The sequence below is a fragment of the Neoarius graeffei genome, chromosome 1 (assembly GCF_027579695.1).
Source record: "Neoarius graeffei isolate fNeoGra1 chromosome 1, fNeoGra1.pri, whole genome shotgun sequence".
Lineage (NCBI taxonomy): Eukaryota > Metazoa > Chordata > Actinopteri > Siluriformes > Ariidae > Neoarius > Neoarius graeffei.
The window spans coordinates 8618626-8740521 of NC_083569.1; the positions used below are offsets into that span (position 1 = coordinate 8618626).

The 121896-nt window shown below is 41.4% G+C and overlaps 2 protein-coding genes across 2 annotated transcripts; one reads left to right on the top strand and one right to left on the bottom strand.

Annotated features, from left to right (window-relative positions):
* The first annotated feature begins 54903 nt into the window (after nt 1–54903).
* Nucleotides 54904–93201, top strand: zgc:153115 (uncharacterized protein LOC768186 homolog). Its single transcript, XM_060929320.1, has 2 exons — nt 54904–55674; nt 90567–93201. Exons 1-2 carry the CDS (start codon nt 55155–55157, stop codon nt 90821–90823), a joined length of 777 nt encoding a protein of 258 aa, XP_060785303.1. The 5' UTR covers nt 54904–55154; the 3' UTR covers nt 90824–93201.
* Nucleotides 93202–97375: 4174 nt separating this feature from the next.
* On the bottom strand, nt 97376–121646 carry colgalt2a (collagen beta(1-O)galactosyltransferase 2a). Its single transcript, XM_060917735.1, has 12 exons — nt 121321–121646; nt 118011–118124; nt 117634–117751; nt 115030–115164; nt 112032–112236; nt 111094–111213; nt 110099–110172; nt 108553–108659; nt 107537–107669; nt 104614–104741; nt 104157–104363; nt 97376–97619 (listed from the first exon to the last, which is right to left on the bottom strand). Exons 1-12 carry the CDS (start codon nt 121644–121646, stop codon nt 97376–97378), a joined length of 1911 nt encoding a protein of 636 aa, XP_060773718.1.
* Between the last annotated feature and the right edge of the window lie 250 nt (nt 121647–121896).

Sequence of the window (121896 nt, forward strand, 5' to 3'; positions counted from 1 at the left end):
CCCCATCATTGATTATTTTACTATAACAGCACACTGCCGAGCATTTTATCTCTTACTTAATTCAAGGGTTTATTTCTACAAATTGGCAAGACTGAAATTAATAAAATACTGTATTTATAAACGATACAAATAGACAAACTTATTTTAGTTCATATTAGATACATTCGCCTTGGTTTTCACTTGGAAGTCATTATTTTATGGTGCAAAAAGTTGTAATGGTATCCATATTTCTTTGTAGAAGAGATGTTCATGTACTATTGCTGCTTTCTTGATATGGAGTGATGTTTAGTTTGGCCTACCTGGTTTTTGTGGATACTAATGCAAATCTCCATGTCTTGTGGGACATTTTCCAAGTTAAAAGAATTAATCAGGGAGGAACACACCTAAAACCAAGAACAATGTCTTCAATGACCAACTCAAAGACTTTCGGCCAATACCTCTCAAGATTTGTGTGATTATTACAAAATTGTATAATAATGTGAATAATACTAATTAAGAAATGTCTTGAGAGCAAACATTCCAGTATAATTATAATTTAAGAAAGAAAAACCCATAAATCTGAAAGGATGCATAGCTACCGTAGAACATACATATGGTTGAAACTGCAGTGGTTGAAATCCAAGAGTCAGCACATGAATAGCTTTTCTGTTGTCACTAAGCAGCAGTTTTGACTCAAGAATGTAATTTCCCTTGTACAGATCAATGGTGAAAGTCTTCTGGAGGTGTAGACTTTGCAGGAGGAACTTAAATGGCTGCCTGTAGACAGGAATTCAGACAAAAGTAGCAGTTTGAATCTCAGTTTAAGCAGTAACATCACCATCATTGTTTCTGCTATTGCTTTAACAGTACCATCTCATCAACAGAAATGAACAATCAAGACATAAAGTCATCAACAAAGAGAATACCTGAAGTGCAGAACCCATCGTTTTTGATACAAGTTCATGTCCTTCCTTATCTCTTCCACTCTACCGCCAATATTCAGCTCAAGATAAGAGCTGTTTAGGTCTGACAGAGTCATAGTCATTATCAAGAACTTCTTCTTCAGCTTCTGAAATAATAATTACCAAAAGTAGATGTCATTAATCAAAAAATGGTGTAGTGCCTCAGGTAGCCTCAGGTCCCCTTTTTGTGGTTTGAATAGGTGCTGTACCTTATCCACGATGTTGAGACTCGCGGAGATGTTGAGGTTCTGCTTGCCATAGCTGGTGCTCATATCCAAAGTCTTCAACTCTTTTCCATTCCCCAGTGAAATCTCGCATCTGAAGGTTGGCATCCAAGCTGTGCTGATGGAACATGAGGTGTTAACTCTACGTTTCCCCACTACAACTTTGCTGCCAACCTGGAACAAGGCAAACACACATAATTGAATGTGTCCTGAGATTATCTGTATTCCTAACCATCTTTGTGCCATAAGATGCAGAATATTGTAATACATAATTAGATGACCATGATTACCTTTAGATAGGTGACTGCTGGTGTGAATAAGTATAAGTGTCCCTCTCTGTCTCTGCTTCTTTCCCTGTAGAGGCCATCCAGCATTAAATTGTGAATGGTAACCAATTTGCGGGTTGTAATTTCAGAAGTGAATTGGGTTGTGCCATGCTGGAGTTGAGATAACTTATGAACTATGTGGACATACAGCCAAGGTGTGTCCATGTTTAAGGACCCTGCAATTAGAAGAAATGAAGAAAAAAAGCTTGACATATGTATACCATGAATGTGGAACTCCTGCACTGCAAAAAATGATCTCTTAGCAAGTATAAATATCTTGAAAATAATTGAAACGATCTAGTATTTCCTATTAGAAGAATACAAGACACCAATTCTGAGATTATTAAACCTAGTTCTAGATTGCAACCAACTTATTCTAAGATGTCTTATCAAGTAAAAATATCTGTCCATGCAGCAAGATAATTTCACTGGTATTAAATAATTTTCTCCTCAAATTCAGTTTTCAATTTTTTTGCAGTGTGAAAGGGTACAATGGACCAGTACCTTCCCATTTCCGTAATGAAGCTTTTGCAGACATAGCTTTCCAATGAAGCCCAGCCACTAGGGGAATCTGGTCATTATAATTGACCTTCAGATGGGTGCTCATCTCAGACTGCCTTCTTTTCTGGTGGGAGTACAGGAACTGAGTCCTGCAATTCAGTCCTTTGTCTGGGATTCGTAAACTAAACTGAAATATAAAGATTTCAACTTGGCCATCTAACCCAGCCAAATCATCGAACTGAAGACAACTGTTGGACGTACGAAATAGAGAAATCACTTTAATATGAACAGGAGACATTAAAATATTAATTTGTTCTGGTCAGGGTTGTAGTGGATCCCAATCCTATCCAAGGTACACCAGAATAGTCTTACACATTCATTCAAACCTGGGGCAATTTAGCATAGCCAATTTCACCTACAGTCAGGGTTTTTGGAACGTGTTAAATGCAAAACCTGGAGGAAATGCAAGTGGACACTAGAACATGTACAGAAACTCCACACAAACATCCTGATGTCAGGATTGAACAAGGGACCTTGGAGCTGTACAGTGCAACAAAATATGCCAGATATGAAAAGGCTTCACCTCCAGAGCATAACTTGTGAGACTCTGTCCAGATTGGTTCCTGAGGGACTGACTCAAAAGGATTCTTTGTTTGTTGCTATCCTGGTTCCAGTGATTGCCGTAGCTCAGGTCAAGTGAAGACTGGATATGAACAGGGCTCCTTTCATGCTGAATCTGAATCTGTAATTCAGAACACAGTGACAATATGACAATTCATATTCAGCTTGTGATATAACCTTGATATAATACAATACTGTTACCCTGTGGTTGATGAATGTGATGTGGGAACACTGGAGCTCATGCCCTACTGTCATGCCATAGTGCTTCTCAACTGCCTTGACCTCATGTCTCAGGTTCTGAGACATGTGGCACTCTTGCATATTTTCAGAGTCCTCTAGAGAAAACACAAAATCAGTTGATCAACTTCTCTTGACTTATTTTAAAGAGCAATGTTGAAAGAGTAGATCTCTAACCTTGCACCCCATATCTGATCTTCAAGCCAGCAGTCCACTCCAACCCCCTGTGTTCAAGTAATCCAAAGATCCTAGTGCTAAGTAAGTAAGGCAACAGGACCCCTGCATCCACTGAATACTGCCTCTTGCTGTCATCCTGCCTCCGCTCCACCTGCACTGTGGATGAAGTCAGAACTTTTGATCCACAATATGCTTTGCTGAAGAATGTATTGGAATCAAAGCTCTTCCTTCATAGAAATTGATGGCTTAGTTACCATTACTGTTACAAATGTTTCTTCAAAAGTTTCTTAGATAAAGGTTCTTGCTGTTACAGCAACTCTAAATTGCTATAATGATTCCTCATCATCATACCAATGATTGCCTGGCTGACCTCATTGATTTGTCAGAAAATTCTTTCAAGAAACCTCATGAAAGTGGATTCTGTCTCTCTCTTTGAGTTCCCAATGATACACTAGGTTCTAGTTTTTCCATCCATCCATTCATTCATTATCCATAACTACTTATCCTATGCAGGGTCGTAGGCAAGCCAGAGCCTATCCCAGCTGACTATGGGCAAGAGGCTGGGTACACCCTAGACAAGTCGCCAGATCATCGCAGGGCTGACACATCGAGACAAACAACAATTCACACTCACATTCACACCTACAGTCAATTTAGAGCCACCAATTAGCCTAACCTGCATGTCTTTGTACTGTGGGGGAAACCGGAACACCCGGAGAAAGCCAACACAGATACGGGGAGAACACACAAGCTCCAGTTCTAGTTTTTGTTGTATTTTTTTAGGTAATTTTCTAAGAGTGATGCCATCTCTGTAGGGTTCTACTTAAAGTCTTTAAGGTGTTTCCTTGGTGTCCCAACCCAAACTATCCATTATGATCCTAGCTGGAACCTTGTTTTCTAAGGATATACTCATGTGTCTGTGCATTTAACATGATACATCTAATGTTATGGGCAGCATGGTGGTGTAGTGGTTAGCGCTGTCGCCTCACAGCAAGAAGGTCCGGGTTCGAGCCCCATGGCCGGCAAGGGCTTTTCTGTGCGGAGTTTGCATGTTCTCCCTGTGTCTGTGTGGGTTTCCTCTGCATGCTCCGGTTTCCCCCACAGTCCAAAGACATGCAGGTTAGGTTAACCGGTGACTCTAAATTGACCATAGGTGTGAGTGTGAATGGTTGTTTGTGTCTGTGTGTCAGCCCTGTGATGACCTGGCGACTTGTCCAGGGTGTACCCTGGCTTTTGCCCGCAGTCAGCTGGGATAGGCTCCAGCTTGCCTGTAGAACAGGATAAAGCGGCTAGAGATAATGAGATGAATGAGACATCTAATGTTGGCCAAAAATAAATGTCTTACCTGAAAAGGAAGCATCCTTAATGAAGACATTTCTCAACTTAGCAGAGACATTGATCTTCCTGTTGAGCCCATGTGTGACATTAACAGAGAGTATGACTGGATGTCCAGCTGCTGCAAACTTGGCCTCCAGCTGGTATTGTGTTATCTTTTCTGATGGAAAACTCAGAGTCTCTATTAATCCCTGAAGTACAGATGGAATAGATGATACATATACAATATATTAGAAGAAAAGTTTTCCTCTAATGAAATACTGTACATTATTCAGCTTTTCATCAGAGAAACATCTGATTTTCTTACTTTTAGGTAATAATGGTACTTGTCATCTATTAGTATTTCAGCTCTTCCTGATCTCTGACCATTCAGTTCACCAAATTGCCCTGTGAACAAGAATGCAAGATGAGAAATTCTAGCATTTTGGTAGAACCACAGTGCATAGGAATCTATGCAGATAATACAGAGCAAATAACCTATACACAATTTACTCTGCTTTATCCTTAATTTACACATCTATATCTTTAACCATATTAGTAACCTTGAATGAGGATGGTTTTCAGAAAGTGAACAATTTTCAGAATTAGCCTCCGAGGACTGAGACTGAAGTCCAAAGATATATCTCGGGGGATAGTGGATAGTGGAGTTCCAAGGAAGATGAGAAGGTTAGCTTCACGTGGGATCCAGGAGTTTTGCTGGTAAATAAAAAAAACAAAGACAGTTACAAGTAAAACAATAGAGGAAATATTGAACTGGATCTTCAATAATATAGATATGCTGAAAAGTCTACCTGAGAAACAAAGGCATAAGCTGCTTCTAAAAGGTACTTTTGAAGGACTCTATCCAATTTTTGGAGCCTCATACTAAAGATAATTGGACCAGGAGGTGGAAAACATTTTCCTATCAGCAGCACAGGGTAAGTAACATCAGTGCATAATTGCCATCCAAGCATCTTTGACCCTGGACCAGGAGGAAACAACTAATTTACTGATTTAATTTTAGGAAAAGGTAATCTATTGGAACAGATTGTGTAAAATTGTGATGAGTACATGTTTTGGGAGAACAAGTAGTCTTATCTTTGAGGTTCCTTGGTGTGAGCTCCTCTCTACTTTCTCCACTTACACAATACATTCTGAAACTGTTTTTAAAAAGGCATTAGTAGTCTACTATTGATGAGCCAACTTTTTTTTTAACTTCTTCTGAGATAAAATTTCAAACCTAAAGGACAAAATATCCATAACATCATCAGGTGTGTTGAGAACCATCTTCAGACTTTGTCCATTGTGCACGTATATGCCTCCATCCAAGCTGGTGGATGTTCTGACTTGGGTGACCCACTCCAGTCCAACTTGACCAAATACTCCATCTACTCCCATTCTTGCTGAGATGCCAACAAATGTCCTGGATGAAAGAACAACCATAAAAAGAGGGACAAACTTGTCATCCCAACTCAGACAACTTTGGAAATACATTTAGAAACTAGAAAGACTAGAATGTGCTTACTTTGGTTTAACATAACCAGCCAAGGAGAACTGAGACCAGTCCTTAAAGTTAGCATTGCCCTTCACCCAGAGTGAGTAAAAAGAGGACATGTTGATGTTCAGCTTTATTGGCAACCCTGAAAGTGATGGTAAGACCAGTTCTTCTGCCAGCACAATTGCTCGGTGATTTAACTTAACCTCTTGACCCTAAGATTCAGAAGATATTCATCAAAATTCATTGTTGAAATGAAATTATGTCAGCTTGAACCAGTGTGTTCTTACATTCAGAAGCTTCACAGTGAAGCCAGCTACACTAAGTGATAAGTCTCTCAATTTGCCAAGCAGTTCATCGCAGGTTATGAACGTGAGGTCATTACCAAACATCTTCACGTTAATCCAACACTGAAACTCATTGTGGCTTTTCCTCTTTCCTGTGAACTTAAACCAAAAACCTAGTCATTCCTGATGTGTGACTAAAGACAATCAACAAATCATCACCCACTAATCTCTCACCTTAGCTTTGAGAGGTTTCAAGATGTTGGACTTGCAGTCCTCACTCTGATTTGCACTTTTTTGTTGGCTTGACCACCTGCCCTCATTTCTTTTCTGCTTTTTCTTCTCATATGATGTAAATAGTGATTGATCTGCAGGACTTTTATTCGTAAAAGCATGCTGATCTTCAAACATGCTCCAGAGAAAAGATTCTGCATTTTCCATCCTGAAAGAAACCTGATCACATCATACATATGAGTTTCACAATGCTATCCATCCAATGATGCAGTAAATTATTTTAAAAAATAACTTTTCTACCTCTAAAAAATTAAATGATCTGCCCAAGATGTAAGCTGTCAGATTGGCCATTGCAGAACGTGGTAGAAAGGACACTGGGGAGAAAACCAAAGCTCCCTCAACGTTGAAGATAGCCACTCCTTTCAAACACATAAGGGAGTAAAAGGACAGTAAAGATTAATGTCATAACACAACATAATTTACCTTCAAAAACTATGCACACATGTAGCCTACAGAGTAGACCACGGTATACCAGTATCCATTGTAAAGTCCATGTGTGATGAATATTTCCATGGTTCAGCCTCAAAGTCTTTACTGATAATGTCATGTGGCAATGACTCCATTAGGTCTCTCTTCAGAGGGTCTTCTGTTTTCTGGATGTTGAAGAGGTGGCTCCAGACATAAGATCCAACTAAAGCAGAAATCCAAACATATGCATCTGAATTTATTTCATGTTAAACAAGATTATATCTTTTTTTTTTTTTTTTTTTTGGGGGGGGAGAACATAAAAGAACCTTTATTTACAACAAATATTTATCTTAGATAGCTTAGATGAAGGATCATCAACTGGCAGGCTGAGTCTGGATCTGGTTGGTCCCAGAAAAGTATTTGAAAAATACTGGATGTAAAAATACTGTCCATATTTCAGAGACTCCAGTTTTCTATACATGAACCAATATGGCTTCTGTAGCTCCTCTGTTGCAGCCAATCACATGCTCTGGTCTGATTAGTGAACTGGGGTCAAAGCTTGTTAAAAAAAAATGTCAACTACTAAAACAGAATGTATAATGTACAAATTCATGTGTCTTGATTTATAGCTATGAACTAAACCAGGGCTTTTCAAAGTGTGGGGCGCGCCTCCCCTGGGGGTCGCCAGAGTTCTTCAGGGGGGGCACAACGTGAGGAAAAATAAACCAGAATAAGTTACTATTGCGGACATTTAGCGAACTTCAGCTAGCCTTTACCAGAGACAAAATGGATCGATTTTTAGTACCTAAAGCTACAGTGAGTGAGGAGACAGAGTCTGGGCCAAGCAAAAAAACAGAGCCTCCAGGATGTTGCGATTTGCAAATTCAACCAATCCCCGCGAATTCAGGGCGGTGTTGCAATTATATCCAATCACCGCAACTTTCCCGCAAATTTGACCAATCATTGGCGTCGTCTTGAGGTGACGTCGACAAACTACCTTCCGCCTTACTTCCGTGTATACGTTCAAGAGAAGCAGCATGCGCGCAGTGTTGCCAGATTGGGCGGTTTCAAGTGCATTTTGGCGGGTTTTGACATATTTTGGACTGGAAAACGTCAGCAGTATCTGGCAACACTGCATGTGCGAGTCAGTGTTTATGTAGGCTTAAATTCTGTTACTGAAAGTGTGTTATGTTTACAGTGAAGGACTGTGTGCACTTTACATTATTTTTTTTTACTTAATACAAGAAATTAATGGATGCCAACATTTTTGCCAAAATGGTATTTTATTTTCCACTGTTTAGGCAGCTTCAGCATCATACTGTGAGATTCTGTTCAAATTGTTTTTTTTTTCTTCTATGAAGCCTGAGCCATTTATTTTCTTAGTTTATAATTATTGTTTAATTTAGTCTTCAGGAGAGACTGCCTGCACACAGTACTAGTATTAATAGTTTTTTTCTTACATGAAAGCTGAGGCATTTATATTATATTTTAAGGTAACTTCATGTTGTGCTGTGAGGTTCTATGCACTTTACCTTTTGAACCAACAGGTGCATTTGGATAAGTAAAGCCTATTTTTCTGCATTTTTGTAGTCCTGGTAATCTTTTATATTGGTAAAGATGTTTATAGGACCATTTCTCAGTGTCTGTTTTTTTTAATCAATAGTTTTTCATTAATAACTTAATATTTAACATATCGCTCCATTTTAATCACAAAAAGAGAAAATCGCAACAATTTCTCGCAACTTTCACTTCCTCCCGCAATGTAATCGCAACAAAAACCTAAAAAACACCGCAATTTTCATCGCAATTTTTTAGAAAACCCCCGCAACATCAGACATTTTAGCCCGCAACAATCACAAAAAAGGCCCGCAAAATCCTGGGGGGACTGAAAAAAGAAGGAAGTATGACCACGATTATTTAAAGTTTGGATTTTCATGGACTGGATCTGAAGATGCTCCACTGCCACAGTGTGTTGTCTGCCAAGAGGTGCTAGCTAATGATGCTATGAGATGTTTAAAATGTGTAAAACAAGATGTTTTAAAAAGCACAGATGTTTAAAATGTGAAAAAGAAAAAAATAATGTGTACAACAACCATTTTTTAAAAATACGAATGGAACATTAAGTATAACAACAACAAAAATTGTAAGGGGGGGCACTGTTGTTTATTTGCTCTCCGAGGGTGGGCTGACTCTCCCACACTTTGAAAACCCCTGAACTAAACAATAATGGTTAAGCATTTGCGTGGCACAATGGTGCAATGGTTAGCACTGCCACCTCACAGCAAGAAGGTTCTGGCTTTGAATCTCATAGCCAACTGGGAAGTTTGCATCATAGCTGATTGGGGAGTTTGCATGTTCTCCCCATGCCTGCATGGGTTTCCTTGGGGTGTTCTGGTTTTCTCCCACAGTCCAAAAACATGCAGATTAGGTTAACTACTCTAAATTGCCCAAGTATTCGTGTGAATGGTTGTTCATCTCTGTGTTACCCCTGCAATAGATTGGTTATCTGCCCAGGGTGTACACTGCCTCTCACCTGAAGTCAGCTGGGATTGTTTCCAGCTTTCCCCATGACCCTGAGGCCCTGTCCACACGGCAACGGATTCAGGTGAATCCGATACAATTGTTTATCGTTTCGGCCTGGCGTCCACACGGCACCGGCATTTTGGGTGCCCCAAAACGCAATCTTTTGAGAACGAGTTCCAGAGTGGAAAGATCTGGCAACATTGCCGTTGCGAAGTCGTCTGGATGAGTAGAATGGATTTGTTTACGATGACGTCACAACCACATGACTGTCAGTGCTTCACGCCGGGTAGAAGTGTAATGAACTCGATGTGAGTTGTCAACAAATCCTATAACTTGGTTCATGAAATGCGCTTACAAAATATTTTCACTGTGAATATTTATTGTGTAATGGTGCAAAGTGAGAGAGAGAGAGAGAGAGAGAGAGAGAGAGTTAGGGCAGAGTCAATCCCGCCAGCAAAAATAGGGAAAAAAAGGAGCGATCTCACCTCTTCAGATGTTGGTTTAAGTCCTACAATACATTCCTCAAAAAGGGCGTAGAAGAACAAATTAATCCATCAACGTGTAGCATTCAATTTATTCCGGACCATTAAAGACGCCACCTTCCGCGTAGAATCATACGTCATCCTCGCCACCAAGATGTTGGATGGGTCAAAGCGGAGAATAAAGATGCCTCATTCATGTGCTGCGTTTAACTGTACCAACAGGTTTACCGTCCAAACGAGATCACATGGGATTACCTTTCATAGGTGAGACTGGAAAAATACTTTTCATTGTATTTGGTCATTATAATGTAATTTTACGAACAGATTTTTCTGACTTTGTGGCTAATATGAAGTCTCGCGCATAATAGTTTATGCGCATGCGTCCTTACTTCTTCTATTGTTCTGGTGTCTCCGAAGGGACCGTCTTACAGCACCCCTAGAGGTGTGGCATGTGTATTGCATCGTTTTCAGCAAGCGTTGCGTTGCCATATGGACCTGATATTTTACTCATCGTTGCCCATTTGGATGCGATATTTTTATAAATAACATCTCGTTGCCGTTGTCGTGTGGATGTAGCCTGACAGATGGATGGATGGATGGTTAAGCATTAAAAGCTAAGTGTTGACACAATGCAGTGATGTTAGTTGCTGAAATTGGTTTATGTAACTGGACCTTCACAAATGTTAGTTGAAACCCACTGTCCAAGATCATGCTGACCACTCATACCTTGGGTAGATGTCTCATTGCTTAAGGTGTCTTTTACGATCCTGAACACCTCTTGGTCAGGACAGTACATGAGCTGCTGATATGCAGCAATCCTAATCTCCACATCCTCTTGAGGTTGCTGGTATGCCCAAGCAAGAATTCCTCTCTAAAGTGAAACAAATGACACTGTTGCCTCTGTCATTATATATAAAGTTGTTTAGTGTGTTTAACTGCACTGTGATGTAGCATGAGCAGCAGTTCAGAAAAAAGATGCAGCGGCTTCATATGTTGAGGAAAAAAGTCCTAGCCTTCACCCTCCCTGGTCATTAGCTTGGGGTTGGGACTGGCGAAAATACAACCCTGATTCCAAAAACGTTGGGACAAAGTACAAATTGTAAATAAAAATGGAATGCAATGATGTGGAAGTTTCAAAATTCCATATTTTATTCAGAATAGAACATAGATGACATATCAAATGTTTAAACTGAGAAAATGTATCATTTAAAGAGAAAAATTAGGTGACTTTAAATTTCATGACAACAACACATCTCAAAAAAGTTGGGACAAGGCCATGTTTACCACTGTGAGACATCCCCTTTTCTCTTTACAACAGTCTGTAAACGTCTGGGGACTGAGGAGACAAGTTGCTCAAGTTTAGGGATAGGAATGTTAACCCATTCTTGCCTAATGTAGGATTCTAGTTACTCAACTGTCTTAGGTCTTTTTTGCCCTATCTTCCGTTTTATGATGCGCCAAATGTTTTTTATGGGTGAAAGATCTGGACCGCAGGCTGGCCAGTTCAGTACCCGGACCCTTATTCTACACAGCCATGATGCTGTAATTGATGCAGTATGTGGTCTGGCATTGTCATGTTGGAAAATGCAAGGTTTTCCCTGAAAGAGACGTCGTCTGGATGGGAGCATATGTTGCTCTAGAACCTGGATATACCTTTCAGCATTGATGGTGTCTTTCCAGATGTGTAAGCTGCCCATGCCACATGCACTAATGCAACCCCATACCATCAGAGATGCAGGCTTCTGAACTGAGTGCTGATAACAACTTGGGTCGTCCTTCTCCTCTTTAGTCCGAATGACACGGTGTCCCTGATTTCCATAAAGAACTTCAAATTTTGAATTGTCTGACCACAGAACAGTTTTCCACTTTGCCACCATCCATTTTAAATGAGCCTTGGCCCAGAGAAGATGTCTGTGCTTCTGGATCATGTTTAGATATGGCTTCTTCTTTGAACTATAGAGTTTTAGCTGGCAACGGTGGATGGCACGGTGAATTGTGTTCACAGATAATGTTCTCTGGAAATATTCCTGAGCCCATTGTGTGATTTCCAATACAGAAGCATGCCTGTATGTGATGCAGCGCCGTCTAAGGGCCCAAAGATCACGGGCACCCAGTATGGTTTTCCGGCCTTGACCCTTATTCACAGAGATTCTTCCAGACTCTCTGAATCTTTTGATGATATTATGCACTGTAGATGATGATATGTTCAAACTCTTTGCAATTTTACACTGTCGAACTCCTTTCTGATATTGCTCCACTATTTGTCGGCGCAGAATTAGGGGGATTGGTGATCCTCTTCCCATCTTTACTTCTGAGAGCCGCTGCCATTCCAAGATGCTCTTTTTATACCCAGTCATGTTAATGACCTATTGCCAATTGACCTAATGAGTTGCAATTTGGTCCTCCAGCTGTTCCTTTTTTGTACCTTTAACTTTTCCAGCTTCTTATTGCCCCTGTCCCAACTTTTTTGAGATGTGTTGCTGTCATGAAATTTCAAATGAACCAATATTTGGCATGAAATTTCAAAATGTCTCACTTTCGACATTTGATATGTTGTCTATGTTCTGTTGTGAATACAGTATCAGTTTTTGAGAGTTGAAAATTATTGCATTACGTTTTTATTTACAATTTGTACTTTGTCCCAACTTTTTTGGAATTGGGGTTGTAGCTTGGCAAAAAACAACTAGGCCTGTTCAAAACAGATACTTAAAGGTCTAAGGAGATACATACCTTTCTTTGGCAAGGGATGTGTCTGAAGGCTTGTACAGCAGCTAATCGAAGCTCTACAGGTGCCAAGTGGTTGTGAATACAAATTTTCAATTGAGGAATGAATTCAGGCAGACCTATGTTCTCCACTGCTTTCAAAACATGTCGTAGCTGCATAAGAAAGTTAAATACTGGCATCAGTTAATTCAATATGCCATCCTTCTCACAGCATACAAGGTGCAAACAAAAAACACTGAGCCTGTGGCAGATTCTGGGAGTCGGCAATGGAGACCCTTGAAATGCTCCAGCAAGCCTTGGCAATGAAGTGATGAGCCAGGCGAGGTGTTTTTGAGTCGCATGCAGGGCAGGAATTTCACAAGGGCCATGAGGGCCATGGCCTTCATGCCCTCTCAATTTGGCCTTGTGCCCTTGGAAAAAAATATCTGCCGTAAGGCCACAGTGGCCTTGATGCCCTGTGGTTTTGCGGTTTTGTAGTCTGTCTTGTGACTGCCAATAGGCTTTAACATCACTTGCGTCTATTGAGAAAAAAATATGTCTTTTGATGACATTCTGGATTCTTATTGGGCAACTCATCAGTGGTGGATCGGACTCGAGCCTGGCATGAACCGCTCCGACACGCTATAATGACACCAATCTATCACCAGACAACCAGGAGACTTAATCAAACGCATCCCCCGCCCACTTGTGTCCGCGTCTGAGACGTTGAATTTTCACAGAAGGAGGGAAGAAGTTGACTGAGGTAAGACTGTGTGATAAATTAACGAACGAATAAGATAGGAATTTCAACATATAGGGCTTAAGTTTGTTACCGTTAAATAAGTATTGCTTGTACAGTAACGTTATGTCGTTACAACGTTGACCCACTTTTAACATGCGGAGTACTGACTGTAGCTGGTAACAAATGCTAATTAGCTTGCTGTCAAGTTTTTCCTTTGTCAAGCTTTAAGCGTAAGGTCATGGATGTTACTACTGCTTGTTCCTGCCGTAATATGATACGTGATATGTGCTGTTGTCTGTTCATAGCCATTTTTTTAATCTATGCAGTTGGCATTGTTTTGTTACTAGTATTGTATGTTTCTTTTCGCTGTTTAACTGAAATGTAACTGCTGCCATCTTGACGAGATCACCATCGCAAGAGATTTTATCTCATTGTTTTTGGCGTCATTACAACATTAACATTTACTTTTATTCATTTTCATATACATTCTAGTATATGTTCCATTTACAGTTAAACATTTTGATGAACTCCAGGCTCAATTTTGATTAATCAAAAATCTGCGTAGTAGTACAGTCTGAAGATGCTCTTGCGGTGTCAATTGAACAAAAATTATGGGAGGATATAGGTTTAATAAGTTTTACAATTTTTGAAGTGAGTGATGGATTGATAAGTTTAGATGTGTTCAATATTTTCTTATCTTCAGACATAATAGTGTAGGAGATGTTTCTTTACCTGCTTGATAGTTTCGACTGAGACTCCAATCTTCCTCAGAAGAGTCATTAGTCCTTAAATTAAATTCATTATAGACGTGAACTTAAAATCATTGTTTTATTTTATGGCCTTGGTGCCCTGGCTTTTGGCCTTCATGCCCTCAAAAAATTGACAGTACAAAAGGCCAAGTGGCCTTGCCCCTAAAATGACGAAATTCCAGGCCTGGTGGCATGTGTGCTTCAAGAGAGGTAGCAGTCAGGGGGATCCAACGATCTTAACACACAGTGCATTCAACTTCTTGGACATTTTCGATGGTTGTGCTCTTGAAGCATTTCAAGGGTCTCTGTTGCCGATTTTCTAAGTTTGACTCAGAATTTGATGTTTGTTCTCTGCTTAAGTTTGAGGTCCATAATAAAATTGCAAATGCACACATGGACATTGTCACAAAAGCACATGTAACACAGGTCCCAGCATTGATGACGTGATGTCACATGGCATACTGACTCATGAAATTTACTGTTCATTCCTGCTGCATATGCATGACCATACCACACTCTGTTAGTGTTAGATCACAACAGGAACAGTCTTGGAACTTTTTGATTGCACCTTGTACAGCATTCTTATGACTATACCTGTGTAATTGGTAAGGGTTCTTGCCCTCCACAGCTCTGTCCTAGATCCTCCTTCAGAACCTGCACAAACTGTTGGACCTCAGGGATCTGACTACATGGAGTCTGTTCCCTCTGGCAAAGGCGGTGGACAAGTGAGGAAACAGAAAGTATAGTCTTCTGATGAATCGGAGAAAATTTCAACAGAGACTGCGAAAGGAAATGGAAAACAATGGAAAAAGAAGTAATATTGGACAACAGTTACAATTTCGTCTTCAGCAGCGCAAAAACTCACACTGATATGGCTGATCATTGATGATGTAGGATGGGAAGCAAATGTGACAGTACTAAGGAAGGAGATGATATGATCCTGACCAATCTCATTGTTCTGGATCAGGTTTGTTGTGAACTTGATGCATGCTTCAGTGCCACATGCTGGTAGTGCCTCTAACAAAGGCTGCCTATAATGACAAAAGGAAAAAAGCTGATTGCCAAAATCGCATTTCTGTAACACGCTCAGTGATGAGTTTCAAAGATTAGATTTGTTTAATCAGCTGACAGATTCTGAAGTCCTTCATAGTAAGAACTTGGTGAATGACTGACCAGTCATCAAGGCATTTAAAGGAGACCTCTTGCCAGACATCATTCAGCTGCTGGAGTGTCAAAGTTCTCAACTGCAGGGCCAGACTCAGAAACAGATCTGATTGCTGAGGCACAAAAAAGAGAAGAGAAATCTGAAAATGGTGGCACGTCGGTGTAGTGGTTAGCACTGTTACCTCACAGCAAGAAGGTTCTGGGTTCGAGCCCAGTGGCCAACGGGGACCTTTCTGTGTGGAGTTTGCATGTTCTCTCCGTGTCTGTGTGAGTTTGCTCCGGGTGCTCCGGTTTCCCCCACAGTCCAAAGACATGCAGGTTAGGCTAATTGGTGGCTCTAAATTGACCATAGGTGTGAATGGTTGTTTGTCTCTGTGTCAGCCCTGTGATGATCTGGTGACTTGTCCATGATGTACCCCACCTCTTGCCCATAGTCAGCTGGGATAGGTGCCAGCTTGCCCATGACCCTGCACAGGATAAGCAGTTACGGATACTGGATAGAGCATAAAAATCACTAGTTCTAAATAAATTAGAAAATTATATGAATGACTAGTCTAAAACATTTTGTGCATCAAGCACATTTTCTTTCTTTCTTTCTTTCTTTCTTTCTTTCTTTCTTTTTTTTTTTGTTAGTACCAAATATTCAGAATACATGACATATCTGAAGCAATACTACAGCTCTGTCCTTTGGCTTGTTTTCAAAAAAAAAAAAAAAAGCTGAAAACCCAAAATACATGTGGCACATTTGGTTCACCATACACGTCAACCTTTGGTTACCCATGCCCTTACAAAATCTGTACTTTTCCCTTACATACACCCATGAGCCCTTATACACGAGAAAAAATTCCAATATATAATTCAAAGCACCGATTGTTTTATTCCAATATAACAGCAGTACTAAGTAGGTATGTTAATTAAAATAGTAGGTTACATGTAATAAATTATATATAATCATGTCAAACAGTAAATGAAGGTTAGTAAAAGTTCCATTTGAGAAAAAAGTGTTGGCACCACAAGCAGTGTTAGATCCAACTAAGGATGTCTGAACCATGTCAAGTATATTATGTAAACAAGGATAAGTGAAAATATTAATAAATTATGAAGTTAAATTGAAAATCTTCCCAGTAATTTATAACAAGAATTTAAATCTTATTCCTTTTTGGAGTGTTCTTTGTTGTACAAAGATGTTGCAGATTTGGCACTAGCTATAATATCACTGCTTGGGTAGCAGTTGTAGCTCCTCATCACACTTCATTTTAATTTGCAGATATGCAGTTAATGTGTCTGCAGCCATATTTTCTCTGTACTCAGGATAAATTTTCCTAACCAATGAAAAAGCCCTCTCACTATCTGCATCGCTATGTGGGAGGCACAGCAAAGCAGTAAAAAGTTGTTTCAGCATTGGAAACCTAGCAACACCGAGAGCAGTTTTTACATCTAAGACCTTTCTCCAATATACATCTATTATTTTCTTGGTCAATAAAAGAAAATCAGAGCACGGCAAACATGTAGATGGTGTTAAATTGCTTCCATCCCCTACTACACATTTTAGAGACAGGTTACCAACGGTCGTTACCACCATTACTCTTCATTCAATACTTTTCTAGTTTACTGACGACTGATGGTAGTAACAGGTGTTGGTCATCTGTGTTTACATATAATGTCTATCAGCAATTTAAATGTTTAGGGAAGCGAAACCAGAAATCGCCAGGTAACTACAGGTGCCGTTGTATAAACGGCGACTCCCAGTATCGCCTCCCTAAATTATCATCATAATGGAGGAAGCTTTCCTACATGCAAACTAAAAACTTTTTTTTTAAATGCTTACCTGTGCAGTCTTTGAATCGAGAAACATATATATATATATATATATATATATATATATATATTTTTTTTTTTTGCTAGCTGTGAAAAATGGTCTGCCACAGTCAGGGGGATGTTGTGTTCCATGAGAAATTGGCAGAACATAACTTCTGCAGCCATCACAGAAGTCTGGGCAGTCCGAGCCAATGTACTTAAATGACCGAGAAAACCACGTGCAACTATAAAACCACATAAATCGAAAATTGTTCCATTTCATTGGGCATGCGTGTTTGAAAAAATAAATGGTGGATGCTAAGAAAATTTTCTTGGAGTAACATAAAAAAATCTGTGATACAAAACGTAATTTTTCCGTATGAAAATCAGTGAATGCCGTATTAGCCAAAAAATTGCATTTTCCCATACAAAATACGGGGAAACTGTATAACTTGACATGTATGGGTTCACTTCCTGCAGTTGGGTTGATTCAATCAAACCACTTTGCAAACCACTGCAATCAAATGCTTGAAGGCAGACCTAGATCACTTCAGGTGTTTTGGTCCGTATCCGTGCATGATTGCTGCTTTCTTCCCCAAAGACATACACAGAGCAGGAAAACACAATTTAAATGGACTAAATGTTGAATTTGTGAAAGCACCTTATGACACCATATAAGAGTAAGTTCAATGCTGAGGAATAAACTGGGATCTGACCTGTTGCTGATCTGCTGAGTGAGCGCACAGTCTCCTCACTGTGCTTGAAATCTCGTGAATTGAGCGTGAGCCTCTTTGGCTTGGGTTCACAGCTTCCATGTCGAATTGCAAATCAGTCAAATATCCTTCGTTATGCAACCCTGATAGAAAATGGAAAATTGTCAATTTTCCTCTATTTATCGTCAGGTGTACGACAAATTCTTGTCATGCTAACCCATTTTTGACTTTTCACTCTACCTGAATCTACTTGTATCCCATTCAGGGTTCTCAAAAGAGTCAAGGTTGAGACGGTGCTGGTCTGGGCCATATCGAGTGACCCTGACAAGGGCACAAGTACCACCATCTCGGTGCAGTTTACCTTGTCCATCATGGTTGTGCCATAGAGCTGGGTACATTTGAGGCTAGCATTCACTGTCTGATAAGAGAATAATGCAAGCACAATCATTTTTGAGGCCAAATTGAGAGTGTTGTGAGTGCTTGGAATAAGATATTTAACACACCACTGAAAGGACCTACCCTGTCTTCTTTTAGAGGGACAGTGTTCCACCAAAAATCATTCATTCTGTCTTGGAGGCATTGTTGCAGATGCCGGGTCTTCACTAATGAAGTGCCCTTCAGTTCATATGAACTGATACATGTCCCATGTATATCAGTCTGTCAAGATGAGATCGTTTGAACACAATCCATCAAGACATATGTTTATGTTCAGACTAGGCTACCACAGGCTAGAGCTTACATTCTACTGGTGCAACTGACTGCAGGCGATCTACACCCAATTTATGAACACACTGTAATAAAGTACAGCTTAGAATCCTGTTTTATTAGTATTTATTTTATTTTTTAAAATATGAGTACATGTTGAGAAGGTCCTCACCTCTTTTACAAACTCTCTGACCCGTCCGGAGTGGGAGGTCTGGAGCATGCTCAGTATGGCTCTCTTGATGTTGAGAGCCCACACCTGCTCGGTTCCCTGTGGGCACAAGGCTGTGACCTTTCCCCTCTGAAGCAGGAACCGCAGGGGCTTCTTCTCCAGCGCCTCTCTACCAAAACACCAGATGGACCGCTAACATCGCATTCTGGATGAAATGACTGCAGTGAAACTGAGAAGCTATTTAGAGGCTGATCCAGAGTTGTATATTGACAATAAGGACTTCACATGGTAGTGCAGTCACAACTTAAAGCACTTTATCAATAATAATGAGTTACAGCTGCGGGAAGAAGTGTTGTAGTATCAGGCAAGAAAGAAAGTGATTGAGTTGCACTCAGTATAAGAATAACATGGAAATGAAAGCAAGCATTATAAAGAAAGACACCAAGTTTGATTTACCTTATGTTTTTCAAGCGTAGAATTGAGTTTTCCTTTCTCGGTGAGCTTTGCTTAATTTGTGGGTTCCTCAGCTACAAATAATTAAAGAACATAAGGCCAAAAAAGACATTTAATTTCATATAAATCTCTCGTGAACCAACTAAGCTGAAGACCTTGATTCTGATTGGTCAGAATTCATTTTGTTGATTACTTTTCTATTCATTAAGTTTATATGAATGCACTTGTTCTATAACATTATCATTTCCATTGTAACAGTGTACTCAGGGACTTGTATAGTGGATGTTGCACATAAACTGATTAAAAAGGTGTGTATTTATTGAGTTTGCATTTATTTAACATTTTTGGAAAGAGTCTCCAGTCTTGGCATTTTGTAACAGTCAGAGGAAAAAGTGTTTTGTTTTGTTTTTCTTAGATTTTCTGAAACAGGAATGTCTTCAGGCGGCACGGTGGTGTAGTGGTTAGCGCCGTCGCCTCACAGCAAGAAGGTCCGGGTTCGAGCCCCGTGGCCGGCGAGGGCCTTTCTGTGCGGAGTTTGCATGTTGTCTGCGTGGGTTTCCTCCGGGTGCTCCGGTTTCCCCCACAGTCCAAAGACATGCAGGTTAGGTTAACTGGTGACTCTAAATTGACCGTAGGTGTGAATGGTTGTCTGTGTCTATGTGTCAGCCCTGTGATGACCTGGCGGCTTGTCCAGGGTGTACCCTGCCTTTCGCCCGTAGTCAGCTGGGATAGGCTCCAGCTTGCCTGCGACCCTGTAGAACAGGATAAAGCGGCTAGAGATAATGAGATGAGAGGAATGTCTTCAGGATGATGCACTTTGCGTTTTTTTTTTTCTGTAATGTGACAAGCTGTGTTTTTGTCAAGCTCATTTTTGTGGACTATTTTTATACGTAGCTGCTATAACCCAAGTAATAACAAGTCTTAATTTTGTTTCTTGGATGTTCCACAACTTTACGTGTAACTATAAGCTTTGGGGCTTCATATTCACTAACCTTCACATTCACATCATTCCATATAGAAATATTTTCCTATCACAACACATTCACATGTGTTTTCATTCTGTATTAGTTACATTTTAAATTGGAATTTACACAGAATTTAGGAGATAGGAAGAAGAACAGGCATTTCAGAATTGCTATACCGTACACTCACCAGCCACTTTAATAGGAACTTGTTGATTCTAAGATTCCTGTTCTTGGCTGCAGGAATGGAACCCAGTGTGGCCTTCTGTTCTGCTGTTGCATGCTGAGATGCTTTTCTGCTCACCATGGTTGTAAAGAGTGATTATATGAGTTATGTCTTTCCTGGCAAAAAAAAAAAGCCCGAACCAATCTGTCCATTTTCCTCTGACCTCTCAACAAGGCGTTTGCTTCCACCCACAAAACTGTTGCTCACTCACTCAGTGTTTTTTGTTTTTCACACCATTCTGTGTAAACTCTAGAGACTGCTGTGTGTATGTGTGAAAACCCCAGGTGATCAGCAGTTTCTGAAATACTCAAACCAGTCCATCTGGCTCAAACCAACACCCATGCCACTGTGAAAGTCACACTTGGAGGTCACAATTTTTCCCATTCTGGTGCTTGAAGTGAACCTTAGCTCTTGATTTGTATCTGCATGACTGTATTCATTGTCAAAGGATTGGCTGATTAGAGAACTGCATAAAACAGCAGGTGGATGTATGGGTGTTCCTAATAAACTGACCAGTGAGTGTAGATGTTACATCATACAATCTGAATCATAAGTATATATACTGCTGGCTGAAAGGGAGGTTTTATTGTGCGTTTCATTGTTGTGGCATTCTCATGATAAAACACACAAAGTTAAATTCCTGACCAGCTGTACTTGTCAAGGATTATATAGTTTATTATGGCATTTTACTTTCCCTATTGATATTTTTTCCCTTTTAGTTAAGCATTAGTCCTACATAAATGTTGAACAATTACTCAAAATTTAGATACGTGGAAAATAACCTGACATACAATAGTTTATTTCACAAAAGGAAAGTTAAATACTGTACAAAGTTGCAATCAAAGGAATTAAAGCTAGACGGCCTTTTGATTTCATAAAATCTGTGAAATTTAGTTCCCTCTGAAATTTGGTCATTGTGATATATGTTTATTTCTGTAATATCTCACAAACTATTAGGCCATTCTGTGGCTGGGAAGTTATTTAATTTGAGGGTATCAAAGCAAATAATGTGCATGAAATCACTCGCTTCGCGCAGTCAAGCAGACAGAGGAAGTGCATGCGCAGGTTTACCTTTGACTGTGCACTGACAATTACATCATTCTGTCACGAAATGAACAGCTGATCACACCGAGGTGCTCGCTGACCGCGATATTTATTAGTTTGCTCCTGCGTTTCCTTTCCTTCGCAACATAACATCTTTTCTTCTTGCTTTCCGTTACTGTAGTCGGTCTTTCACGTTTCATTCGCACACTCATGTCCTCCATTTTTCTCTCCTGTTTCAAATTTGTATCCCACAACACCATGCGCAAACAGGGAAAGCCCACCACATGATGCATGACGTAGTATCTTGATTTGGGTCATGGTGAAGCAGGAAAAAATAGTGGAGAATTTAGGGCCACATGGCCCTAAATTCATTAATTGTTCTATTTTTAAAAAACTAATAAAATTGGAAGTCTGTGATTTGAATTCAGTAGATTTCAGTCCACTAAACAAAAATAATTGGGTGTGGGGAAAATTCTTTTTATGACCTACGCTTGAAAAATCTGAAAAGCAATCTACCTTTAAGGCTAAAGACTTTTCAACAAAGGAAACTATTTTTCTAAAAATCCTTCATACATACATGTAAAAGCATATCTGGACATCCTCGAAGCGTATCGATGTCAATCACACAGTCGAAAGTTAGTTGACTTCTTCCTGATGTGGGTCCTTTCATGGAGCTGGTGATCGTGGTGCTGTACCTGTATGTGTGTCTCTGGGCCTTCTGCATATTCCATGACGCTGAAACCAACCCATAAAAATGATGAATGACCACGAATAGCCAAATTGTTATGAATTCAGATTGTTTTCTATATATTTTGTCTCACCTGAGCAAGTGGATTTGCAAAGTTGTCCCTGATTGATTTCATGGCCGTTGCCTAGTTTGAAAACAAGGAACAAAGCAAGGAATTACCACAGTGCTGCTGAAATCTCACTTATAATTAGTCACAAGGTGTTGAATAATTTAACAAAACAGCAGTTTGGACAGTAATGCTGGCTTTACTTCAAATCACAGGTTTATAAAGTACTAAAGAATTATTTTTAATGTGTCATTGTTTCTATAGTACACATATAAAGAATGCTCTGCTTAATCAAACCCTAAAAATAAACAAATTGCTGTCATTATTCAACAAAATAAAATGTGTAATTGTCATGGTGAAGCTCTCTTTCAAGGTCTGCTTTTCAGCTTTTTCAAGTGTAGGTCATAAAAAGAATTTTCCCTGACACACAATTATTTTTGTTTAGTGGACTGAAAGTTACTGAATTCGAATCACAGACTTCCAATTTTATTATTATTATTATTTTTAAATAGAACAATTAATGAATTTAGGGCCTGTGGCAATGGTGGCGTGGCCAAGCAGCAGTTTATGAATGGAGGGCGGGGTTAGGGAAGGTAAGTGGCTAAGTCATTACACCTGGTGTCAATTAATGTGTGTGTGTGTGTGTGTGTGTTTGTTTGTTTGTTGCAGGGATGGTGCATAAAAGGAGGGGGAAAGCAAAGAAGAGCTGACTCCTGACCAGAACGAATGTGTGCGCGCGTGTGAGAGAGTGAGTGAGGTGAATAAATAAGTGAATAAGCAAATAAATAAATAGCACATGAGTGAAGCTGAAAAGCTATATGAAATAAAGTTTGCAAGAAATTCAGTTCCCGCCTGCCATCATCAGGGATTTACTACAGTGGTGCTGAAACCTGGGATGAGTACGGAAGGGAACCACCCCATGCAGTCCTCCCCAATTATGGAGCTCGCCCATGCCCTCGCTACTGCCCAGCAGAACCAGCATCAAGTGCCGACCGCCCTCCGGAAGAACCAAGAGCAATGCTTTGAAGCCTTGATGCTGGCCCAGCGGGAAGATCACCAGGTGTTCCGGCATCTGCTGGCATCAGCAGAGGCGTCCACTGTCACCACCATGGACTCCCCTCATGTCACCCTTACAAAGATGGGCCTGCATGACGAGCCCGAAGCCTTCATTGTTCTCTTCGAGCAAGCAGCCCAAGCGTGGGGGTGGCCAATCAAGCAGCACGTGGCTTGCCGCCTCCTGCTCCTGACAGGTGAAGCGCAGCTCACGGCACAGTAGTTCCCTGCCGACAGCCGACTCAACTACTCCGACCTCAAGAGGGCCATCTTGCAGGACCAAGGACCAAGAGCAATGCTTTGAAGCCTTGATGCTGGCCCAGTGGGAAGATCACCAGGTGTTCCGGCATCTGCTGGCATCAGCAGAGGCATCCACTGTCACCACCATGGACTCCCCTCATGTCACCCTTACAAAGATGGGCCCGCATGACGAGCCCAAAGCCTTCTTCGCTCTCTTCGAGCAAGCGGCCTAAGCGTGGGGGTGGCCAATCAAGCAGCACGTGGCTTGCCACCTCCTGCTCCTGACAGGTGAAGCGCAGCTTGCGGCACAGCAGTTCCCTGCCGACAGCCGGCTCAACTACTCCGACCTCAAGAGGGCCATCTTGCAGCGGGTCGGCCGCTGACCGGAACATTGCCAGTGGTTCCGGAAGCTGACACTGGAGGAGGTTGGCCGACCATTCGCATTTGGCCAATAACTCTGGAACACCTGCCGGTGGTGGCTGAGGGCAGAAGACTGCGACGTCAACAGGATCATCAACCTGGTGGCACTGGAACAGTTCATCTCATCTGGCAGAGGACCACATGGCGGTGGTTCTGACAGCAGGAAGACATGCTTCTCCTTCTCCTCTTGCCTCTCCCTCTGCTTCCCGTCCTTGCCCTGTTCCCCCACCATGGAGGCAGGGGCTGGCTCCCCCCCAGACAGCCCGACGCACCTGTGGTGTCCTCCCATTTCCCCCTTCCTTGTCTGTGTCTTCTCCCCCCCAGGTAAGTGATGGCTGTAACACCAGTGTAGAGGGAGAGTCTGGGCCGGTGTGCTGGCGCTGCGGGGAGCCGGGACATCTCCAAAATCTGTGCTCCGCGATGGAGGTGGGCGTGGTGGTCCTGATCCCCAACGTGCCAGAAACCGCCCTCGATCGGGCCGGAGCATATCATATACCAGTAAGTGTCCAAGGGGATGCGTATCAGGCCTTGGTGGATTCCGGCTGTAACCAGACCTCAATCCATCAAAGCCTGGTGCAACATGAGGCATTGGGGAGAGCACAAGTGGTGAAGGTGTTGTGTGTGCACGGGGATGTTCACAACTACCCTTTAGTGTCTGTCCTCATTCTATTTCGGGGAGAAAAGCATAGTGTAAAGGCGGCAGTTAACCCTCGTCTCACCCACTCGCTGATTTTGGGGACTGATTGGCCAGGATTTAAGGAGTTAATGAAACACATATTAAGAAATGGGTCCTGCAGTAATACATCTTGGGAAATCCCGGACTAGCATTGGTGGGAGAAGCTGTCACAGAGACATCTATGTCAGCACCATGTCAGGGCAATACGCGGTGCAAGGAGCACCCTGCCCCTCCTCCCTCTCTCAGGGATTCCCTTGAGTATTTCCCATTAGAGCAGTCCCAAGACGAAACTCTGCGGCATGCATTTGACCGAGTGAGAGTAATCAATGGTCAAATTCTCCAGCCAAATGCGATGCCGGCCTTCCCCTACTTTTCTATTATTAAGGATAGGTTATACCGAGTGACACAGGACACTCAAACTGGCGAAAGGATAACACAGTTAGTAATCCCAAAGAGCTGCCGGGAACTCGTATTCCAGGCGGCTCACTTTAATCCAATGGCCGGACGCTTAGGGCAGGACAAAACACTAGCCTGAATAATGGCCTGGTTCTATTGGCCAGGGATCCGTGGGGATGTCCATTGGTGTGCAGCAATTAGTAAATCCCGCGGCCACTCCAAAAGCACCTTTGCATCCCCTCCCTTTGATCAAGACCCCTTTTGAAAGAATCGGGATGGAGCTCGTTGGGCCATTAGATCGGTCAGCACGGGGATATCGCTTTATTTTAGTTCTGGTGGACTATGCAACATGACATCCGGAAGCAGTGCCTCTCCACAATATCTCAGCACACAGTATTGCGGAAGCGCTCTTCTGTATTATCTCCTGGGTCGGGATCCCGAAAGAAATCCTGACAGACCAAGGCACTGCATTTATGTCACACACACTGCGTGAACTGTATGGGCGATTGGGGATTAAGCCTATCCGCACCAGTGTCTATCACCCACAAACAGATGGCTTAGTGGAACGTTTTAATCTAACACTCAAAAACATAATGCGGAAGTTCGTAAGTGAGGACACACGTAATTGAGATAAATGGCTTGAGCCCCTGTTATTTGCATTATGAGAGGTCCCACAAGCCTCCACAGGTTTTTCACCATTAGACTTATTATATGGGCGTAAGCCGTGTGGCATTTTGGACGTGCTACGTGAAAGAGAGGAGGGACCTTCGCCTAGTAAGAACAAAATTCAATATGTTCTCGATCTGCATGCCAAACTCCACACACCCACGCACTTAACCCAGGAGAATTTGCGGCAGGCACAAGAACATCAAGTCCGACTGTATGACAGGGGCACATGCCTTAGAGAGTTCATGCCGGGAGACAAAGCACTTGTATTATTGCCCACGTCGAGCTCCAAATTGATCAAGTGGCAAGGTCACACAGAGAGTTGGAGACATCGACTATGAGGTGAGACAAATGGACAGGGGTGGGGCATTACAGATTTAACACCTCAATCAGTTAAAATGCTGGAATGAGGAGCTCCCCCATGGCGTTGGTGTCAGTAGTCCTGGAGAAGGCAGAGCTGGGGCCAGAGGTACAAAAAAAATTTGACATCTCCAACCACTCCAGTCCCTTGTGGAGACCACCTCTCCCCAGCCCAACTCACGGAGGTAGCCCAGTTGCAGAAGGAATTTTCCGACGTGTTCTTGCCCCTGCCCGGCCCGCACCCACCTCATAGAACACCACATTGAGACGCTCCCAGGGGTGGTAGTGCACAGCCGCCCTTACCGCCTGCCCGAACATGAAAAAAAGTGGTCTGGGATGAACTCAAGGCCATGCTCAAAATGGGCATAATCAAGGAGTCCCACAGTGACTGGAGCAGCCCAGTGGTCCTGGTTCCCAAGACCGATGGGTCGGTCCGGTTCAGTGTGGACTATAGAAAGGTCAACGCGGTGTCTAAATTTGACGCATACCCAATGCCTCGCATTGACAAGCTGCTCGATTGATTAGGCACTGCTCGTTTTTGCCCGACACGGGATTTAACAAAGGGATATTGGCAGATCCCCTTGAATCCTCTATCCCGAGAGAAAACAGCCTTTCCACACTGTTTGGGTTACACCAATTTGTCACACTTTCTTTTGGGTTGTTTGGGTCTCCTGCGACATTCCAGCGGCTCATGGACAAGGTTCTCTGCCCCCACACTGCTTACGCAGCCGCGCACCTAGATGATATTATCATCTATAGCAATGATTGGGCGCAGCACCTTGAATACCTTAGGGCCGTCCTAAAGTTGCTGAGGCGTGTGGGTCTCACAGCTAACCCCAAAAAGTGTGCAATTGGGCGGGTGGAAGTATGGTATCTGGGTTTCCACTTGAGTCATGAGCAGGTGCATCCCCAAATTAACAAGACTGCAGCAATTGCGGCCTGCCCAAGGCCCAAGACCAAAAAGGGGGTGAGACGGTTCCTGAGGCTGGCTGGCTACTATCGTAGGTTCATACCTAATTATTTGGACGTCACCAGCCCATTGATTGATCTCACTAAAAAGGGAGCACCAGATCCGGTCCAGTGGACAGAGCAGTGCCAATAGGCTTTCTCTAGGGTAAAGGCTGCACTGTGTGGGGGGCCACTTTTATACTCCCCTGACTTTTCTCTCCCCTTTATTTTACAGACGGATGCATCGGACAGGGGGCTGGGGGCCGTTCTGTCCCAGAAGGGGGAGGGGGAGGAACGTCCCATGCTGTACAGTAGCCGAAAGTTGTCAATGCGTGAAAGCAAGTACAGCATGATAGAAAAACAGTGCCTGGCCATCAAGTGGGCGGTCCTTGCCCTCTGGTGCTACCTACTGGGATGCCCTTTCAACCTCTGTTCGGACCACGCACCCCTCCAGTGGCTCCACCGCATGAAGGATGCCAACGCGCAGATCACCCATTGGTATCTCGCCCTCCAGCCATTCAAATTCGAGGTGGTCCACAGGCCGGGGGCACAGATGGTGGTGGCGGACTTCCTGTTCCGTCAGGGGGAGTCCGCTGCAGGCCGGATGGCTATCCGGCCTGAGTCGCACGGTGGGGGTGTGTGGCAGTGGGAGCATGGCCGAGCATCAGTTTGTGAATGGAGGGTGGAGTCGGGGAAGGTGAGTGGTCAAATCACTACACCTGTTGCCAATTAATGTGTGTTTGTGTGTCTCTTGCAGTCACAGCACCCCATAAAAGGAGTAAGAGAAGCAGAGGAAGAGAGTTTGGGACCAGAGCACGATGGTGTGTGTGTCTGAGTGTCTGTGTGACTGTGTGTGTCCCAGATGAGAGAGATTTGTGCTGAAAAGCCAAATAAAAACAAATTTGATGTTAACAACAGCCTGCCGTACTTCTGTGCTCCACCCACATCCGGGCAGCTTCTACACACATGAGTGAAGCTGAAAAGCTATATGAAATAAAGTTTGCAAGAACTTCAGTTCCCCCCTGCCGTGCTTCTGTACTCCACCCACATCAGGGATTTACTTCAGGGCCACATGGCCCTAAATTTTCCACTATTTTTTTCTGCTTCACCATGACCCAATTCAAGATACTACGTCATGCATCACATGGTGGGTATTGTGGAATACAAATTTGAAACAGAAGAGAAAAATGGAGGACAGGAGTGTGCGAATGAAACGTGAAAGACCAACTACAGTAATGGAAAGCGAGAAGAAAAGACATTATGTTGCGGAGGAAAGGGAATGCAAGACCAAACTAATAAATATCGGCAGTAAGTGAGCACCTCGGTGTGATCAGCTGTTCGTTTGGTGACATAATGATGTAACTGTCAGTGCACAGTCAAGGTAAACTTGTGCATGCGCACATGGACTTCCTCTGTCTGCTTGACTGTGCGAAGCGAGCGATGTCATGTATATTATTTGTTTGGGAATTGCCTGGGTTTTTTTGAGATATTACAGAAATAAACCATATATCACAATGACCACATTTCAGAGGGAACTAAATTTCACCAATTTTATGAAATTGAAAGGCTGTCTAGCTTTAAAGAAATGGTTATTTTACATGTTTGGAAGGAGTCTCCAGTGTCAGCACTTTGTAACAGTTAGTAAGTAGGCTAAGTTTTCTACTATGCTAATAGAGGAGCTCATGCTTTTCCAGTTTCCAGTTTTCAGAAAGTGAGTAAAAAGAGGCTGGGAAGGGAATGACTGTTTATAGTGGCTGTAACATAAGTGATAAGAGAAACTAACTTGTCTTGTAAACATTAAATGTAACTATAAACTAGTAAAAGGTACAATGTTTCATTCTTTAATAAATTATTAATTGTAATCACGGACAAATTTTGTGTGCAGTGAGAGAAATAAAACACTTCTAGGTGTGCTGTTTTTGGAAAATAATCAACGTAACTCAGTATTTGCTGATAACAATACAAGCTCTCAAGTGTTTTATTCTTTACAGATTGTTACATCATTTTCCACGACATTACATGAGCAGGACTTGGTAACATCATCATGCATTAGACATTTATGTTCCAATTCATTACAAATACCTATACACATTATAAAGGTCATATTTTTAAAAAATAAGCATACTTACCACTAAAAATGCTGATCAGGAGCAATATAAAGAGATCCCAAAGCATCAAAAGGTGCAAAAAAGACATAACCTTGAATCCAACTGGAGCTGGAATTGAAGATATGCCTTGCATTGATGCTTCTTAGGACAAAAGAGTCTTCGTGAGTGGTGAGTATGTCAGGGAACGAACTCATAAGAAGGATGGTTCCCCAGCAGGAAGCCTGACTGAGCGGGTTACACCAAATAAACCCCACAACATCCAGGTACTCAATGCACAAAATGAGTCATAGTATCTATGGTTTTTAGATAAAGTTGCTTTCAGTTTGTTCTTCAAGTTTTCCTGTGTTCTTTGTGAATAGAGTTTTTGATGACTCATGAGCACAATGCCTGTGGCAAAATTTAATTCAATTTTGAAAGAAGGCTGGAAGGTTTTTGATTAGTATTCAAATGCAAAGTACTTTAATCATAAGAATAAAAAGATTCCCCAGTCACAATGTTACCGGTATTTAGTCCAAGATTATACTTTAAGGTAAGATTTTCCTTCACACTGCCCCGAGTTCTAGGCAACGAACTGTGATGGGATGTGGATGGTTCAAACTCTAAAGTACTGAGTAATAATTATTTTCTTTATCAATGAAGTAAGTCGAATCATATTCACATAAAAGATATTAAACAGGAAATTAATTGTAAATGCAATTTAAACAGGGTTAGTTCAAATAAAAACAAGCCTCAGTTGTCTTGTTTTTATTCAGATAGGATGTACAATGTACATGCAAAATTGACTCCAAAGTAACTATAGGGTATCATTTGAAACAAATAATAATAATAGGGCGGCACGGTGGTGTAGTGGTTAGCGCTGTCGCCTCACAGCAAGAAGGTCCGGGTTCGAGCCCCGTGGCCGGCGAGGGCCTTTCTGTGCGGAGTTTGCATGTTCTCCCCATGTCCGTGTGGGTTTCCTCCGAGTGCTCCGGTTTCCCCCACAGTCCAAAGACATGCAGGTTAGGTTAACTGGGGACTCTAAATTGACCGTAGGTGTGAATGTGAATGGTTGTCTGTGTCTATGTGTCAGCCCTGTGATGACCTGGCGACTTGTCCAGGGTGTACCCTGCCTTTCGCCCATAGTCAGCTGGGATAGGCTCCAGCTTGCCTGCAACCCTGTAGAACAGGATAAAGTGGCTAGAGATAATGAGATGATGAGATGAGATAATAATAGGGCGGCACGGTGGTGTAGTGGTTAGCGCTGTTGCCTCACAGCAAGAAGGTCCGGGTTCGAGCCCCGTGGCCGGCGAGGGCCTTTCTGTGCGGAGTTTGCATGTTCTCCCCATGTCCGTGTGGGTTTCCTCCGAGTGCTCCGGTTTCCCCCACAGTCCAAAGACATGCAGGTTAGGTTAACTGGTGACTCTAAATTGACCGTAGGTGTGAATGTGAATGGTTGTCTGTGTCTATGTGTCAGCCCTGTGATGACCTGGTGACTTGTCCAGGGTGTACCCTGCCTTTCGCCCATAGTCAGCTGGGATAGGCTCCAGCTTGCCTGCAACCCTGTAGAACAGGATAAAGCGGCTAGAGATAATGAGATGATGAGATGAGATAATAATAGGGCGGCACGGTGGTGTAGTGGTTAGCGCTGTCGCTTCACAGCAAGAAGGTCCGGGTTCGAGCCCCGTGGCCGGCGAGGGCCTTTCTGTGCGGAGTTTGCATGTTCTCCCCATGTCCGTGTGGGTTTCCTCCGAGTGCTCCGGTTTCCCCCACAGTCCAAAGACATGCAGGTTAGGTTAACTGGGGACTCTAAATTGACCGTAGGTGTGAATGTGAATGGTTGTCTGTGTCTATGTGTCAGCCCTGTGATGACCTGGCGACTTGTCCAGGGTGTACCCTGCCTTTCGCCCATAGTCAGCTGGGATAGGCTCCAGCTTGCCTGCAACCCTGTAGAACAGGATAAAGCGGCTAGAGATAATGAGATGATGAGATGAGATGATAATAATAGGGCGGCACGGTGGTGTAGTGGTTAGCGCTGTCGCCTCACAGCAAGAAGGTCCGGGTTCGAGCCCCGTGGCCGGCGAGGGCCTTTCTGTGCGGAGTTTGCATGTTCTCCCCATGTCCGTGTGGGTTTCCTCCGAGTGCTCCGGTTTCCCCCACAGTCCAAAGACATGCAGGTTAGGTTAACTGGTGACTCTAAATTGACCGTAGGTGTGAATGTGAATGGTTGTCTGTGTCTATGTGTCAGCCCTGTGATGACCTGGCGACTTGTCCAGGGTGTACCCTACCTTTCACCCATAGTCAGCTGGGATAGGCTCCAGCTTGCCTGCGACCCTGTAGAACAGGATAAAGCGGCTAGAGATAATGAGATGAATGAGATGAGATAATAATAATAATAACATGTATTGGGTGGGATTTAAGTGTTTAGCTGTAATCTGAAGTAGAGATTAACCAGGCATTAAAAGCAAATTTCATTTCATAGAGTCAAGTCAAATCACCAGTGTGATGCTCATTTCTCAAACCGAAGCAGGACCAAACTCCTGAGCTGCATCATTTATGTTTATAGTGTTTTTAATAAGTCACACACTGCCACATACTGGCTATGAATTGAACTGCACCATATTCAGAGGTCCTCCTTATATACAGTTGCGATGAGAAGTTTACATTCACTGATATGAATGTTATCATAGACGTGAACGTCATGGCCTTTCAATGATTTCTTTGAACTGTCCCTTTTCTGTGGTAGAATGATTATACAACATACATCATTAATTAAAAGAAAAAAACAAGAATTTTGTGCACAAGTCTGAATTTATTTTGGGTTTTCTGAAACACAGGGTCAAAATTATACATACACCCATTTAGATTATTAATTCAGTAGTGCTGAAAGTTCCAAATTGTCTTTCAACTTGCCAAGGTCTCTGAACTTCCTGTTAGTGATGATGATCGATTACAGCTGGTAGCTTCTTTGTACCAACATAAAAAGTGTTTGTTTGACAGCACTCATTGGATTGACCAACACACAGTACAATGGAAAACTCCAAGGAACTCAGTGCAGACCTGAGAAAGAGGATCACAGATTTACCCACTCAGGAATGTCTCTTAGAGCCATTTCTAAACAACTGCTGATGCCTAGCTCATCAGTTCAAATAATTGTATTTAAGTACAAGTTGTTAAGTGGTGTAGCCACTGTGCCAAGCCACTTTGCTAGAAGACCCAAACTATCTCCCTCAACTGAGGGGAAACTGGTTCAGATGGTCAGGAACCACCAAAGCACAGACCTGTCATGAACTGGAAGTTGCTGGAACACTGTCTACAGCCAAGCCAGATTTACATCACCATGGACTGAGAGGCTGCCATTCATGAAAAAAGGCCCTGCTCCAAAATCAACACCTTCAAGCTCGACTGAAGTTTGCAGCTGACCACATGGTTTGTAAACAATGTAAACATTGGCAGTTGCTGTGCTCTACATAGATGTACCACTTTTGATTGGTAAGGTGAGCTCAGAAAATGTGTCTCTCAATGAGGTCAGGGTTAGCCACCAGTGAGTCTCTGGATAAAAAGGAACTCTTTCCTCCTGAACACTCCTTTAAGAAGAAAATCCCATGACATCTCAGGATGCTAATGTAGGACCATCTGCTATGGCTATATCCAAAGTGAGCATTTCTGTTGAGATGCTTAAAGCAACAAAATAAAGAACATAAAATAAATTTTTTTCTGTTTTTTTTTTCTTAATTGCTGAAACATGCAAAACTTTTCTAAAAAGTTCATTCAAAGTCCCTCCTGTGCCAGGACCTGGTCATCCCAGGCAGTCTCCCGTCTCCGTACTAACCAATCCCTTGAGGTGCATTGGGTGGTGCTGAGCTTTGCTTCTATAGCCCTCAGCCTATTGCCTATTACATAACTAGGGTTACAGTGGGGGGCAAGAGTTTGACTCCCTACTTGCATCTGTATTGTGGCATCCCTCGCCAGGTGGCAGTAGGTACTATTTTTATGATGGTCTTTGTTGTGGCCCAAGCACAAGTATCCTCGTGATCTCCCAGTCAAGAGGCAGAGATGCTAACATATAGTAAATGTACAAACCTCTTTTGAACTTTGCCCTGTTTTAACAATGATATGCACAGGGTTCCTGAGTGGCATAATATTAAAGAGTTTGCCCTATCATCCTAGTTTGAATTCCAATGATGCCACAGCCATCTGTGGCTGGGAGCCCAAGAGAGCAAAATTGGCCTGTGCTCTCAGGGAGGGGTGGCATACTCTCTTACCCCGGTCAATACTCTTTCACCCCTGTCAATTACAGTGACACTAGACACTCATGGGCATCTTTGAGCTCATACATATGGAAGTGGGCAAATAGCGCTTTCCTTATGCCATCCTTTAATGTTACATAAGCCTTTGCCCTGACTGGTCGGTAGCAGTTGTGCGATGGGGAGACCTGTCTGGTCATATCTAAATTTGGGAGAATATTTTGGAGGGTGGGGTGGGGGTGGGGGGTATATTATATATACTCTAATTACTACTGTTGATCTCAGAAAAAAAATCTATTAATCTCTACCTCTCCTTGTCACTAGAGGGGTACCCTTTAATATGCATCTTCCACCTGTGGATATAATGTATTTCAAATATATAAATATCTCATCTCATCTCATTATCTCTAGCCGCTTTATCCTGTCCTACAGGGTCGCAGGCAAGCTGGAGCCTATCCCAGCTGACTACGGGCGAAAGGCGGGGTACACCCTGGACAAGTCGCCAGGTCATCACAGGGCTGACACATAGACACAGACAACCATTCACACTCACATTCACACCTACGGTCAATTTAGAGTCACCAGTTAACCTAACCTGCATGTCTTTGGACTGTGGGGGAAACCGGAGCACCCGGAGGAAACCCACGCGGACACGGGGAGAACATGCAAACTCCACACAGAAAGGCCCTCGCCGGCCACGGGGCTCGAACCCGGACCTTCTTGCTGTGAGGCGACAGCGCTAACCACTACACCACCGTGCCGCCCATATATAAATATCTCATCTCATCTCATTATCTCTAGCTGCTTTATCCTTCTACAGGGTCGCAGGCAAGCTGGAGCCTATCCCAGCTGACTATGGGCGAAAGGCGGGGTACACCCTGGACAAGTCGCCAGGTCATCACAGGGCTGACACATAGACACAGACAACCATTCACACTCACACCTACGGTCAATTTAGAGTCACCAGTTAACCTAACCTGCATGTCTTTGGACTGTGGGGGAAACTGGAGCACCCGGAGGAAACCCACGCGGACACGGGGAGAACATGCAAACTCCACACAGAAAGGCCCTCGCCGGCCCCGGGGCTCGAACCCAGGACCTTCTTGCTGTGAGGCGACAGCGCTAACCACTACACCACCGTGCCGCCCATATATAAATATGTAATATATAAATATTTCAAATATGTAATTGAACTGTAATTACCTTTTAAGGTAAAACTTTAAAGCTACACATGTACGCTACTCCAGTAAAAGATGCTAAAGGGACACTTAAAGGTATCAGCCCGATACCAAGGGAAGTTACAGTTTAGGCATAAACTTCTGAGGGTTTTAAACAAACAGTCAAGTCAACTCAAGCCAAGTTTATTTGTATAATGCTTTTAACAATAGACATTGTCACAAAGCAGCGTTATAGAAAATTAAAAACTTTAAAGATGAGCTAATTTTATCCCAAATAAATGTATTTATCCCCAATGAGCAAGCCTGAGGTGATGGTGGTGAGAAAAAACTCCCTCAGACAACATGAGGAAGAAACCTTGAGAGGAACCAGACTCAAAAAGGTGATAACAGATCGCGTGATTATAAATAACTCGCTTCTATTACTGTCTTACAGAGTCACAAAGTATAACTGTAAAAACAGGAAATTAATTATAGTTTTAACATGAAGTCTGTTTTGTTGAAGTTATAAACTGTTCATTGATGAAGACTTGAGTGAAAAACTGTTCATGACAACCGCAGTCCTAAAGTTAGCAAGTCAACTGTAGTCCTCAGACATAAAAGCATTACTGTAAGTGTCCAGAGCTGTCTTCCAAGTACAACTTTTGTCTGTCCATATAGGGCCGTCCTTCACAGGAGCAATGTGATGAGACTCCAGCCAGATGTAGGGCATCAGGATGGATCAGGCAGGTCCGAGGAGCAGAAGAGGTCAGCATCTTACTGGTGTCTCAGGATTAACATGTAACTCAGAGGGACAGACAGAGGGAAGAGATGGGGGGCAGAGAAAACACAGGTTGTTAGATATGCCCAATGTCACCTAATGAGTAAGAACAGGATACATTTTGCACTGAGTGCAAGCAAGGACTCCAGCAAAACTAACTATACAGCATAACTAAAAGGGGAGAGCCAGAAGGTGACACAGACATGAGGGAGCCCTGGAACATAAAGCAGCCAGCCACTACACTGTCAACAAACCCGAGTGAGTGAGTGAGTGGGTGGGTGGGATGACAACATCCATACATCCCAATTTACCAAAACACTCTATGCCTGAGGACCCTCCAGATCTACTTCTTTACAGAATAAAAACTATTTTTTTTTAAAAGGCTTTACTAAAAAGATATGGGCGGCACGGTGGTGTAGTGGTTAGCGCTGTCACCTCACAGCAGGAAGGTCCCGAGTTTGAGCCCAGCGGCCAGTGAGGGCCTTTCTGTGTGGAGTTTGCATGTTCTCCCTGTGTCTGCGTGGGTTTCCTCCAGGTGCTCCAGTTTCCCCTACAGTCCAAAGACATGCAGGTTAGGTTAATTGGTGACTCTAAATTGACCATAGGTGCGAATGTGAGTGTGAATGGTTGTTTGTCTCTGTGTCAGGCCTGCAATGACCTGGCGACTTGTCCAGGGTGTACCCCGCCTCTCGCCCATAGTCAGCTGGGATAGGCTCCAGCTTGCCTGCGACCCTGTAGAACAGGATAAGTGGCTAGAGATAATGGATGGATAGATGGATGGATAAACAGATATGTTTTCAGCCTAGACTTAAATGCTGAGACTGTATCTGAGCCCCGAACGTCACTTGGAAGGCTGTTCCATAACTGTGGGGCTTTGTAAGAAAAGGCTCTGCCCCCTGATGTAGCCTTCACTATATGAGGTACCAGCAGATAGCCTGCACCTTTTGATCTAAGTAGGCGTGGCAGGTCATAAAGGACCAGAAGTTCACTAACGTACTGTGGCGCGAGACCATTTAGTGCTTTAAAGGTCAATAGTAGTATTTTATAATGAATACAAAATTTGATTGGGAGCTAATGCAGTGTGGATAAGACAGGGGTGATGTGGTCATATCTTCTAGTTCTAGTAAGGACTCTTGCTGCTGCATTTTGAACTAACTGGAGCTTATTTATGCACTTATTGGAACATCCAGACAGTTAGGCATTAAAATAATCCAACCTAGAGGTAATAAAAGCATTAACTAGTTTTTCTGCAAACAGGTGGTTGTATCAAGTTTAATTTTCCATGGGTTTATAAAATGGAGGCAGTCACTGAAATGGACAATGTATTTTACTTTAAGTCAGGGGTTTCCAAATCCTTTAGTGATAATTTTTTAACTAAATTGCAAAAATTGTTACTTAAAACATCCATCCATTATCCATAACCGCTTATCCTGTGCAGGGTCGTAGGCAAGCTGGAGCCTATCCCACTTGACTATGGGCAAGAGGTGGGGTACACAAGTCACCAAATCATTGCATGGCTGACACATGGAGACAAACAGCCATTCACACTCATATTCACATCTATGGTCAATTTAGAGCCACCAATTAACCTAACCTGCATGTCTTTGGACTGTGGGGGAAACCAGAGCACCTGATGGAAACCCACGCAGACACAGGGAGAACATGCAAACTCCGCACAGAAAGGCCCCCGTTGGCCACTGGGCTTGAACCCAGGACCTTCTTGCTGTGAGGCAACAGTGCTAGCCACTACATCACTGTACTGCCTACTTAAAACGTGGTATTTGTGAAACATCTTTTTGTATTTTTATGATCAGAATTTTAACTTAAAAGGTTTGACATCATAAGGTTTCTATCACATTATTTTGAATCTCCTGTAATGCCATCATGAATTGTAGTCTACTTTTAATCAAGTCTTCAATGTTGATATCTTCAGTATTGTGGATATAAACTTCAGGCCTGTCAAAGTATTCCCTTTATTGTGTGATTTGAGCTATCATCAATTTGTATTTTAATTTATTTATATACTCTATAGGGGACATACCTGCTCAGTGTGAGGGGCAATGAGCTGAGTCTCTCTCTCTCTCTCTCTCTCTCTCTCACACAAACACTCCTAATGAGTCCCGACTCGGTACAAGTATGAATAGGTGGGCCTTAAAGCAGAAAAGTTTGAGAACCCCAGCTCTATGGTATGTGTGGATCACAGGTCAAGTTTGTGATGTACGTTTCCATATTTACCATTGGATGACTTGCTCTCTTCAAACCTCAATCGTATAAACAATCAAACCAAGTTGGTCGATTTGGACAGTCATAATACCCAAAATGTGTATAATTGCAGCTTGGGTTCATAACACTGAATCTGTATATAAAATAATGCTGTTGAGTTCCATTATAGTGGACTAATTATACGCTCTTAAACTTTCCCACATAATATGTACTTATGAATCATTATATTCCAAAACAAGCTATTATCAAAGAAGGTTATTTCCAAAAAAAGGTCTCTGAGAAGGCAGAGAGCATTATGGGAGGAAGTTGGTGATGGTGTAATGTGGTATATGTTTCTAAAATTGCAGACAAACATGACAGATCATCATACGTTGAAGAAGGCGCCAGAAAGCTTTGAGCTGAATGAAGTTGTAATGCAATGCCACTGTCTTTGTTATGCAGATCAGTATCTGCATCTGGACTGGAAAAAAGAAACTGTACTCCTGCTATTCATTATCAGTATTTGTATCCATTCAGAATAACGTATTCATACCTAGCTAACCCACAATTAGGACAATTTTAAGGGCCCAGCATTGACAGAGGGCCCTCAGAGGACCATATTAACATTATTACCATGCGTAAGTTAAATTAATTTAAAAAATGTATAACTTTGTCTCTTAAAATGAGCAAATACAACAACCTTTTGATTTAGTTTTCGATTTTCCACAATATTATTAGAATAGATAGTCTTTACATTTCACCCCTCTCCCTATTCATTAAGTCAAGTTTATTTTTATAGCGCTTTTAACAATAGACATTGTTGCAAAGCAGCTTTAAAGAATTTTAGTGACTTTAAACATGAGCTAATTTTATCACTAGTCTATCTTTAGTCTATCCCCAATGAGCAAGCCTGTGGTGATGGTGGCAAAGAAAAACTCCCTCAGACGACATGAAGAAGAAACCTCGAGAGGAACCAGACTCAAAAGGGAACCCATTCTCATTTGGGTAATAACAGATAGCGTGATTATAACATTTTAACAGTTTTAACATGAAGTCTGTTTCATTGAAGTTATAAACTGTTCATTGATGGAAACTTAAGTGCAAAACTGTTCATGACAACTGCAGTCCTAAAGTTAGCAAGTCAACTGTAGTCCTCAGACATAAAAGCATTACTGTAAGTGTCCAGAGCGTCTTCCAAGTGTGACTTTCGACTGTCCATATGGGGCCATCCTCCACAGGAGCAATGTGATGAGACTCCAACCAGACATAGGGCATCAGGATGGATCAGGCAGGTCAGAGGAGCAGAAGGGGTCAGCATCTCGAGCTCAGGATTGATCTCAGAGGGACAGACAGAGTTGGGGGGGGGGACACAGGTTGTTAGGTATGCCCAATGTTACCTGATAAGTAGGAACAGTATACATTTTGCACTGAGTGCAAGCAGAGACTCCGGCAAAACTAACTATGACAGCATAACTAAAAGGGGAGAACCAGAAGGTAACACAGGCATGATGGCGCCCCAGGACATAAAGCAGCCAGCCACTACACCATCAACAAACTCGAGTGAGTGAGTGAGAGTGGGGGCTGACAGCATCCATACATCCCAGTTTACCAAAACACTATGCCTGAGGACCCTCCAGATCTACTCCTTTACCTAATAAAATTAACAAACGGCTTGACTAAACAGGTATGTTTTCAGCCTAGACTTAAACACTGAGACTGTCTAAGTCTCGAACACTATTTGGAAGGCTGTTCCATAACTGTGGGGCTTTGTAAGAAAAGGCTCTGCCCCCTGATGTAGCCTTCACTATACGAGGTACCAGCAGATAGCCTGCACCTTTTGATCTAAGGACCAGAAGTTCGCTCAGGTACTGTGGCGCAAGACCATTCAGTGCTTTAAAGGCCAATAGTAGTACAATACGAAATTTGATTGGGAGCCAATGCAGTGTGGATAAGACAAGGGTGATGTGGTCATATTTTCTAGTTCTTGTAAGAACTCTTGCTGCTGCATTATGAACTAACTGGAGCTTGTTTATGCACTTATTGGAACATCCAGACAGTAAGGCATTATAATAATCCAACCTAGAGGTAATAAAAGCATTAACTAGTTTTTATGTGTCATGTAGTGATATTAAATTTCTTATCTTAGTAATACTTCTGAGATGAAAGAAAACCATCTGGGTAATATTATCAATATGAGTTTCAAATGAAAGACTGAGGTCAACAATCACCCTGAGGTCTTTTACGGCTGCACGTGAAGAAACAGAAAGGCCATCCAGAGTTACTGTGTAATCAGAAACCCTACTTTTAGCTGCATGTGGTAGTACAAGTACTTCTGTCTTGTCAGAGTTAAGCAGAAGGAAGTTCATAAGCATCCAGTGTCTAATGTCCTTTACACATTCCTCAGTTCTATTAAGCTGGTGTCTCCCATCTGGTTTTGCAGAAACATACATCCGTGTCATCAGCATAACAGTGGAAACTAATACCATGTTTATGAATAATATCACCCAGAGGTAACATATATAAAGAAAAAAGCAGTGGGCCTAAGACAGAACCTTGTGTAACACCAAACTTTACCTCAGTGTTTCTCGAAAAATCAACATTTACATCAACATACTGATAGCGAGCAGTTAAATAAGAGCTGAGCCAGGAGAGGGCTGTTCCCTTAACTCCCGCAACATTTTCTAGTCTATCCAGGAGAATGGAATGATCAGTGGTATCAAATGCTGCACTAAGGTCAAGCAACACAAACTCGAGTGAGCAAGTGTACATTACACGGTACAGTCTCACGTCAGCAGAGCCAGAGCACGACACCGCATTAGGTTTGTTGCTTTCCAGTCCAGCACTAACATTAGCTGCGTATGGGAGAAGCAGAATTGATGGTGAACCATCAGTAGATTGACACCATCCTGAAGAAGTCGGGTTACCAGAAACATAAGGGGGGGGGATATTCTTTTTCTTATAGGGCCTAAAATTTCTAGCGGCGCCCCGGAACTGCATGACATAATTAATTACCAGACATGATTAGCATCCTCAGCAAAGAACGTCTTTACAATCATTTTTTATCACTATGCAAGGCACTTACAGAAATAATAGAATATAGGAGAAACTCAATTTAATGGAAACACAGTGCTAGAACCCATTTTAAAGACATTTTTATTTTCCTTGTATGGTAATTGAGTTAATTTCATTCTCTTGAGTTAAATTCATTCTTGCATGGGTACAGCTATGTAGAGTGGATTTTATTTGTAGCGACCATAACTTTAAGTCTGTCAAGTTTGGAATATACTAAAGGAAGGAGAAATGTCATGTAATTGGGATGTTTTCACCTCTAGTTGGATGAAAGTACATGTGTAATTACATCTCTCAGTGTTAAGACAACATCATTTGATGACCAAGTATAGGTTGTTTCCTGCTTCCTTTATGATAATTCAATATAATTTTATGTTAATATAATGTTCATTTTACCAATAGGCATGAAGTTTGTTGTCTCTTTGTAACCAGTCACCTGTTATAATGTTATAATACAACCCCGATTCCAAAAAAGTTGGGACAAAGTACAAATTGTAAATAAAAATGGAATGCAATTATGTGGAAGTTTTAAAATTCCATATTTTATTCAGAATAGAACATAGATGACATATCAAATGTTTAAACTGAGAAAATGTATCATTTAAAGAGAAAAATTAGGTGACTTTAAATTTCATGACAACAACACATCTCAAAAAAGTTGGGACAAGGCCATGTTTCCCACTGTGAGACATCCCCCTTTCTCTTTATAACAGTCTGTAAACGTCTGGGGACTGAGGAGACAAGTTGCTTAAGTTTAGGGATAGGAATGTTAACCCATTCTTGTCTAATGTAGGATTCTAGTTGCTCAACTGTCTTAGGTCTTTTTTGTCGTATCTTCCATTTTATGATGCGCCAAATGTTTTCAGTACCCGGACCCTTCTTCTACGCAGCCATGATGCTGTAATTGATGCAGTATGTGGTTTGGCATTGTCATGTTGGAAAATGCAAGGTCTTCCCTGAAAGAGACGTCGTCTGGATGGGAGCATATGTTGCTCTAGAACCTGGATATACCTTTCAGCATTGATGGTGTCTTTCCAGATGTGTAAGCTGCCCATGCCTCACGCACTAATGCAACCCCATACCATCAGAGATACAGGCTTCTGAACTGAGCGCTGATAACAACTTGGGCCGTCCTTCTCCTCTTTAGTCCGAATGACACGGCGTCCCTGATTTCCATAAAGAACTTCACATTTTGATTCGTCTGACCACAGAACAGTTTTCCACTTTGCCACAGTCCATTTTAAATGAGCCTTGGCCCAGAGAAGACGTCTGCGCTTCTGGATCATGTTTAGATACGGCTTCTTCTTTGAACTATAGAGTTTTAGCTGGCAACGGCGGATGGCACGGTGAATTGTGTTCACAGATAATGTTCTCTGGAAATATTCCTGAGCCCATTTTGTGATTTCCAATATAGAAGCATGCCTGTATGTGATGCAGTGCCGTCTAAGGGCCCGAAGATCACGGGCACCCAGTATGGTTTTCTGGCCTTGACCCTTACGCACAGAGATTCTTCCAGATTCTCTGAATCTTTTGATGATATTATGCACTGCAGAAGATGATCTGTTCAAACTCTTTGCAATTTTACACTGTCGAACTCCTTTCTGATATTGCTCCACTATTTGTCGGCGCAGAATTAGGGGGATTGGTGATCCTCTTCCCATCTTTACTTCTGAGAGCTGCTGCCACTCCAAGATGCTCTTTTTATACCCAGTCATGTTAATGACCTATTGCCAATTGACCTAATGAATTGCAATTTGGTCCTCCAGCTGTTCCTTTTTTGTACCTTTAACTTTTCCAGCCTCTTATTGCCCCTCTCCCAACTTTTTTGAGATGTGTTGCTGTCATGAAATTTCAAATGAGCCAATATTTGGCATGAAATTTCAAAATGTCTCATTTTCGACATTTGATATGTTGTCTATGTTCTATTGTGAATACAATATCAGTTTTTGAGATTTGTAAATTACTGCATTCCACTTTTATTTACAATTTGTACTTTGTCCCAACTTTTTTGGAATCGGGGTTGTAATTTGTATATCCTATATAATGGGATGTAAAACTTAAGCTGGTTGGAGACTGCTCCACGGCCGTTATTGGAAATAAACCTCTTGCATGTTGGAGGCGAACTGTGTGGACTTGAGTTATTCTGATTGTCGACAGAAGGTATTTTTCTTCCACACAAGCACATAAAGGTCAAAGAAACGTTAATGGTTCCAACTGTAACTATATATTGTTCTTATTGCATTAACCCTTTGATGCAAAACATATGTACACCCCTTCTAATGCACAACATGGGTCAAAAATGACCAGCATTCATTTTCCAGGTTATTTCATGCTGACTGAGTTTTTCTTTGCTCTATCTTTTGAAATCAATTTATTTTATGATTGAATATTCCAAGTATTCTTTAAATATCTTGCTTTTAATTACCACAAATCATTAATTTAATTTTTTCTTTCCTACTTTATGAACAAAAATACTTTTTATATTACTACACATGGGTCATCCAAGTGTGATTTAAAATTAAATGTCTTAATACTATAATAATAATTTGTTTCAAGTAATTACTTTAGCAGTGAATGGGGCCAGTTATTTATTTATTAACTATGTAGTTAGCTAAGCCAACTACAATAAAATTAGCTAACTAAAGTAGAATATGTCAACAGCTCGGTAGCTAATAGTAATTACTTCAAACTTTCTGACAAGTAATCTACTCACTCTCAAGGGAACCTAAACATAATAAATTTTTTTCTAAGGTAATGTTAGAACAATTGAAAAACATTACTTACATGTATGAGATGGGCAAAGGGCGCTGTGCTGAGCTGTGAAATGTCTGACACAAGCACAATTCACAGTTCCCACCAAACGCTGGAGTAAATGCATGCGGGTCGGTTCTGACCCATGTGTGTAAACTTGATGTAGAATTACAAAAGCTGTGCTTGTTCATAACTTAAGAAAGGAAAAATAAAAATGATGATTTGTGCTCAACAAAAGCAAGATATTTACTGCATAATTGGAAAAGTAAATGACAAAATGAATTTATTTCAAAAGTATATCATAGAAACACTCAGCCATACATGAAATAACCTGGGAAATGAATGCAGGTCGTTTTTGACCCATGTTGTGCATTAGAAGGGTAGTGATACAAAAAGGGTTTTTATTCAAAAAGTAAGAAAGGAAAAAATAAAATAACGATGTATGATGATCAAAAACAAGTTAATTGAGGAATACCTTGAATACTGAATGATGGAATTAATTTATTGCAAAGATATAGAAGATAAAAACTCAGCCGGGTCACTTTTGACCCATGTTTTGCATCAAAGGGTTAATAACTTGAGAAAACACATTAATTAAAAAATTAAACCTTCAGGAACCATTCAAGAACCCTATCATGCTTCTTTACGAAAAATGAAACGACACCTTCTGACCAATCAGATTTGAGAATTCAACAGCATTGCGGTAGAAATGAGTGTAAACAATCATGAAATAAGACTACAAAATGTGCAAAAGATTTTGAAATGAAGAAAGAAAGTGAAGAAAGAACTGACACAGATTACATAATTATATAATTGCTAACATTTTTTTTGACAAAAAAACTGACATTTGCACAATCAAAGCAGCTAAAGTGAAACAAGAACAGGTATTTCCTCTTATGACTGGGTGAGTCTGGAATGAAAACAAATACTTCAGGAGTAATGGAGGGGAGCAGCACCTGGAACCAGACACCTGTGGTTAGCATAAAATGCTGTCTGTTGAGACGCCTCCATCATCTGGCCGAATTTGGTTGTTTGTGTTTCGTTTCAGCTTTATTCTCAAATCTGATTGGTCAGAAGGTGTTGATTCATTCATATACGACTCAAGGGTGCCCAACCAGTCGATCGCGGTCTACCAGTCGATCGCGAGAATGACAAAAAAAAAAAAACCTTGTTCAAAAAGCACACTAATAAAACCATCGTTCATGAGTGACCAGAATATATTTTCATATTAATAAAATTAAGAAATATATAAATAATTCTTAAATATATAAATAATTCTGAATCCTATTCTGTTGCATGCTGGGTATGGTTTGCCATGGTTGCTAGGTTGTAACTAGGGACTCTAAAGCGCGAAGAAGCTTTAGAGTCCCTAGTTACAACCTAGCAACCAGTGTAGTGGAAGCTGAGAAGATAATGGTGGAAACCAAAAAAGCTAAAAATTATCACTTTCATCCTGAGTGGGAAGAGGATTACTTTTTTGTTTTTTCGAATTCAAAGCCAGTGTGTTTGATCTGTAATGCTACCGTGGCCATTCCAAAGAAGGGAAATTTGGAGCGACATTTCATGACAGTTCACAAGAGCTATGCTAAAGACTTCCCGGCGAAATCAGCTGTACGAACTGAAAAGGTAAACAACCTGAGGAGACAGCTAGCCGCAAAGCAGGCAGTGTTTACGCTACCTGTTAATAAGAGTAAAACTGCCACGATAGCGTCTTACCGTGTGAGTCGTGTTCTGGTAAAGCACAAGAAATGTTTTAAAGACGGCGAAGTTTTCAAAGAAGCCTTTGTGGAGGCCGCGGATGCACTTTTTGCTGACTTCAAGAACAAGAAGGAGATCATGTCGGCTATTCAAGAAATCCAGCTATCCAGGAACACCATTACAAGGCGGTGCGAGACCATGTCAGAGGACATTGAACGACAGCTTAGAAATGACATTGAGAGCTGTCTTTGTTTTTCGCTGCAATTTGACGAATCAACTGATGCTGTGGATGTGGCGCAGTTATGTGTTTTCATTCGGATGGTTTTTCATAACATGACGGCAAAAGAAGAGCTTCTGACAATTTTGCCTTTGAAAGGGCACACAAGAGGGTCGGATGTTTTTGACACGTTTATGGAGTTTGTCAGTAAGTCGCATTTACCCCTCTTCAAACTTACGTCAATCACAACTGATGGGGCTCCATCTATGGTTGGGCATACTGCTGGGTTCGTTGCTTTGTGCAAGCAGTCGGAATCTTTCCCTGATTTTTTGAACTATCACTGTATCATTCACCAACAAGGGCTGTGCGGGAAGATTTTGAACATGAAGGACGTCATGGACGTAGCTATAAAAATCGCGTGCTCTTTTCGGGCCAGGAGTTTACAGAGGCGCTTATTCCGTGCCCAGCTCGAGGAGGCAGGTGCAGACCACACCGATCTGCTGCTGCACACCGACGTCAGGTGGTTGAGCCGAGGCAAATTCCTCGAAAGATTTTTGGAACTTTTGCCCAAAATTAAAGAGTTCCTGAAGCACACAACTACCCATGCTGCTGCTTATACTCAGCTGGAGGACGGTCAGTGGCTCGCTGATTTGGCTTTTCTCACAGATGTCACCAATAAGATCAATGACTTGAATCTCGAGCTGCAGGGAAAGCACATCGCCAACATGATCAGTTCAGTGAACACCTTTAAAACGAAGTTGCGCCTGCTGTTACGCAGGTTGCAACAGTGTGATGTCAGGAACTTTCCGCACTTGGAGGCTGAGCTCCGCCGTCAGGGCAAAGACAGTGTGGAACTTGCTCGTTATGAGCAACAGATCCAAAACATTCTTTTGGAGTTTGAGCGCCGGTTTACTGACTTTGCGTCCATTGAGCCTGTTGCTCAGTTTCTGTGCTTTCCATTTGGTGAAAATGTTGATGTGGATTGCATTGCGCCCAAAGTAGCCACACTCTTCAGCCTGGACTCCAGTGCTGTCGAGAATGAAATTCTCACACTGCAAAATGACATTGAGATCAAATGCAGAGCAACACCTGGGATAACTGGGATATATATTATATCTTTTTTAACTGGGATATTATAACTGGGGGCGGCACGGTGGTGTAGTGGTTAGCGCTGTCGCCTCACAGCGAGAAGGTCCTGGGTTCGAGCCCCGGGGCCGGCGAGGGCCTTTCTGTGTGGAGTTTGCATGTTCTCCCCGTGTCCGCTTGGGTTTCCTCCGGGTGCTCCGGTTTCCCCCACAGTCCAAAGACATGCAGGTTAGGTTAACTGGTGACTCTAAATTGACCGTAGGTGTGAATGTGAGTGTGAATGGTTGTCTGTGTCTATGTGTCAGCCCTGTGATGACCTGGCGACTTGTCCAGGGTGTACCCCGCCTTTCGCCCGTAGTCAGCTGGGATAGGCTCCAGCTTGCCTGCGACCCTGTAGAAGGATAAAGCGGCTAGAGATAATGAGATGAGATGAGATATTATAACTGGGGTATATATTATACGTGGTAAACTATATCTAGCTCTAAAAAGCTGAGTGTTTAAAGGTTTGTTTCCCTGACAGAAATCAAGTTCTGAAGCTTGTGGCCAGAAAAGTATACAATAGGTACAGTATGGTTGTGTTTTATTAAGTATATATTAAGTCCACATGTACACTAGTCAAGTCCTTGTGCCTGGTTTTAACCGCAAAGTGTTACCTGGGTAGTGATACGTACGTGATGATTACAAATGATGCTAAAAATTATCAGGAGATAAAAACAGACATACAGTATAGCTTATTTCAGGGCTTTTCAAAGTGTGGGGCGCGCCTCCCCTGGGGGGGGCAAGAGTTCTTCAGGGGGGGCGCAACGTGAGGAAACATAAACCAGAATAAGTTACTATTGCGGACATTTAGCGAACTTCAGCTAGCCTTTACCAGAGACAAAATGGATCGATTTTTAGTACCTAAAGCTACAGTGAATGAGGAGACAGAGTCCGGGCCAAGCAAAAAACCAGAGCCTCCAGGATTTTGCGATGTTGCGATTTGCAACTTCAATGCAAATTCAACCAATCCCCGCGAATTCAGGGCGGTGTTGCAATTATATCCAATCACCACAACCTTCCCGCAAATTTGACCAATCGTTGGCCTCGTCTTGAGGTGACGTCGACAAACTACCTTCCGCCTTACTTCCATGTATACGTTCAAGAGAAGCAGCATGCGCGCAGTGTTGCCAGATTGGGCGGTTTTAAGTGCATTTTGGCGGGTTTTGAACATATTTTGGGCTGGAAAACGTCAGCAGTATCTGGCAACACTGCATGTGCGAGACAGTGTTTATATAGGCTTAAATTCTGTTACTGAAAGTGTGTTATGTTTACAGTGAAGGACTGTGTGCACTTTACATTATTTTTTTTACTTAATACAAGAAATTAATGGATGCCAACATTTTTGCCAAAATGGTATTTTATTTTCCATTGTTTAGGCAGCTTCAGCATCATACTGTGAGATTCTGTTCAAATTGTTTTTTTTCTTCTATGAAACCTGAGCCATTTATTTTATTAGTTTATAATTATTGTTTAATTTAGTCTTCAGGAGAGACTGCCTGCACACAGTACTAGTATTAATAGTTTTTTTTCTTACATGAAAGCTGAGGCATTTATATTATATTTTAAGGTAACTTCATGTTGGCTGTGAGGTTCTATGCACTTTAACTTTTGAACCAACAGGTGCATTTGGATAAGTAAAGCCGATTTTTCTGCATTTTTGAAGTCCTGGTAATCTTTTATAGTGGTGAAGTTGTTTATAGGACCATTTCTCAGTGTCTTTGTTTTTTTAATCAATAGTTTTTCGGTAATAACTTAATATTTAACATCACTCAATTTTAATCACAAAAAGAGAAAATCGCAACAATTTCTCGCAACTTTCACTTCCTCCCACAATGTAATCGCAACAAAAACCTAAAAAACACCGCAACTTTCATCGCAATTTTTTGGAAACCCCCCCCCGCAACATCAGACATTTTAGCCCGCAACAATCACAAAAAAGGCCCGCGGAATCCTGGGGAGACTGAAAAAAGAAGGAAGTATGACCACGATTATTTAAAGTTTGGATTTTCATGGACTGGATCTGAAGATGCTCCACTGCCACAGTGTGTTGTCTGCCAAGAGGTGCTAGCTAACGATGCTATGAGATGTTTAAAATGTGTAAAACAAGATGCTTTAAAAAGAAAAGCACAGATGTTTAAAATGTGTAAAGGAAAAAAAAATAATGTGTACAACAACCATTTTTTTTTAAATACGAATGGAACATTAAGTATAGCAACAACAAAAATTGTAAGGGGGGCGCTGTTGTTTATTTGCTCTCTGAGGGGGGGCTGACTCTCCCACACTTTGAAAACCCCTGGCTTATTTGATTATCGTCCAAAGGTCACAAGTTCGAATCCTGACGATGCCACACAGCATCTTGGGTGTCCAAGAGAGCAAAATTGACCTTTTGGTGACGCTATCCAATCATGGCCATCTGTGATGGCTTGTATGTGGAAGGGGGTAGATAGCATGTTCCTCCAAGTGTGTTACACTGCCCTGTGATGCAGCATGAGCAGCAGTTCAAAAAGATGCTGTTGGCTGGCTTCGTGCCTCCGAGGAAGCACATGATCACCTTCACTCGCCCAGATTGGTAGCTGTTGTATGATACAGGGGACCTAAATGGCGGGTGGGAATTGGCCAGGAATAACTTAGGGAGAAAACTGGTGGGAGGGGGGTTATGCTCATCTCATCTGATTATCTCTAGCCGCTTTATCCTGTTCTACAGGGTCGCAGGCAAGCTGGAGCCTGTCCCAGCTGACTACGGGCGAAAGGCGGGCTACACCCTGGACAAGTCGCCAGGTCATCACAGGGCTGACACATAGACACAGACAACCATTCACACTCACATTCACACCTACGGTCAATTTAGAGTCGCCAGTTAACCTAACCTGCATGTCTTTGGACTGTGGGGGAAACCGGAGCACCCGGAGGAAACCCACGCGGACACGGGGAGAACACGCAAACTCCGCACAGAAAGGCCCTCGCCGGCCACGGGACTCGAACCCGGACCTTCTTGCTGTGAGGCGACAGCGCTAACCACTACACCACCGTGCCGCCCACAAAACAGCACTTTCAATTGTTTTGTCCCTAGTAAATATTTGGACACAAAAAGACGGGAAAATATGACCTGGGTTATAAAAAAAAAAAATCCCAGGTAAGTGAAAACACATACTTGTTTGTGTTTAAACAAATGTTTTCTTCGTCAACTCTTCATCTCCACTTCACAAATCAGACCAGAAAGGATAAATGAAATAAAATGAAGAAGAAGATCTGTGACATCTCTTCCCTTTCTGACCAAAATTCTCTAACCCTGTAGCGAGGTCTCCGGTCCAAAGAGCTTCCTTCTAAATAAGCTAAATAATTTACAACGATGCACGCGACTTGATTAGCCACATCAGTACAGAAGCTGAGTTTGTTGATGTAGCCAGATTTGTTTCCTGAGTTAAACTGCCCTGCTATGGGATGGCTTTTTTTTTTTCATTTGGGTCATTTTAAAAATCTCAGTTTTGATCTACTTTATTGATTTATTGGTGCTGCCTAAAATGTATGAACAATGTCAGGCCTTATGCCTTATGAGTACATTTTGCTCATGATGTCTAATAGTCTAGTACAATATTAGAATAGAACATTTTATTAGAGCTGACAAAAGAAGGTTGTGGATTCCTACAAGTACCTCGGGCTGTGGCTGGACAGCAAGCTGGACTGGACTTGCAACACGAACCACTTGTACAGGAAGGGACAGAGCAGGCTATACTTCCCGACGAGGCTGCGGTCCTTTAACATCTGCAGGAAACTCCTGTGGATGTTCTATCAGTCCGTGGTTGTCAGTGTCCTGTTTTACACCGTGGTGTGCTGGGGGGGCAGCACATCCAAGAAGGACACATCCGGGCTGGACAAACTGATCAGACGGGCCGGCTCTGTGGTCGGCATGAAGCTGGACTCTCTGGTGACGGTGTCAGAGAAGAGGACGATGGACAAACTACTGAACATCATGGACGATGCCAGTCACCCTCTGCACACCGTCATCAGCAACCAGAGGAGCCTGTTCAGTGACAGAATGCTCCTTCCCAAGTACAGGACTAACAGACTTAAAGGGCATATCACGGGTAAATTCAGGAGCAAGATCAATGTAATTCTCCTATTTTATATTAAACTTTGGTCAAATATCTGTAGCATTCTGCATTCTCTGCAATTTTTTTTACCTTGCACAATACCAGAAAAATTCAGTTGAAATCAAACCATTTGAGGCGGATTGGTGTGCCTCTGAAAAAACTTGCCATTTGGATTTCCCGGGAAACATTGATTTTCGTGACGTCATCTGCGGGACGCCTCCCTCTGAATCCTACATCAGCGCTGGTTTGTTTATGAGAAAACGACCTGGTGGTTTTCTGCAAATTTCTTCAATGTTATCACGTAATTATTAAAATAGTTAACAGACGTATCGTAGGAGGGTGTAGCAACACCAATCTTGATGGGATTAGTACTCATCGTTTTCCAAAAGACCAGACAATGATGCCCCTTTTCCACCAAAGCAGTTCCAGGGCTGGTTCGGGGCCAGTGCTTAGTTTGGAACCGGGTTTTCTGTTTCCACTGACAAAGAACTGGCTCTGGGGCCAGAAAAACCGGTTCCAGGCTAGCACCAACTCTCTGCTGGGCCAGAGGAAAGAACCGCTTACGTCAGCGGGGCGGCGGAGTTGTTAAGACCAACAACACTAACAAGACCGCAAAAGATCGCCATTTTTAAGCGACGAGAAGCCGCAGCTGTACAAACGCGAAGTCATCCATTATTATTATTGTTGTTGCTGCTGTTTCTTCCGTGTTGTTTTTCGATATTCGTGCCAAGGTTTATGCAAACGTAGCGACGTAACTGACGTATACAGCGACGTAATGACGTATACAACGACGTAACTGACGTATACAGCGACGTAATGACGTGGCTTCCCTTAGCACCGCGAGCGATGGAAAAGCAAACTGGTTCTCAGCTGGCTTGTAAGTTGAACGAGTTGTGAACCAGCACCAAACCAGCCCTGGAACTGATTTGGTGGAAAAGAGGCACGAGAGAGAAATGGGAGTGCTTGGTCTACACAGGCTGGTCACTGAAACCGTGCAAAGCTCGCGCAGCCTGCTTGTGCTTCCGCAGATAACGTCACGATTCTGGCTCCAGACTCCCTTGGGATTTTTCCAGGTGTGTTTTGTTATTTTATTTTTTTTTCTGCTGTAGACAGATGGCCTTGTGCAAAATTACCCTTCTGGATGAGTGTGTCAAGGGACATGCTTTCATATAAAAAAAAAAAACCAAAATTGGTCCAGAATATGCACTTTAAAAACTCCTTTGTCCTTCATGCCATCAGACTGTACAACTCCTCTCTGGGGGGGAGGAGGGGTAACAGGAGGCAGAGGATGGGAAGGAGCAGCAGTAGCCTAGCCTAACAATAAGCAATACTGGACTTCTTTTTCTTCTTCTTCTTTTGGCTGCTCCCAATTAGGGGTCGCCACAGCGGATCTTTCGTCTCTATTGCTCCCTGTCTTCTGCATCCTTCTCAACCACACCTGCCACTTTCATGTCCTCTCTCACCACATCCATGTATCTCCTCTTTGGCCTTCCTCGTTTTCGTTTGCCTGGCAGCTCCATCCTCAACGTTCTCCTTCCAACATGCTCTGTATCTCTTCTCAGAATGTGCCCATACCATCTCAGGCTCATCTCTCTTAGCTTAATTCCCAAGCTCTCCACATGTGCTGTCCCTCTGATGTGCTCGTTCCTTATCCTGTCCAGCCTTGTCACTCCCATCGCAAACCTTAACATCCTCAACTCCGCCACCTCCAACTTTGCCTCCTGTCTCTTCGTTAAGGGCTCTTTTCATTCCGCATGTTAGATTTGGCACAGTTTTACACCGGATGCCCTTCCTGACGCAACCCTCTCCAATTTATCCGGGTTTGGGACCGACACCAAGAGTACGCTTATGCACCCCCAGTGGCTGGATTACCAAAAGCAATACTGGACAATGTGCAATATATAATGTGCTGGACTTTTTTTTTCTCCCCATATCTTATTCTTTTTTATATTTGTATATGTAAACACTTAATTTGGGCGGCACGGTGGTGTAGTGATTAGCACGGTCGCCTCACAGCAAGAAGGTTCTGAGTTCGAACCCAGCAGCCAGCGGGGGCCTTTCTGTGTGGAGTTTGCATGTTCTCCCCATGTCTGCGTGGGTTTCCTCCAGGTGCTCCGGTTTCCCCCACACTCCAAAGACATGCGGTTAGGTTAATATGGGACAGCCTTGGGCTGAGGTGCCCTTGAGCGAGGCACCTAACTCCCGACTGCTCCCCGGGCGCTGTTAGCATGGCTGCCCACTGTGTGTGTGTGTGCTCATTGCTCACACATGTTTGCATGTGTGTGTTCACTGCTTCAGATGGGTTAAATGCAGAGAGGATGAATAAAGTTATGCTTTCTTTCTTTCTCATCTCATTATCTCTAGCCGCTTTATCCTGTCCTACAGGGTCGCAGGCAAGCTGGAGCCTATCCCAGCTGACTACGGGCGAAAGGCGGGGTACACCCTGGACAAGTCGCCAGGTCATAACAGGGCTGACACATATGCCGCTTTTCCACTACCAACGCGGCTGAGTTGGGCTGAGTCGAGCTGAGCGGGGCTGTTGGAGTTGCATTTCGACTACAGCCACGCTGAACCGTGCTGGCTGGAAGTGGGTGGACACATTGGGTGGAGTTAGCGAAAGTGGGTGGATGTCACGTGATGTCGTTAGGCGGCGCAAACAGTGACATCAGTGACCTTTTAAGCGGTAGTCTCACGACCCGGATAGTAAACAATAAACATGGAGGACATGGAGTCGTTAGTGTTGCTGGTCTTGGTGCTGTGGCTTGTTGTCACCGACAACGCCAACAGATACTGGCAAGAGCGTATAGATGAGGCGAGGCGCATAAGGCTTCAGAAATTCTCGTAATTCTTCTTCTTCCGGGTTTACAGATCCCAGCGTGCTCGCGGGGCGTGTGTGGGCATGTGAGGACACGCCTCCTCACCAATCAGTGCACAGGGGAGTGTCTCCTCACGCCCCTAGCCCCACTCGGCTCGGTTTGGCTCGCTTCAGCCCTACTCCAAAACCGTGCGAGTTTTGGGTGCTGAGTAGGGCTGAAGCGAGCTGAGTCGTGCTGCTCTGAGGTAGTCGAAACGCGAGCCGTGTCGGGCTGAAGTGAGCTGAAAAAGGGTAGTGGAAAAGGGCCAATAGACACAGACAACCATTCACACTCACATTCGCACCTACGGTCAATTTAGGCTACGTTCACACTGCAGGCTGAAGTGACTCAAATCCGATCTTTTCGCCCATATGTGACCTGTATACGATCTTTTATTGACAATATGAACGACACAGATCCGATTTTTTCAAATCCGACCCAGGCCGTTTGGATATGTGGTCCTAATTCCGATTCCTATCCGTTCTTTTCATATGCGACTTCAGTCTGAACCGCCAGGTCGCATTCATCCGACTTACACGTCATCAACAAGCCACAAACGTCACTATTCTGCGCTGAAGTAGGCGGCGGGTCTCTCAAAAAAAGTTACAACAACATGGCGCATAATCACGGGCGCAGATAGAGGGTGGGACTCGTCCCACCCAGATTTAAATTCACCTCGTTCGGTCCCCCCACTTATAGGGAGGAAAAAACATCTATGCTGTCTTTCTTTGCATAAGGCAAACCTCACGGAAAAATCAAAAGACTAATTACCATTCGGTTTATTGAGGTGCACAGCAGTGTATACATAGTTGCAACAACTCACATAAAACAAAGACTGATATTCGGTTGGTTGAGCTGCGCAGACTGCACAGGTTGCGAGCTCGAGCTTGGTTGCTATGGTTACTAACAACAAGTTTGACAGGCATATCGGGGTTGGGGTTGGTTTGCTGGCAGCTTTGTCCCTCCCAGTTCAAAAAACGTATCTGCGCCCCTGCGCATGACATCAATGCGAGGGACGCTTCGGGCTGTGAAGGTTCTGAATCTTCTCAATGGAAGGACGCAGAGGTTAGGGAGCTGATTTCCATTTGGGGGGATGCAGCTATTCAAGCTAGATTGGATGGGTCATACCGCAACCGGGCGGTTTTACTTCCGTAAACACTGGCCATGCTCACTGCGTGTGACGTCGTCGTATCCTGCAATGCGCATGCGGAACACTTTTAGGTCGCTTTTCGTTCATACTGACGATCACATACAAGTCGCATATATTTGTTAATGTGAACGACCTCACAAAAAAATCGGAATTGAGCGTTAAGCCTTGCAGTGTGAACGTAGCGTTAGAGTCACCAGTTAACCTAACCTGCATGTCTTTGGACTGTGGGGGAAACCGGAGCACCCGGAGGAAACCCACGCGGACAACATGCAAACTCCGCACAGAAAGGCCCTCGCCGGCCCCGGGGCTCGAACCCGGACCTTCTTGCTGTGAGGCGACAGCGCTAACCACTACACCACCGTGCCGCCTCAATCTAATCTAATCTAATAGTCATGAAGACGTTAAGGGGCTTTCCCAAAGGAGACCTCAGGGTGATGAGAGTATTAAAAACAGTACTGAGACAAAGGAAAAGTGACTTTCTTGACTAAAAATGCACACACACAAAGAATCGTATGAAGGCGCTGACTCATATGGCAGCACAAGGCAGCATGGTATCTGCTTTCCGTTTCAGACACACCCACCCTTGTTGTCTCGGTTCGCTCCACGCCCTCGGTTACGTCAGTCTGGATGTCACGTGCCTGTAGTTTCCTTCTGAGTAAGCGAGAGAGGGGGTGTGGCCTGCACTTCCACCGGCTTTACAGCCCTCGCGCACAATGAAACAACCCGGACACCACGTTGGGGTTTATGGGACGCAGGCACGCGCTCGCGGTACCGGGTTTCCGTTCACAAGTCGGATGTGAGATTTTGTTTCTTTCTTTAAAGGAACAGGGTGGGAACTGAGACATCATCCGCGCGCGCCCCGACGCGCTTTTGTTGTGTCGGTGCGGAAATACAATACAATACAGTACAGTACGCACGAGACCATGTCGGTGTTCGCCGACTCCGATTATCTGGCCGCCGAGTGTCTGGTGTCGATCTCGAGCGGCCCCGTGCTTCACCGGACCCGGGGTCACGGCGAGGCGGACGGCTCGAGCGAGGACAGGGAGGTGCGCGAGACCCTGAAGCGCGAGGGTGAGGAGGCTGACGTCGTGCTGGCGGAAACGCGCGCTGCTTTCCGGCCCATGTCCGCGCAGTCGGAAAGCAGCAGCTCGTCGTCGAGCTCGTGCGGAGAGAGCGGCTACGCCACGCTGTGTGACTCCGGCACCGCGACTCCGACCACGACCCCCATCGGTACCCCGGTTCCGGGACAGACAAACCGCAGCGCCTCCCAGCAGATGTGGGCAGAGGCAGGAGGAGGATCAGGAGGAGGCGGAGCCCCGCCTCCTCCTCCGCCTCCTCCTCCACCGCGCTCTCCCTCAAAACGCCACCCGTGCACTTTCAACGGATGCGACCGAGTGTACGGCAAATCCTCCCACCTCAAAGCGCACATCAGGACACACACAGGTGAGCGCACCGCCCCTCACAGCAGCTCCATTCTCAAGTTCAAACTGAATTGGTTGCCTTGACACCACAATTTCACCCTTTTACTAACGCAGGGCTTTTCAGAGTGTGGGAGGGTCACCCCCCAGAGCAAATAAACAACATCGCCCCTGTTTGGTTGTTGTACACATTTTTTTTTTTCTTTTACACATTTTAAACATCTGCTTTTTAAAAGCTCTTTTTACACGTTTTAAGCATCTGTGCTTTTTTTTAAAACCTCTTTACACATTTTAAACATCTGTGCTTTTTTAAAACCTCTTTTGTACACATTTTAAACATCTGTGCTTTTTTAAAACCTCTTTACACATTTTAAACATCTGTGCTTTTTTTAAAACCTCTTTTTTTTACACATTTTAAACATCTGCGCTTTTTTAAACCTCTTTTGTACACATTTTAAACATGTGCTTTTTTAAAACCTCTTTACACATTTTAAACATCTGTGCTTTTTTAAAACCTCTTTTGTACACATTTTAAACATCTGCGCTTTTTTAAAACCTCTTTTTTGCACATTTTAAACATCTGTGCTTTTTTAAAGCCCCTTTTTTTTTTACACATTTTAAACATCTATGCTTTTTAAAACCTTTTTTACACATTTTAAACATCTGTGCTTTTTTTAAACATCTGTGCTTTTTAAAACCTCTTTTTTACACATTTTAAACATCTGCTTTTTAAAACCTCTTTTACACATTTTAAACATCTGTGCTTTTTAAAACCTCTTTTACACATTTTAAACATCTGTGCTTTTTAAAACCTCTTTTGTACACATTTTAAACATCTGTGCTTTTTTTTAAACCTCTTTTGTACACATTTTGAACGTGCTTTTTTAAAACCTCTTTTGTACACATTTTAAACATCTGTGCTTTTTAAAACCTCTTTTTTGCACATTTTAAACATCTGTGCTTTTTTAAAACCTCTTTTTTACACATTTTAAACATCTGTGCTTTTTAAAACCTCTTTTTTTACACATTTTAAACATCTGCGCTTTTTTAAAACCTTTTTTACACATTTTAAACATCTGTGCTTTTTTAAAACCTCTTTTTTTACACATTTTAAACATCTGTGCTTTTTTAAAACCTCTTTTGTACACATTTTAAACATCTGTGCTTTTTTTAAACCTCTTTTGTACACATTTTAAACATCTGTGCTTTTTTAAAACCTCTTTACACATTTTAAACATGTGCTTTTTTAAAACCTCTTTACACATTTTAAACATCTGTGCTTTTTTTAAACCTCTTTTGTACACATTTTAAACATGTGCTTTTTTAAAACCTCTTTACACATTTTAAACATCTGCGCTTTTTTAAAACCTCTTTTTTGCACATTTTAAACATCTGTGCTTTTTAAAACTTCTTTTTTTACACATTTTAAACATCTGTGCTTTTTTTAAACATCTGTGCTTTTTAAAACCTCCTTTTTTACACATTTTAAACATCTGTGCTTTTTAAAACCTCTTTTTTACACATTTTAAACATCTGTGCTTTTTTTTAAACCTCTTTTGTACACATTTTAAACATCTGTGCTTTTTTAAAACCTCTTTACACATTTTAAACGTGCTTTTTTAAAACCTCTTTACACATTTTAAACATCTGCGCTTTTTTAAAACCTCTTTTTTTACACATTTTAAACATCTGTGCTTTTTTAAAACTTCTTTACACATTTTAAACATCTGCGCTTTTTTAAAACCTCTTTTTTGCACATTTTAAACATCTGTGCTTTTTTAAAACCCCTTTTTTACACATTTTAAACATCTGTGCTTTTTAAAACCTCTTTTTTTACACATTTTAAACATCTGTGCTTTTTTTAAACATCTGTGCTTTTTAAAACCTCCTTTTTTACACATTTTAAACATCTGTGCTTTTTAAAACCTCTTTTTTACACATTTTAAACATCTGTGCTTTTTTAAACCTCTTTTGTACACATTTTAAACATCTGTGCTTTTTTTAAAACCTCTTTTTTACACATTTTAAACATCTGTGCTTTTTTTTAAACCTCTTTTGTACACATTTTAAACATCTGTGCTTTTTTAAAACCTCTTTTGTACACATTTTAAACATCCGTGCTTTTTAAAACCTCTTTTTTACACATTTTAAACATCTGTGCTTTTTTTAAACCTCTTTTGTACACATTTTAAACATCTGTGCTTTTTTTTAAACCTCTTTTGTACACATTTTAAACATCTGTGCTTTTTTAAAACCTCTTTTTTACACATTTTAAACATCCGTGCTTTTTAAAACCTTTTTTTTTTTACACATTTTAAACATCTGTGCTTTTTAAAACCTCTTTTTTTACACATTTTAAACATCTGTGCTTTTTTAAAACCTCTTTTGTACACATTTTAAACATTTGTGCTTTTTTAAAACCTCTTTTGCACATTTTAAACATCTGTGCTTTTTAAAACCTCTTTTGTACACATTTTAAACATCTGCGCTTTTTTAAAACCTCTTTTTTTTTACACATTTTAAACATCTGCGCTTTTTAAAACCTCTTTTTTACACATTTTAAACATCTGCGCTTTTTAAAACCTCTTTTTTTTACACATTTTAAACATCTGTGCTTTTTTTTAAACCGCTTTTTTACACATTTTAAACATCTGTGCTTTTTTAAAACCTCTTTTGTACACATTTTAAACATCTGCGCTTTTTTAAAACCTCTTTTTTGCACATTTTAAACATCTGTGCTTTTTTAAAGCCCCTTTTTTTTTACACATTTTAAACATCTATGCTTTTTAAAACCTTTTTTACACATTTTAAACATCTGTGCTTTTTTTAAACATCTGTGCTTTTTAAAACCTCTTTTTTACACATTTTAAACATCTGCTTTTTAAAACCTCTTTTACACATTTTAAACATCTGTGCTTTTTAAAACCTCTTTTACACATTTTAAACATCTGTGCTTTTTAAAACCTCTTTTGTACACATTTTAAACATCTGTGCTTTTTTTTAAACCTCTTTTGTACACATTTTGAACGTGCTTTTTTAAAACCTCTTTTGTACACATTTTAAACATCTGTGCTTTTTAAAACCTCTTTTTTGCACATTTTAAACATCTGTGCTTTTTTAAAACCTCTTTTTTACACATTTTAAACATCTGTGCTTTTTAAAACCTCTTTTTTTACACATTTTAAACATCTGCGCTTTTTTAAAACCTCTTTTTTACACATTTTAAACATCTGTGCTTTTTTAAAACCTCTTTTTTTACACATTTTAAACATCTGTGCTTTTTTAAAACCTCTTTTGTACACATTTTAAACATCTGTGCTTTTTTTAAACCTCTTTTGTACACATTTTAAACATCTGTGCTTTTTTAAAACCTCTTTACACATTTTAAACATGTGCTTTTTTAAAACCTCTTTACACATTTTAAACATCTGTGCTTTTTTTAAACCTCTTTTGTACACATTTTAAACATGTGCTTTTTTAAAACCTCTTTACACATTTTAAACATCTGCGCTTTTTTAAAACCTCTTTTTTGCACATTTTAAACATCTGTGCTTTTTAAAACTTCTTTTTTTACACATTTTAAACATCTGTGCTTTTTTTAAACATCTGTGCTTTTTAAAACCTCCTTTTTTACACATTTTAAACATCTGTGCTTTTTAAAACCTCTTTTTTACACATTTTAAACATCTGTGCTTTTTTTTAAACCTCTTTTGTACACATTTTAAACATCTGTGCTTTTTTAAAACCTCTTTACACATTTTAAACATGTGCTTTTTTAAAACCTCTTTACACATTTTAAACATCTGCGCTTTTTTAAAACCTCTTTTTTTACACATTTTAAACATCTGTGCTTTTTTAAAACTTCTTTACACATTTTAAACATCTGCGCTTTTTTAAAACCTCTTTTTTGCACATTTTAAACATCTGTGCTTTTTTAAAACCCCTTTTTTACACATTTTAAACATCTGTGCTTTTTAAAACCTCTTTTTTTACACATTTTAAACATCTGTGCTTTTTTTAAACATCTGTGCTTTTTAAAACCTCTTTTTTACACATTTTAAACATCTGTGCTTTTTTAAACCTCTTTTTTTACACATTTTAAACATCTGTGCTTTTTTTAAACATCTGTGCTTTTTAAAACCCCTTTTTTACACATTTTAAACATCTGTGCTTTTTAAAACCTCTTTTTTACACATTTTAAACATCTGTGCTTTTTTAAACCTCTTTTGTACACATTTTAAACATCTGTGCTTTTTTTAAAACCTCTTTTTTACACATTTTAAACATCTGTGCTTTTTTTTAAACCTCTTTTGTACACATTTTAAACATCTGTGCTTTTTTAAAACCTCTTTTGTACACATTTTAAACATCCGTGCTTTTTAAAACCTCTTTTTTACACATTTTAAACATCTGTGCTTTTTTTAAACCTCTTTTGTACACATTTTAAACATCTGTGCTTTTTTTTAAACCTCTTTTGTACACATTTTAAACATCTGTGCTTTTTTAAAACCTCTTTTTTACACATTTTAAACATCCGTGCTTTTTAAAACCTTTTTTTTTTTACACATTTTAAACATCTGTGCTTTTTAAAACCTCTTTTTTTACACATTTTAAACATCTGTGCTTTTTTAAAACCTCTTTTGTACACATTTTAAACATTTGTGCTTTTTTAAAACCTCTTTTGCACATTTTAAACATCTGTGCTTTTTAAAACCTCTTTTGTACACATTTTAAACATCTGCGCTTTTTTTAAACCTCTTTTGTACACATTTTAAACATCTGTGCTTTTTTTTAAACCTCTTTTGTACACATTTTAAACATCTGTGCTTTTTTTAAACCTCTTTTGTACACATTTTAAACATCTGTGCTTTTTTTTAAACCTCTTTTGTACACATTTTAAACATCTGTGCTTTTTTTAAACCTCTTTTGTACACATTTTAAACATCTGTGCTTTTTTTTAAACCTCTTTTGTACACATTTTAAACATCTGTGCTTTTTTTTAAACCTCTTTTGTACACATTTTAAACATCTGTGCTTTTTAAAACCTCTTTTTTTACACATTTTAAACATCTGTGCTTTTTTAAAACCTCTTTTGTACACATTTTAAACATTTGTGCTTTTTTAAAACCTCTTTTGCACATTTTAAACATCTGTGCTTTTTAAAACCTCTTTTGTACACATTTTAAACATCTGCGCTTTTTTAAAACCTCTTTTTTTTTACACATTTTAAACATCTGCGCTTTTTAAAACCTCTTTTTTACACATTTTAAACATCTGCGCTTTTTAAAACCTCTTTTTTTTACACATTTTAAACATCTGTGCTTTTTTTTAAACCGCTTTTTTACACATTTTAAACATCTGTGCTTTTTAAAACTTCTTTTGTACACATTTTAAACATCTGTGCTTTTTTTTTTAAACCGCTTTTTTACACATTTTAAACATCTGTGCCTTTTTTTTTTAAACATCTTGTTTTACACGTTTTAAACATCTCATAGCATTGTTAGCTAGCACCTCTTGGCAGACAACACATTGTGGCAGTGGAGCATCTTCAGATCCAGTACATGAAAATCCAAACTTTAAATAATCGTGGTCATACTTCATTCTTTTTTTGCTTGGCCCAGACTCTGTCTCCTCACTCACTGTAGCTTTAGGTACTAAAAATCGATCCATTTTGTCTCTGGCACAGGCTAGCTGAAGTTCACTAAATGTCCACAATAGTAACTTATTCTGGTTTATTTTTCCTCACGTTGCCCCCCCCCCCCGAAAGAACTCTGGCGACCCCTAGGGGAGGTGTGCCCCACACTTTGAAAAGCCCTGTAATAATGAATACATCTTATTACCACTCTAGAGATGCTTTCATTTTAATATTTAACCTTAAAGGTGCCTTTCCACCAAATACTGGCTCTTTTTGAAATACCATAGTTCAGTCCGAGTTGCATACGCATGTGAAGATATATCATTCTACTTCCATTCCCTGTATTGGGGGGAGGGGGTGTTAGACCAAAAAAATTTTTTCTACCCCCTCCAAAATATGGAGATTAGGGTGCATCAGTTGCCCTCACTTTCATAAAATCTGATTCATTTTTGTTTGGGTGTTCCTTTTCACCAATAAAGACATCCTGTAAAATTTTTTGACCGTATTCAAAAGTCTAATGGTGGCACCATGAGGTTCATTTTTTGCCAAAAAACGCTTATTTTATGTTTTCGCGTAAGGTTTGAATCACAATGTTGGACTCCATTTATTGATTTCTTGTGGCCCTCAAACTGGAAAACTTCATAGATGAAGACTTGTGGCTGTTCTTTGCAGCTTTTGATATGTTTGATGATCATCTGCTCTCAACACCAGTGTCACAATGGGATGGCTTGGCATCTTACCAGAGGATAAAGGCAACACTCCCAAACTTCATTGTGACAAATGATGTGGCAGAGCGTGGGGTTAAACTAGCCCATGAGAAAGTTGGTTCTGCCACAATAGAAGAAAGATTCCAGAACATTGTGCAAGTTGTAGCAAAAGACAGAGTAATGGTTCCAAATCTGAGACGGCCACATAGGAAATAGACATTGAGAATTTGCTTCTTAACATTTCAGTTGTCTTGAAAACAGGTAATCCAGCATCATGATAACTTTAATAGGGGCTAGCATACCGTATGCATAGGCGGCAAGCTTAAAACCAGGGTTATAACATTGATAATGCTAGTGACACCCTAAAATAAACCTCCAAATATTTTTAGACATTCTAGACATACTGTCTACAGTATCTAAGATATTTGGTCTACTCTATAAGGTGCCATAACGTTTCATGAAAAGCGATCGAAATTTTGTCATAAAAATCATAAAATAGCAGCTTTTTCCATCACTTTGAGCTCCTGGTGGCACCATTAAACTTTGTCAAAATATTTCACCCAGTGTGTTTTCTTACCAAAAGGAACGTAAAAACAAAAATGCATCATGATCGGAGGAACTTCTCATTTTTAGCGGGCAACTGATGCACCCTAATGGAGATGATCTACAGTGAGGTTCATAAATATTTGGACGGCAACATTTTTCTAATTTTGGTTCTGTACATTACCACAATGAATTTTGAACAAAACAATTCAGATGCAGCTTTAATTCAGTGGGTTGAACAAAATGATTGCATCGAAATGTGAGGAACTAAAGCATTTTTTTAAACACAATCCGTTCATTTCAGGGGCTCAAAAGTAATTGGACAAATTAAATAAAATGTTCATTTCTAATACTTGGTTGAAAACCCTTTGTTGGCAATGACTGCCTGAAGTCTTGAACTCATGGACATCACCAGACGCTGTGTTTCCTCCTTTTTAATGCTCTGCCAGGCCTTTACTGCAGCGGTTTTCAGTTGCTGTTTGTTTGTGGGCCTTTCTGTCTGAAGTTTAGTCTTTAACAAGTGAAATGCTGCTCAATTGGGTTGAGATCAGGTGACTGACTTGGCCATTCAAGAATATTCCACTTCTTTGCCTTAATAAACTCCTGGGTTGCTTTGGCTTTATGTTTTGGGTCACATAGCACATAGTATGTCTCTGAATACCTCGGAATTCATCCGGCTGCTTCTGTCCTGTGTCACATCATCAATAAACACTAGTGACCCAGTGCCACTGGCAGCCATGCATGCCCAAGCCATCACACTGCCTCCGCCGTGTTTTACAGATGATGTGGTATGCTTTGGATAATGAGCTGTACCACGCCTTCGCCATACTTTTTTCTTTCCATCATTCTGGTAGAGGGTGATCTTGGTTTCATCTGTCCAAAGAATGTTCTTCCAGAACTGTGCTGGCTTTTTTAGATGTTTTTTAGCAAAGTCCAATCTAGCCTTTATATTCTTGAGGCTTATGAGTGGCTTGCACCGTGCAGTGAACCCTCTGTATTTACTTTCATGCAGTCTTCTCTTTATGGTAGATTTGGATATTGATGCGCCTATTTCCTGGAGAGTGTTGTTCACTTGGTTGGCTGTTGTGAAGGGGTTTCTCTTCACCATGGAAATTATTCTGCGATCATCCACCACTGTTGTCTTCTGTGGGCATCCAGGTCTTTTTGCATTGATGAGTTCACCAGTGCTTTCTTTCTTTCTGTGGATTTTGCCACTCCTAATATTGTAGCAATTTCTCGGATGGGTTTTTTCTGCTTTCGCAGCTTAAGGATGGCTTGTTTCACCTGCATGGAGAGCTCCTTTGACCACGTTTTTTTCACAGCAAAATTTTCCAAATGCAAGCACCACACCTCAAATCAACTCCAGGCTTAATTGAGAATGACATAACGAAGGAATTGCCCACACCTGCCCATGAAATAGCCTTTGAGTCAATTGTTCAATTACTTTTGGTCCCTTTAAAAACAGGGTGGCACATGTTAAGGAGCTGAAACTCCTAAACCCTTCATCCAATTTTAATGTGGATACCCTCAAATGAAATCTGAAAGTCTGGACTTTATGTCCATGTCCATTTATATAACTACAATTTGAATATGTTTCAGTAAACAGGTAAAAAAACAAAATTTGTGTCAGTATCCAAATATATATGGACCTAAGTGTATCTAAGTATGGAAATACCAATATTTGGCCAACTGAAAAATGCTAACCCCCCTGTACCAGTGGTTGCGTTAGACTTTTTCATTGTCCGTCATTTTGACGGACAGGGTCGTAAAAATTCTGTCATTGTCCATTATTATCTGTCATTTTATTTTAACTTTTAAATGACAATGTATATAGGCTATAAATGCTATATATTTAATAACTTTTGTGTTTTCATGGGCTCATTTTCATTTAAAAATTAATTCACAGAACAAGCTTGTATTATTTAATAATTTATTTATGTATTTATGATGCAAAAAGATGAACAGAGATTCTGACGTTCGGTCACTTGTGAACCCATTTTCCCTCCGCTAAAAACATTGCGGCTGTTGTGCCTTAACGGGCATATAAACAATGTTATTTTACAACGTAGCAAGACAATTGCAGTTAAAATATGAACAGTCCACTACAACGATTTAAGTGACGATCTAATTTGACCTGTTTGCGTGAGCTCAAACCTTCCTTCTGGCCCGCATGGATTTAAATTGGGAGCTCGCTTGTGCATAATCAAAGTCGTCAATGGAGACTGCTGCCGAGGCAATTGTCATTAAATTTTGCGTCTTTGCCTCGGACAGACGACTTCTCATTGACGTTTTAATTTTATTCTGAAGGCTGAACCCGCGCTCTGCTGCGACACTGGAGACTGGAATAACCAGCGCCACTTCAGCCAAAGTTCTGAAGTCATGAAACATTTCTCCCAGGGAAGTGATCAGAAGCCGGCAAGAGCCTCTGAAAGTTGGATTTCCCAACCCTGCTAGTACTCTCTTCATAGGGAGGAAATCCTGCAGCATGCGGTCTTTCTGCACCAGTGGTGCAGCTGCACCCCGCGTCTCGGCTCGGCGGAGCCTGGAACCGGACACGGAAGGTCTTAAATAAAACGAAGTTATGTTTAAATGTTAGTTTGTCTACCCGTGCTCTCATTAAAATGATAGTTTAGCAGATATTCGAGCAGTGATGTTCCTAAGCTTGCTGGGGAAGAATACAATAAATCGACATTTGTTTCATTTTAAAAACAAAACAACTAGCCTAAATGAGCGCTATTGCATTAAGACGTACAGGCAGGGAAACGACACAAACAACCCAATGCATCTCTTTTTTTTTTTAATAGCAAAAACGACATGTCTTCTGCAGAGAAGGGAAACATTAATACATCTCACTGTGCTAGTGGTTAGAAAAGTCAGAGCGCGGTCAGGAGTGCGATGGGGGGAACAGCCTTGCGCAGTGGCTACAATGTATGGAGCACTTGCATGTGACATCACAGCCGATCCAGATTGTGACAGACGCCATCTTGTCGGTCAAATGCCATATTCCGCCTTCTGCTTCTACTTCTGGTTCTCCTTCTGCTTTTACTTCTACCTTTTCTTCTGGAAAACCCTACTATATACAATTCTACTACAACGGCTGCGGCTACAAGCTCTCCCTACCTGTGCACGTTTTTTGTGTGTATTTCTGCGTGTTGTTCGTCTGTACCGGACTTCAATATCCACTACAACCGTATGGACTTACTGGACATTGGTTTCCAGCAGAAAATGACGGTTTGTAGCGATTTCCATCGCATGCACAACATTCCGGACGAGATAGCGAGAACAGCAGGGTCTCCGTGGATTGTTATCGGAGGCAAAGCGAAGGAGGCGGCGCCGGGAGCGGAAGCAAAAGCGAGGCTGCAGAGCCGGCCTGTTGACTAAGCTCAGAAAACAGCCACTCAAATCTCCACTGCTAAGCCTCTACCTCTCCAACGCCAGATCCATGGTAAACAAGACGGACGATTTGGAATTACAGCTGGAATTACCTTATTCTAGTCTATAATCGGCTGGTCAGTGCTATACTCAATACTTAAGTGACTTACTCATCCAATGAGGATGCTTGTTTACAAGATGCCACATCTGAGTCACTGACAAATCCTGAATTTCTGTAAAGATAACTGTCCAGAGATTTATAGGCACGCAGTGATTCACCACTGAACAGCGAGGGAAAGTTAATGAGGTAATTAGGCTACGTTCACACTGCAGGCTGAAGTGACTCAAATCCGATCTTTTCGCCCATATGTGACCTGTATCTGATCTTTTATTGACAATATGAACGACACAGATCCAATTTTTTTCAAATCCGACCCAGGCCGTTTGGATATGTGGTCCTAAGTCTGATTCCTATCCGCTCTTTTCATATGCGACTTCAGTCTGAACCGCCAGGTCGCATTCATCCGACTTGCACGTCATCAATAAGCCACAAACGTCACTATTCTGCGCTGAAGTAGGCGGCGGGTCTCTCAAAAAAGTTACAACAACATGGCGCATAATCACGGGCGCAGATAGAGGGTGGGACTCGTCCCACCCAGATTTAAATTCACCTCGTTCGGTCCCCCCCACTTATAGGGAGGAAAAAACGTCTATGCTGTCTTTCTTTGCATAAGGCAAACCTCATGGAAAAATCAAAAGACTAATTACCATTCGGTTTATTGAGGTGCACGGCAGTGTATACATAGTTGCAACAACTCACATAAAACAAAACAAAGACTGATAGTCGGTTGGTTGAGCTGCGCAGACTGCACAGGTTGCGAGCTCGAGCTTGGTTGCTATGGTTACTAACAAGAAGTTTGACAGGCATATCGGGGTTGGGGTTGGTTTGCTGGCAGCTTTGTCCCCCCCAGTTTTTTTTGTCCCCCCCCAGTTCAAAAAACGTATCTGCGCCCCTGCGCATGACATCAGTGCGAGGGACGCTTCGGGCTGTGAAGGTTCTGAATCTTCTCAATGGAAGGACGCAGAGGTTAGGGAGCTGATTTCCATTTGGGGGGATGCAGCTATTCAAGCTAGATTGGATGGGTCATACCGCAACCGGGCGGTTTTACTTCCGTAAACACTGGCCATGCTCACTGCGTGTGACATCGTCGTATCCTGCAATGCGCATGCGGAACACTTTTAGGTCGCTTTTCGTTCATACTGAGGATCACATACAAGTCGCATATATTTGTTAATGTGAACGACCTCACAAAAAAATCGGATTTCACAAAAAAATCGGAATTGAGCATTAAGCCTTGCAGTGTGAACGTAGCGTTATACACATCTGGGTATTCCGCTGGCAGTTCAAAATCCGGTCATGAAAACTCCATCCGGAAAGCCATAAGGGTCACTAATCTGTAGATCGTTTATTTTAGACATATATCTAGTTATCTGTTCATTAGAAAAATGAGCCGTGTAGTCCGTCGGTTGAAATTGATCCATTCTGTACACGAGTGCAGCAGTATTCAGTGGTGTTTTTGACCGACAAGATGGCGGTTGTGTACTTTCCGGTCACGTGACTGCAAGATCTCTATACATGATGCACTGAACATCAAGACTGCCGCAACGTCGGCTCAGATTGAAAGTGACGGCAGTGAAGACTATACTGTATGTAAGAAAACTCTGCCACAACTTGCCAATCATTTCAATTGTGTTTTCATTATGTTTTATTATTGTTATTATTAGGCTATTATTGTTATTGGTAATGGTAACGGTAAACATCCGTCAAAATGACCGACGGCCTTCAGATTTTTCCGTCATAGCTAAAAAAAAATCCGTCAATGACGGACAATTGTCGGTTAACGCGACCTATGCCCTGTACATACCCTCTGAAGTTAATAACCCCTCCAAATAGTCAGAAACTGCCTTTTTCACAAATATAAGAATTCCTTAACGGAAATAACTCTTAAATATAACATCAAAAATCACAGTAATAACATTTATTTCTCACAAAAAGAGTTGTTAGAAACCCTCATTTTGTTTGAATCAGAGTAACGAATTCTCCATAAAGTTTCAAGATATGCTTCTTTATATGTCTGGTGTGGATGGTGTATAAGTTGCAAAATAACCAGTGCTCTTGAGCAAGTTCTGCCAGCAACTGAGCAGCAGCATCCCTGGATCTCTGTGCTTGGTTGACCAGCACGCTTCGGCCACAGCAGATAGAGCATATTCTGAATGATGTCCTTCCCTGTTGGAAGCATCCCAGAAGGGAACTCAGCCTGCTCTATGTACTCTACTACACCTAGTATCTTCTTAGTTTTTGACCGTGTTGCAACAGAAGCCATTATTTACCTGCAAGAATACAAATAATGACTATTTAATACGGGCAGCACGGTGGTGTAGTGGTTAGCGCTGTCACCTCACAGCAAGAAGGTCCGGGTTTGAGCCCCGTGGCCGGCGAGGGCCTTTCTGTGCGGAGTTTGCGTGTTCTCCCCGTGTCCGCGTGGGTTTCCTCCGGGTGCTCCGGTTTCCCCCACAGTCCAAAGACATGCAGGTTAGGTTAACTGGTGACTCTAAATTGAGCGTAGGTGTGAATGTGAGTGTGAATGGTTGTCTGTGTCTATGTGTCAGCCCTGTGATGACCTGGCGACTTGTCCAGGGTGTACCCCGCCTTTCGCCCGTAGTCAGCTGGGATAGGCTCCAGCTTGCCTGCGACCCTGTAGAACAGGATAAAGCGGCTAGAGATGAGATGAGATGAGATGAGACTATTTAATACATTGGGAGATATAATTCAGATATGAATCATTTGTGCATACTGGTTCTTAAAACTAAATTAGTAACCTTAAGTAATGATCCTCTGTGCTTAAAAATAGTTCATATTTGAGGTATTACTGAAGAGTGTGACATTCATCAATAACTTTTTAAAACTTGCTGAAAAAGAGCAGAATTACCATATGTTTGATTTACTTGAATGTAAGGTTACTTACCACTACAGGGCTCTACGTTAACTTTGAGACATGGTTGCCCAAATATTACTTTTTTTTTTTTTAATTTATTATTCAACCTTCTCAAACGCTGTCTGTATCAACAAGCATTGACGCTAGCGCCCCGTGCGAGTAATGCGCTAATTAGTCATGTAGTGAAGGACATACCAATAGACAGTCCCCCCCCCCAGGATTCCGCGGGCCTTTTTTGTGATTGTTGCGGGCTAAAATGTCTGATGTTGCGGGGGGTTTTCCAAGAAAGTTGCGGTGTTTTTTAGGTTTTTGTTGCGATTACATTGCGGGAGGAAGTGAAAGTTGCAAGAAATTGTTGCTGTTTTCTCTTTTTGTGATGAAAATTGAGTGATGTGTTAAATATTAAGTTATTACTGAAAAACTATTGATTAAAAAAACAAAAAGACACTGAGAAATGGTCCTATAAAAAACTTTACCACTATAAAAGATTACCAGGACTACAAAAATGCAGAAAAATCGGCTTTACTTATCCAAATGCTCCTGTTGGTTCAAAAGTTAAAGTGCAGAGAACCTCACAGCACAACATGAAGTTACCTTCAAATATAATATAAATGCCTCAGCTTTCATGTAAGAATAAAACACTATTAATACTAGTACTGTGTGCAGGCAGTCTCTCCTGAAGACTAAATTAAACAATAATTATAAACTAATAAAATAAATGGCTCAGGCTTCATAGAAGAAAAAAACAATTTGAACAGAATCTCACAGTATGATGCTGAAGCTGCCTAAACAATGGAAAATAAAATACCATTTTGGCAAAAATGTTGGCATCCATTAATTTCTTGTATTAAGTAAAAAAAAAAAAAATGTAAAGTGCACACAGTCCTTCACTGTAAACATAACACACTTTCAGTAACAGAATTTAAGCCAACATAAACACTGACTCGCACGCACATGCTGCTTCTCTTGAACGTATACACGGAAGGTAGTTTGTGGACGTCACCTCAAGACGACGCCAACGATTGGTCAAACTTGCGGGAACGTTGCGGTGATTGGATATAATTGCAATACCGCCCTGAATTCGCGGGGATTGGTTGAATTTGCGTTGAAGTTGCAAATCGCAACATCGCGAAATCCTGGAGGGCAGCGCTCGAAACTAACAGTGTCCTGATGTCCCGGGGACCATAAAAAATGTCATCGGGACACAAAATTATCATATCTGGGACAATCCCGGGACAATGGAAAAAAATAGGTCTAGAAAAAAAGTTCTACATTAATATTATTTACAAAGCCGTAACACATACGTAGACATTCACCTAATTTGTCAATTTTAATTTTAAAACGTTAACAGCGAAAAATACATAGTAGGTACACTTTCGATGCACCTGCATCCGTAGGCTACAGAGCAGCGCATTCTGTTCTAGAATCTTCGGCCGGAGTCCGCATTATATGGACTTGGAATGGAATTGCTACCGCACACGCTGCGCCGACTCTTGCCAGAACAAAAATGCTTAAGTGGTTGAAGCGGACCGACCGCGGGGAAGAAACTGAAAGCCCAGACATAACGTCTCCGGGACCTTCAGGATCCAAAGTGTCATCGCCTGGTCTGCAGGCAACGCTAGCAACTGAATGAACTTAATGAACACTGTTAGACACGTTATAAAATACAACAGGAATGATGTGGATGATATTGACGGAAGATACCGTTCAACAGAATAAGTGAGTTTTCTTGGTGTCTTTCTAGTTCAGAAAGTTTAGTCAGTCAGCAGCACAACTAGGCTCGGACCTGGCACTATGTTGATGTTGCTAACATTTGCACCCGGCAGCGAAAGTTCATAAAAATGGATAACGGTAATGGATAACGGAAAGTTCATAAAAATGGATAACGGTAATGGATAACGGAAAGTTCATAAAAATGGATAACGGTAATGGTGAAAATTATAAGTTGGCCTTATAAGTGCCAACAGATATTCAAGGTATAAGTAGATGAAATGAACATAAAAGGGGTCTTATTTTCAACTAAAGTGTACTGCAGATGTAGGGAGTTGAAACATTTTCTGAATGAGCTAGTTGGCCCCTTTAAATAAACGGGTATCTATTCATACAGTGAGATCGCCAAAGTTTAATAAATTGAAAATGCAATAACTGTAATTTTGAAGTAGATGATGTATAGGACATGTGTCGCTTGTGTCTTGTGACTTATTGTAAAAATGATATAAAGGGTTCAAAATCGCATAGTTACAAATATAACAGTAACTTCATATGATGATATTAACCACTGGTTATTTCAGAGAGGAAAAAATGGGGACACTATTGCTTCCATTCGGGACAATACAACACAGAATTCGGGACCACTGGGGGGGACACAGAAAAAAAAAGTTAATTTCGAGCCCTGCTGGAGGGTCTGAATAGAACACTGAATATGCACTACGCGATAATTATTAGCAATGGGAAACTGCATTGCGAGCCCGCGATGTGCAAATGTGAATTCCGCTAGTTGTTGAACATCCCGTAATGAGGACGCGGTCTTTCCGAGTCAAACAATCGCAAATCGTGATGGAATTTCATCATAATATGAATGAATAAACATCGTTTTTCACGCAAGTTGACATATATTTGGGTAGTTGCAAGCATTTGTGAGAGTCTGGTTGTCCGAATCTATTGAATGGTTGTCCCGGGCAATCGGGCTACTGTTAATGTCGAGCCCTGCACTAAGCTTATTACCTTAAAATAATGATCATCTGCACTGAAAATGTTGTAGTCGTACCTAGTGGCATACCTGAAGAGGTTCGCATTCATCGATAACTTTAAAACACATTAAAAAAAGCAGCATTCTAATATCAAACAGCACTGTAATGTATTTTGTCATATTGTAAGAATGGAAACTTTCAGAGGGTATGTACAGGGGGGTTAGCAAGGTTCAATTTAATAAAATTTGACATTTTCCCACATGGGCGGCACGGTGGTGTAGTGGTTAGTGCTGTCGCCTCACAGCAAGAAGGTCCTGGGTTCGAGCCCCGGGGCCGGCTAGGGCCTTTCTGTGCGGAGTTTGCATGTTCTCCCCGTGTCCGCGTGGGTTTCCTCCGGGTGCTCCGGTTTCCCCCACAGTCCAAAGACATGCAGGTTAGGTTAACTGGTGACTCTAAATTGAGCGTAGGTGTGAATGTGAGTGTGAATGGTTGTCTGTGTCTATGTGTCAGCCCTGTGATGACCTGGCGACTTGTCCAGGGTGTACCCCGCCTTTCGCCCGTAGTCAGCTGGGATAGGCTCCAGCTTGCCTGCGACCCTGTAGAAGGATAAAACGGCTAGAGATAATGAGATGAGATGAGATTTTCCCACATAGATGGACCATCTCCATATTTCTAGGGGGGTAAAACATGGAAAAGTCAAAATTCTTAAAATAACTCCCCACCTGTATTAGCGTATGAAAGAAAATAGTCGGAAAAACGAGCGAATCAGAAAAAGCCATACGAACTTGCGTCACTTCGAAAATTAGTATTCATGGCCTCGCCCACCTTGGCTTGCGACCGCCCACGGGAAAGAAGTTCGGATTTCAGCGCAAGGAGAGATAGCAGCAGGGGCGTAGCCGTCATTTTAGAAGTGAGCGGGACAAATTGCTCAGAGGTCTATTGAGTGATTTATCATCCTCTGGCATTGAATTGCACCTCTCCTTAGGTCAGGGGTGGGCAATTATTTTTTTCCATGGGGCCACATGAGAAACAGAATTTTGTGGAGGGCCGGACCAAAAGGCTGAACTAAATTCTGCATAATATTAATTGTATTTCTTTATATAAAGCAATAAATAACATTTTGTTTGTTTTTACAAGCTGCTAAGACTGGTAAGAGTATGGAAAAAACGAGGTTGCCTTACAAAAAATGTCATTTATTCAATCAAATTTCCCAAAACAATGTGAACGTTTGTACCATTTTTTTTCAGTCACATTCACCCCAGAACACAATAAAGACATCACAATATTGTTTTTCTACTCCAAAGATCAAGCAAGATACATCATATTATACTAATGATGCCCACATTTGTAGTCTAATCACCTCATTTGGTGTTTTTCAGTTTATTTGTTGGTCTTTAACAAGTGCATCAAAGTAGGGATGCAGTGTTTCCCCTAGAAAATGTTTGAAGGTGCGGTGGCAAGACCTGCGCTCAGACGTCCCACCCCAGTACGAGGATACGGGAGCATTCTGAGAAATTTTTTGACAAAACACACTCTAAAATGGTGACCTTTTTTAAGGGAATAAATGAATAAACCTAGTCTTGAAAGAACGAGCATAACCTGCAGAGCAAGGCTGTTTAGAAAACAGTCAGGGAGACCAAATTCCCCCCACACCTAACCCCAGAGCGACCCCTTACCCCCACCCCCTGAACATAAATCTCACAACACATGATTATGGGGGAAACCGGAGCACCCGGAGGAAACTAGGGGTGGGTATTGCCAACAACCTCGCGATACGATACACATCACGATACAGGGGTCACGATACAATACGTATTGCGATACATGTGCATCCCGATACATGGTCTTCAAGGCGATCCGTATCCCGATATTTCACATTACTTAACATAGATTTTTAAGAAAACAGACATATGTATACCCAAATGTTATTTTTTATTTTGCTGTAGAGCAACAGTTACACTGTAGTGCATGTAAAACATGACCTTAACAAGGCTGTAGTGCAGAAATAAAGCTGCCTTTGAAAAAAGTAAACTTAAAACATGGCCTTAACAAGGCTGTAGAGTAGCGTGGTTCACATTCCTCAATTAGTTCTCGGAAGCCTTCGTTTTCAACTGAGCTGTACGGACGCAAGTCTTTGCACATGTACGATAATAGTGCTGCAGTGATTTTTTTTTTTTTTTTTTTTTTTTTTTGAGCCTTTGGTGATGTTGGGGGAAATTTCGTCTGAAACCCCGCCGTCAGATTTGCTTGCGTCGTTGTGCTACCACTAGCATTCTTTACTTGCGAAATGCTAGCGTGATGTCGGGTCATGTGGAGGTGCAGATTTGTAGTATTGCCACAGTACTTAACTTTCATTCGGCAGTGTTTGCATACTGCGTGTGTCGTGTCCAAGTCCGCCTTTACCTGTTGTTTGGTAAATCCAAAATGCTCCTGTTGTGTGTGTGTGTGTGTGTTCACTTCTTCTTCTACTGTTAGCAGCGCTGCCACTTACGGCGCTACCGCCTTGTGTGGTCGAAATGCGCATTCAATGCCTGAAGGCAGTGTTGCCAGATTGGGTGGTTTTAAGCGCATTTTGGCGGATTTGAACATAATCATTTTGGGCTGGAAAACGGAAGCAGTATCTGGCAACACTGCCTGAAGGTGCGGCGGCAAAAATCAAGGTGCGGCGGCCCGCCGCAGCCAATTGTACATAGCGGAAACACTGGGATGGCGAAAACTAAAAAAAAATCTTGACCGACCACCGAGCCTCATTAGCCGGTTAAAGTCGGTTAACCTATGAGTTTAAAATTCTAGAATTGGAATTATTAGAATCTATTCTAAATCTAACCGCGAGCATCCGCACATTCAGTCCCAGTTGCTGCCCTCCACTCACATTACCTTTTCTACAGCGCGAAACATTTAAGCCTAGGTCACAACCGGACGTACGATTTTTTTTGGCCGTGCGATTTTTGGCGTTTCCCAAATCGCTGCGTTTTTTTTGTTCGTGGAGAAAGACGCACGTTGGCCGTAAGTTTGTCTTGCAACCTGAAAAAAAGTAAGCGCCCGTAAAGTTTGTTCGACATGACAAAGACCCTCTGCGGCCGGTCTACGGCTCAAAAATCAGCACGTCACACGCGCGCCCTCCGTGCGTTTCTTGCGTTTTTTGCACGTAGACCGAGGCTTTCGTCAAACGCGGCACTGATGTCGAGGGGTTTGTATTGGAGCGGAGGACCAATGGCTCCAGCTTAGAGACAGTTTCAGTTGGCCATGATGGCGTTGAAAATAAAGTCAAGTGCTAGAAGAAGTCCATAACATTCAGTGAGAATAACGGCGTTAAAATAAAGGCGGTTATAACGCCGGGTAATCTAATTCAGTGATTCTCAAACTGTGGTACGCGTACCACTAGTGGTACGCGGGCTCCATTCTAGTGGTACGCCAAAGAATCAATTAAATATAAATAAAATTTTAAAAAATAAAATAAAACGTGAAATACTATCTATAATATCCGAATGGATGAAAATATCTTATCAACCGATGACAAGAAAATGAAAGGAGATACAAATTAAATTAATAATTTTAAAAAGTTTGCAAGTGCTTCTGGGTAGCCATACGTAGCGTACGTACACACGCATTCCCACCGGTTACGCTGACAGACAGTTATCCGCCATTGGTAGACTAGGCTGTGATGGGAAAAGGTGAAGGTGGCTTTGCTAATTATGACGAGTAGGACAAAATTACTGTCGTGGCTTAAATCCGCGAATGAGAGCGTGGATCAAGAGAGAGGGAGAACTGAAGAGGACGTGTGTGTGAGCCGAGCGCAGATGCTAACGACAGTGGCAAAACCAGCCCCAGAACTGCTAGCAAACGGCAGAAACCAGTGAGGAGGAAGTATGACGAAAAATACATAAAACTGGGATTCATTTGAAGCGGGACAGAGGAGCCGCCCAGGCCGCGGTGTGTTGTATGCGGCGACGTTCTGAGCAATGAGTCCATGAAACCGTCGCATCTCAAACGGCATCTTACAACCAAACACACAGCACTAAAGGACAAACCAATGGATTTTTTTTTTTTTTTTTTTAAGAAAACGTGATGAACTGAAGCAGTCCAAGTCCACCATTCTGTCCTATGGTACACCCGTAGCCAAAGCACAGGAAGCTTCATATCGTGCCAGCCTCCTGATCGCCAGAGCCGGTAAGCCGCACACAATCGGGGAACTGCTGTGTTTGCCATTAGCCAAAGAGATGACACGTATCATGTGTGGAGAGAAAGCTGCCAGAGAGTTAAACTTGGTGCCGCTTTCAAATGACACCGTGTCAAGGAGGATAAACGACATGGCTGACGACGTTAAAAAGACACTGATTGAGCGCATTAAGAACAGTAGATATTTTACCATACAGCTTGATGAGAATACAGATGTTGCAGATTTGGCCAATTTATTTGATTCATTATTTAAGTACAGTGTTTTATTTTCCTATATTTAAACACAGTGTTACTGTTCAAAGCAGGGCTTTGAACCGGAATTTTTTTCCTATTGGTTCGTTCCGAACAGAAACGGAATTTTAACGTTTCCGGTTTTGGGTTCCACCATTAAATAGACGTTCCCGAACCGGTTAGAACAAAAAAATTTAGTTCCCGGAACGGTTAATTACGTTCCCTGTCAGCTGTTTAACAAATGGCTATAAAATTATGTCTCTGTCTCATCCAGCTTAAGCCAAATGTAGGCTAATTCTATTACAACCTTCATTAAATAAGACAAGAAATAATTCAAAACTATTATTATTTCAAATGTTGGCGATTTGGATTCTCAGTATGTCTTCCCATCTACACAAACAGAAAAAGTGCCAAAAATGAAAGATAATTCGTTTAGTGTGTTACCAAAGGCTAGTCAGGCCCTATAGAGGGCTACCGCATGACGTCACCGCGCCGCGAGATTTTGTTAGGCGCCATATTGGAAGACCAAGTACACATCTATGCAAGTACATACATACATAAAACAAACTACACCTGAAATGTAGCCAGGGCCGGTTCTGCCCTAATCTGGACCCGGGTGCAACATTGCGCAACACCCCCCCCCCCCCAAAAAAAAAAAACACCAGTCTAAATCAGGACAACCATCACATAACTGTAACTATAAACATTTTAGATCAACTATTTTAACTAAATGGGCTATAATAAATAAGCCTGCAGGCAGCCACGGCGGGCTGCCTCAGAAAAGTAACCATTTGTCCTACCGTAAAACTCGTTTTGCATTTTCTGCCTCCTTTTTTGTCTTTTCGACCCTCCGTTTATTTTCTTTCCTTTTCTGAAAACCCGATTTGTGTCCAGACATTTTGTTCTGCTACCAACGAACTAACTCGTCAGGTCTCGTCTCTCGAGCCCGCGATGATTCCCGTGGGAAGGGCAACAACTGATACATTTTTACAAACAGCCAATAGGGAGGTTGCAACGTTCAGGCTCTTCTTTGCTCAGACACTCAGTAATGCACTTACTCACTAGCAGTCCACCTTCCCGCTCTCTCCATTCAGTCAGCGAACGTCACACAGGAAGTGAACCCCAGCGGGTCATAGAAACTTGCGCAGGAGAAGAATGACTTTTTTATTTGTAGGCTACAGAAACTTTGAGGAACGAAATAAAAACCGGTATTAACCGGTTACCATTATTTTTAATAAGCGTTTCTGTTCCGGAACATAAAAAATAATAAAGTTTCTGGTTTCGTTTCTGTTCCATGTGAAATAGAAAAAGTTCCCGGTTTTCGTTTTCGTTCCTTGAACCGGTTCAAAGCCCTGGTTCAAAGTACTGTGTGTAATGTTACAGTGGCCAACAATATTAAATAAAACCTCCGCCTTGTTTTTAATGAATACTTAGGCCTACTACGCTACTGTATTTTAATGTTGGTCATTATGGTGGTACTTGGAGAGCCAAGTATTTTCTAAGGTGGTACTTGGTGAAAAAAGTTTGAGAACCACTGATCTAATTAATTAGCTACAATCGTTATAACGCCGTTACCAATATCAACACGCCATTACTGCATGGTATTGAAGTTGCTCTGAAGCCGTCACCGACTTGGCTCGCAGACATAAAAGCTGCGTTTGTCACTCCCCTTCCAGACACCGCTGTCACTCCCCTTCCCTCCAAAAGTCCACCCGGGTCTGTGTCTGCAAGGGGCACACACTTTTGTTAAGTTGCAACTTGCCATTAAAAATATCAGTGTGAACGTGTTCTCAATAAATTGCCGTCATTTTCTAAGCGGCAAGCTTTAGCTCCGTCACTACCGGTGCTTGCATTGAGTAGCCTATTGAAAACAATCCCATCATACGCTTGTCCCATCTTAACTTTTACGTTTTAGCGATACGGCCCCTGGTGTTTACAGTTAACTGCAGTAGGCTGTGTGTTGATATTGCATACTGCTACGGACTAGGCACTTTTCTTCGAAGTGAGACACAGAGACCTCGTACTACGATTGTTTTCCAGCTACTGATATTACGGTTACATGGCTGCTAATTGTGCACAGCCGTTGGGAATGGGATAGCTGGAGCTGAGCTGATTAGCCACTTAGCTAATATAGCAACTGTCTGATGCGAAGTAACATCAGTGAGTAACCAGGTTTTAGTTCAGATCTTGTGTATTATTACGTTGACATTAATATTCACCAGACTAATCAACCATCGACTTCATTCATGCGCCGTGTTAATTTCTTTGATAGTCAGGAATTTCCTTGATGTTACGTACCTGGTTAACATCGTAGTAAAATGTAATCCAACACTGAGACTTTTCTTTCGCCGAGTGGCAGCTGTCTTCAACTGGGGCGGGAGGGCGGGGCATGACTGAATGAGTGTTTCTGATTTGTCAGCTGTCGTCCTTACACCGTATGGCACGCCCCAAGCGTTTACAACACGGAATTCCAGGTTCTCCGCTCCAAAATCGGCAGCTTCAAAATGATTTTTTTTTTAACCGACAACCAAAAAAAAATTAACCGGTTGATGTTGATTCGGTCAACCACCGGTCAAACGGTCATCGGTTAACATCCCTACATCAAAGTCAGGTTGAATGTCTGATGTGGCGATGCGAAGCACAGCTGACAGATGATCATCAGTCGATTCAGTGTAGGTATCAGATCTACAGATCGGCTCGGGCTCCGGCGCCTGCTGGTGACGTCACGCTATGTGATCGGCTGGACCGTTTGAAGGATGACGTACAAGTTTGTGGTTGGTCTGGACAAATTACGGAAGTAGTTATCGCGGGATTAGGTTTCCATGTCATGTTCATGTCGCGCGCATTGCGTTTTTGTTGAACACAACTTCAAAATAAAAGCAATGCAGATTCAGTCCATGCATGAGGTAAAATTAGAAAATACGTTTATTTTGTAATTTCTAATTCACCTTACGCGGGCCGGTCAGAATGAACCAAAGGGCCGGTGTTCTGATAAACGGTCCTACATCCGCGAAGCATCCTACGGTAGGAGGGGATGTCTGTCGAGCGGTCCGACATTGCAGGAAATCCTACAGTGTGATTCAACTTTTAATCATAGTTCGCAGTTTTTCCCTTTGCAAAGAACATGCTTCTACATCAGGTTTTCGTCTAAACGGGGGAACAGGGGCGCTGCGCCCTCTTACTCTCGGCGTGCGCCCCCTTACCGACTCCGTGAAAACATCCCAGCAACACTACGTGACAATGTGTCTGATCATCAAATACGTTATAATTGCTCCAAAAATATTCCAATCATAGTAGATACACCGCCAGACGGTGCAAAAACAATCCGAATTGGCGTTTTCCAGACTGAGGCGCCATGTTGTTTAGTTGTTTACTTGTCGCGGCTGTTCTCGCGAGATTTGACATGGGTTACATACAAGGTCAGCTGACTTGTAGAGCGAGATTTCTCGAGACTGAATGACCTTTCACCCACCGGCGCGGGAGCTTTTGACAGAAGTAGTTCGAGTTGTTTTTGTTGACACTTGGGCATTTAAAGATGTCATCCCGCGGCACGAAGCGGAAGAAAGCCAAAGACTGTCCGGGGCAGAAGATGATTAGGCCAAATAAAAAAAATTAAAAAAAAGTGTGTTTCCGGTAACCCGACCGGTCGAGAATTTCCGCGTCGAAATTGCCGACCGTAAAGTTTTTATTACAAATTTCCCTCGATATTTTAGTGTAAGCGGCATTAGTTTGTCATAATTTTTTGTTTCAACGCATTCAAGTTGTGAAAGAAACGATAAAAAGTAAAATGTTTCGCCACTTCTATCAGCCCTCCTGCATAAACTGAGCCGAGCCGCCATTTTGAATCCTCATTCAAGGCTGTAATGCAAATTGCTTCCTTTTCAGTATACAAGTGCACTTCCATGGCAGGGAAAAACACTACATTTTGCCGCCTATGTAGTCCCCTATTTATACAAATAGGGGACTACATAGGCGGCAAAATGTAGTGTTTTTCCCTGCCATGGAAGTGCACTTGTATACTGAAAAGGAAGCAATTCCTAGCCTAGGACGTTATTTTCACGTTATTTCTTGATAAGGTGTTTTCACGTTATTACATGAAAATATCATGAAATATCGCTTCCGTAGATCATAACTCGAACTCTCGCGATATTTTCTTTATTCGTTTAAAGATTTAAAACACTTATTTTATTATGATGTGTGGTATAAAGGATTCTGTGCCAAAATACTATTTTGTAAGATGTTTACTTGTGTTAATTTTTTCGAACAAAATAAAAAAAAAAAATTAAGAAAAAAACTTTCCTACCTACCGACCTTATTTTAGTATTTCATGTTACCGGAAACACACTTTTTTTTTTTTTTTTTTTTTTTTGGGCCTTACTACTTTCTTTTTCAATGTTGACAATTTGTTACAATTTCCCTCTCAGACAGCCTCAGAATGTCCCATTGGAGCCTTTTTCAAAGGCTTTGCACGGCGGGGGGGGGGACAACCGGCACACACACACACACACACACACACACACCCCCCCCGCTCCCTCGCCATGGTGACCGCCCTCATACTAAATTTTTCTAGAAAAAACCCTGTGTTAAAGTAGTAAAGATTGAATGCACGCCGTTAATCTGCATTGTTTATTCTGCACCGTTTATAGCACAGCTGATGCAGGACAAAAATCTGTTCAAATGCCAAGAAATGACGTTTTGTGCTCTGCGCATGCGCAGTGGGGCTTTGTCGGACGCATTGACGTGTAGGACAGTTTATCAGAACACCGGATGCGGCCCACGGGCCGTAAAATGCCCAGGTCTGCCTTAGCAGCTAAAGAACCACATAACCACAAACAGCACAGCACCAGGGAACCGACTTTAGTTCTTTAAAATGATATACTATCAAAATCTAAAGTCTAAATCTATAAAGTAAAATTTATAAATAGAATTAAGAATAGTAGTAGTGACGTAGCTGGTTATAGTCTCTTCTCACCTGTGACCCTGCATAATCATCCCTGCTGGCCTCTGGTCCACTGTCTCCTCTCTCACCCTGCTCTTTCTATTGTGGCAATAAAGATTAAAAAATATGTGGAAAGCAACGTTTTGAAATAGAATTAGGAATACAGTAATAATAATCAGCAAATTCATGTACTTTAAACTTTAACTACCACAAAAGTAAATTAAATCTTTACAAAAATAACAGTCAAAGGAACACAAATACATTTATATTCTTATTTTCTACCCAGAAGTGAGTAATCTTAGAGTAGCCAAAATAGTAACGTTACTCAAGTAAAACGTATTTTGCAACAAAACAACTCTTAAGTACGGAGCCCCTTTGGTGACATGAAAAAAAAATCCGTGGCCACAAGTTAATAACGCATGGGAACGAGATCCTATTCCGTGGCCACGACTTGCTTAATGCGTGGGAACGAGATGATTATTGGGTGGCCACGAATTAATAACTCATGGCCACGAGATGATTCAAGTTCCAGCCTGATGGGATGATGTCCAGTTTTTGAGCGGCCGTCAAATTTGCCGTCCATATTTGCATGATGAAATCTATAACTTCCCCGAGGTCGGCATATTGTCTACATTTGAGCCCGTGCTTTTTGAGCAGCCGAATTAAGTGTCTCTTGCTCAGAATTACTCCATGTCTAACTGCAAGTGATTTAAGGATATCATTATACAACCCCGATTCCAAAAAAGTTGGGACAAAGTACAAATTGTAAATAAAAACAGAATGCAATAATTTACAAATCTCAAAACTGATATTGTATTCACAATAGAACATAGACAACATATCAAATGTCGAAAGTGAGTCATTTTGAAATTTCATGACAGCAACACATCTCAAAAAAGTTGGGACAGGGGCAATAAGAGGCTGGAAAAGTTAAAGGTACAAAAAAGGAACAGCTGGAGGACCAAATTGCAACTCATTAGGTCAATTGGCAATAGGTCATTAACATGACTGGGTATAAAAAGAGCATCTTGGAGTGGCAGCGGCTCTCAGAAGTAAAGATGGGAAGAGGATCACCAATCCCCCTAATTCTGCGCCGACAAATAGTGGAGCAATATCAGAAAGGAGTTCGACAGTGTAAAATTGCAAAGAGTTTGAACATATCATCATCTGCAGTGCATAATATCATCAAAAGATTCAGAGAATCTGGAAGAATCTCTGCGTAAGGGTCAAGGCTGGAAAACCATACTGGGTGCCCGTGATCTTTGGGCCCTTAGACGGCACTGCATCACATACAGGCATGCTTCTGTATTGGAAATCACAAAATGGGCTCAGGAATATTTCCAGAGAACATTATCTGTGAACACAATTCACTGTGCCATCCGCCGTTGCCAGCTAAAACTCTATAGTTCAAAGAAGAAGCCGTATCTAAACATGATCCAGAAGCGCAGATGTCTTCTCTGGGCCAAGGCTCATTTAAAATGGACTGTGGCAAAGTGGAAAACTGTTCTGTGGTCAGACGAATCAAAATTTGAAGTTCTTTATGGAAATCAGGGACGCCGTGTCATTCGGACTAAAGAGGAGAAGGACGACCCGAGTTGTTATCAGCGCTCAGTTCAGAAGCCTGCATCTCTGATGGTATGGGGTTGCATTAGTGCGTGTGGCATGGGCAGCTTACACATCTGGAAAGACACCATCAATGCTGAAAGGTATATCCAGGTTCTAGAGCAACATATGCTCCCATCCAGACGACGTCTCTTTCAGGGAAGACCTTGCATTTTCCAACATGACAATGCCAAACCACATACTGCATCAATTACAGCATCATGGCTGCGTAGAAGAAGGGTCCGGGTACTGAACTGGCCAGCCTGCAGTCCAGATCTTTCACCCATAGAAAACATTTGGCGCATCATAAAACGGAAGATACGACAAAAAAGACCTAAGACAGTTGAGCGACTAGAATCCTACATTAGACAAGAATGGGTTAACATTCCTATCCGTAGACTTGAGCAACTTGTCTCCTCAGTCCCCAGACGTTTACAGACTGTTGTAAAGAGAAAAGGGGATGTCTCACAGTGGGAAACATGGCCTTGTCCCAACTTTTTTGAGATGTGGTGTTGTCATGAAGTTTAAAATCACCTAATTTTTCTCTTTAAATGATACATTTTCTCAGTTTAAACATTTGATATGTCATCTATGTTCTATTCTGAATAAAATATGGAATTTTGAAACTTCCACATCATTGCATTCTGTTTTTATTTACAATTTGTACTTTGTCCCAACTTTTTTGTAATCGGGGTTGTAATTCATTCCTAGATTAAAATAAAACGAAATCAGATCAAACTTGTCCATATTTGCGGCTGAAGCTACTGATGCCAGAAAGTCAACAGTCTCAGTGATGAAATGACTAACACTTCTTGTGGCCACGCGTTATTAATTCGTGGCCACCTAATAATCATCTCCTTCCCACGCATTAAACAAGTTGTGGCCATGGAATAGGATCTCGTTCCCACGCATTATTAACTCGTGGCCACGGAATATTTTTTTTTCCACCCATGTCACCAGAGGGGCTCCGTACTTAAGAGTACAATTTATCCAAAAAGTTACTCAAGTAAATGTAACGGAGTAAATGTAACTAGTTACTACCGCCTTTAAGTTAGCTAGCTAGCTTAACTAACTAAATTGACATCTATTTGTCATCTTTTAGCTAAACATTATCTAGGCTCCAGCTTGCCCGCGACCCTGTAGAACAGGATAAAGCGGCTAGAGGTAATGAGATGAGACATGCCACTATTACTGGCACCCCTGGTAACTATTCAGTTGTGAACACCGTGTACCTGAAGCATGTTTCCATGATGGGGGTTAAACTGTACATTTATTGACTTTTGTGTAGGAACTTTTCAAGCTGACTTTCAAGACATGACTTCCTGATTAACTGAGGTACAAATATGAGGTGACACAGAAGCCAGATTCCCTCAACATCAACATGGGAAAGATAAGAGGGGACACAAACCAGACGAGGGAGAAGTGTGTTGACCTTCATAAAGCCTAGGTCACAACCGGATGTACGATTTTTTGGCCATGCGATTTTTGGCGTTTCCCAATTCGCTGCGTTTTTTTTTGTTCATGGAGAAAGGCGCACATTGGCCGTGAGTTTGTCTTGCAACCTGAAAAAAACCGTAAGCGCCCATAGAGTTTGTTTGACACGACAAAGAACCTCTGCGGCCAGTCTACGGCTCGAAAATCAGCATGTCACACGCGCGCCCTCGGTGCGTTTCTTGCATTTTTTGCACGTAGACCGGCCGTAGGAGCACGTACGGCCGGTTGTGACCGAGGCATAAGTCAGGGATGGGTTATAACAAAATAGCTACTCGACTGAAAATGTTCATTTCTACTGTTAGGGCAATAATAATAATTTTTTAAAAAATGGACATCATCTGGAACTGTTACAAACTTGCCTGGAAGAGGACCCAAGTTTATTTTGCCCCCAGGTACAGTGAGAAGACTGGTAAGAAAGGCAAAAAAAAAAAATCCCCAAGGATCAGTGTTGACGAACTATAAGAAAAAGTAAATTCTTGGGTTTACCGAGTCTCCAAAACCACCATCAGACTCCACCTCGATGCCAGCAGATTATTTGGAAGGTATGCCAGAAAAAAAGCCTTTTCTGTCAGTTAACCACAAACCTACAACTTTGACTGGAACCGTGTTCCATGGTCTGATGTAACAAAAATGGAGCTTTTTGGCAAAAAAAAAAAAACACTCAAGACGGGTTTAGTGTAAAAAAGAAGGATGGATATAATGAAAATAACCCAATCCCAACTATAAAATATGGTGGAGGTTCTGTGATGTTCTGGGGCTGTTTTTCCTCCAAAGACCCTGAAACCTTGTTAGGGTACATGGCATCATGGACTCCATGAAATACCAGGATATTTTAAATCAGAATCTGGCTGCATTTATCAGGAAACTAAAACTGGGTCGTCACTTGATCTTCCAGCAGGATAATTATCCGAAACACGTCCAAATCAACACAAAAATGGTTCATTGAGCAGAGAATCAAGCTTCTGCCATGGCCATCTCAGTCCCTTGACCTGAACCCCAGTGAAAACCTGAAGAGGTGAGAGCACAAGAGAAGGCCAAGGACCCTGGATGATCTGGAGAGAGTGCGTAAAGAAGAATGGTCTTCGATGCCTTGCTCTGTATCTCCAACCTTATAAAATGTTATAGGAGAGACTCAGGCCTGTCTTACTGATAAAGGGAGGTTGTACAAAGTATTACATGCAGGGGTGCCAATAACTGTAGCACATTTGTTTTTGTTGAAAATAGTTATTTCTTGATGAGGGATTTATTCTCTGAATAAATTTATTTCAATTAAAGGTTGGATGTGTGAGATGAAGCGACTTCACCAAAAGCTGGATTGTTTTTTCCTAACCCTTTCTTACTAATCTTTACAAGGGGTGCCAATAATTGTGGAGGGACACTGTAGAACTTGTGCTGAAGGAAAACTCCACCCTGAAACACATTAAATATATTGAAATACTTGTGAAGTGTGTTGTAATTCATGTGCTTTTTTTTTTTTGTTGGTTGGTACTGTCTTTTTGTTATAACCACAAACTTCTGAAAGGAATATGCCGTATGGTTACGATAAAAGAAAAGAGAAACAATCACAACCAAAAGGGATAAAAGTCAAGTTTTGCTGTTGGGTCTGCAAAACAAAGGACTATCAGCTTCTTTGATCAATGTTACACAGTGTCATGTGGTATAACCGTATAGGCTCTGCTAGTTAGTGATCTACGAGGTTTTGATTGTGGTATTCTTGTGAAAGTTGAAGCTTTGGAACCTGATCTGTTTGAGCAGAGTGTACAGATGAGATGATGAGCTCTACGCTGTAGCCTGACATGCACCTCCCCGGAAATATAACTGCACATCGCAGCGACGCAGACCGCAAAAACTGATTGGTCCGCTTGGTAGCATCACATTTCCTCCTACGCATTTCCAGCTGCTCCTTCTCTGTTACAATATTGTGTTATAAATAGGGATGTAATGATAAATCATGATGTAAATTTATGATTATTTGAATCGATGAGATAAGAAAATGAATCATCAGGCTGCGTAATCTCTTAGTTTTTCTAGCGGTAATTATCTAGTTTAGACAGCCAAGGGCAGGAATACACATGACTTCACCTTAGGCAGAAGTAACACAGCTCTAATGACACAGAAAAAAAAAACAGATTGAAAGAGGTGTCGTGCGATTGACTGGACAAATAGATTCAACAAGAAATCAGAACTCTCTTTTTACAGGCTGTGAAAGATAAAGAAAAGAGAAGAAAAATGGAGGTATTGGAAATGTTCATAAAAGTTTAAGAAAAGGTCTGCTTATTAGCTTTTTCATTTTTAATAAAATGAATATTTTAGTTAATGTGCTATTATATTTTACTCAAACCTTTACAAATGTGGGTTAAGAGCATGAAACAAAAAGGGGCTTTTGTTTGTTTTTTTTCACAAAAGGATATTTAAGTTGATAAAGAATAGGAAAATAAGTGTTGCTTTTTTATTTTATTTAAAGGAGAACTGAAGGCAAATTTTATATTATCAAAATTCTAGATCGCATTTTATTAAATATAGGAATGCATTTTTGATCGCTATTTTGTCACTGCTATAGCAAGTTATGAGTGTTTGAAATATGCTCTGTAATATATCAGTCCATACAGTATGTCAAAGCAATGGCCGTAAACAAGATTCGTTGAGACCTGTGCGAGACATCGTAGGACGAAAGTAAAACATACAGCGGAAATCAAAGCGACCAACATCTGCCAACGTTGTCAAAAGATGCACGCGCCCTCTCTCGAATGCTGATGTAAAAAAAAAAAGCCAGAAGTTGTTTGTTTTGATAGCAATCAGGAAAGTTTGAAAAAAGTAGGCAGTAATCGTCATTTAAACTCGTTTTTGTGCAATATTTTGTTTGGAAAACAGTTTTCAAAATGGCGGCACTTACCCCTTTTCCACCAAATCAGTTCCAGGGCTGGTTCGGAGCCAGTGCTGGTGTTGGTTCACAACTCGTTCAACTTGCGAGCCAGCTAAGAACCAGCTTGCTTTTCCATCGCTCGCGGTGCTAAGAGAAGACACGTCATTACGTCGCTGTATACGTCAGTTACGTTGCTACGTTTGCATAAACCTTGGCACGAATATCGAAGCAAAAACAACGTGGAAGAAGCAGCAGCAACAACAATAATAATAATAATGGATGACTTCGCGTTTGTACAGCTGCTGCTTCTCGTCGCTTAAAAATGGCGATCTTTCGCGGTCTTGTTGTTGGTCTTAACAACTCCGCCCCCCCCGCTGACGTAAGCGGTTCTTTCCTCTGGCCCAGCAGAGAGTTGGTGCTAGCCTGGAACCGGTTTTTCTGGCCCCAGAGCCAGTTCTTTGTCAGTGGAAACAGAAAACCCGGTTCCAAACTAAGCACTGGACCCGAACCAGCCCTGGACCTGCTTTGGTGGAAAAGGGGCAACTGGAACCTGTAGTGGCTCTTAAGCATGTAACGATTCCCATCTGTTTACCACTATTAGCAAGTAGTCCATCAACAGTGACTACTTATTCATGCCCCTTTCTTTAAAGTCAAAATTCATATATTTGTCAGAGCTTTCGTCGGAAATAAATGAGCGTTCACAAATTTTATCGGTTTCCTTAATTAAATAACTGATTACTTGCTCTATTGTATCATTTAACTGGGCATTCTTGGAAATTTTAAGATCACCCTATGCAGTCGCCTCTGAAAGTATTGGAACAGAAAGGCCAGTCCTTTTCTTTTTGCCAGACACTTAAGACATTTGGGTTCAAGATCGAAAGACGAATGAGACGATAGGTGAGCATTTCAGCTTTCATTTCCTGATATTGACACATCATAAACAACTTAGAACATGGCATCTTTTGTTTGAACACACCCATTTTTCAAGTGATCTAAAAGAGTGGTACATACAACTGACACGTGTTTCTTGTTGCCCAGGTGTTTTTTTTTTTTTAACAAACAGTAACTCCTAAATCTCTTCTTAGTTTGAGCCCTAGATTTCACCTGTGAAGACTGTATTTGTTGTTAAAAAGGATAAACCAACATGAAGACCAGAGGGCTGTCTGTGGGAGAAAAGCAAGCCATTTTGAAGCACAAGTATTGAGAAGCCAAGCCAAGAAGCCTTTGTCACACGTACACTCAAGCACAGACTTAAGCACACAGTGAAATTTAACCCATCTGAAGCAATGAGCACACACACATACCCAGAGCAGTGGGCAGTTATGCTATAGCACCCGGGGAGCAGCTGTGGGTTAGGTGCTTCACTCAAGGGCACTTCAGCCCAACCTCAGGCCATGACTGCCCCATGTTAACCTAACCACAGGTCTTTGGCATAGCCAGCACAACAATTTGGAATATCTTGAAAAAGAAAGAAACCACTGGTGCACTAACAACTAGCCATTGAACAGGTCGGCCAAGGAAAACAGCAGCAGGTGATGACCAACATTGTAAGAGCTATGAAGAAAAATGCAAAAATAAGTCCGTGACAACACCAAGGACCTCAACAGGGCAAGGATCACAAGCCACCATTTGAAGAAGACTTTGAGACCAGAAAAATAGAGTCCATACCACAAGATGCAATCCTCTCATCAGCAGTAAGACTTGGAAGACGATTGGAATTTGCAAAGAAATACAGAGATGTGCCACAAAGTTCTGGAACCAAGATTAACCTCTACCAAAGTGATGGAAAGGCCAAAGTGACCTGCTCATAATCCAAAACATTTGAGCTCAGTGGTCAATCATGCTGGAGGAAGTGTCTTGGCTTGGGCTTGCATGGCTGTTTTCTGGAATGGACTCACTAATCTTTTATTGAATTAATTCATAAATCTACAGAAACAGCCTGTCTGCCAGTTTACAGAGAAATGCATCCAATCGAAATGGGAGTGTAGGTGCAATTGGGCTTAAGTGATCAATCTCATTAAATCAGTCTCATTAATAATACCATTAATTTTGGTGTTTAATAATAAATTACCAAACAGCTAAATTATGGTATATTCCAAATTATTATGATCACTACCAATGCAGCAATAATGTATCACTTGCCAAGCTACAGCCAATAGCACTCATACACCTTGGAATTCTTTGAGATTGTGTGACTTCCAGGATATATCAGCAAAAACAGACAATCACAGGTTCAGAATAATTGAATTTATTATAACGATGATAAAATTGAGTAATAGCAGTTGAAATACATTATATACAATATGGTCATATACTTGATGAGCGTGTGTGTGTGTGTGTGGAGAGAGAGAGAGGGGAAAGGGGGCGAGGCAGAGATTCTCTCCTTACTACTACGCGAGCCACTGCTCTTAGGGTGTGTCCCATGCGTGACTGCAGTATGGGAAGGAGACAAAGAGAGTTTGAATGTGAGCGCGGGAAAATGCGCCGTAAAGTTTGGAATAAATCAGGCCTTGGAATGTTCTCTAAGGTGTGTGTGTGTGTGTTGGGGGAGGGTGACAACCCACCTCGTGTTCTGAGACAAAGGAATTAGCCGTGGCAGCTAACCCACTAGCTTATAACATTACTAAATCCACTGAAATCTTGATGAGATCAAAATATGTGTAATAATGAAATTAAAGGTGTTAGGAAGGATAGCAAAAAGAGCATGCAATACCTATCTCTTAAAAACAACTGAGAGAACAATGTAGAACACAAGATCAGTGTGCACAATTAAACAGTTCCTGAGTTTAAATTCACACTACTTCATAAAGCTAATTCCTAAGACTAGTTTTGCCCAAAATGCCAGTCTTACTGCCAGTATCTTGCTTCTATGCAAAATTATGCAGAGATGTTCTGAAGAGGCAGAGTTTCACAGAGCTCGTGGAGGTTTCTGTAAAAACGCAGATAATTTCTTGGTCCGAACTTCAGCGTTTGTGAGGAAAAGTCTCTGATCAAACGATGTGCACAGCGATTAAGTCAGAAGGAATCCGGTCGCTTCTAACTTTTAATTAACTGCTTTGGGCGGCAGTCGTAACATTACTTATAATAAACAAATGAAAACAACCGGCTGTAACTCAAAATGAGTGAGACAACGCACTTGGGTAGTAATTTTACCGTGGCCAGCGGAAAACAAGAAAGCGCGCTAAATCTCTGTTACTTGCAAGAAAGACGTCTTTATCTTGGGTGTTCTGATGAGCAGGTCTCTTTGTGCCTGAAGACGCAATGGTCCAGACGAGAGAGAGTGAGCGGAAGCGTGGCTCAGTCACTTATGGGGTCAGGGAGGATGTGACGTAGTTAATCCCACCCAGGCGTGACGTAGGTCATCGCGGAAGTTGGTTGATGGGATTTGTAATCCTAAAAGGGACAGTGTGTACCTACAGGAGGAATTTATTCATTTAACCCTAAACACACTGTCAACACAACAAAGGGCTTCATCAGGGGGGAAAAGTGGTTTAAAACTAGCTAAGTCATTCACCTGACCTTAAAACCAATCGATTGTGTTTACTAGACTATCTGTTCCTATACATTTGCTCACCTAATGATCTGCCACCAAAGGTGCCATTTTACCACAACTAGATATAAGGTAAGGGAGAGGTTTTAACATCCGGTATGTTTTGTGTGTTGCAGGTGAAAGGCCGTTCCCATGCACCTGGGCCAACTGCGAGAAGAAATTTGCTCGCTCCGACGAGCTGGCACGTCACCTGCGCACTCATACGGGTGAGAAGCGCTTCCAATGCCCGCTTTGTGCCAAACGCTTCATGCGCAGTGACCACCTGATCAAGCATGCACGCCGCCACCCTGACTTCCACCCATCCATGATCGGACGCAGGGGGCATGGCTCGCCCCAGGGTCAAGGGTCATCCATCAGCACACAGTCTCAGTAAACCAGCAACATCCACTTCATAACCCAAATCCAGTTGGACACCTTGACGTAGCAATGCAACCTCCTCTTCTTTTTTATTTATTTATTTTTTTTTTACACAAGCCACCTGTTTGAACACCAAGTTGTGTTCATTCCCGTCGAGTCCCATCACCTCGTCTTCCTTCAAGTCCACTTGTGAGGTTGAGCTGGTCATTTCTCTCAACACAATAATCCCAGTACAGTTGTATGTTCCAACATGATTGGAGAATGATGTCAAATCTGCTGCAAGAATTCCACCTTGTAGAGCCATTTAGCTCTTCAAGCCTCTCTTGCCACAAGCACAACACACAACTCCTTCCAGACAGTGAAGCTATTTCAGGTTAACAAGATGGCCACCCACAACGCAGCACAACCTTCACTCTCAGATTCTTCGGTTGTTCCTGAAAGTCTACTTTATTTACATCGGTTCTCGGTCATGCCTGGGACGTCCTTCCTTCTTTTCTGGTTTATAGGTGTGGATGTTAATCCCCCGATTTGAAATTGCTGTGTCATTCCAGTTTTGTTCTGCATTCCAATACTGTTTTTAATACACGCTTCTTGGCATTCTTTCACAACTGCTTCATGATGATAAAAGTGGCCCCTTGCAATGCAACACAAAAACACTCCCCCTTAGTAGGAAGCACCGTGTATTTGAAATGAATATCAGCCTGCTCACTAACTAGTTAACTATCTAAGTGTGTTACCTAGCTGGCTAGTGTGCCAAACAGCTGGATTGTTAGTTAGCTAGCATGCTCAAGCTAGTCATGTTAGCTGTCACGACTAGCTTCAAACTGAGCAAATCAGTGCTACTGCTTTGAAATATTAAGGACTCTTTGCTTCTGCTTATTATTGTAGACATCTGCGGCTTCTTACTGTTTTTTGAACAGAAAATTGTGTTAGATCTTAATGCCTTCTTGGTACATGGGAGGTACACGTCCGTCCGTCCATTATCTGTAGCCGCTTATCCTGTTCTACAGGGTCGCAGGCAAGCTGGAGCCTATCCCAGTTGACTACGGGCGAGAGGCAGGGTACACCTTGGACAAGTCGCCAGGTTATCGCAGGGCTGAGGGATGTACATGTATTCAAGTGAAATTTACTTTTTAAGATTCCTCAATGTCTGACACTGAATATATAAACGAACACTCACCGGCCACTTTTTAACAGGAACTTCTTGTTGATTCTAAGATTCCTGTTCTTGGCTGCAGGAGTGGAACCCAATGTGGTCTTCTGCTGTTGCATGCTGAGATGCTTTTCTGCTCACCATGGTTGTAAAGAGTTGCTATATCCTTCCTGGCAAAAAAGCTTGAAGGCCATTTTCATCTGACCTCTCTTATCAACAAGGCGTTTGTTTCCACCCACAGAACTGTCGCTTGCTCAGTCACTCGATGTTTTTTGTTTTTCGTACCATTCTGTATACACTCTAGAGACTGTCATGTGTGTAAAAACTGGCTCAAACCAACTCCTATGCCACAGTGAAAAAGTCACACTTTGAGATCACGATTTTTCCCATTCTGATGTTTGAACATTAATTAGCTGAAGCTCTTGATTTGTATCTGCATGATTTTATGCATCAAGGGATCGGCTGATTAGAGAACTGCATAAAACAGCAGGTGCATGTATGGGTGTTCCTAATAAAGTGTCCAGTGAGTGTATAATACATAAAAATGAACAAGATGTAAGGAAAACTGTTTATATTCTACAGCAGGAACAACAGCCCCTTTTTAAAAAAAAAAAATTTTCGGAGACATTTCAGGCAACGAGCTTTAAAGTCATGAGCCGTTGGTGCAAAGACCAAAAAACCTCCCAATTCAAAACGAACACGGTTTAAGACACAACGTCTTCAATTTTCAGAATGTCATTTCAGACATTACATAACAAAGCCTAGCTCGAGTGAAGGTTGGAGTATCCTGGTGACCAATTCAACCCCAGGATAAACGAGAGCGTGTTGTAAACGGTGCTGGAATGCAGCCTTGGATGGACCACATCATCTCTTCACATGGTGCTCTGTTTACAGTTCTTCTGTAACTGACTGTAAGATTTCAAAATGGCAAAAAAGCACCTGTTAATCTAAACGGGGCTCATAAAATGTCCGTTCAGAATTCTGTTTTTGTAAGTTTAACTTGAGCGCTTGAGCGCCAGCAATGTTCATTTCTATAACTATTGACAATAGTTAATATCGGTAATGAAATTAACGATGGAAAACAAAAATATTTCATTTGGGCACTCTTGCATTTCCATGCTGAGGTCATTGAGGTCTTTTAATATTATCATAAGTTATTATTTTTCATTGCAATTACCTTTTGTTTGCGCAATTTCTATAATCTAGGTATATGTATTTTGGTTTTAATTTTGTCCAAAATTATTGGATTAACACTGATGTTCCATGACCACTGAAAGGGTTAAATGGTTCAATGTGTTTTTTAAGGTAATTTGTTTATTATTCATAAAACAACTTTTTTTTTTTAAATAATTATTATGAAAATGTTTAGACATGCAACCTCATATTGGAGGGTTGCAGATGGTTTGTTGTCTGTGTATGAGTGTGTGTGTGGGTATAGCTACGTATGTTCGAAGCTTCTACAGTGGAGATGTTCTATAAATTATAATGGTTTATTGGGATAAAGGGCACTCGATGCTTTACCAGATAGGCTAGCGCTGCTTGCTTGTGTGTGAATGTGTGTATGTATAAGAGAGAATGCTAATCTCTCTCTCCAAACACGTCTATCTCAGAGAACAATGCAAACACATCAGGAATTTCAGAAAGCCTTAACTCCTCTCCGAATTATTTTGCACCATTGTTTACCGTTACACACTTTCTACAGATAACGTATGCCGCAGGGTATTTTTGTTCTTTCTTTTCTCTTTTTTCCCCCTCAACAAAATAAAATACAAATATGCAATATTGCACTTTTCTTCTAGATGATGATGATGATGCATCTGTCTGTTAGTGTGATGGGTAACACTGTATAAATATACGTCTGAAAAAAAAGGCACACTGTGGAATTGGAGCAGGACCCATCATTTGGGGAGGGGGGGGGGGCACTTTGGTTTCGTTGTGCACCTTTTTCCAAGTGCTTGAATAAGTGCGACAAAGGGAAGAAACGGACTTGATTGCTCGCAGAATTTTTAAAAATTTCTTCTTTTCCTGTATCGTTTGTTTGGATAAAAATCAGTTGAACGAACTCCAGCGTCACTTTTCTCATCCTTCTTTTTCCTTTCCATCCATGCAATTTTTTTTTTTTTAATATTGTTTCTAATACAGTCTACGAGACGATGGTATCTGCATCCACGCACATAACGCAATACAAGGACTGCAACAGGTAGCTGCTGGCAGTTATCTGAACTGTAACACATCAAAAAGGTCAAAGTAACGAAAATACTACGAAAAGGCCAGTCTTTTTTTTTTTTTTTCTTCAATGGGTGTCAAAAAAAAAAAAAAACAAGCTACTACATCGCTGGTCTATCTCATGTCACGAACTGCTGAGTCTGTCATGCTGTTCTTAGCAAATGTGGGTTGTTTTTTGTTTGTTTGGACATTAGCTGTTCACCACACACCAACATTTAGCCGTCATGGCCTTCAACTTGACTCATTTCTATTGATTCCAAGTTAAAATGCCTTTTTGATGAATTCAACCCCTCATTTCGAACCCGTTTCCTACATCTAATCAGTCTGCAGTCAGCGCTAGCACTGCTAGTTCTTTGCCAGTAAATGCTGTCACAAAAATCAGTCTTATTTTTCTTGTCTTTCAGCTTATCTTTCTATCTTTTGTATTCTACATGTGTCACAAATGTGCTGTGTATTAGTGCTAAAACAAAAGAACAAAAGCTAATGTTGCTAACAACGAACTTTAGCTGGTTAGCATTATGCAGGCGAGATCATGCTAACAGTGTTTAGCTTTATTAGCCTTTGTGGAGAAAGTTTCTAGTGGCCTTCTAGGTAGTTTGATTATGATTAAGTCCATGCTAGCTGGTAGATTAGCATTTTCCTCAGCGGGTGTCTTAATGCAAAAACGACCCCATGTTTCTCGTCTGTCTCTTCGGTTCTGTTCTCTTTAGTTGTTTAATTTTTGACTTCCTTTGTCACTAATCTTATTTCCTGCTTTTTTTTTTTTTTTTTTAAGTTTGATAATTTGTGTCTCAAAGTACAAAAAATGCTCTCATTGCTAATAATGAGAGAACACAACAGACTTTAGCTTCCTTAAAGTTGTCTTGTCTTTATAGCTTCTCTTACTTTTGTGTTTTTTAAACTTGCAAATGTTGCTAATACTGAATGCAATCCTGTCAGTTTTATGCAAATGATCTCATCATAACTGATCCTCTTTATTAGCCATGTTCGCATTTCTTTGACGGTCTTGTGTAACTGATCAAGTCTTAATAGTGATACCCTCTGAGGTATTTTAGGCTGAAGCCTGTGTAACTGGAATAGTTTAGCTGTTAAATTTAGAGATAACAGCTAGTAAAACTTGTTTGGAGCCCCAATGTTTTTATAAGTCTGTCCAAATCAGTACGAGTTATTTGTTTTGTTATTTTTGATCAGTTGTAGAGAGAGAAAAGCTAATCTTTTGTCTAAAACGCTGCCTTCTTGCTTCGTCAATCCAATCTTGACCTCTTTATCTTAAAGGTTTTTTTTTTTTTTTTTGTACACACTAAAACCAAATACACTTCATTTTTGTTCAGGTCAGCAATCACACTAATAAGTCTGTCAAGACTGCATCAAAGTCTCTTTCCTTTCATGAGGTTATAATCGCATCAGGATTTGGGCTTTAATGCATCTCCTCAGGTGATAAAACTAAATGTTGAGAACCTCCAATCTCCACCGATGTATGTATAATCATGTGATTTAAAAAAAAAATTAATGGTTTTTCTTTTGGTATTCCTCTGCTGATTTAATTTATTATATGCTATTTGTGTGGTGTTTTTTTTTTTTTTTTGTAATGCATTGTGAGGTATGAAACTTTGCTAATATTCGGGTTAATTGATTGCCTCAAACCACAAGAAACTGCCAGTGCTTTTTAAATAAAAAAAATATCTAATTATTATGATTTTGTATATTTATTGTGTTTTTTTTTTTTTTTTTAAATATGGCTTATTCAAGAAACAGCTTTGGGATTTTTTCCATCTGTTGGAACGCAATGTTAGAAAAACACTGATATTGCTAAAAAGAAAACATTAACATCAATTGGAGCTGATTGAACGTCATTTACATTATGATATTCATTTTTCTTTATAGTCTAGGGTAAAAATTTGATTTGTCCTTCTGGAGGAACCACTGAAGGTTTCATGTAAAACACAACAAGGACTTTCTTATCAGAAATGGTTAAGGTAGAATTCAGGAACCCTCTGAATCCTGTGTAAACTTTCAAAATTCAGTGTAGAAAACTACAATAAAGGGAACAACAGAACACTTTTGGAAGCTAGGAACTCTTTGTTAACCAGTAAACCCTTAAAGAACCCTAAGAGAATACTTAAAGGTTCAGTGTAGAACATTACAACAGAATGTTCCAAAAACAAAATCAGACAGGGATCAAGTAGAACCCCCTTTTTTTAAGAAAAGAAAGAATCCTTATTTATCCAGTGAACCCTGAGGGTACCCTTCAATGTTCAGTGGTGAGCACTACAATAAAGGGTACAAATACAATATTTTTGGAAGCTAAGAACTCTTGATTATCAAGGATCATCATAAAAAAAATGGTACCAACTGCCATCTGGCAAGGCATGCTGCAATACAGACGTGAGTGGGGAGTCAAACTCTTGTGGACTAGCCCCCCACTGTAACCCTAGCTGTATAATAGGCAAGAGGCCAAGGACTATAGAAGCAGAGATTGGCGTTGCCCAATGCACCTTAAGGGCCTGGTAAGTACTGGGATGGGAGATTGCCTGGGAAGACCAGGTCCTGGCATGGGAAGGACTTTGGTTTTCTGAAGAACTCTTGGTTATCCAAAGAACCCTGGGGCAATGCTTGTGGAACATTACAACAAAATGCTCCAAGAACAAATCACAAAGGGATCAAATTGAACCTTTTTTAGAAGAACCCTGAATGTACCCTTTAATGTTCAATATAGAACATTACAATAAAGAATAAAGGGATCAAGCAGAGCTTTTTTGGAAGGTAAGAACTCCAAGTCATCCATAGAACCACTGAAGAACCCTTTCACTAAGAGTATTAATTGGGTACAGGTGTGGTGCAAACTCCAAATTATTGGCACTTATTTTCTTAAATAAGTTTTCTGTAAGAGTTCACTGGGTAATTAAGGATTCTTAGGCTCCTGAAATGGTACTTGGTACTTAGAACCCTTTCTGGAAACAGTCAGTTATAGGGTTCTAAAAAACTTTAATGGACAACCAAATAATCCTTGGGTGCAATATTGCTTATGCGTGCTGTAATCTGTCTTTCATATATGTTGTTAATCACTCATTGAGAAGCATTTAAGAATATCAGTATGTTTCAGCATCATTTGAATATGTGACCAGATTTTGATGTCCATAAAATGTAATAAAACCTATGCTGTCCACTGCTAAACTGTAATTGGCTAGCTTAGAGTTCATCCCTACTGCCCCCATCTGACAAAGGCACAGAGGCTGCACCACCATGGTTCTGTTTTTTATGGATATCCTGGCAGTCCCAGTCTGTATTAATGTTCTCATTGTCCCAGATGGTGGATGTTTCAGTGTCACTGCTATAACCAGGTTCTCCTGTGTAGTGGGTTGGGTAGAAGAGGAGAGATTCCACTGAGAAGGCTAGCAGGTTCCTCTGCTTAAAGTGAGCCAGGTACTCTTTCCTGTGAATAAAGAGTATTTTTTGGGTTAAAAAATTTGAAAAGCAGATGGAATTGATCTAAGAGACCTCAATGTACTATTTACTACCTTCCTATTTTCAGAAGGACTGGGCTGTCCATAGAACAAAACCAATTTTGGATTAATTGCATTTCCCATTCATAAACATAAGCCTTTTCTCAGTTCTATTTTATAAAGATAGTCAAGTTTTACACAGGACTTAATCCAGAGCCATTCCCAGATCTCCATCCCAGATATCCGTAAATACTTTGATCCCCATCCCAGATCCCCATCAATTTCCTGATACCAATCCCAGATATCCATCAATACTCTGATTCCCATCCCAGATATCCATCAATACTCTGATCCCCATCCCAGATATCCATCAATACACTGGCTCCTCAAACCAAATATAAATCAGTACTCTGATCTCCATCCCAGATATCCATCAATACTTTAATCCCCATCCCAGAGCCCCATCGATTTCCTGAAACCCATCTCAGATATCCATCCATACTTGGCTCCCAATCCCTTCAACACTCTCAACCCCAGATCCCCATCAATTTTATCTCCTCCACCCTAGATCTCCATCAATATTCAGATCTCCATCCCAAATTCCCATCAACAATCTGATCCCCATCCCAGATATCAATCAAGACTCTGATATCCATCCCAGATCCCTATCGATTTCCTGAAACCCATCTCAGATATCCATCCATACTCTGCTCCCAATCCCTTCAACACTCTCAACCCCAATCCCAGATCCCCATCAATTTTATTATCTCCACCCAGATTCAGAGCTCCATCCCAGATTCCCATCAACAATCTGATCCCCATCCCAGATATCCATCAAGACTCTGATCCCCATCCAAGATCCCCATCAATTTTCTGATACCCCTCTCAGATATCCATCCATACTTGGCTCCCAATCTCTTATCCCCTTCAACACACTCAACCACAATCCCAGATCCCCATCAATTTTATTATCGCCACCCCAGATCTCCAACAATACTCAGGTCTCCATCCCAGATTCCCATCAACAATCTGACCCCCATCCCTGATCCTCATCCCAGATATCCATCAAGACTCTGATCCCCATCCAAGATCCCCATCGATTTTCTGATACCCATCTCAGATATCCATCCAAACTTGGCTCCCAATCCCTTTCAACATTCTCAACCCCAATCCCAGATCCCTATCAATTTTATTATCTCCAACCCAGATCTCCATCAATACTCAGATCTCCATCCCAGATTTTCAGCAACAATCTGATCCCCATCAATACTCTGATCCCCATGTCAGATATCCAGTACTCAGTTTCTCATTCCTTATCCCCTTCAACACTCTTAACCTTAATACTAGATCCCCATCAATTCTCTGATCCCACAACAGAACACCCATCAATGCTCTGATCCCAACACCGACATATATCAGTACTCTGTTCCCCATTGTATTTATTTATTGGTAATAAGTCTGAGAACATAAGCCCTTGTTATAAATTAATTTATTGAAGTTTATGAATTAGTTTAGTGAAAATATCTGCTAAAGCGGTTCTAATATGGAGTTCTCCAACATAGAGTTCCACATAGAACTCTTCACATTGTCTTGTAAACGTATTCATCCCCCTTGGTGTTTGTCCTGTTGTCACATTTCAAGCTGGAATTGAAATGGATTTTTTTGGGGGGATTAGCACCATTTGATTTACAGAACATGCCTACCACTTTAAAGGTGCAAATTGTTGTTTTATTGTGACACAAACAAAATAATTAAAATGAAAAACCAGAAATCTAGAGTGTGCATAGGTACCCCCCCCCCAAAAAAAAAAAAAAAAGTCAATACTTTGAAGAGCCACCTTTTGCTGCAATTACAGTTGCAAGTCTCTTGGGGTATGTCTCTATTAGCTTATCTAACCACTGGGATTTTTACCCATTCCTCAAGGCAAAACTGCTCCAACTCCTTCAAGTTAGATGGGTTGCATTGGTGTACAGCAATCAAGTTATGCCACAGATTCTCAATTGGATTGAGGTCTAGGTTTAACTAGGCCATTGCAATACATTTAAATGTTTCCCTTGAAACCGCTCCAGTGTAGCTTTAGCAGCATATTTAGGGTCATTGTCCTGCTGGAATGTGAACTTTCATCCCAGTTTCAAACCTCTGGTCGACTCAAACAGGTTTTCCGCCAGAATTGTCCTGTATTTAGTGCCATCCATCTTTCCTTCAATCCTGACCAGCTTTCCTGTCCCTGCAGATGAAAAATATCCCCACAGCGTGATGCTGCCACCATCATGCTTCACTCTAGGAATAGTGTTCTCAGGGTTTGCGCCACACATGACATTTCCCATGATGGCCAAAAAGATCAATTTTAGTCTCATTTGACCAGAGAATCTTCTTCCATGTGTTTGGGGAGTCTGCCACATGCTGTTGGGCAAACACCAAACATGTTTTCTTAAGCAATGACTTTTTTTCTGGCCACTCTTCCATAAAGCCCCACTCTGTGGAGTGTACAGCTTAAAGGTCATAGGCAAGGGTCAGAGGTGGAACGTAGAATATCAACTTTATTTTCTAGAAGAACGACCCAAAAAACGAATTCAATGTTCCTGGTGTCTAATTTGAACCCTAAAATTGAATAAAATGGTTAAAATATACTGGTTTGCGCAAGTTCCAAAGGTTTGTTTGCATTTCACTTATGCGCACTTTTACCACCAGGGGACAGTCGTCGTGACGTCATTCAAGGCAAACAGACTGGGAGCAGTTCTGTGTTTACTTGCGAACTAAGCACACGTGTATGGACTTTGGTTGTGAGAGGTTGTGTAAAATGTCTGAAAGCGATAACGATTTTGAAGTAGGAACTCTCCAAATTGAATATCGAGAGGTGAAACCGTATATGTATGAACCTATGGCCGTTGCGAAGCAATTGGTGAATGTGGCTCACTGGTTTGACCGTGCGGCCTCAGAATCGGACAGCGACTCGGCCGACTCTGATCGCGGTGACCCCGGACCTCAACAAGATTCACGCCCAAATGATTTATCCTGGTAGTTATGATAAATTTCTACTTTTGTTGTAATACTAAATAAGAGCCCTTTTGAAGAATAATTAAACCGCCCTCCCTAGTGGATATAGGTAACGATTACTTGACAGTGCGCCGGTAGGCCACATTAGCCTGCCATCCGCGGCATTTATACTATTTATAGCCTACTCTAAGTGAGGAAATATCCCTTTGTCTCATTTTCACAATGATTGTACAGGATCCCTCAGGATTCTTGACTTGTCAATTGCAAGCAAAGGTAAAAATGTTTACCTCCAATCTTCTCCTTTTTGCTTGAGCGTTGTTGGTCCGTTTCTTCTTTGACTGCTTGATTTTGTTTCACGCGCACAATCAACTCTCTCCACCTCGTCTCCTCTTCCGGAAAAAGCCAACCCACTCGCTCCGCCTCTTCTCCTCTTTTTCGGAAAAAGCCAATCCACTCTCTCTGCCTCTTCTCCTCTCTCGGAAAAAGGTAAAAACTTCTTCCTGAACCGGTCCCGTTGTTACAGTTCACTGCACAACAATAAGGCATGGTTTTTCTTTGGAAATTCCCGAACGCATGTCTGCACTCAAGCCGAACGGCAATACAAGTAAACGGAAGTGGACTCAACTCAAGCGGTTTGTCTTGAATGACGTCACGTGCCAAGTGGTCACGAAAATCACCAAACAGAAATTTGCTGCAATCCGCACTAACTTATTTTAATTATTACTTATTAACAATACTTCTTGGGACCAGAAGAAAATTACAGAGGGTTTTTTAACATATAAAGTTTCAAATGTACATAAATTGAAAACCGTTGCCTATGACCTTTAAAGTGGTCCTATGGACAGATCCTCCCATCTCCGCTGTGGATTTTTGCAGCTCCTTCAGTGTTCTCTTTGGTGTCTTTGTTGCATCTCTGATTAATGGCGTCCTTGCCTGGTCTGTGAGTTTTGGTGGGTGGCCTTCTCTTGTCAGGTGTGTAGTGGGGCTATATTATTTCCATTTTGCTATAATAGATTTAATGGGATATTTTTTTTATATCCCAACCCTGATCTATACTTCTCCACAGCTTTGTCTCTGACCTGTTTGGAGGCTCCTTGGTTTTCATGTTGCTTGTTTAGTAGTGTTTCAGAGTCAGGGTCCTTCCAGAACAGGTTGATTTATACAGACATCATGTGACAGATCGTGTGACACTTTGATTGCACACAGCTGGATCTTAATCGACTAATTATGTGACTTATGAAGTGAATTGGTTGGACCAGCTCTTATTTAGGGGTTTCTTATGAAAGGGGGTGAATACCTCTGCACACTCCAGATTTCTGTTTTTTCATCTTACTGTTTGCATCACAATAAAAAAAATTATTTGCACCTTGAAAGTTGTAGGCATGTTGTGTAAATCAAATGATTCTAACCCCTCAAAAAAAATCCATTTTAATTCCAGCTTGTAATGCAGCAAAACAGGACAAACACCAAGGGGGAGTGAATACTTTTGCAAGACACTGAGATTCTGAACCCTTATCTGTCATATTACTGAGAAACTATAAATGCCTTTGCTCTGAACTTTTCCTTTGTCAGAAAAATTAATGACTTAATAAGCACTCAAACTGGAGAATTCTTTCATTAAATGTTAAGTAAATGTCAACAGAAAACTCCGCCATGTCAATGAGTATATGCTTTGGTTTTTTTGTTATATAGCAGCATGTTTATTTTTTGTTTTCAATTTCTGGTGCATCCACCAAGTGAATGACTTGTTACACATTACGACAAGCTCATTAATATAAACCTGCAATCTGAATTACAGCTGGCACTACTGTTCGAGCTGCTGTTATTGAAAATTCTTACCCGTTAATTACCAATAACTCAGCAAGATTTCTTGCCCAGGTCAATTCATATGTCTCAGACGCCATCAGTTCTAGACACACTCATGTCAGAATATATTTCCTTTAGTTTGTTAGAAAGTATTTTTAATTTTGAAACACTTTCTAAAGATATCTGTAAAGATACTCAGTCATCCAGGTACATAGTAATCTGTGGTTGGTAGAAGAGAGCAACTGGACTTGCTTGAAGATTCTTGAAGACGTTTCGCTTCTCATCTGAAAGGCTTCCTCAGTTCTGTCTGACTAATAGGGATTATCAAGTATTTATCCTCTCATGGATCATCATAGAATCTGAATCAGAATGCTGATGGCTGCATTGTAGGTGGCTGTAAGGCCCTGTCCACACGGCAACGGCTTCAGGTGAATCCGATAAAAATTTTTATCGTTTCGGCCTCGCGTCCACACGGCACCGGCGTTTTGGGTGCCCCAAAACGATATTTTTTGAGAACGGTTTCCAGAGTGGAAAAATCTGGCAACGGCGCCGTTGCGAAGTCGTCTGGATGAGTAGAACGGATTTGTTTACGATGACGTCACAACCACATGACTAGAACAAGCAGCACGCCGGGTAGAAGAAGGGGTTTATGCGCATGCATCCTACTTCTATTGTTCTGGTGTCTCCGATGGGACCGTCTTACAGCGCACGTAGAGGTGTGGCATGTGTATTGCATCGTTTTCAGCAAGCGTTGCGTTGCCATATGTACCTGATATTTTACCGATCTGTTGCCCATGTGGACGCGATATTTTTTTTTTTACCCGCTAAAAAAAATTTCTTTGCCGTTGTTGTGTGGATGTAGCCTAAGGTGGTGTTTACATTAGACCGTATCTGTATCGTTTTCGTTGCGGATGCACTGTCCGTGCACATTAAAACGCCGGGAAACGACTCCACAGGCGGAACAATTTGAATCCGCCAGGGCCCACGTATTCAACCCAGTACGTATCTGATCCGGTGCTGTGTAAACATTGAGGAACGAGGATACGCAGTGCTGAGCTCTAGCTGACGTCGTCATTGGACAACGTCACTGTGACATCCACCTTCCTGATTCGCTGGCGTTGGTCATGCCACGTTGGTCATGTGACGCGACTGCTGAAAAATGGCGCGGACTTCACTTCCTGCTATTTGTGTGTGTACGCGAATCGTTTTAAAAACGTTAATCTGATGATCCGCTGATTCGAAATAATGTAAGCAGGGCCTAAGACATCTTTTATCAGCCACCTACAATGCAGCCATCAGCATTCTGATTCAGATTCTATGATGATTCATGAGAGGATAAATACTTGATACTCCCTATTAGTCAGACAGAACTGAGGAAGCCTTTCAGATGAGAGGCGAAATGTCTTCAAGAATCTTCAAGCAATTCCAGTTGCTCTCTTCTACCAACCACAGATTACTTTCTAAAGATGTTCTGAAATGTTTTTCTTCTTCTGGATTGTTGTCTTGTATCACATACACTCATCTTTAACATCATGCAATTTATATTTTACATACATAACAAATGGTAAATAGAGTTTCTTTTTTCCAACTTGGGAACCATGGAGTAAGCAAAGGATGTTTTGATCTCAAATGTATACTTTAAATCTGAGAATAAAAACCCTTGTTACGAAATGAGGTTAGTAAAAATGTGATGGAGGTGTAAAATCTATTAAACTAGAACATACTTAGGGTGCTTGTTGAACATAACAGGCAGGAACTCATCAACTGGTAACATTTTTCCCAAAGGTTTGGCCTCTAGCAGTTTCTTAGCACCCTGAAGAGAGAGTGTGTATCCCAGAGTCCAATAGGAATAATCAGGGTATACCAAATTCTTTATCCCCTGCACCCAGCGTTCAGGATTCTTCACCTGCAACCGCTTACGGCCCACATATCTGCAAAAGAGGGGGAAAATTGAGGGTCATTAGGATAATTAGTTTAACCAGCAACTATAAGACCACTTTTTGTAATCTCAGCCTGTCACAAATTGCGGGTCTGCTTCAGGGACTCTTTCTTCTAATCAGCTTCCGGTCGCTTTGTTGTTTCTCAGCTGGCTTGCCATGTGCTTTCCTAAAGCCAGACAGCAACCCGTGTTACATCCAAAACATAGACAAAATGCCCTTTGTGACGTCAAACTCTACTTACATCAAGTCCCACTGGAGCTGTGTCCGCCAAATGTCCTCCAGGATCGTGTTCAGGCGGCTCTTGAAATTCGGTTCAAAGCGAACATCGTCCTCTAGCACGAGTACCTGCCGCTGCTTACGTTCTACCACCTGAGGGAGACAAAATGTGTCAGTGTGAATCTGTGGAATGGTGGAAGTCCTGGAAATGGGATTATCTTTTTCCTCTTAATCTGTTTACACTTTATCAGGATCATCCAGCAGTAGATTATCGAAGGAATAAAACACAATAGGGTGTGCTGTTATAGGAAAATAACCAAGGACAAAGTGGTGCACTGTGGTCTGATGTTAAACAGAGTTAGCTTTATCACTGTAAGGTTGGTTTGTCAACAATTACATTTTACAAAACATATGCACAAGTTCGTTCCTATAAATAAATGGCCATTCCCGTAACATCCTCTTTTTCCCTCTGTCTCTCGAAGTAGTTTTATTAGTTTTTCACTGGTGCTGTGAAAATAACCAGTGGCAAATGGTACAAAATCATTACATACAATACTTGCCTCAAATGACAACCATTTTGGCTAAATAATACAAAAAAAAAGAATTTTATAAACCTAGGGTAATAAAATAAAGCTGATTCCAGGCTGAACATGGCTTACACATCTGTAGTTTTTTGGATACACAATGTATTGTACTTTAAATAGATGACAGTACTAGTGCATCTCAAAAAATTAGAATACCTTGAAAAAGTTCCTTTTTTTCATAATTTAATTCAAAAAGCTAAACTTTCATATATTCTTTCTTCATTACATGTAAAGTGAAATATTTAAAGCCTTTTTTGTTTTAATTTTGATGATTATGGCTTATAGCTCATGAAAATCAGAAATCCAGTATCTCAGATTATTAGAATATTCCCTAAGATCAATCAAAAAAAGGATTTACAATACAGAAATGTCCAACTTCTGAAAAGTATATTCATTTATACACTCAATACTTGGTTGGGGCTCCTTTACCATGAATTACTGTATCAATGCAGTGTGGCATGGAGGTGATCAGTCTGTGGCACTGCTGAGGTGTTATTGAAGCCCAGGTTGCTTTGATAGTGGCCTTCAGCATATCTGTATTTTTGGGTCGGGTGTTTCTCATCTTCCTCTTGACAATACCCCATAGATTCTCTATGGGGTTCAGGTCAGGCAAGTTGGCTGGCCAATCAAACACAGTAATATCACAGCAAACCATTTGGTCGTAGTTTTGGCACTGTGGGTAGGTGCTAAGTCCTGCTGGAAAAGGAAATCAGCATCTCCAAAAAGCTCGTCAGCAGATGGAAGCATGAAGTGCTCTAAAATCTCCTGGTAGATGGCTGTGTTGACTTTGGACTTGATAAAATACAGTGGACCAACACCAGCAGATGACATGGCACCCCAAATCATCACAGACTGTGGAAACTTCACACCGGGCTTCAAACACCTTGGATTCTGTGCCTCTCCACACTTCCTCCAGACTCTAGAACCGTGATTTCCAAATTAAATGCAAAATGTACTTTCATCTGAAAAGAGGACTTTGGACCACTGAGCAACAGTCCATTTCTTTCTCTCCTTAGCCCAGATAAGACACTTCTGACATTGTCTCTGGCTCAGGAGTAGCTTGATATTAGGAATGCGAAAGTCGTATCCCCTTTCTTGAAGATGTCTGTTCGTGATGGGTCTTGATACACTGACACCAGCCTCAGTCCATTCCTTGTGAAGCTCTCCCAAGTTCTTGAATCAACTTTTCTTGACAATCCTCTCAAGACTGCGGCCATCCCTGTTGCTTGTGCACCTTTTCCAGCCACCCGTTTCAGCAATGACCTTTTGTGGCTTACCCTCCTTGTGGAGGGCATCAGTGATCATCTTCTGGACAACAGTCAAGTCAGCAGTCTTCCCCATGATTGTGGTTGTGTGTACTGAACTAGACCGAGAGATACACTGCGTTCATACTGTTTTACTCAAACTCGAAATGAAATATTCTAATATTTTGAGATGTTTTTTTTTTTTTTGTACTGTATGCCATACTAATTAAAATAGAAAAATGCTTGAAACATTTTAGTTTATGTGTAATGAGTCTATAATATATAACTTTCACTTTCTTAAATAACTGATGGAAAATATTGAACTTTTTCACAATATTCTAATTTTTTGAGATGCACTAGTATAGTTCTGTGCAACAATTGTATGCACCATCGTTTTAAAACAGAAATGTTGACACTGAAAGATACAGTATTTCATTTTATTAGTGTCAATACCATAGTTTAGATTTTCAAAAACATTAAATGTTAGAGAAATTTTGTACGTCATTTAAAAAAGCAACATATTAAGTGATAAATGCAAAATGGGATCATCTCATCTCATTATCTCTAGCCACTTATCCTGTTCTACAGGGTCGCAGGCAAGCTGGAGCCTATCCCAGCTGACTACGGGCGAAAGGCGGGGTACACCCTGGACAAGTCGCCAGGTCATCACAGGGCTGACACATAGACACAGACAACCATTCACACTCACATTCGCACCTACGGTCAATTTAGAGTCACCAGTTAACCTAACCTGCATGTCTTTGGACTGTGGGGGAAACCGGAGCACCCGGAGGAAACCCACGCGGACACGGGGAGAACATGCAAACTCCGCACAGAAAGGCCCTCGCCGGCCACAGGGCTCGAACCCGGACCCTCTTGCTGTGAGGCGACAGCGCTAACCACTACACCACCGTGCTGCCCCAAAATGGGGTCATGTCAAATATAAAATTTTTTATAGACTTTTTTTTTTTAGCATTCAGAAGCTTTTTGTGACATTTTTTGTCTACATTTATGTCTACGTTTAGTTCAACGGCCAAACAGTGGCTGTATGGCCACTCTTAATCTCTGAGCGACCACTATGTGCAAACGTTCATGAGTATAAACCACATGCTGCAACTACCTGTTTCCAGATGTTGTAATGGCTGAGAAAACATCCGATCTCTCCTTTAGTGAGCACTTGTCCAGAGTAGGGGTCTTGGTATTTGGGTAGCATCTCAGTCCCCAAAACCTGGAGTTGCGATGAGTTCAGATCTCTGAAATAAAGAGGGACTTTTTTTTTCTTTTTTTTTTAAATAAAGCAAATTATCCACCGATCAGCTGTAACATTATGACCACTGAAAGGTGACGTGAATAACATTATCTCATTACACTGGCACCTGTTAAAGGGTGGGATATATTAGGCAGCAAGAGGACAGTCAGTTCTTGAAGTTGATGTGTTGGAGGCAGGATAAATGGGCAAGCGTAAGTGAGCGACTTTGACAAGGGCCAAATTGTGATGGCTAGATACCGGTAACTGGGTCTGAGCATCCCCAAAATGGTACATCTTGTGGGGTGTTCCCAGTATGCAGTGGTTAGTACCTACTAGAAATGGTCCAAGGAAGGACAACCAGTGAACCGGCGACAGGGTCATGGGTATTGAAGGCTAGCCCATTTGGTCCAATCCCATAGAAGAGCTACTGTAGCACAAACTGCTGAAAAAGTTAATGCTGATATTTTTCTGTTTTAGCCAGCATTAACTTTTTCAGCAGTTTGTGTGACAGTAGCTCTTCTGTGGGATTGGACCATATGGGTTAGCCTTCGACACCCATGACCCTGTCGCCAGTTCTTCGGTTGTCCTTTGGATCCTTGGACCACTTAGTTTGGTAGACTCTAACCACTGCATACCAGGAACACCCCACAAGATGTGCCATTTTAGAGATACTCAGACCCAGTCATCTAGCCATCACAATTTGGCCCTTGTCAAAGTCACTCAGATCCTTACGCTTGCCCATTTTTCCTGCTTCCAACACATCAACTTCAAGAACTAACTGTTCTCTGGCTGCCTAATATATCCCACCCCTTGACAGGTGTATGCCAATACACAGGTATCGGTGTATTACAAGTGTGTACAATCTTCAGCGACTTTTAATTTCATACTTGCCATCCACTGCATCGGTCAGTGTGACTTCAAGCCCCAAAACATCCAAAGTGTGCAACATACGCGCCCTACGGTCCATGCGCCGCATTAGATTAATGATGTAGATCTGACAAAAGAGGGCGGCACAGTGGTGTAGTGGTTAGCGCCGTCGCCTCACAGCAAGAAGGTCCGGGTTCGAGCCCTGTGGCCGGCGAGGGCCTTTCTGTGCGGAGTTTGCGTGTTCTCCCCGTGGGTTTCCTCCAGGTGCTCCGGTTTCCTCCACAGTCCAAAGACATGCAGGTTAGGTTAACTGGTGACTCTAAATTGACCGTAGGTGTGAATGTGAATGGTTGTGTCTATGTAACAGCCCTGTGATGACCTGGCGACTTGTCCAGGGTGTACCCCGCCTTTCGCCCGTAGTCAGCTGGGATAGGCTCCAGCTTGCCTGCGACCCTGTAGAAGGATAAAGTGGCTAGAGATAATGAGATGAGATCTGACAAAAGAAGATATTTGCAAGAAAACTACAGAAGGGTCCAAAAAAAAAAACTGTCCACAACAAAGATCATTTATTGTAATGAATATTCTCCACGGGCGGCACGGTGGTGTAGTGGTTAGCGCTGTCGCCTCACAGCAAGAAGGTCCTGGGTTCAAGCCCCGTGGCCGGCGAGGGCCTTTCTGTGCGGAGTTTGCATGTTCTCCCCGTGTCCGCGTGGGTTTCCTCCGGGTGCTCCGGTTTCCCCCACAGTCCAAAGACATGCAGGTTAGGTTAACTGGCGACTCTAAATTGACCGTAGGTGTGAATGTGAGTGTGAATGGTTGTCTGTGTCTATGTGTCAGCCCTGTGATGACCTGGCGACTTGTCCAGGGTGTACCCCGCCTTTCGCCCGTAGTCGGCTGGGATAGGCTCCAGCTTGCCTGCGACCCTGTAGAACAGGATAAAGCGGCTACAGATAATGAGATGAGAATATTCTCCACTATATCCATTGAATTCTGGACTCTGATTGGTCAGATTAATTTTTATAACAGCAGCTCTGACAACAGACAAATCGTAGGATTACGTTAATGCTTTATTGTTTCTATAGTAACATAATTCAGAAAAAAAGAAAATGTAATCACATTTACATTACTATGACAAATTTTCCTTTAAGGAAATGTTTTTTCTATCATTTATGGAAGGATTCTCCAGCCCTTTTGTTAATCTCATTAATCTAAGAGAGGCTGAAAAAGGTGAGGTTTGGGAGGGGTCAACTGCATAAAGCTTCTTTAATATAAGCGATAACCCAAATGAAATGGTTTGGCAGGCATTCTATTGAATGTAAGATTAAATTTAACTAGAAATTGATTTAAAAAATATGCTGTATCCTTTTTTATTCAAACATGTTTTGGGTTTTTTTTTTTTGTTGTTGACAAATTTCCATGGTATAAGAGGAATAAAACACTTCAGGATGCCCTGTCATGTTTTGTTCCTGATATACACTATATCACAGCCCTCTATCTTTCAGTGAGTAATGTACCATTAATACACTACACATAATGCTGTAAACTATAAAGAGATATCAGATGTACCTCATCAAATGCCATTCTATCTTTGTTTCTGGACGGCATGTGCAAATAGCGTGAAGGCTCCAAGGCGAAATCAACTGCAGAGCACAGAGAAGGATTCAATGTCATAAAATATCTTTCATACAGTATTCAGAAACAGGAGGGATAACCCTAAAGCTGCTACGCTATTCATATTTCATGAGTTTCATAATAGCATGACAGGTTCATCTGAGAGACAGAGAAGAAAAGGAAAGAGGTGCGAGTTGACACGGGTGTGAAAGCCGTGTGTGTATAGAAAGAGGACTGTGTGGAGGACCGTGTGAACGAAATGAGACGGCCTCCTTTTCTTTCTCTTCACGGCAGTTTCAAACACTGCACTATATTTCGACTCCTGTATGGCATATGTGGCTGTTATGTGGTCTTTTATGTACCTAAAGTCTTACCAAATGTTTCCTAAAAAACATTATTGCCTTTTTATCTGCCTCTAAAAGGCAGTTTGGATCCTTTCTGTTGTAATATTGAGGTCTGGACTTGTGCTAAACCATCAAAACTGTTTTTCTTGATACTTTGGGTTGGAGGCGGCACGGTGGTGTAGTGGTTAGTGCTGTCGCCTCACAGCAAGAAGATCCGGGTTCGAGCCCCGTGGCCGGCGAGGGCCTTTCTGTGTGGAGTTTGCATGTTCTCCCCGTGTCCGTGTGGGTTTCCTCCGGGTGCTCCGGTTTCCCCCACAGTCCAAAGACATGCAGGTTAGGTTAACTGGTGGCTCTAAATTGACCGTAGGTGTGAATGGTTGTCTGTGTCTATGTGTCAGCCCTGTGATGACCTGGCGACTTGTCCAGGGTGTACCCCGCCTTTTGCCCGTAGTCAGCTGGGATAGGCTCCAGCTTGCCTGCGACCCTGTAGAACAGGATAAAGCAGCTAGAGATAATGAGACTTTGGGTTGGACATTTGCAAACATTTATGCTCAACCATATATGTAAAGTTCTTACATCTGTAAACTCAGCCATCATGTGACTCACGCATTGCCTCCGTGAGTGTGTAGGTGAAGCTCACCACCTCATCCTCCTGGGGCTGCTGGGGCTGCAGTGCCACAGGCAAATACCCATAATGCTCTCTGTTACACACAAACATCTGCAGTCCTGCATGGAAGCAAGCAAACGGACAGAATTGATCTAATATCCATCCATCCGTCATCCCTAAGTGCTTATCCTGTGCAGGGTTGCAGGCAAGCTGGAGCCTATCCCAGCTGACTATGGGCGAGAGGTGGGGTACACCCTGGACAAGTCTCCAAATCATCACAGGGCTGACACATAGAGACAAACAGCCATTCACATTCACACCTACGGTCAATTTAGAGCCACCAATTACCCTAACCTGCATGTCTTTGGATTGTGGAGGAAACCGGAGCACCCGGAGAAAACCCATGCAAACACGGGGAGAACATGCAAACTCCACACAGAAAGGCCCACGTCAGCCACTGGGCTCAAACCCAGAACCTTCTTGCTGTGAGGTGACAGTGCTAACCACTACACCACCGTGCTGCCCTGATCTAATATCACTAATATCAGTGTGCAGAAGTGGGAATGTCTCATGAGAAAATGATTCGTTACTACATTTTAATTGGATTATTTTTAGTATAATTTTCCAAAAATTAAAATCGAAAAACTAAAATGCAAAATTTGACCACCAGTTCAAGATTATACCATGATACTGAATTCTTTATTCTGATTGGTCAGAAGGTGTTGTTGTTTCACAGCCTTAGTGGACTTGTATGGTGGACGCTCCACTGTATTCATTTCGTTTATATGAGTTTAGTTTATTGAACATTTTATGAAAGGAGTCTCCATTGTCAGCCGTTTGTAACAATCAAAACTGAAGATGTTGTCTTTTGTGGTTTGCTGATAATTTTAGGGAGGTAACGGCATAGAATAGCGATGTAGTGCAAGTCAGAGCTCACCTGGCTGTCTCGCTGAAAAGGAGAAGGCCAAGATGTCATCCAGGATCCATGGGTAGAGCTGGTGGAGCGGGTAGAAGGCCAGGACATGGCTGGCATGATGGCGTAAATCCACCAACATGGTGGAGTGAATCATGGGCACGGCGTGGCACCCTACCCACTTCCAGTTTCGAATAGGAATGTACGAATCGATTCTCTTATAATACCCCTGTGGAATTAAAAAAACATCATACAGTTCTTCATAGCTAGCATTAAGACTGTTAACAAACACCTGTGAACAAAGCTGTCTAAAAAATTCTATATGACATTGGGACGTGTTAAAATACTGAGCTGCTGTGGTGTTATTTTGCTCCCAGGAAGGCTGCTGTAGGGTATATGTATGTACAATTGGTCTTAAGTGATCAATCTCATTAAATCAGTCTCATTAATAATACCATTAATTTTGGTGCTTAATAATAAATTACCAAACAGCTAAATTATGGTATATTCCAAATTGTTATGACCACTACCAATGCAACAATAATGGATCACTTACCGTATTACCTAAATACTACAACCAATGGCATTCATATACACTTTGGAATTCATTGAGATTGGATGATTTCGAAAATATGGAAGCAACACAGACACAGTTTAATAATTAATTGAATATTATAACAAAGATAAAAATGAATAATAGCAGTTGAAATCTTCGGCAAACAGTGAGGTGTGTGTGTGTGTGTGTGAGGCCTGTGGCCTAAAACAAAAGGGTTAGACTGGGTTGCTAGCTAAGGTGTGTGTGTGTGTGTGTGTGTGTGTGTGTGTGTGTGTGTGTGTGTGTGTGATTAAAAAAAATTAAATATTAGCAATTGAAATACATTCCAGGGTTCTCCACGGATTGAAAATATAGGGGGGTGGGGGTCAATCGGATGACCTTGAAACAAATTTGCATAAATTTACATATGTCATTTGCATAGAATTTGCATAAATTACTCTCAAATAGTAATCATTTAGAATAGAGGAATCAACTGGACTGGTACAAAACACATCATACATCAAACATTACACACACATCATATTCAGACACATTGAAATGGAACTGGAAAAAATATTTTTTTATTTAGCAAACTACAAAAAAAGTACAGAAAAGTTTTTTTATTAACTATATTCACACTGCTCCACAAAAGCTGACATTGTTTGAAATGGAAATGTAATTGCAGGCACCACTGGAAAAAATTTTTTTTTTTTTTTTAGAGAGTAAAGTACATTGAAAAGATGTTGTTTTAACTATATTTACACTGCTCTATGGCTATATTTACACTGTGGCTATATTTACACTCTATGGCTATAATTACGCCGTTTTGGATCGATGTTTTCGATGTCGACAGTGGAACGCTTACGCGTAAAACTGAATCGCTCGAGAGACATTTCGACAGTGTGTACGCACTTCAAGAGCTACAGTAACACTGACAGACAGGTTATATCCTCACGGTTTTATAGGCAATATCATGCTTGCCACACCAACTTTGAACTTTTTGTTTTTATTCTTTATTTCTCTGCCGACAATAACAATCAGTTATCTTGAACTTGGTGTCGATTCACACATGTTATTATAAAGGCGTGTTATCTCCCGGCGCAAGAACAATGTGTCAAAAACGCCAAAGTGTGAAACGCTTTTCTTAGACTATAATCGTCAGACTGACTAAACTAATTGCTGGTAAATCAGTTTCACACTCGGGTGTTGTCGCATTGTCGGTACTCCAACAGAGAAAGGCTATCTGTCACAAAGATAACAAAGGGACATCTCTTCCTTTTGTAAAGGGGCGGCAGAAATTAAACGGGGGCGGGAATCACAGAAAGGGGGGCGGCCCACACCTCTAAAACCCCTTGTGGAGAACCCTGCATTCAAATGGTCATCAGTGATATATGTGGGTTTGAATGTGGGCGCGGGAGAATGCGCTATAAAGTTTGAATTGAATCAGGGCTTGGAATTTTATCTAAAGTTGAGACAAAGAACCTCATGAGAAAGAACGGAGGGGGGGAGGGTCACCACGTGTTTCTTTGTGGAACAAAGGGTTAACCGTGGTAGCTAACCCGCTAGCTTATAGCATTACTAAATCCACTGAAATCTTGATGAGGTCAAAATATGTGTAATAATGAAATTAAAGGTTAGAAAGGATAGCAAGAGCATGCAAAAGCCTATCTATTAACAATTGAGAGATCAATACAAATAGAACAATAATCAATTCAACACCCTAAGTGTCTACAGTGTACACAATTAAACCATTCCTGAGTTTAAATTCACACTACTTCATAAAGCTAATTCCTAAGACTAGTCTTTGTGACCAAAAATGCCAGCCTTACTTCCAGTATCTTGCTGATATGCAAGATTATAGAGACGTTCCAAAACTTCTGAGTCCACCGGAGCACGTGGGGCTTTCCGTGAAAGCAGAGGATTTCTTGGTCCGAACGCTTCGTAGTTCGTGGAGAAGAAGTCTCTGATCAAACAATGTGCACAGCGCTTTTAGTCAGAAGGAATCCGGTCGCTTCTAACTTTTAATTAACTGCTTTGGGCTGCAGTCGTAACTTTACTTAATGAACACATTAAAACTGGTTGTAACTCATCTGAGTTAGATCGCGCGATTTTGGAAGTTTACCGTGGCCAGTGGTAAAATGAAAACGCGCTGAATTCTTACTTGCAAAGCAGACGTCTGTATCTTGGATGCTCTGGTGAGCAGGCCTCTTTATCTCTGTAGAACGCGCCGGTCCGCGGCGAGATTCACAGCACCAAAGAGGAAGACGGAAGTGTTGCTCAGTTACTTATGGCTTCATGGAGGATGTGACGTAGGAGATCCCACCCAGCCGTGACGTAGGTCATCGCGGAAGTTGGTTGATGGGATCTGTAGTTTCTAGACGGGACGGTGGCGTTGTACTTACACTGCTTATGTAGGCAACTTCATGAACCTACACTAATAAAAGCTTAAACCCAAAAATCAAAGATGATGCTGAAGATATAGTGTACCTGTGCGGTCATACCACACCAGAAATTGGAGTAGAGCACTCTGGATTCCAGCATAGGGGCCACCAGTGTGCGGTTCTCTGCTATCAGCTGGTTCAGGACCTTCGGGTTTGTCAGCAAGTTATCACTGTCAGCAAACTAGAAGGATATGATCAATAAGACAAGAGTGAAACGAGTATGTGCAAAGACCAACATATTAAGAATAAAATGATTACGGAACGTGCTGTTTTAAAGGTAGACTGTCTTTCAGATTTTTCAAGTGTAGGTCATAAAAATAATTTTCCCCAACACCCAATTATTTTTGTTTAGTGGACCAAAAGCTACTGAATTCAAATCACAGACTTCCAATTTTATTAGTTTAAAAAAAATAGAATAATTAATGAATTTAGGGCCGCGTGGCTCTAAATTCTCTGCTATTTCTTCCTGCTTCACCATGACCCAATTCAAGATACTACATCATGCATCACACATGGTGGGCTTTCCCTGTTCGCACAAGGCATTGTGGGATACAAATTTGAAACAGGAGAGAAAATGGAGGACATGAGTGTGCGAATGAAACTGGAAAGACTGACTACAGTAATGGAAAGCGAGAAGAAAAGACGTTATGTTGCAAAAGAAAGGAAACAGAGGACCAAACTAATAAATATTAGTCAGAAAGCACCTCGGTGTGATCAGCTGTTCGTTTAGTGACAGAAGGATATAACTGTGTCAGTGTACGGTCAAAGGTAAACCTATAGATGGCAGTAATGCAACACTGTGGATGCCAGCTACCAAAAAACCCAAAAGAAGAAGAAGGTAACCCTGTGCATGCGCACACGGACTTCCTCTGTCCGCTTGACTGTGCGAAGCAAGCAATTTCATGCACATTATTTGCTAGGGAATCCCCTCAAATTAAATAACTTCCCAGCCACAGAATGGCCTAATATATTTTTTGAGATATTACAGAAATAAACATGTATTGCAATGACCAAATTTCAGAGGGAACTAAATTTAACCGATTTTATGAAATCGAAAGGCCATCTAGCTTTAGGAGCACATGTAATCAACAACAGGGTGGTGAGATGGCCTGATTTGACATAAAAGTTACAGGTACCACCCTGAAGTTGATTATTTTCCAATAAAAGCATGCTCCAATGTGTTTTAATCTACCTAATAAAACCCCAATTCCAAATACATTGGGACATTATGTAAAAAGTAAATAAAAACAGAATGTGACTATTTCCATGATTGCAAATCATGGAAACCCTATATTTCATTGAAAATAGTACAAAGACAACATATCAAATGACGCGGTACGCGGTGGTCCGGACTACCGTTGTGGTCCGGACCACGCCGTTTTCAGGTGTGGTCCGGACCACCAAGTTCAGAAGACAAATAAATTTTAAATTTTCAGCTACTTCTTCCCCTAATTTAGAATAAATTCTTTCCTTTGCCCTTTCTTCTGTTGCTTTGTAGTCTCTAGCACATTTTTTCTTATTCCTTAGAAGCTGTTCATAACCACCCTGAGACATAATGACGAAAGTTGGTAAAATTATTTTTCACTTCCCTCGTGGCAGCTCCCGCTTTTTTACATGCGTTAGAACTGGTATCTTTTATTGCGCGTGTGTTTTACGCATGCATTTCTCTTCCGGTTTGAGAAAAAATAACAAATGATGTACGACTTTGTAAAAAAACTCGTATTAAATGACAAACACAGTATGATTTTGGTAAGTTTTTATTTATATCGTAATATAATACAGCATACGGTGAACCGGACCACAATCCAGGAAAAATAATTAATTAATGCCCTCGTTTTGTATGAAAAATACGGTGATCCGGACCACCGCGTACCGCATCAAATGTTGAAACTGAATTTTTTTTTTTAAATATATATGCTCACTTCGAATTTGATGCCAGCAACACATTTCAAAAAAGTTGGGACAAGGCCATGTTTACCACTGTATTGCATCATCTCTACTTTTAACAACACTCTGTAAATGTTTGGGAACTGAGGAGACCAATTGTTGTAGTTTTGCAAGTGAAATGTTGTCCCATTCTTGTCTGATCAAGAGTTGCTCAACAATTTGGGGTCTCCTTTACCATATTTTGTGTTTCATAATGTGGCAAATGTTTTCAATAGGAGACAGGTCTGGACTGCAGGCAGGCCAGTTTAGCACCTCGACTCTTTTACGACAGAGCCATGCAGTTGTAATACATGTAGAACGCGATTTGCAATCATCTTGCTGAAATAAGCAACATTTTTTTAAACATTACACAACTTTTATAGTCTTTGGTTGCCCCGTCCCAACTTTTTTGAAATGTGTTGCTGGCATTAAATTAAAAATGAGCATATATTTTTCAAAAAACAATACAATTTCTCAGTTTCAACATTTGATTTGTTGTCTTTGTACTATTGTCAATGAAATATAGGGTTTCCATGATTTGCAAATCATCATATTCTGTTTTTATTTACTTTTTACACAGAATCCCAACTCTTTTTTTTGGAATTGGGGTTGACCGTTACAAAAGCACCGATACTGGAGACTCCTTCCAAAATTGATAAATAAATGCGTCTGTGTTTTAGAATGAATGAGACAAAATGGTGAATATTGTGACCATATAACTCACCAAGATGTAGTCAGCCCATTGAGCCCGGGCTGATCGGAGAGCAGCCTGCCTCAGCTGCATCACGTGGCTGAACCTGGAGTCTGGCCAGTGCTTGGGACCAAACTCATCAGCATAGTAACTATAATAACAATAATAATTATTATTATCCATATAAAGTGATTAACAACGATAATACTTTTGAAATTTTTGTGGTACTATTTGCACTTCATATGCAGCTGAGAGATCTTATTGAGCCCTTGATCAAGTCCATGGCTCTGTGCTTGGATTGGATGCTTCATGTGTAACAACACTTTGCACAAATTTGCCTCCATTTGCTATGCTTATTACAGAACATTATTGCACAGATTAATGAAATGGATTATTAAAAAGGACCCTACCTTTTGCCATGCTCTGTGGTCCGGAATCGTACAAAATGGTACAGTCCCTCCACTCCAGACACCCATTCCTGCAACATGGCCGTCGTATTATCCATGCTGTGATCTGCTGCAGCCCTGCAACGAACGGGTTTGTATAGCGTATTTACTAAGTGCAAAATGTATCCTGTTCTTACTAATTAGGTGACATTGGGCATACCTAACAACCTGTGTTTTCTCTCTCTCTCTTTCTCCCCCCTTCACTCTGTCTGTCCCTCTGAGTTACATGTCAATCCTGAGACACCAGTAAGATGCTGACCTCTTCTGCTCCTCAGACCTGCCCGATCCATCCTGATGCCCTACGTCTGGCTGGAGTCTCATCACATCGCTCCTGTGGAGGACGGCCTCATATGGACAGTCAAAAGTCGCACTTGGAAGATGGCTCTGGACACTTACAGTAATATATTTATGTCTGAGAACTACAGTCGACTTGCTAACTTTAGGACTGCAGTTGTCATGAACAGTTTTGCACTCAAGTCTCCATCAATGAACAGTTTATAACTTCAACAAAACAGACTTCATGTTAAAACTATAATGAATTTCCCAGTTTCACAGTTATACTTTGTGACTCTATAGGGCACAGTTATAGAAGCAAGTTATTTATAATCACGTTGTCTGTTATCACCCAAATGAGGGTGGGTTCCCTTTTGAGCCTGGTTCCTCTCGAGGTTTCTTCCTCATGTCGTCTGAGGGAGTTTTTCCTTGCCACTGTCACCACAGGCTTGCTTATTGGGGATAAATTAGGGATAAAATTAGCTCATGTTTAAAGTCTTTAATTTACTGTAAAGCTGCTTTGCGACAATGTCTATTGTTAAAAGCACTATACAAATAAACTTGACTTGACTAAGTTGAAATCCAGATATTATCTACATGACTACAGATGTCAGTAAGATTTCACAAACCATATTATTATTGCAACTAAATATATACCAGGTTTGACTAGAGAGGCTAGCAGCGAAGTAGTATTCCTGCTAGGATAATTAGATTCCTGCCCTCATTGATGGAACAATGAATTCTGAATTATACCAGCAAATTCTAAAGGAAAATGTCAGGATATCTGTCCATGAAGTGAATGTCAAGAGAAGGTGGGTCATGCAGCAAGACAACAACCCTAAGCACACAAGTCGTTCTACCAAAGAATGGTTAAAGAAGAATAAAGTTAATGTTTTGGAATGGCCAAGCCAAAGTCCTGACCTTAATCCAATCGAAATGTTGTGGAAGGACCTGAAGCGAGCAGTTTATGTGAGGAAACCCAACAACATCCCAGAGTTGAAGCTGTTCTGTACGGAGGAACGGGCTAAATTTCCTCCAAACCAGTGTGCAGGGCTGATCAACAGTTATGGGAAATGTTTAGTTGCTGTTATTGCTGCACAAGGGGGTCACACCAGATACTGAAAGCAAAGGTTCACATACTTTTGCCTCTCATAGATATGTAATATTAGATCATTTTCCTCAATAAATAAATGACCAAGTATAATATTTTTGTCTCGTTTGTTTAACTGCGTTCTCTTTATCTACTTTTATGACTTGTGTGAAAATCTGATGATGTTTTCGGTCATATTTATGCAGAAATATAGAAAATTCGAAAGGGTTCACAAACTTTTCAAGCACCACTGTAAAGTTGTGGTCTCTGTCTGCATTTTATCATTATGCTGTAAGTCTCCTTGTTGCTCTTCAGTACTGTTTACTGTTCAAACACAGCATATTTCAGACCAGGATGCTGATTTAGGTCGCTCGCTCTATTAGGGGACAAAAATACAAATGCTAAAATGGAGGGCATGTATGTAAAGAAAGACAAACAAAATTTGTCAAACACTTTTATATTATAGTGCTGTGTGTTTGTGTGTAGTCACTGTATAGGGCATGTTTCACTGACACAAAATCTCAGCTTATCCATTTCAGGCTACACTTGCATACATTCATACGCTACCGTTCAAAAGTTTGGGGTCACCCAGACAATTTTGTGTTTTCCATGAAAAGTCACACTTTTATTTACCACCGTAAGTTGTAAAATGAATAGAAAATATAGTCAAGACATTTTTCTGGCCATTTTGAGCATTTAATCGACCCCACAAATGTGATGCTCCAGAAACTCAATCTGCTCAAAGGAAGGTCAGTTTTATAGCTTCTCTAAAGAGCTAAACTGTTTTCAGCTGTGCTGACATGATTGTACAAGGGTTTTCTAATCATCCATTAGCCTTCTGAGGCAATGAGCAAACACATTGTACCATTAGAACACTGGAGTGATAGTTGCTGGAAATGGGCCTCTATACACCTATGGAGATATTGCACCAAAAACCAGACATTTGCAGCTAGAATAGTCATTTACCACATTAGCAGTGTATTGAGGTATTTCACCTGACGTCACAGGGTCACGTGACGCCCCAGTGTCCGCCATTTTGAAGGTCAAGCTAGCTAATGTCAACAACATAGTAGCTAGTATGTTACTGTAGCAATGTTTACGTTCAGTCATTTGGATGACTGTTAAAACCTTTCAGTCTCAAGTTTTTCCTTTACTGTATTTACTAGTTTACTGTAATTATGATCTGGCAGCTATTTACACCGGATCCAGTGTAAATAGTTGCCGGAGCGCGCTCCGGCTTGCTCCCCCTCAAATTAAGCAGCGCGCTCCGGCTTGCTCCCGGAGTGCTCCGGCCGAGGTTCCGGAGCGTGCTCCGGCTTGCTCCCCCTCAAATTAAGCAGCGCGCTCCGGCTTGCTCCCGGAGTGCTCCGGCCGAGGTTCCGGAGCGTGCTCCGGCTTGCTCCCCCTCAAATTAAGCAGCGCGCTCCGGCTTGCTCCCGGAGTGCGCTCCGGCTTGCTCCCCCTCAAATTAAGCAGCGCGCTCCGGCTTGCTCCCTACGTTGCTGGATAGTGAAGGTGTTTTCTGCATCTCGCTCCTTTTTCTATTTTATGTTTTTCGTTTGTCGCCTTCCTCGCATTCAAACTGATTCGAGTCGTGACGTCCAAAATGGCAGCCTAACGATGCATCACATGACTTGGTCACGTGGGTGAAAAACCTCAATAGAGTGTATTTCTGATTAGTTTAAAGTGATCTTCATTGAAAAGAACAGTCCTTTTCTTTCAAAAATAAGGAAATTTCAAAGTGACCCCAAACTTTTGAACAGTAGTGTACATGCACAAGAATCAAAGCGGTTGTCATTTCACTATTCTGCCTTAATTCCTTTAGCATGCAGTCTTTCAAACCACAGTTGCACCACTGGAAAAGAAAAGAAAGGAAGAATAAATATGATTCACCAAACAAGATGTAATTACCAGATAGCAATCCTGTCCTTTGGATAGTCCAAGCGGTCGATGCAGCCCAGGTAAAAAGGAAGGCTGTGTTCAGAATTGCGAGCCAGAATGGTGATCATCACCTTTGATTTGAGCAGAGCTGACTCAGTCCGGATCAGTTCCATGTCCACGAGTGCATCAGAGAAATCAAACCTAAAGACTCCAAACCAAAGCAGAATAGATACCTGTAGAAGCAGCATGGCCAGCACAGCGTGACTCCAGTCTCTTACAGGGACAGAAAGAATGTGGCAGGCAGTAAAAGGCTGAGGGATCTGTTTGGCTTCAGGATGGTGAATGGACATGACCATGATCTGAACACACTCAATTATTTGCATAAATAAGAACTTGTATGAAATAGATTAAATAATACATAATTAAGCTTTCTTTTTTTTCTAATGAAATACATTTTAGATAACTAGATATACTATTAGTCTGCCTGTCTATTGCTTAATTAAAGAGTACAATTGTTTTAATATTATAGAAAGTATTTTTAAATTCATAAATACATTCATATATTTGTCTAAATAAAAATCAGGGGTGAAGTAAAATCACTTTCTA

What these genes read in the sequence shown, in the direction of transcription:
- zgc:153115 (XM_060929320.1), top strand. Translation starts at nt 55,155, where the DNA reads ATGTCGGTGTTCGCCGACTCCGATTATCTGGCCGCCGAGTGTCTGGTG. An exon ending in GCACATCAGGACACACACAG is followed by an intron (nt 55,675 to 90,566) that starts GTGAGCGCACCG and finishes TGTGTGTTGCAG; the next exon opens with GTGAAAGGCCGTTCCCATGC.
- colgalt2a (XM_060917735.1), bottom strand. Translation starts at nt 121,646, where the DNA reads ATGGTCATGTCCATTCACCATCCTGAAGCCAAACAGATCCCTCAGCCT. An exon ending in ATTACAACATCTGGAAACAG is followed by an intron (nt 104,742 to 107,536) that starts GTAGTTGCAGCA and finishes TGTCTCCCTCAG; the next exon opens with GTGGTAGAACGTAAGCAGCG. An exon ending in CAGCTCCAGTGGGACTTGAT is followed by an intron (nt 104,364 to 104,613) that starts GTAAGTAGAGTT and finishes CCTCTTTTGCAG; the next exon opens with ATATGTGGGCCGTAAGCGGT.